This window comes from Cornus florida, unplaced genomic scaffold (genome assembly GCF_030987335.1).
Source record: "Cornus florida cultivar Cherokee Brave unplaced genomic scaffold, ASM3098733v1 CherokeeBrave_3.0.0_Hap2_Chr07, whole genome shotgun sequence".
Taxonomy (NCBI): Eukaryota; Viridiplantae; Streptophyta; class Magnoliopsida; order Cornales; family Cornaceae; genus Cornus; species Cornus florida.
The window spans coordinates 6,124,617-6,268,795 of record NW_026775577.1 but is presented as its reverse complement, the minus strand read 5'-3'; the positions used below and the strand labels follow the sequence as shown (position 1 = coordinate 6,268,795).

Genomic DNA, 144,179 nt, shown 5'->3' with positions numbered 1-144,179 from the left:
CCCAAAAAAAGCTGGAGGTCTTGGTTTGCCAAACTTGCAAATTTGGAATGAAAGTGTAGTCATGAAGCATTTTTGGAACATTATATGTTCAAAGGATATGTTGTGGGTCAAATGGATCTATACATACCATTTTAAAGGCAGAAGTCTATGGGAGGACAAAGTGCCTTGACAATGTTCTTGGACTTGGAGGAGATTGCTTGGCCTTAGGGACTCAGTCAGGCCTCTTATCAACTTAGAAATTGGTGATGGAGTTTCATCTAATTTATGGTTTGACAAATGGTGTCAACATAGCCCTCTGCACCAGCACATTCTACCCCAACAGATTATTTCAGCTGGATTTGACAACATGACCAAAGTGAACACTTTCATCATCAACAACTCATAGTCCTTCCCACAAACCATTACAAACCTATTGCCATAACTACTAGACACCTTCTCACTGCCTAATCCTAAACCCCACTGCATTAACGAACACATCTGGATTCCAGCCAAGTTTAGCCATTTCTCCATTGCAAAAACCATGGATCACTTCAACCTGCAGTATCCTACTTTACCTTGGACTCATCTTGTCTGGTTTAAGCCATCCATTCTTAAACACTCCTTCACCCTATGGGTTGCAATTCAGCAGAAATTACATACTCTGAATAGAAGGTGTACAACACATATTAACTCCATAATGTGTGTTCTTTACAATGCAGAACCTGAATCTCATGACCACTTATTTTTCAGTTGTTCATTTGTTCAGCCTCTATGGAAATTTCTACAGGCTCGCTGTGGATTCTACATTCAGCCTACTTCTTGGACTCAGCTCATTGCTTGGGCATCTTTTCATTGGAAGGGAAATTCAGATCATTACAGCAACACAGTCTCAAAAATGGCATTAGCTTCCCTAGTCTATAACATCTGGATTGAGAGGAATATGAGAATCTTCAAGAAGAAATCTCGCAGTGCTAACTCTTTGCTCCACCTTACTTTAGAAGCAATTCGCACCAAAATTCTCTCATCAACAATTTCTGACACCTTCAATGCTAGAAGAGTTGCCGCTGAATGGGAGCTTCTAGAGTCAGTGATTTGACCTCCAAAGAAACCACCAGATCCTCGAAGATGAGTTGCATATAGCACTGTTGGAGTCACAATCCATGAGCTTAATGCAGTATTGAAGCTTGATCACACACATGTTGTTCAATTTGTTGGTCTTGGGCTTCTTGACTTAGGCTGGTTGTTCATCTGTAACAATGGTTTGTCTTTGGGATATTTGTCCTCTGGCTTGGTTGTTCTTCTTAGCAATGGGCTAACTATTGAACTTCACAGTAAACCCTCAATATTTTTAATAAATTAACTTTATCTTTCAAAAAAAAAAAAAAAAGTACTAGTCATTAATTAGACCCTACCGACCCCACCGAATAAATAAAAACAACTATAAAAAAAATACAAGAGTCTATACCTCTCATACTTCATAGTCATTCACCATGATCGTGATAAGGAGTAAATTGTTATGATGAGATTCACAATTTTCTTTCCTTATCCTAGATACGGTTCATATATTAAGAAAGAGTCCATCAATCCTTAGACAGACCATAAACCATTTCTGATAATGCAAATTTTCCAATTTATATTTCCTGAAGATGAAAGCCTCAAATGAACAACTCAATTCAAATACCGAATTGACTAATACATATCATTCACCAATTACATATAAAGCAATTTATAAACCACACATTAATACATGGGACAAAAAATTATCTTAAACAATTCTTAAAATTTGCTACAACTCCTGCAAAGTAGAATCAATAGTAAAAATTAGATGGGATGATATATTTACCGAAATAAAGAGATGGGAAAAAATCTTGAATTAGAGCCATATTGAACACATTATTCCCTTCGTGACATTCGTTTGCTCTCTTAACGGAAACTAAGCTCTTCTTGTAGATAAAAGTCTTAAGAGCATCGTGGATAAAAGTCCTAAGATCATCATGGTTTCCACGATTTTGAAAAACCTTCATTTCTTGGGTGTAACAATTGTATAAAACCAACTCCGACGTGTTAGTTTCTAGGAATACCTCACCATTTTTCCATAAACCAAGGGGCCTATCAACATCAAGAAGAGGTCCAATAGTTAATTCTTTGGTCCAGAACCTCTCCTCTTTCATCACCCATATGTCTAAGCATTTCTCAACATCTCGAAGATCCCAATGAATCAAAGTAATAGAATTGTTGTGCAAGACTATATCCCCATAATTATATTTGGTAAGTGGAGGCCCTGGTATATCTCCAAAAATCTCTTTATCCATGTCAAATGTAAGGATAGTTATAAGGTAATTGTAATCGGCCATCCAATAATAAAATCCATTCAAATATGTGTTTGATGAAGAATCATGAATACATCCATCCATATATGTGTTAGATGAAAGATCATGCACAATATTCGAGGGCAAATCAACTTTAAAAACTCTCCAAGAATCAGCATATAAGTTATATACTGCAACAACTCTACGAAGGTCATACTCTTCATCCCCATATTCCCAAATCCATACAACCTTGTAGTTGTTGGTGTTGGGATCCAATCCAAATCCTGCAAAATGTTTGAAGATGTAATAATCAGGTGGAAGGTCGGGTATTGGTATAATGAGGACCCTGAATTCTCTAATGGCAGGGTTCCACAAAACTATGCGATTACAATCCCAAAGACCGATTATGCCATGGAAGATACCAAGAATGCCTGGTTGATTGGGCATTTGAAGATCACCGAGATTGTGATAATCAACCCATGAGTTAGCAAGCGTTTCATCTGGGAACAAGGCGAAAGTATATTTTTCCGTGCTATAATCGTAATGTTGAACAAAGAGATGATCAATGTTGCTAGGATGGTGGAAATGCATGGAAATGAAATTAAAATCCCTAATCAGAGTGGACCAATATTTGCATACACACTTCAATCGTATAAGTGATTTCACCGGCAGCCTCAAGAGAATCTCAATTATCAAATCTTTGTTGGTTTTACTAGCCATTGCTTACAAATTCCTTTTTTTTTGTTTTCTCAAATTGAATCGTATCTAAAGAACCATAAATCACATATTTTATTCCAAATATTTGAAAATATTTTTATCCTATAATGAAAACAAAAAATGAAAAATTAGCTGATTATTTTGCTCATCTTTTTCATAAAAAATCTCAACTGATGAAAGGGAAGATAGAAAGGCTTACCATACCATCTGGAACGTTTATACACACATCCCTAAGAACAAGATGCATCAAATAAAATAGAAAGGTAATAAAAAAAAGATCAATCAAATATTGTAGGGCTTTACTTAGACCAGAAAAAAGGATTTGTCCTGGTATTCTTTCGGAATGCAACGTGGGGATTTATGGTGTAGATAAACCAGTGGTTTGTGGCTCTGCTCAAAATTATGTGCACGACTTTACAAGCAAAAAATATTTTTAGCGAAAATTTGAGAAATTATTGTACTATTTAGAATTGGTGACCATATTTCTTTGAATGCTACACACCAAAAGATATGGCTGGTTCAGCCCTCGCATGACTTTATAGCCCATGCATTCATGTGGGACCCAAATGAATGGAAGTTGTTGCACTTTTTCAGAATATCATGTTTAACAAAGAATTGGAATGGGTTAAAATGATATCATACAGGTGTCATCTTTGGATAACTCATCTGACAATTGAAGAAAATAGAGTCTCAATAGATAAGAACAATGTTAAATAAATTGGTTCCTTGTTAAGACATTGAACCAAAGGGTAACCTTAACGTGTAGAACTAACTAATCCCTTTTCATCAAGTATTGACTAAGAAGCTAAGCATCACAGAAACAAAGTTTTTTTTTTTTTTTTTTTTTTTTTTTTTTACCACCTTTGAGAAATGTTTCTGCTTAATAGATCAGCCAGATGTTTCCTGAATGTGTAGGCATGACATTATAACTTAATTATATTATGAGCTCGTTTAGCATTGCTGTTAGAATGTTGAAAACACTTTTAATAGTATTCAGTAAAATGTACTTATGCATTTGGTGACACATTGTATAAAGCATTTTTTATACTTGAAGCATTTTAAAATTTGTTTGGTAATAATGTTGATTAAAACACTTTTGTTATTAATTTTCGTATATTACCCTTGCACTAAATATGTGCTAATTCACTAATATTAAATATTATAAAATTCCATTGAGTTCAATAATTTATTTTTATTTTTTAAATATCAGATATTTTATTTATGGTATCGAATTTGTATCGAGTACTAAAATATAAATCAGTTAAACATGTTTTAATGATGATTAATGTGTATCTGATTTGGAAGGCGACTGTAGAGTCCCAGAAAAATTTAAAATCTTCGTTTGTTATAGATTCCCAATATTGTTTGCTATTTGTTTGTAGCAGGGCAAAATTGTATTTATAAAACATATAAAGGGATTAAATTGCCTAAAAAAAATTAGTTGCCTAAAAACATGAACCTTTATCCGTAACGCAATTTTAAAAGCTACGATTCCTATGTTCACTTAAACACGCTTCTTTGATGTAAACTTTACCAGCTATCAGCATTTTTTTTTTCACCAAACACATCGCACCACAATTTTTTTGAAATGAAAGTGCTTTTCAATATTAGAGAAGCAATCCCAAACACCTACTACGAATGGGGCCTTGCAGAGAGAGTTTCACGTAACCAAATATTTTCACTTCTAGTGGTTCGTTTACCCTTTTACCGAGACGGAAGAATTGTGTTATTAAATTTTAGCAGTGACTGATGCAAGTGGATATTTAAAAAGAAATTCAAACCTGATGGGAGCATAGATAAATATAAAGTGAGGCTAGTAATTAAAGGGTTTACTCAAAAGAAAGGAATATACTACTTTGACTCTTACCCGTTTCTAGAATTAAAACTTTAAAATATTAGTAACTTTAGCCTCCATCCATAACTTAGTGATTCATCAAATGGATGTTAAGATCGCATTTCTTAAGGAGGATCTAAATGAAGAAATTTATATGAAGCAACCCAAGGAATTTATGGTTAAGGGACAAGAATAAAAGGTATGTAAATTAGTTAAGCAAACTCCTAAACAATGCCATGACAAACTTGACAAGGTTATCTTAGATTATGGATTTAAGATAAATGATCATGATAAATGTGTTTATCACAAAGAGAGTAATGATGATCATGTTATATTATGCCTTTATGTGGATGACATTTTGATATTTGTAACTAATTTGAAGATAGTTAAGGATGTGAAGTCATACCTATTAAGAAATTTTGATATAAAAGACTTAGGTGAGGCTTATGTGATCCTTGGAATGATGATAAAGAGAAATTCACAAGGTATCACATTGAATCAATCTAGTACCATTGAGAAGATGTTAAAGATGTTCAATTATTTTGATAGCAAGCTTATGACAACCCATTTGATCCTAATTTCCATTTAAAGAAAAATTATGGTGAACTTGTCTCTAAATTGAAGTATTCAGAAGTAATTGGACCATTATTATTTATTGCAAATAAAATAAGGCTTGATATAGCCTATGTTGTTGGGAGACTTAGTAGATATACTCATAATCCAAGTAAGGAATATTGGGTTGCAATAAAGAGAGTCTTTAACTATCTTAGAGGAACACTTTATTACTCATTATGTTATCGAGGTTATCCAAATGTGATAGAAGGATATAGTGATGCAAATTGGATCACTAGTAATTTAGATGTGAAATCTACAAGGGGATATATGTTTCTCTTGGGAGGAACTGCTATATCTTGGGGATCTAAAAAACAAACTATAATCTCTAAAAGTACAATGGAGTCTGAGCTCATAGCCTTAGATACAACTTCTAATGAGGTTGAGTGGATCAAAAATATATTAGACATACCTTTGATGAGTAAATCAATACCTGTCATAGCTATACATTTTGATTGTAAGGCAACTATAGATCTTGTGAGGCAATGCCATGTGAATAAAAAATTCAACAAACATATCCAAGTTAGATACATGTTTATGAGGACCTTGATGAACAAAAATATCATATCATTGGAATATATAAAGTCAGAAAACAATATTGCTGACCAATTAACCAGCGGTCTTTCTAGGAGTGTAGTCCTAGACATGTCGAGGGGGATGGGCTTAAGCCCATAAGGGAGTCACCTTTAGAGGTAAACCAACATTCGTGATTAAAGATTCCATAAAGATTGTTCAATGAGTACAAATAATCCACACTGCATGACTCATATACAACACTCTATTATTAGGAGGTTTCTCGGGGAGATTCTCTAATGCTCATCCTTATGGCATAATGTTATTTTATGTGATGTTAGGAAGGGTTTTCCCTCAATGAATCCAAGTTGGGCATACTCTCGCAGGGTGTAAATCACATATGCCCTTGGAGGATTCACCTAAGTTAGAGCCATCGTGAGGTCGCAACTATTAGGATTGGGTTGTTCTCTAAAAACTCTCCTGAGAAGCCAGATACAAGTGTATGGCCATTAATAGCGCTAACCCGCAAACTCAAGTCTATTGTCCATACTATGTGTGTGATATGTTGAAGTTTGGTTTAAAGGGTTTGGTTCAAGACATTGTTCACCCATATTCCTCAAATGGAGACTATTAACACTAAGAATGGGTTCAAACCCAAAAGGTACCTATACCTATTACATAGTATTATATTGCCCATATTATTATTATTATTATTATTATTATTATTTTGTTACAGATACATTTATGGTTTTTAAGAAATTTTAAAATCTTGTGGGGGATTGTTGAGAATTTTAAAGATTTAAAAACTCCTTTTGTGTTTGAAAAGTTTTAATATTCCTAATTTATTTTATTTCCTTGTTTGAAATTTTGTTGTTACTTATATGGAATTAATTTACAATTATTCACATGAACGTTGGGCTCTTTAAAGTCCATAACATGCATAATTTATTGTGTTCTTATTTAGCAAATAATGATGAATAATGAGGTAGCCATTTGGCTTCTTGGGGAGACCTATATAAGGCAACGAGATACGCACTCCATACGATCATCAAACCTTTCCCTCTTACCATATATTTTCCTATAACCTTTTGTGATATCTCAGCAATATTTCTTTGTCTACTTTCCATATATTATATCATTTTTGGGCAACTCGACATAGAGACTTGGTTCACCGGCCCGTCTTCCTTCCTGAAGAGGAGACACTTGGTTGCGAGAACTATTGGGTTGTATCTTGGAGTCTCTGTGGTCCGCCATCACCTACAAGTAGGGAGGTTACAAAGGCTTTAGGACAATATCTCTGCACGTGCCTCTCAATCAGGCCAGCCTATTCCTTTTACTCTATTTTCTGTATCTCTCTCTCTTTAATTATCTGTTCTATTTTACTTACTTTATTTATCCCTGTTATATTGTTGGTTCTATTTCAGTTGATAAATAAGTTTATATCATTTCTCTAGTCTTTGAATCTTTCTCAACACTTTTGCTATTTCGTACAATCGTAAAAGTTATTTCAATACCAATTTATGAATTTTGAAGAAGTCACCAAAATTTACTAAATAAATAAAATAACATGTAGCACCAATTCTTATAGAGAGCATGAATTAGACAAAATATTGAAGAAAAATATGAATTTAGCGAAGTGGAATTAACAACATATAAAGCAAGATATTGCATGGCCTATTCTTGATAACTATATATCCGTTCTAGCAAATCTTTCCAGCTTGCTATGGGTAGGTCTTGGAGGCCTTCGCATCAGCCATCGACTCAAAGTGATGTTCTTTATCCAACATCTCTATATATCTAAGTGTTTTAACTTTCTGTCTGAGAGAAGGTTGACAGCTACAACAAATTAGTGACGATTGGTGATGAGGAGAGAGTTCTGGTATAAGTCTAAATCTTTGAGCTCCAATAGATTTGACGACAGAGAAATAGGATGAAAATTAAGAGAGAGAAAAGGGTTCACAATCTAAGTTTGGTTTTTTAAATTTGAAATGTGATTTTGCGATTTGATTTGGAGAATGAAAAAGTCGAGGGACGTGTTGGCTTTTGCTCTGATACCACTTTCCAATTTTGCTCTAATACCACTTTGTTGGAAATAAGTGGGTTAGACAAACAAATACAACTCAATATAATTTGAAAGAGAAATGGAGGAAGAAATATATTATTTCACTTAATCCCAACTTCTTCTCATAATTGGCTCGAGTACATGAATATATAGGCCTCAAGAACATACGTGTAACTGTAATGTTACCGGTTTTTTCTATTTTCTATTTTCTAGAATTTTTTGATTTTGTGAGGATATTTTCGTCTTTTCTCGTTTTGTGTGCCAGACACCGTGGGGTGTGCCGGGTGTGTCCGGGAGTTGAGTGGGACGTTTCCTTGAGTTCAGGGCTCTTGAAAATGCACCGGTTACCATTTCGGCATTTTTCCATGTTTCGGGTCGGAAGGTCCCGTGTGGGAACCACTACCGGAATTGTCGCATATGGGGAGTACGGTTAGGTCTATTTGCATTTCATTTATTTTATTAACTATGTTTTATGGGGCTAATGTGTGATTTGTATGCATATATATGTTTGTGGTGGGAAAATAAAGTTGAAAGGAAAATGAAAAGATTTTTTTTTCTTGGTGGGACCTACCACTAATGTTTTGTGGCTAAGAGGCCATCACTCTGGCCTCATATTCATTCTCTCATTTTCTCTCCCCGGCGGCAGCCCTCTTCTTCCCCTTTATTTTCCCTTTTTTCTTTTTCTTTTCTCAAGCTTTCAAGCTTGATTCAAGTTCAATCAATTGGAGTTTTTTGGGTGCTGTTTGCGGCAAAACGGAGAGCTCGGCGAGATCTACGTGTTGATGTAAGCAATTTCATCTTTGCCCACCCTTGGAGATTTCAAAAATTGGACAAAAATTAGGGGTTTTGCATCCATTTGAGGTAGGGTTTGCCTAATTGTTATTTTCCTTAAATTGGGTAGTTAATTGGATGGTTTTGCCCTTCTTTAGCATGATAATTTGATGCTAAAATGTATAAATTGTTTTTAGGGTTTTTGGTTGGTATTTGAAGTGATAATTGTTAATTGATTTTGTTGTGACGTTGGAGTTGCTTATTGTGTTATGAAAGTATTTTCATTTGCATGGTATCATGGTGGTTATGGGCTTGTGAGTATGGAAATTTGAGCTGGGGATGTAATGGTGTGTGTAATACCCTTAGTTTTCAAAAGGATAGAATTGGAAATTTAAGTTTATTTTTCATTGATTAATTGATTTAGTTATGTGACTTAGTTGTTTTGTTTTTTTTAAGTGATTAATTGTGTTTGCTTAATTGATTTAATTAATATTTGTGTAATTTATATGTTAATTGAGATTGTTTTAATTATATTATTTGAATTTATTTAAATTAATTGCCTTAGTAATATGTAACTTGGTTTTATTACCTGTTTAATTACTATATTTATTTAATTGTTTTATTTAGTTAATGTAATGTTTATTTATTTTCTGTATGGTAACTTAGGGAGTTATAATTTTTGGCTTATAATTCACGTATAGGTGAGCCGCCGTAGGTTAGAACTGAGATAGTTTCATGGGCCGATAAGGATGGGGATTAGGGCTTAGTCTCTGATTATTCGTGGCCTAGGGTATTAATATACACCTATAAATATAAAGCAATACATGGTTTAAGGTTTGGAGAACAGAATAAACGTACGTTCTATAAACCACAAACAAAGCCCTAAATTGGTAGTAAAAACCAGAGAGATACAGAGAGAACCGGAGTGGGAGTTTGGGTGGTTCACAAAATGGAATCAAGGAGGGAAGTTTAGTGTGTGTTACTGGACTGTAGTAGGAGCAGCAAGGGTGGTTTAACACTCAGAGACGTGGAATTAGCTTTGCAAGTTTGAGTTTCAAAGGTAAGTTTCTGATCTTCTCTTTCCTAGGAATTTGTGTTCTGTGCATGCTTAGATAGCCTCTAGGGATTAAACTAAGACTTAAATACATCTTTTATGCATGTTTAATCCGTATTTAGAATTGTTGAATTAATCTGTTCCTCAGTTGTTTACAAGTTCAGTTTTAAATTTTTACTGTCGTTGTTTTAAAAACTGATCTTTAATTCAATTCCTATTTGCATAACTCTATCTTGTGATCAATCTGGGATGAGGATAAGAATTTAAAAGCTGTAATGAAACTATTTTTAAAGACTAGAAACCACCGAAGTCGGAGAAGACACACGCAGACGCAGCCATGGCTCTTAGAGATGAGAGCAGGCTCAAAAAATGGAGGGAGCCTGCTCCCAAAACACAAGAGCCGGCTCTCTAGGGTTGAGAGCCGGCTCCCAAGGAAGGGGACCAGGCTCTCCATGAATAGAGAGGGCTCTCTGAGTTTCAGAGCCTTCTTTTTCTTTTGTTTTTACGTATATTGAGTTTTAATGGACTATTTGGCTAAGACTGAGTTTCTGAAACTGTTTCAAGGCTACTGAATGATGTAATACACTGCTTAAGACTTATATAAGAATTGAGAAGTAAACTTAAATCCAGAAATTTGGGATGGAATTAGCCTAAGGTTCAAAGTAAACCTGTAAGAGAAAGGGTTGACATAAATTGGTAATGGCTTACTGTTTTAGGGATTTAAGTTTCTCTGCATGACTTAGAATCATAAATCATGTTTTGTAGCTGAGTTATAAGCATTTTGTTATTTAATTATATGTATGTATAGTTGGGATTAACTGACAATTAAATCTGTTATATATCTCATCTGTTACGACACTGTTTGGAGGAGGTAATTGCATAGTTGGATTCTGTCAATTTAAAGGACTGGGATTTGTTTTCTAAATCTATTAGTGGATGCATGATTTAGTTTTACACATGTGAAATTATATTTGTGCTTATTTTGGAATGTAGTTGATAACTATTTATACTATTTTTGGTTAACTATGGTAATGGAGGATTTAAATGTTATGACTCATATTAGCAATTTAAAAGGTTGTAATGTGATGTTTAGGTTCTGTAATGAATGCCTAATGTCATGTTATATATACTAAACTGTATTTATGCATATCCGGGATAATGGTTGATAGATAATAATTATGGTCATTACAATTATGTTGTTTAGAGGATTGTGTGCACCGGTATGGGATGGTGGCATAGTAGGGATGGATTAGTAAAACACTAAATCCTACCTATTTTGAAATGAGTTGGATTAACTATAAAAGGTTAAGTCTTACTTATATGGATGTCTATGCACCGTTATGGATAGTGGCATATTAGAGACGGCTCAGTTCAAAACACTGAGACCTACCTATATTGGGGATGGATTAGTTCAAACACTAAGTCCTACCTATAATGAAATAAGATGGATTAACTACAAAAGTTAAGTCCTACTTATAACTATGTGTCAGGTCGATAAACTATTTGAATGACACAATTTGAACGAACTTTATATATATATGTTATAGTGCCATGGTATGAGCTTGAGTGTCAGAACCATGGTTAGGGTGCTAATATCACCTAGGATGGATAACTGGACAGTGGTTTTGTTCCCTGGTAGGTTTAGATACACATGACCATATTACGTGCAATTTGCATGGTATCTCTACTCAGGTTGAGACATACCTATTGGACTAGTGAGCGTCCTATAGTGTGTAATATATACATATATAGACTACTTTAGATATTGTTGAGTCTATCTAAGATGTATCTGCGTATCGGATTTCTGTTTGGATCGTAGTAGATCAGGACTTGCATGTGAGCCTGACCCACTCTATTATTTTTCAGGTGTTCGACAGTATCAGGCTTAGAGCAGGATCGTGTTGATGCAGATACAAACACTCACTCTTCCAATTACATAGGATTTCCTTTCTATTTTAATTTTGGATTTTAATTCTGTAAATTTATTCAAAGATTTGGGATTAGGGGTCCACTAGGTGGATTTTCGAGTTGTACGGTTTTAAATTATACTTAATTTATTATTTCAAGTTTGAGGATTCTTATTTTAGATTTCTTTTAGCGTATTATTAATTTATTCTTAATTCAGTTTTTATTTTTTGCTTATTTACTTATTAATTGTTTGGTATCCCTCGGATCTGTGCTCGGACTTGATCACCCGTGGCTCTAGAATCGAGGGGTATCACAGTTGGTATAAGAGCACTCCAGGTTCAAGTGTCCTTAGGAGTTTATTTCGTTAGAAGTCTTCTGCGTTGCGTCTCTTAAAAACTTAGAGCCATATTAGGATTCGTTGTACTCTTTTACGGTTCGTTAGGAGGAGCAGCTGATGTCAATTATATTCCATAATTATGGAATGGTTGACACTAGAAGGAGAATGGGATCCGCGGTGACAGCGAATTAGACCGAAGGAGTAGAGGAGTGCGTTATCGAGTTCTCTATCAAAAGCAGAATTTAGGATTGAAGGTTTAGTTCCGGTTGGCGCTACTTTTAGAAGTATAAGCCAAGGAGGGATATAGGAGTGCGTTTTTGGTCACCGCATAAGGGACCAGCATGATTTTAGTTGTTCTTATAAAGGTGACAACCGAGGAATAGGAGTCCAAAGAGGACTCTAGGGGAGGAGTTTTCAATATACTCAAGAAAGAGGGTATGGAATCTTGGAAAGCAAGGATCATGCGAGAGTGATCTTGTTCGCTAATAGTATAGTGAACGATACTAGTCGAGTTGGCATGGATCGACCTACAGATAGTTAACCTTTGGGATTACCTTTAGAAAAGGTAGATAAAGTGAACTCTTCAGGAGTTTAGGATCAGATAAAGTTCTTCTCAGAACGAAGCGATGATTTTATATCACGTTCCGAGGAGTATGGGGATTAGGTTGGGACGTTCTAGGTTGCTTTACAAAGCTACATTAGACGGTTTGCATTCCGAGGATAAGGAGGGTGAAGGTTAAGCCTTTGGAATTTGCTGAAGCAAATGGATTGTGTTGAGCTATGATTTGAGCTTATGTTTCGAGGTTGGATGATTTCCTCTGAAACTGTAAAAGGGAGATTGTGAACCAATCAGGTAAAGTTGATTTCTAAAAGGAGATTTTCTTTGCTAGGAGGAACGATGTTTTACATAGGGTTCTATCGTGTTTTATTGTGTGTGCTTTATGTGTTTCCTTTTCGTTAATAATTCAGGATCGGGAATACGGTTTGGTTGAAGACAGAAGAGGGTGATCAGTCAACTACCGTTTTGGAGGAATAGCGTTAAGTACGCTAGGATTTTGGGCATAAGTGTATCTACCTTGAGACAATTTAATAAACCTAGCTATGCGTAGTTATAGTACGTTTTCAGGGTGGGATAAGTAAACCAGCAGTTCGAGTCAAATGATATAGATTCATTTGATAAACTGTAACGTCACGATGGTTTATCGGAGGAACTGACTTGGCTGAATATTTTCTCAAAAATTTTTAAACAGATGTTTTTAAGTCAGTAAGAGGATTTTGGTACTGGTTTAAGTACTTGTGGAAATGACACCGACTAAGGATAGTAGGAAGATTAACTATTCGTTCGTTTATCCTTAAATCAAGAATTTGGTTCATAAGGGTGGGTCGTTAGGAGGAGTTAGCAGAGTTGCATATCGAGGATGAAGCAAAGTCTCTTCATTTGCATAAATAATATGGAAATTTTTTTTTTTAGGTAATGGTTCGCAACAAATAGTTATTGCTCGGGAATTGTTATCTATTTGGAGGATGACAAGATTCCATATGAAGTTGCGTTTGGACAGGATGTCTATTAGACACTTACTTGTATTAGAAAAGTAGGGGGTCGAAGATTTGAAGGTGGGACCGAACACCTAAATCTGGAAGCTGGTGTTATCGGACTAACGATACTTCCGTTAGACAAGTTAGAAGAGGAATTTACGGACTGAGGATCATAACTCTTAGTTCTTTAATTGGTCTCGAAGGAAACATGATGCTTCGCAAAAAGGAAGCAGATGTTTGGGAGGTAAGTAGGAGGAGGGACATAATGATTTGTCTCAAAGTCTGATATCTAGTAAATAATTTAGATGGACCGTTAGAGATCATTAGATCCTTGTGGCCATTTCTCATGCTAGAGCGGGCCTGACAGAGTAGTTTTCACGGATCTAGATGAGAGATTGTTGATTCTACACAAGGGTCAGGATTTTGGGTGACTGATACAATTAAATCAGCTTTGTGTTGTCTATTTTAGAACTGGTAAGATATCAGTTCCTACGAATAGCACAGATCACAGGACGGCTTAGATGGACAGGTGTGGTGATTCACACTTTGCATTTAGTTGTATCTAGTGGAAGTGGTGGGGAAAAGGCTGATTTTATCAACCGCTATGGTAATTAAACTTTCAGTGGTTATTTTGAAAGTCAGTTAAGTTTTCGCATGAGGAAATAATAACACTTGCTATTACCAGGAAAATAGAGGCGATCAACTTGGAATGTTTGGGCTGACCCCATAGGAGGTAGTAACTTACTCCGATGAGTTTAGGGTACTGAAGGAGGAGTAGTAGTTGTCTTTCTGATTCTGGTAAGGTTAGAGTGACTGAGGTGTAAAATTCATAAATTTTACATTGCAGTTAAATGGATAGGAGTTATTGTACGACTTATCAGGTTCGTCTTGGTGAGCCGGTACGGATAGAGACAGGTATATCACTGTTTCTAAATGTATCACCTACTAACAAGGTGGAAAATTGATACTTGGATATCACTGGAGGTTTTAGCTACTTCCTATATTGAAATGGGAGTAGGACTAATCAGGAGGGGATGGTTGGTAGAAGTTACCAACATTAGTCGAAATTTTAATTCCATATGGTTTTAGAATAATGGATAGAGCAAGTTCGCTTGTGGACTACACTTTAGTGGTGTTTACTTTGGCGCTTCTTATCCGTTCTCCATTGCACTGATAACGAAGTTATAGCATGTGGTTATTCAATATAGAAGATAACCGGTATTGTGTCAAAGGAGTTTTCTAAAGGTTTTGGAGCAACAACTATGCTTCGCATCTCTAGACAGGAAATGTGATCGCGATATTATATTTAAATCACGGTAAATATGCTTAGGATATATCCTAGGTTGGCATGGGTAATTGGAAGCGTTACTTAGCTTTTCCGATATTATCTGTGCTATTGTTGGCACAAGGGGGTTCGTACGACAATGTCTGGGATTTTGGATAGTAGGTGGTGCCGATCTCTCACTGGTTGGTCTGGCCTGGAAGCGAGGTTATATGATTGGTCGGTTGATCAACTATACATCAACCTTCGCAATAGCACGAATCATTGTAAAATAGGGCTATTGGTTGGGTAAGTCGAACCACTGGGACTGCGCTAGTCTATGGCAACCTAAGTGTCTAGAATTGTTCTTAAAATGATAAGGGGTTTATAGAGGTTTGTTGGATGTCACTTAAGCTAGGAAATTAAAAGTGCATAAAACAATAAATTGCAAGAATTGAAGGGAGTGAAGTACAAGTAAAGAAGGCTAGGGAAATGAATCCACCTACATCCCTATACACATGCTAGGTTAAGAATAATTTAAGGGAAAAACAACATATATGATAGTCATGATACATAACAAAACTAGGTTGCTATAATATCCTCAAGAAGTTCATTTAAATAGGAAGGCAAGAATAAACCATCAAAGGTTCACATGATCAACTACCTAAACTAAAATGTAGCTTAGAACATGCTTACTAAGTCAAGGATTATCAAGCCCTAATTTAAATGGTGAATGCACATAAAGCAAAGAATCAAGTATAGACCATCAAAGGGAAACCCTAAGCCATGAACTATCTAGGTTCTCCAACTCCATGCCATTGAAACCATTCCATGATCTAACTTCCATTGTCACCATGGAAGTGCAAGCAATATGATTACGAAAAGCAACCATCCAAGACAAGATGAATAACTCACAATAATAATTTATAAACATTCAACATTCATTACAACAAAAATGAGGCTCTTGACCATGGAAAGACTATCAAAAATACATTGTAATCCCCAAAAATAAACTATACTAACACATGCTTACAAGGGAGGGGTTTCATCACCTCCCTAGAAGAAGAGTTAGTTACCCATTGGAGCCTTAGAATGAAGAAGAAGCTTGAACTCCATCTCCAATTTTCGAGCTCCCCCTTGTTAGCTTCAAGAACACCTTCCTTTCTTGCTCTCTTCTCTCTCCTCTATCTTGCAAAAATCAAAGATTCATAATGTGTGGCCCTTGGGTAGCTTTTTATGCTCCAACAACACCCTCTCTCTCCTCCAAGGAACACCTCCAACCACTTCATAAAGAAGGAAGATGGCATTGAGGAAACCAATGTGAAAGTGGCTGAAATTGAGCCATTTCCGAATGCAATCTGCCTGATTTTCGAGCACTCGCAAAGTGATCTCGAGCACTCTAACTTAGTGCAATGTGCAACATGCTCCTCTTGCTCAGCGCTGACCTATTTTGGTAAAACTGCTATAACTTTGTGGCCCGAACTCTGAATGATGATCTGTTTGAAGATTTGGAGAGCTGATTCAGTGCTTTAAAAACTTCATGTTTTGATGAAGACCCAATTCTCAAGTCTGGTTGGTCGAAAATGGGGAGAAAGGCAGTACTTCAGTGCTGCCAGGCAGTTCTGCGCACCTCTGTTACGAAGATCATAACTCTCTGCTCCAAACTCCGAATGATGAACCACTTGAAGATTTGGAAATCTGATTCAGAGATCTAAATCTTTCATGTTATGATGGAAGTCTAGTTCTTGAGTTTGCTAGGTCAAAAATGGCGACAAAAGTCAGGATCACTGCTGCCAGAAATTCAGAAATGGCATCCTTTTTGTTCAAAATTCCACAAGGCATCATTTTTGCTTCCTTTTTGCACTTTAACCTGAAAATGCATAAAAACATGCAAATGGAGTTAATCTACATAAAATAATTAATAACTGGACTTTGTTAATGTAATTTAGGGTGCTTGAATATACAATATTCGGCGCTTATCACACCCCCAAACTTACATTTTGCTAGTCCCTTAGCAAAACTACAATGAAAAACATAATGAAAAGACAACCATGGGCATGCTACTACAAAAATATCATCTATGGTAAAATGAGATAGATACATAGCTCAAATACAACTTGAAACAGACAAAAACTGGAGATGGGGTCATTGGGAAAACTACCTTGCATATATGAAGCATTGATACAAAAACTGGGAAAAACCATTTCAACATACATGCATCAACATCATAGTCCATATAAATAATTCAATTGTCATCTCTTAAATGGAAATAACTCAAACTCCAGTGAAAGTGAATTGGATTCTCAACATGCGGCTTTTACTTTCTTTTCCAATTCCAAGGCACAAGTTTTCAAATCAATGAATTCCCTTTTACATGAAGTCCCTAAGGCATGATTTTATTTTCAAGACAACTTTTGTTGCTTGTTAACAATTTATTTCAACTCATAAGCGAAACATAGAATGGTTGTGCAATGCTAAAGTCCTTTAAGCTTTCTAACCAACCTATATAGCAAGCGTTAGGCCAACAACTCCCAAACCAGACGGCTTTAGGGTGTTAAGTGTAGAGACACTCCAAAGGACTTAATAGCTCAAGTTGGAAAGGCTACGAACTCTAGCTAACCATGTTTATTACAATTTTTTTTGAATGACCGTGCAATGTTTAAGTCCTTTAAGCTTTCTAACCAACCCTTGTAGCAAGTGTTAGGCCAACAACTCCCAAACCAGACGGCTTTAGGGTGTTAAGTGTAGAGACACTCCAAAGGGCTTAATAGCTCGAGTTGGAAAGGCTACGAACGTCAACTGGTCATTTTTCATTCATTTTTTTTTTTTTTGTTTTTTTTTTTTTTAACTTAAATCATGCCAAAGATATTTATCTATCAGGTTCATCAAATCAGATTAACTAGGCCAAGGTCAAGGTTGATCAAGCTGCATGCCTCACAGTTAAGTTTCCAATGTGCATCTGTGCATTGTGAAGCTTATAAGAGTGTAAATCCAGCAAGAATTTATTTGAAACATTTATACAGACTAATTTGAATCTACATGATCATTTCAACTCAAATTTTTCTTTATTTTCAAAAATTTCAATTGCTTCTATACACAAGGTATTAAACATATGTTTCATCTCCGACAAGTGTCAAGTTATACTATCATTGCTTAGCAAAAATTATGAAACCAAACATATGCCAAGAATGCTTTGAAGCACCCCCAAACTTAAACTACACAGTGTCCTCAATGTGGGACATGGAGGCAAGTTAGAGACAAAAATGACAAAGAGTAGAAAAAGGAACAACAATACCCAGGGGGAGGAAACGGCATTGTGAGACAAAAACCCCCAAACTTGAATTGGACTGCGCAACCTGGAGAGCAACATGAAGAACAAAAAGAAACAACCACAAACAGCATTAATAGCACAAGCATAAATACAGAAAAAGAATGTAGCGAAAGTTAACAGAACAGAAAGAATTTGCATTGCAAAAAGAGTTTACATGATGACAAAAAGAGCTGTACAGGGATCATGTCGACTAGAGCAACCTATACATAGCAAATTCTTACAGTTCAAAAGGAAAACAAAAGATACAAGAGAAACAGTTACATATGAAACAAAAAGATAAGGTCCACACTCGCAACAAGCTACGGTCCAGAAGGTAAACGGGCGAGGATGGAATGGAGGAGAGATTGAGTCTTACGCCGTTTAGCGAAAGCCAAACGACGTTCCTCAGCAGCGACACGGCGGTCTTCAGCAGCGAGACGACAATCTTCTTCAGCACGTGAAGAAGTCTCACACAGAGTCTGAGTGCATGCGGACAAAGAATTCTCAAAATGATCTAGTCGCTCATGAATATCGGCAATGGAAGCCCGGATGAAAGCCTGGTCCTGGTGAGAGTCGACCGGAGGCTCTACCCTTGCAGCGGCTGCGGCGGTGGAGGCATCCTCAGAAGGAGGAGGAGGAGGAGCGTGGATGAACAGGGGTGCAGGAGGCTGAGGGGTACCAGAATGGTTAAGAACATTGATCCACCGGCCCTGGGTAAAAATTTTAATCTTTTCGCCTTTTGGTTCATGGGGAGGAACAACGAAACCCTTATGCTGAAGGAGCCGAGTGATGAAAAATGGCAAAGGCAATTTCCGATTTTCAACTCGCGGAACCCGTGCATTATGAGCATCATGCCAAAACTTCATAAATGTGGTCCAAATGAGCTCGGGGATGGAGAACCATTGGCCTTGGTCCATGGCATATAAGGCTTGCAGAAGGAGGCCCCGACTCTCGGTGCTATGCACCATAGGGCAGACATTGTGCTTGAAGACAGTGTCAATGAACCATAGGCGTTCCGGAAGGTTGGTTTTGCGGATAAAAGACCGGGGCCTAGTAGAATCGTCAATAGTGCAAATGGCAGCGGCAATCTGCTCCACAGTTAATGTATCCGGCTCCTCATATAAAGGGAGATTTTCACGATTGACAATGTCATCGGGGCAGTCAATGAGGCAACCAGAAACCTGAATGATGTCAGTCATAGTGAAAGCATAGGTGGTGCCATCAATGGAGGTAGTGAGAGAAATGGGTGGCTCTTCAGGGCATTGGAGATTCTGGTAGAAGAGGCGCACTACACTGGGGTAGGCAACCCAGGCAAGGGGAGCGCAAATGTGCTGCAGACGTCGGTTAGTCAATTTGGCGACAGCCCACGAAGTTGTGGGTAGAATGTCAAAGGCATCCGTGAGCGGAAATGAGAGTTCGTAGTTGAGTTGTTTGCGATCCCAAGGATCACGTGGTCGCTCACGAGTGACAGCACGGGCACCCGAGGAGGGTCGAGGAGGGCGAGAAGGACCGGCACGAGACATTTAGAGAGGTGGACTTGGTTGAGGAATTTCAGCGAACACCTGGCGTGCACCACAAAAAGGAGAAGGTGAAAATGAGTAGGGTGGAGGATGAAACCCAAAAATTTTTGTACACAACAAGGCTCTAGCATAGAGCAACATCAACAGCACCACAAAACCTCCTTAAAAGTATTTCCCATACTCCTCAATATGATCACAACAACTTAACTAAGAAAGGGAAAAGAAAAGGTAGCAGAGGCATACCTTGAGGGAGAGGGTAGCCGAGAGCAAGAAGGACTCTATCCTAGGTGGGTGGGGTGGTGGTGAGGGTGGGTTAAGGTGGTATGGGTTGTGGGGCCGAGGGTGGTGGAAGAGGTGGGGAAGGAGAGTGGGGGCTTGGTTTGGCTGGCAGCCGAGAGGGGGAAAGTGGTGGGGTGGGGATTGGTTTGTGGTTGGGGCGAGAGGTGGTGTTTAAAAGAGGGGGGCTTGGTTCAAGCACTCGAAGTTGGACTTCGAGTGCTCTAGAATGGGGCAAAGAGTTGGGAGCCGAGGGGTGAGAGGACTCAATCAGCTGCAAGCACTCGAAGCTTGGGTTCGAGTGCTCGAAAATTTGGCAGAGAGGGTTGGGTGTGGGTTGGTATGGGTTTTGTAGTTGGTGTGGGTTGCATGGTGGGGTGGTTAAGTGTGGAGGAAGGAAGGTGGTGGTTTTGGGTGCAGACAAGGCTGCATGGTGTGTGGGTATGGTTTGTGTGGTGTGTGAGGTGGGGGAGGTGGTGAGTTGGGAGGGCTGCGTGGGTGTGCATTGAGGAGGTGGGTTGGTGTGGGTTGGGGTTGAGAATAGGTTAGTTGCTGGAGGAAGAAAGGTGGTGGATGCATGCATGGGGCTTGCATGCATGTATGCATCTCCATGGTGGCTGAGAGGTGAGGTGGCATGGTGGGGTGAGGTTGGGAGGTTGGTTAGTTGGTTTGTGGGTGGCTGGCATGCATGCATGCATGGTGGATGGGGTTGAGGGTGAGTTGAGGTTGATGCATGCAGGAAGGTGATTGTGGGTGGTGTATGGTGTGTGAAATTGAAGAGAGAGATAGAGTGAGTGTGGTGGTGCGTTGGTGTTGCATGGGTTGTTGCTCGCTAGGTGGGGGTGATTGAAGGTTGGTGGTGGGTTTGTGGAAGTGCCGAGAGGGGGTGAGAGTGGAGGGTGGTTGGTTGGTTTGGAATGGTAGGGTGGTGTGGGTTGGTGATGATGGGAAGTTGGCTCGTGATGGGGTTGGATAGTTGTTGGTTTGTGGGTTGCATGGAGGGATGAGGATGGTTCGAGCAATAGGCATGGGGTAGCTGGTTAGGGTTATTTTGCCGAGAGTGGTTGTGTGTTAGGTTTAGGTGGGTTGTGGGTGGCATGCATGCATGGGGTGTGCATGCATGATGTGTGGGGTTACTTGGGTTGAGAGAAATGAGAAAGAAAGTTGGGTTGATGAGAGGGTGGTTTTGGTTGTGGGAGCTTTGGTTAGAGATGAGAGGAATGGAAATTTTCGAGCACTCCACAGGGGATCTAGAGTGCTCGACAATTAGGCAGCGAGCAGGCTAAGCAAATGGTGAAGCTTCGAGCACTCGAAGCTTGGCCTACGAGTGCTCGATTCTGAGGCAGTAGCTGCGGAAGTTGGGCTAAAAAGCTTAGAGCACTCCAAATGGGAGCTAGAGTGCTCTAAATGAAGGCAGTAGGCTCGTGATTTTGGTGTTGAACCTTGAATGCAGCTGCAAGGAATTTCGAGCACTTCACATGGAAATTGGATTGCTCTAAATTGAGGCAGCCAAATTGCAGCCAAATTAAAGTGAAGCTTGAAAACTAAAGCACTCGGCATGGAGCTTGAATGCTGTTGCCATGCATGAGCTTGCATGGATGGTTCAAGGAATGAGATCATTAATATATGGAAGCATAAAGAATTTGAGCAGTGGGCTCGGATAGGAAGGAATGCATGCATCAGAGAAATGCATGCAACAATGCATGAAATATAGAAATGCATGCAAGCAAGGAACTTTGCGGATCATGATAAAATTTTTGAGAAGCATGAAATTCCTATGCATGCAATGTTGATGGATTCAAGCCAATGTATGGGAAAAATTTAAACGGTGCAACATCCTCTCATTCAAATGGATGGAAAATTTAAAAAGAACAATCTCTCTCTAGTTTTTTTTTTTTTTTTTTTTTTTTTTTTTTTTTTTTTTCAAACTTTGCAATTTCTAATGCATGGAAAAAATGCCAACTTTCAGAACATCACACAAAGCATGGGTGGATGTAAGAAAATTTTCAAACCTTTGCAACATCACACAATGCATGAATGAAATTTCTGGAGAAAATTTTTAAACTTGCAAATTCATTCCATTCCAATGCATGGGAAATTTTGAAAGTTTTGTTTTGAAACCTTGCAATTTTTCAACTTTTTAAACATCTCAAATGCATGAAGAATTTTGAGAAAATTTTCAAACTTTTTAGTAAAAATGAGAAAATATGCACATGAGTCGCATTTGAAAAATCTAAAAAAATTGCTAGAAAGCGATGGAGACTTCCGGGAATGAAAATTAGAGTTGAGAAGGTCTAAGAAAAATCAAATTTTTGGCTTTTCTAAACCGTTTCCCAGAAAAAAATTTTAAGGCACGAGCAATTTCAAAGAGAAGGAAGCTTGGAACATCGAAAGAGTTTACCGGGAAAGAGTTTCAAGCGGGAATTGAAAAGCCAGACCTTTTGTCCCAGGGCTTACTGTTTTAGGGATTTAAGTTTCTCTGCATGACTTAGAATCATAAATCATGTTTTGTAGCTGAGTTATAAGCATTCTGTTATTTAATTATATGTATGTATAGTTGGGATTAACTGACAATTAAACCTGTTATATATCTCATCTGTTACGACACTGTTTAGAGGAGGTAATTGCATAGTTGGATTCTGTCAATTTAAAGGACTGGGATTTGTTTTCTAAATCTATTAGTGGATGCATGATTTAGTTTTACACATGTGAAATTATATTTGTGCTTATTTTGGAATGTAGTTGATAACTATTTATACTATTTTTGGTTAACTATGGTAATGGAGGATTTAAATGTTATGACTCATATTAGCAATTTAAAAGGTTGTAATGTGATGTTTAGGTTCTGTAATGAATGCCTAATGTCATGTTATATATACTAAACTGTATTTATGCATATCCGGGATAATGGTTGATAGATAATAATTGTGGTCATTACAATTATGTTGTTTGGAGGATTGTGTGCACCGGTATGGGATGGTGGCATAGTAGGGATGGATTAGTAAAACACTAAATCCTACCTATTTTGAAATGAGTTGGATTAACTATAAAAGGTTAAGTCTTACTTATATGGATGTCTATGCACCGTTATGGATGGTGGCATATTAGAGACGGCTCAGTTCAAAACACTAAGACCTACCTATATTGGGGATGGATTAGTTCAAACACTAAGTCCGACCTATAATGAAATAAGATGGATTAACTACAAAAGTTAAGTCCTACTTATAACTATGTGTCAGGTCGATAAACTATTTGAATGACACAATTTGAACGAACTTTATATATGTATGTTATGGTGCCATGGTATGAGCTTGAGTGTCAGGACCATGGTTAGGGTGCTAATATCACCTAGGATGGATAACTAGACAGTGGTTTTGTTCCCTCGTAGGTTTAGATACACATGACCATATTACGTGCAATTTGCATGGTATCTCTACTCAGGTTGAGACATACCTATTGGACTAGTGAGTGTCCTATAGTGTGTAATATATACATATATAGACTACTTTAGATATTGTTGAGTCTATCTAAGATATATCTGCGTATCAGATTTCTGTTTGGATCGTAGTAGATCAGGACTTGCATGTGAGCCTGACCCACTCTATTATTTTTCAGGTGTTCGACAGTATCAGGCTTAGAGCAGGATCGTGTTGATGCAGATACAAACACTCACTCTTCCAATTACATAGGATTTCCTTTCTATTTTAATTTTGGATTTTAATTCTATAAATTTATTCAAGGATTTGGGATTAGGGGTCCACTAGGTGGATTTTCGAGTTGTACGGTTTTAAATTATACTTAATTTATTATTTCAAGTTTGAGGATTCTTATTTTAGATTTCTTTTAGCGTATTATTAATTTATTCTTAATTCAGTTTTTATTTTTTACTTATTTACTTATTAATTGTTTGGTATCCCTCGGATCTGTGCTCGGACTTGATCACCCGTGGCTCTAGAATCGAGGGGTATCATAGTTGGTATAAGAGCACTCCAGGTTCAAGTGTCCTTAGGAGTTTATTTCGTTAGAAGTCTTCCGCGTTGCGTCTCTTAAAAACTTAGAGCCATATTAGGATTCATTGTACTCTTTTACGGTTCGTTAGGAGGAGCAGCTGATGTCAATTATATTCCATAATTATGGAATAGTTGACACTAGAAGGAGAATGGGATCCTCGGTGACAGCGAATTAGACCGAAGGAGTAGAGGAGTGCGTTATCGAGTTCTCTATCAAAAGCAGAATTTAGGATTGAAGGTTTAGTTCCGGTTGGCGCTACTTTTAAAAGTATAAGCCAAGGAGGGATATAGGAGTGCGTTTTTGGTCACCGCATAAGGGACCAGCATGATTTTAGTTGTTCTTATAAAGGTGACAACCGAGGAATAGGAGTCCAAAGAGGACTCTAGGGGAGGAGTTTTCAATATACTCAAGAAAGAGGGTATGGAATCTTGGAAAGCAAGGATCACGCGAGAGTGATCTTGTTCGCTAATAGTATAGTGAATGATACTAGTCGAGTTGGCATGGATCGACCTACAGATAGTTAACCTTTGGGATTACCTTTAGAAAAGGTAGATAAAGTGAACTCTTCAGGAGTTTAGGATCGGATAAAGTTCTTCTCAGAACGAAGCGATGATTTTATATCACGTTCCGAGGAGTATGGGGATTAGGTTGGGACGTTCTAGGTTGCTTTACAAAGCTACATTAGACGGTTTGCATTCCGAGGATAAGGAGGGTGAAGGTTAAGCCTTTAGAATTTGCTGAAGCAAATGGATTGTGTTGAGCTATGATTTGAGCTTATGTTTCGAGGTTGGATGATTTCCTCTGAAACTGTAAAAGGGAGATTGTGAACCAATCAGGTAAAGTTGATTTCTAAAAGGAGATTTTCTTTGCTAGGAGGAACGATGTTTTACATAGGGTTCTATCGTGCTTTAATGTGTGTGCTTTATGTGTTTCCTTTTCGTTAATAATTCAGGATCGGGAATACGGTTTGGTTGGAGACAGAAGAGGGTGATCAGTCAACTACCGTTTTGGAGGAATAGCGTTAAGTACGCTAGGATTTTGGGCATAAGTGTATCTACCTTGAGACAATTTAATAAACCTAGCTATGCGTAGTTATAGTACATTTTCAGGGTGGGATAAGTAAACCAGCAGTTCGAGTCAAATGATATAGATTCATTTGATAAACTGTAACATCACGATAGTTTATCGGAGGAACTGACTTGGCTGAATATTTTCTCAAAAATTTTTAAACAGATGTTTTTAAGTCAGTAAGAGGATTTTGGTACTGGTTTAAGTACTTGTGGAAATGACACCGACTAAGGATAGTAGGAAGATTAACTATTCGTTCGTTTATCCTTAAATCAAGAATTTGGTTCATAAGGGTGTGTCGTTAGGAGGAGTTAGCAGAGTTGCATATCGAGGATGAAGCAAAGTCTCTTCATTTGCACAAATAATATGGAAATTTTTTTTTTTAGGTAATGGTTCGCAACAAATAGTTATTGCTCGGGAATTGTTATCTATTTGGAGGATGACAAGATTCCATATGAAGTTGCGTTTGGACAGGATGTCTATTAGACACTTACTTGGATTAGAAAAGTAGGGGGTCGAAGATTTGAAGGTGGGACCGAACACCTAAATCTGGAAGCTGGTGTTATCGGACTAACGATACTTCCGTTAGACAAGTTAGAAGAGGAATTTACGGACTGAGGATCGTAACTCTTAGTTCTTTAATTGGTCTCGAAGGAAACATAATGCTTCGCAAAAAGGAAGCAGATGTTTGGGAGGTAAGTAGGAGGAGGGACATAATGATTTGTCTCAAAGTCTGATATCTAGTAAATAATTTAGATGGACCGTTAGAGATCATTAGATTCTTGTGGCCATTTCTCATGCTAGAGCGGGCCTGACAGAGTAGTTTTCACGGATCTAGATGAGAGATTGTTGATTCTACACAAGGGTCAGGATTCTGGGTGACTGATACAATTAAATCAGCTTTGTGTTGTCTATTTTAGAACTGGTAAGATATCAGTTCCTACGAATAGCACAGATCACAGGACGGCTTAGATGGACAGGTGTGGTGATTCACACTTTGCATTTAGTTGTATCTAGTGGAAGTGGTGGGGAAAAGGCTGATTTTATCAACCGCTATGGTAATTAAACTTTCAGTGGTTATTTTGAAAGTCAGTTAAGTTTTCGTATGAGGAAATAATAACACTTGCTATTACCAGGAAAATAGAGGCGATCAACTTGGAATGTTTGGGCTGACCCCATAGGAGGTAGTAACTTACTCCGATGAGTTTAGGGTACTGAAGGAGGAGTAGTAGTTGTCTTTCTGATTCTGGTAAGGTTAGAGTGACTGAGGTGTAAAATTCATAAATTTTACATTGCAGTTAAATGGATAGGAGTTATTGTACGACTTATCAGGTTCGTCTTGGTGAGCCGGTACGGATAGAGACAGGTATATCACTGTTTCTAAATGTATCACCTACTAAGAAGGTGGAAAATTGATACTTGGATATCACTGGAGGCTTTAGCTACTTCCTATATTGAAATGGGAGTAGGACTAATCAGGAGGGGATGGTTGGTAGAAGTTACCAACATTAGTCGAAATTTTAATTCCATATGGTTTTAGAATAGTGGATAGAGCAAGTTCGCTTGTGGACTACACTTTAGTGGTGTTTACTTTGGCACTTCTTATCCGTTCTCCATTGCGCTGATAACGGAGTTATAGCATGTGGTTATTCAATATAAAAGATAACCGGTATTGTGTCAAAGGAGTTTTCTAAAGGTTTTGGAGCAACAACTATGCTTCGCATCTCTAGACAGGAAATGTGATCGCGATATTATATTTAAATCACGGTAAATATGCTTAGGATATATCCTAGGTTGGCATGGGTAATTGGAAGCGTTACTTAGCTTTTCTGATATTATCTGTGCTATTGTTGGCACAAGGGGGTTCGTACGACAATGTCTGGGATTTTGGATAGTAGGTGGTGCCGATCTCTCACTGGTTGGTCTGGCCTGGAAGCGAGGTTATATGATAAGACCTTGACTTTGTGTAAGGATACACCAGAGAAACATACTCTCTTTTGGTAATGAGTGTGTATGGTTTGGAGGCGGCAATTGGATTTTGTAGATAGTTGAACTCGTACATAAGAGTTCTCTATCAGGAAATGGTTGTTTTGGAGGAATGTTAGTTTTCTGTATTACACTGCCTTTTCACGGATTTTGCTAATCGAGTTAGGCAGTTGCTTATACTATAGCGTTACCAACTTGTTAAAGCACTGCATGCATAAGAATTCTATGCGTCTGTTCTATGGAACATGGAGGAGTAGGGATCATTACCCTTCGCTAAATATTGGGTACGATTGGATCGTTGATAGATACAATTTGGGAGTTGTACAAATATGCTATTTCTTATACATGGTATATTGTTGGATATGTTGGAATTTGGTGGAGCTTATCTAATGAAGTTGTGCCACACGAAATTGGAAATGAATTTGGTAAAGTCATTAATTCAGAGTTTCGTGAATTCCAAGAACGGAATTCCTTTTGTTAGGGGGGAAGAATGTAATACCCCTAGTTTTCAAAAGGATAGAATTGGAAATTTAATTTTATTTTTCATTGATTAATTGATTTAGTTATGTGACTTAGTTGTTTTGTTTTTTTTAAGTGATTAATTGTGTTTGCTTAATTGATTTAATTAATATTTGTGTAATTTACATGTTAATTGAGATTGTTTTAACTGTATTATTTGAATTTATTTAAATTAATTGCCTTAATAATATGTAACTTGGTTTTATTACCTGTTTAATTATTATACTTATTTAATTGTTTTATTTAGTTAATGTAATGTTTATTTATTTTCTGTATGGTAACTTAGGGTTACAGTTATAATTTTTGGCTTATAATTCACGTATAGGTGAGCCGCCGTAGGTTAGAACTGAGATAGTTTCATGGGCCGATTAGGATGGGGATTAGGGCTTAGTCTCTGATTATTCGTGTCCTAGGGTATTAATATACACCTATAAATATAAAGCAATACATGGTTTAGGGTTTGGAGAACAGAATAAACGTACATTCTGTAAACCACAAACAGAGCCCTAAATTAGTAGTGAAAACCAGAGAGATACAGAGAGAACCGGAGTGGGAGTTTGGGTGGTTCACAAAACAGAATCAAGGAGGGAAGTTTGGTATGTGTTACTGGACTGCAGTAGGAGCAGCAAGGGTGGTTTAACACTCAGAGACGTGGAATTAGCTTTGCAAGTTTGAGTTTCAAAGGCAAGTTTCTGATCTTCTCTTTCCCAAGAATTTATGTACTGTGCATGCTTAGATAGCCTCCAGGGATTAAACTAAGACTTAAATACATCTTTTATGCATGTTTAATCCGTATTTAGAATTGTTGAATTAATCTGTTCCTTAGTTGTTTATAAGTTCAGTTTTAAATTTTTACTGCCGTTGTTTTAAAAACTGATGTTTAATTCAATTCTTATTTGTATAACTCTATCTTGTGATCAATCTGGGATGAGGATAAGACGTTAAAATCTATAATGAAACTATTTTTAAAGACTAGAAACCACCAGAGTCAGAGAAGACACACGCAGACGCAGCCACGACTCTTAGAGATGAGAGCAAGCTCAAAAAATAGAGGGAGCCTGCTCCTAAAACACAAGAGCCGGCTCTCTAGGGTTGAGAGCCGGCTCTCAACCATCTAGAGCTAGATCCCAAGGAAGGGGAGCCGGCTCTCCTTGAATAGAGAGGGATTTCTGAGTTTCAGAGCCTTCTCTTTCTTTTGTTTTTGCGTATACTGAGTTTTAATGGACTGTTTGGCCAAGACAGAGTCTCTGAAACTATTTCAAGGCTACTAAATGATGTAATACACTGCTTAAGACTTATATAAGAATTGATAAGTAAGCTTAAATCCAGAAATTTGGGATGGAATTAGCCTAAGGTTCAAAGTAAACCTGTAGGAGGAAGGGTTGACATAAACTGGTAATGGCTTACTGTTTTAGGGATTTAAGTTTCTCTGCATGACTTAGAATCATAAATCATGTTTTGCAGCTGAGTTATAAGCATTCTGTTATTTAATTATATGTATGCTTAGTTGGGATTAACTGACAATTAAATCTGTTATATATCTCATCTGTTACGACACTGTTTGGAGGAGGTAATTGCATAGTTGGATTCTGTCAATTTAAAGGACTAGGATTTGTTTTCTAAATCTGTTAGTGGATGCATGATTTAGTTTTACACATGTGAAATTATATTTGTGCTTATTTTGGAATGTAGTTGATAACTATTTATACTATTTTTGGTCAACTATGGTAATGGGGGATTTACATACTATGACTCATATTAGCAATTTAGAATGTTGGAATGTGATATTTAGGTTCTGTAATGAATGCCTAGTGTCATGTTATATATACTAAACTGTATTTATACATATCCTGGATAATGGTTGATAGATAACAATTGTGGTCTTTACAATTATGTTGTTTGGAGGATTGTGTGCATCGGTATGGGACGGTGGCATACTAGGGATGGATTAGTAAAACACTAAATCCTACTTATTTTGGAATGAGTTGGATTAACAATAAAAGGTTAAGTCCTACTTATATGGATGTCTATGCACTGGTATGGGACGGTGGCATATTAGAGACGGCTCAGTTCAAAACACTGAGACCTACCTATATTAGGGATGGATTAGTTCAAATACTAAGTCTTACCTATAATGAAATAAGATGGATTAACTACAAAAGTTAAGTCCTACTTATAACTATGTTGGGATTTATATGCCCTGGCATAGCAAATTCCTATCTGGATTATAGTGACATATGTTCCTGACATATCTGAAATATTTATGATTTATATAATTGGTGAATTCAATGTATTATGTTTCGATTCACTATGAAATTGATAGTGTCCATGTAATTACAAGAAATATTTATATATATGTATGTGATGGCAATCAATGCATGATATATAAATAGTAATTATATATTGTTCATAGTCGGTAATTATGGATGGACTCATAATTAATTAAGACTTGAACTGGATCCGCGTTAGGTTGAGATATATTACGAGAGCCGTCGTATGCAATTACTCCCTATCACTGTCATGGCATTTGACTCTTAAGCATGAGAAAAGTATAGACTCTTTTATTAATTAATAATTACTTTGATTTGTTCGGCGGATTCTTCGGGATCCTTAGACCGACACTTTGGGTAGTTATGTAATTAATAGTTAGAGGATTATATTTTCAATATTTGCATCATTGCTACTTGTATTTATTTTGTATTGATTATGGTTGATTACAAAGTAAATTCGAAGGCCTTCGTATGTTTTTAGACAAAATGATTTATTATATATTTATTTATTTAAATTATTATTTTTGTCAAACAAATGTTTTATTGTGATCGAGCCAGAAATAATCAGAGGTACCAAAATAGATATATTAATTAAGTAGTCGGATTGATGGCTTTATTTATCCGATAACTAATTATGTATAGAGGGGTCAAAGTGCAATATTGACTTAGAGGTTATTTATTATTTAATTGGAGTTCAATTAATTTCTTTTAGTGGAGTAGAAATTAATTTATGAATTAATTGAATTGGGTCCATGGACCGGGCCAATTATTAATTCATTGTAGCCAATAAAATAATAGGCCCAATGGATTCTCACTCATAGCCCAACTTGATATTGGAATCATATTAGATTTGAGACATATGAATTAGAGATGGAGAAGGATTTGTTATTTCCTTTTCTTTATTTTTATGTTGCCTATAAATATACATGGTCTATGTATATTTTAGGGGGTGATTTTGAATGAGTAAGAAAAAGGAATTTATTTTCTCTCTCTAGAAAATTAGGGTTTATGTTCTCATCTAATGGAGGCTCCCACAAGCCTAGTTTTCCAAGGTCATTCATGGAGGCTTATGAGTGATTCCTAAAGGCAAAACAATTACCAAGAAGATGGAGATCCAAGAAGAAGGCATCTTGCTAAGGGATCTACAATAAGTGAGAACATTCACTTTAGAGGAGAGATCTAAGGTTTACTCAAACCTTGATGTAAGTATTCAATCTTTTAATTGAATGATACATCATGTTTTATTTTTGTACAAAACTTGTCTCTATGTAATGAATCAAGATCTATGAATTTAAATCCCTCAAAAAAATTTTAAAACTAGCACGTTTCCCAACAGTTTTGCAGCTGAGTTATAAGCATTCTGTTATTTAATTATATGTATGCTTAGTTGGGATTAACTGACAATTAAATCTGTTATATATCTCATCTGTTACGACACTGTTTGGAGGAGGTAATTGCATAGTTGGATTCTGTCAATTTAAAGGACTGGGATTTGTTTTCTAAATCTGTTAGTGGATGCATGATTTAGTTTTACACATGTGAAATTATATTTGTGCTTATTTTGGAATGTAGTTGATAACTATTTATACTATTTTTGGTCAACTATGGTAATGGGGGATTTAAATACTATGACTCATATGAGCAATTTAAAATGTTGGAATGTGATATTTAGGTTCTGTAATGAATGCCTAGTGTCATGTTATATATACTAAACTGTATTTATACATATCCTGGATAATGGTTGATAGATAACAATTGTGGTCTTTACAATTATGTTGTTTGGAGGATTGTGTGCATCGGTATGGGACGGTGGCATACTAGGGATGGATTAGTAAAACACTAAATCCTACTTATTTTGGAATGAGTTGGATTAACAATAAAAGGTTAAGTCCTACTTATATGGATGTCTATGCACTGGTATGGGACGGTGGCATATTAGAGACGGCTCAGTTCAAAACACTGAGACCTACCTATATTAGGGATGGATTAGTTCAAATACTAAGTCTTACCTATAATGAAATAAGATGGATTAACTACAAAAGTTAAGTCCTACTTATAACTATGTGTCATGTCGATAAACTATTTGAATGACACACTTTGAACGGACTTTATATATTTATGTTATGGTGCCATGGTATGAGCTTGAGTCTCAGGACCATGGTTAGGGTGCGTATATCACCTAGGATGGATAACTGGATAGTGGTTTTGTTCCCTGGTAGGTCTAGATACACATGACCACATTACGTGCGATTTGCATGGTATCTCTACTCAGGCTGAGACATACCTATTGGACTAGTGAGCCTCCTATAGTGTGTAATATATACATATATGGACTACTCTGAATATTGTTGAGTCTATCTAAGATGTATCTGCGTATCAGATTTCTGTTTGGATCGTAGTAGATCAGGACTTGCATGTGGGTCTGACCCACTCTATTATTTTTCAAGTGTTCGACAGTACCAGGCTTAGAGCTTGATCGTGTTGATACAGATACAGACACTCACTCTTCCGATTACATTGGATTTCCTTTCTATTTTAATTTTGGATTTTAATTCTGTAAATTTATTCAAGGATTTGGGATTAGGGGTCCACTAGGTGGATTCCCGAGTTGTATAGTTTTAAATTATACTTAATTTATTATTTCAAGTTTGAGGATTCCTATTTTAGATTTCTTTTAGCGTATTATTAATTTATTCTTAATTCAGTTTTTATTTTCTGCTTGTTTACATATTAATTGTTTGGTATCCCTCGTATCTGTGCTCGGACTTGATCACCTGTGGCTTTAGAATCAAGGGGTATCACAGTGTGGATGTGGTATGTGGACATATGAGTTATGAGGTTGGTGTAGTTACATTGGGGTATATCATCCATTGCAAGTGTATGTGGATATGCAGTGAATATGCAGTGTAAGAATTCCTTGCATGATCCCCGACTCCTTTTTCCTATTCTTTATTTGGAAAACATGTAAGTGATTACCTTGGTTGAGGAGACGCCACTTAGGCATTCTCTACTGGGCCTTGTGCTCACCCCTTCTTTATAATTTTTTTCAAGTTTTGAAGCGGCAAAGTGGATGAGACATCTTCACATGATTATACATAGTTAGAAAGTTTATAATTTGAAGCTCATGTGTCTATATTCAATGTAATTGAATTTAATTTGATGTATAATGATGTAATCAAATCTCATTACGTTGTACGAACGTTATTTTATCAATAAAAACATGTTTATGGATGTGGTTGAAACAGGTTTAGAACATTTCTCAAAGTCCCTATCCAAAGCCTCCCTTCATTTTTACATTTCCGTTTCCAGTAGCTGAAACCTAGCTTGCAAAGCCATTTCGGCCTATCAGTTTTTTTCATAGCCTCGGGACTTTGCATTTTGGTCGACCGAAACCTTATTTCGGCTAACCTGTTCTCCATTTCGGTCTACCAAACTATGGCTGCTCTGGTGCACTTTGTTCCTTTTCTTGTGAAATTAAATTTTGAGCCATAAAATGTTGTTTAAAGCCTCCATATGACATAATTTGGATACAAAGATGATGAATGGACACTAGACATGTTGTAGATTGACTTAGGTGATCTTGGGTTCAGGTAAGGACCCAGATGATGGTTCGGACCCACGAGTTCTGGCAGTTACGGTAACAATTACATTTAAGTTCCTAATTACTCACACTAACTTAACATTTAGGTTTAACTCGCACTATTCCCACTATTATGGTATTTAGCAGGTATTACCCACATGCCTCTTGATTTTCTGTAACCTTCAACCTCACACTAATTCTTATTAAACCATTTACTATCAGTAACATGAAATGCACACATACACTATGTATGCCAAATACTTGAAAATACTAAATAACAAAAACAAGTTTATTTTCCAATACCCCTTTTAAACTTGATTTTGTAACTTGAAAATAAACTCTTATTAATCTTGGGAGCTTAGTCACAATGTCTTCAATTGGTCTTGAGTTCCTCCTTCTTCAATAGCAATAATCTTTTTGGCCATTTCTATTGATGTGTATGGCTTGTGAAACATCTTCAGATGCATGTTTGATGCCTTCACAAAATAATTATATATCACCCTCTTTATATGAACACACCATTCATCTTTTTTCTTCTTGAATTTATGATGCATTTTTAACTTCATACGTGCTTCTTCTTTAGAGTCAAAAAAATAACTCCATATTCACCCAACTTGTGGCAATTGTAAAATTCTCCAAACTATTTTGTAAAAAACAATACAAGAAATTCTTATCACCTTGAGTTTCATTATCACACTTGATTGGAATAACTTTCTTCAAGACAATATCATAATTCTCCACAACATGAGCACTATTATCATAGTCTTTAATTTCTTTTACCAATTGGGATGAATATGATCGAAGAAATCATAAATTCATCAAATATAACTTCTTTGAAAGAGGAATTCACAATCTTACTTGAATATGTTAACTCACCAACTTTACCCTCTTCTTTATTATTTTCTTCGTCTTTAACTTCTTTTTCAACTTCATTCTCCTCCACTTTTTCAATCTCCTTTCCAACACATCTCTTTACATTTTCTTCATTCACCATTTCGAGTTGTTATCCAAATTCTTCAACTTCATTTACATTGTACGCTTCTTCATGCTCCACAAATTTGCCCTCATGACTTTCATAATCAGCCTTAGTAAACTCATCATCCTTAAAGCATTGCACCTAATACTCTGTGGGTAGTGATTCACCTATATGATTGGAAACGATGGTCTCGAGCATCTTCTAAACATAACTTGGAGTTTTGGACTCTCCAAAATACTCACAAATTTCTTGATGTTTTGCCTTTTGCAACACTACAAATACCTTTTCTTCTTTTTTCACACGAAACTTGTTGAACATGCCATTCTTTGGCTTTTCTCCAACAACATCCACTACAACATATTAGGGTTTCACCAGCGCTTTTAAAAAAAGCACTGGTCTTGAGTACTAATTACCAGCGCTTTTAGAAAAGCGCTGGTGTTGAGTATTAATTACCAACGTTTCATTAAAAAGTGCTGGGGTTGAGTACTATCAACACCAGCGTTTCTAAAAAAAGCGCTGGTGTTGAGTACTAATTACCAGCGCTTTATAAACAAACGCTGCTAAGTGCGAAATGTAGTGAGGGAAAATTTGGTGCTCTAATATTATTTCACTTTATTTCTAACTTTACCAATTTCATCCGAGCCCTAGTTTCTCTTCAGCCTCCCCAATCGTCTCAATCTCTATTCTTGGTCTCAACTCTAAACTTACCCCCCTCTTTCTCTGCAACTCCCCAATCGCCTCAATCTCACTCTCCCCAACTCCCCAATTGCCTCCATCTCTATTCTCGGTCTCAACTCTGAACTTGCGCCCTCTCCCTCTCTCTCTCTGCAACTCCCTAATCGTGATGACACGTGCCCCTTCTCCTCAACCGCCCCTCTCTTTTAGCAACTCTGCCTCCAATCTCTCTGTCACTTTTCTCACTTTCTCTCTCTACATACCTATACCATACCAGTCTTGATTGATCAGAATGGTGAAGCTTGTATCGGCCCGAGAGAGTCAGATATATAGACCCCAGCTGGCTCGAAATCGGTTCGAGTACATGAACGCCGGCCTATACGTGTTTGCCACCATTGTTCTTCTCTATGGCTTCGCGGCTCAGCTCTCCAGCGAGCCGAAATCGGGTTTGGTTCTTCTACTTATAGGCTTAGCTCTCATAATCTTTGTGAACGTTCATAATCTCCTTGCTCATCTCGCCGGCATCGATTACTGGATGCCGTTGATGGAATTCGACGTCCAACTCGGCCTCGTCGAGTTCGCCGTCCCCGTGGTTCAGATTACAGCTACACTTCTCTATTTCTTGGGGATTCTTTTTATTTTCATTCAGGTATGTTCTTGTTTGTTGTAATTGTGTCAAAAAATCTCTATCTTGGTGTTATGTTGATGATTATGTTCATTGGACATTTTGATTTAGACTTCTATATATATATATATATATATATTTCTAATTGTGGAAGAATTGCCTATGGGGTTGCCGTATGTATCATTTATTTTTTAAAATTCATTATTGCCCATGTTGTATCTATCACCAAATAATCTCTCTAGTTTTTATTTTATTTTTAATTTTATTAAATTCATTATTTTTTTATGCGCAAGCTATTCTGTGTTCGAGAAGGTTTGGTAATGGGTTTAATACATTATTAATCATGGGCTCATAATGTTCCTAGTCTCTTTTATTTTTGTACATTTTTGCATACATTGATGTCTTTCTCATCTCTGAAATATCAAAATTGGAGTAGTCCTTTCTTATAAAAACTTTTGGGCTGAGCTCATTTTTTATTCTAATGCTTCAGGAGCAGAAAATAAAAGAGGGTCAGTACATGATGGGTCTAAAAGATGAGATATTATATTTTTCTTGGTTTATTACATACGCTTTGCAAGTAAATTTTGCATTCTTGCATTTTTTATTTTTTTTATTTGTGCAATTCTGTTTTAGCTTTCTATTATTCTAATTTTCAGTTTGGTTTATGGATAAGGAATGTTATATAACTTTTTTGGGTTTTCTGAACTGTTATATTGCCATAGAAGTAAGGCACTTCCATTTTGTACTACTGGGTTTTTCATTAAGATTAGTTTCTTTAAGAAAATGATGTATGTGGTGCAGGTGTCACTTTTGAAGATCCTCACATTGAAGATCTCAGTCAAGAAGTTAGAGGGTTCATATTCTCTAAAATTCTGGTCTGTTTGTTCCTGAAAAAGTCACTTTACTTTTACCCAAATTGTGATACCATGTTACAGTGGCTTTGATGCTTTAGTTGTTTTTATTACTACTTAAATTGCTGATCCTTTATCTGAAAACATTTGAATTTTTTACTATCTAAATATTCTGTATCACATTTTAGTGAAACATAGTTGTGACCTGTGACCCATAATTGCTATTGTTTTCCGAGTAGGAGAATCTTCTTGTCTGAAAATAAATTATGAAGAAACTGTAAAATGTCGTTTCATCATCATACGCCATGTCTTCATCTTATATCTCCCTATCTCCCTGTCTCTATATATACATATTGCTTGGTCTATACAACCCCAACCTCACAATGGGAAAATTAAATATAAGAATATGAAATCTTACTTGGTTATAAGCAGTAGATTTAATCCTAATACTGCTTGCTAGTGGGCTATGAAAAGTATTAAGTCTAATCCAAATGTGAGCAATTTGATTCCAAACAAAATGTTCTAAGAAATCTCATCCCAGTTCAAGAAAATTAGAAAGACAAGTGACTTGTGTAAGGTCAAAATTTCTTAACTGTGATGAAAAATTGTTTATTTTTTAATTTTTAATTATGCTGATAATCGATTGTGACTAGCACATAGGATACAGTGACAAAATATTTTTCTTTTGATAAGTAAGATACAGTGACAGCATATGATATTATGAATTTCTAACAAAATTTGTGCATTTAGAAGACTTTTCCTCTTAGATCCTGACTGTAGTTTATCACCTGCTCTGTAAAGGATAAACCATCTAGAACACAAAGATTGATTAATCCCAACACTTGAGCTTTTTGAGTACCTTCTAACAAAGATAAATTTCAGCCTTAAAAGCATACCCACTATGACTGGCCTTAAGTGAAAGTATTATTCTTTTTGTGAACCTTCATGACACCTAGTATGCTTTCCTACTCCTTTCTTTGAAGGCTTTCTAGTTTGGCTGCAAGAGTTGAGTAATTGTAAATTAAGGTAGGTAGGGATATGCTAGTAAGAGATCTAGATTACAGTGATTTTATTCCCAGTTAAATGTATACCTTCTTTCATCCTTCTAAGTACTTGGCACATTTTCCACTGCTGGACCCCAAAAGACTTTTCCCTCTTCACTCTCAAAGGAAGACCAAGATACTTAAGCAGCCAACCTCAGATATCACAACCTAAGGACCTAGTAACTTTCCTCGGAATACTTTGGTTTTATCTTCATAGCCCAAACACAAACACAAACAATTCAGAGATGGGATTATAGAACCCTTACTAAAAGAAAGAAACTAATATTTTATATTTGTATATTGGGGTGTTATACAAGCTCCAATTGTTCTACCCTCACAACATTCTAATAAGAACATCAACTGCGAAAGTTACCAGAAGATTCTAGTAAGGAAAATTGCCCCATCTTTTTGTGTAGCTGGTACCAGGTTTTCTTCGAATGATCTTGGTGTAATATATTACTAATCATATGGATGTAGGGTTTTCAGTTTTGTAGATAACACCGCAAAAGGATCTTTTTGCGTTTTGAGATACTAAAAATTATAACTCAACAGACCAAATCCTAACTACTCTGGATTGGAATGTCATTTTTCTTTCCTTTCCAGGTTCAACTTACATAAAAAAAATGAAAGGTTTCCTGTAGGCTGCCTTTCTCCTTTATCTGAGCTCTGGGGACTACCTTACACACAACCTCCTTATAGTTCACGGGTTTTCTTATGCACAAAAGAGATAGAAGCCTAGAATTAAAATTTTAACTATCTTATAGATTGGCATCTGATTAAGTAACCTAGATACACTAAACTCTTATGAGTAGAATACATCTTCATAGTAGAGCTTTCGTGTTTTGATAACCAATGGTGGTTTTGGAGGTGGATGCAATGTACAATCGTTGGCATAGTAATATAAATGAGGTGTGTTTATCTTTCACATGGATGTATTCAATTCTATTATTTACTTTAGACGACTTCATGCACTAATTTGCATTCTTTTGAAAAAAGCGTTTCTATCTTTTTACTTTGGTGTTGTAGATTTTGATGCCGGTATTCCCTGGGCAACTACGTTATATTCATAAGAACTTGTTCCATACAGTTTTTGTTGTGGATCCTATATCCATTTGTGGACTTGAGGCAAGTTTTATTGTGTAAAAAGTGACGTCAGTTCGTTGTATGTGCATTATACTGTTGCCAGAATTACTTATCTAATTTTAGTTTCACTGTCTTTTGCATGCAATTGACACGATTATTTCTTTGTATGAGATTAGTTTTCCTATGAGATTTGGGGTGATATTATACTCAACAAAGTTTATCAAGAAGATTGAATCGAACAGTGGAGAACTCCCATTAGATCCTGTGGAAAATGACAGTGGGACAGAGGAAGATGTGTCCATTTTGGTGTACTTCTTTCTATCTTATTGTACCGTCTTTTTACATCTCAAACATGTCTAGGCTAAAGTTGATAAATTTGTACAATACGTTATATGCATTTAAGGAGAATGCCTTAGATAATCTAGACGGATGCATCTTCTGAGTTCGGCCTGAACTACATCATTTTAAATAGAAATATATGTTACTACTCCTAACAGTTTTACTTAAACCTCATAAGAGTACAAATTTTTGTTATAGTAATTTGAAAATCAGATTTTTAACGAATCAGTTATAGAAAAGGTTTACGTTCTATCATCTAGGTTGTAGTAACAACTTCTGCCTCTTTTTTAGGAAACCAGTGACTCACCATAGTTGATAAATAGCATAGATCCAAACAAAAACAAAATACAAAACATGCATTGTCTCTTCAAATCACTAATTACTATAGATTATTTGCAAAATTAATAATAACTATAGTTCCCACAACTAATTTTAATCCTTTGGAGAATTATTATTGTAAATGCTATGATTCACCACATTATCATTCTTTTAGGGAAATCTTGTTTCATATTGTTACTATTATAAAATCTATCACACACACACACACACACGCGTGCGTTGTTTATCTCCTAAATTCTCTTCATATGAGTGATTATTCTTAGGTTCTAACGAACATGACTTTGCTGCTAGTATTTCTTATAGCAGTTTAGCAGAACTTGAAAATTACTGTCTTATATATAATTTAGTATGTAAAAGGTTTTGTGCATGTTCTTGTGTTGTATATATTCATTTTCTAGTCATGATGCCAATTTAGTTAAAGTTATGAACTTTAATTTCTCTTATATGTTAAATTTTCATTTATTATAATGTACGCTTAATGAATTTATAAAAAATGTAGGGTAATTCAAATCAAATGGGCAAGAAAAGTTGTTAAAGTTGAAGTTGAAGCTGAAGATGGGGTTGTGGCTGTGCTTTCAGCATTTCCTTTGCCTTGGATGAGTTCTTTTTGAAAAACTTGTACTACATTTGTCAAAAATTCTTAATTCTTTTTTTGTCACATTTAGTAGATCTAGATAATTTGGATGGTATTTTCATATTGACAGGTTAACTTGTAGTTGTATTAGTAGACATTTTTTGAGTTTTGGTTGACATTTACCAGCTTTATCTATTAGTAAACAATTTCGATGGTATTTTTCATATTGGCAGCAGGTTAACTTGTGGTTGTAATATGTAAAAACAATTTGGATTGCACTTTTATATTGCCAACTTGTGTTATATTGGATGACATTTAGCAACCAAGACATTTTTCAAAAACAATAAAGGGTAAAAAATAAAAAAAATTAAAAATTAAAAATAAAAATGTGCCTTTACCCGGGCTTCTTTAAGAAGCGCTGGCAAGGAGGAAAAAAAAAAAAAAAAAAAAAAAAAAAATGACCTTTTACCAGCGCTTCTTAAAAAAGCGCTGGTAAAGACCCTATACCAGCGCTTCTCAAAAAGCGCTGGTAAAGGGTCTATACCAGCGCTTTTGAAGAAGCGCTGGTAAAGCCCTACCAACACTGGATTTACCAGCGTTTTTCAAAAGCGCTAATAAAATGCTGGTAATTGAATTATCAGCATTTTTTGGGACTTTTACTGGCGTTTTTGAGCGTTGGTAAAAGCCATAACTGTTGTAGTGATCCCACAAATCACATGGTATGAGATATGAAGTCATGATGATTCTCATTCTCTTGTAATTAGAGATCGAACATTATCTTCTCACTAAGAAAATACATTTTCTCATCTTCATCATCATCAAGGAGAAACGTGTTATTCTCAAAACGTTGAACTTTCTAGGATCAACCCCGTTAGGCCTTCAGGATCATTTAGGCTCTTATCCTGACCTGACTTTGATACCACCTTATTGGCTTTTGCTCTAATACCACTTTCTAACTTTGCTCTGATACCACTTTATTGAAACTAAGTGGCTAGATAAACAAATAAAACTCAATATAATTTGGAAGAGAAATGGAGGAAGAAATATGTTATTTCACTTAATCCCAAATTCTTCTCATAGTTGGCTAAAGTACATGAATATATAGGCCTAGAGAACATATGTGTAACAATTACAATGAAGTGTCCAATTACTCACACTAACATAACATTTAGCTTAACTCCCACTATTATGGTATTTAGTAGGTACAACTCCCATTGCCTCTAGATTTTTTGTAACCTTTAACCTCACACTAATTGTCATTAACTAATTTCCATTAAAATTAATTGTCATTAACTAATTTCCATTAAAATCATTTACTACCGCTAACATTAAATGCACGCAAATGTACGACAAGCTCTTTAAAATAGTAAATAACAAAATCAAATTTATTTTTCAACATCAAATTTCATACTGAGTTAACACCACCGTCAGTTACATTATGGAATGACGTGGACCTTTTTAATTAGTTTACCATGTCCAATTATAGTTTGTTGGGGTTACCATATAGCTCAATGATGCGGCACCCCTGCGTACAGTATAATTTTTCCTTTATGTGAATTTAATGTAAGCTCCACCAAATGAAGAATTTGCTTGATTTTCTGCACAAAAACAAATTTGTACGCGTAAAATCAGTTGTAACATGGTTTGGAAGCTTTGACTCCCTGAATTTTGGGTCTTTAATTTGACCCCACAATATGGCTTCCAAATGGATTGCTTATGATGTTCTATTTGGACCATAATTTTTGAAGGCCGTTATAGAATTAATTTCACCAAGCGCATCCTTAGATCCTTCGTCCATTTTTTCAAAGGGAAAAACCGAGTTGCTTGCAAACATTTTAGAGAGGAACTCTCATCTCTCAGATCAAATTGCCTTCAATTATTTCTCACTACATTCTGGTCTCAATAAAAGCTCCGTCTGTCCTTCATTCCTCTTCTGTACTAATTTTTTTTCCCCTTTAATACTTCATTACTTTTCTGTGATTTTGCTTTTCTTTTTATTCGTCTTGTTCTTAATTTTTCTTATATACTCCATATAATATATGTTGATATATATATATATATATATATTCTACACGTCCACAGTTGAGTCGTTGACGGGGAATACGGCCTTAAGGCGGAACGAAAAAAGAAAATTTAACCTTTTCATTTTTCTCTGTTATATTCTATTATTGATTCATTGTATATGAATTTGTATTAACTTTGGAGTTGTGAGGTTGTGAGTTGAGTTCGTTTTTGTTCTTTTCTTTTATCTTGCTTGTTATTTTTATACTGTCCTTTATCATCAAATATTTCTCATGGGTTTGTTCTTTTAGTATTCTGTTTGTTGCATCAGCATAAAATGAATTGATTCAAAATATGAATCAAAATAATTAAAGACTTGATTAGCAACACGTGTAATAATGAGAAACAAGAGTTATGTTCATCATATGCAAGAGGACACGGTACTTGAGATTCTCTTGAGGCTGTCTGTCAAATCATTATTGCGGTTTAAATGTGTGTGTAGATATTGGCGCGACCTTATCAAAAACTCCAATTTCATTAGCAAGCACCTCCATCACCAAAACCGCAAGGCCTATCTCCTCATTCAACGGTACCACTATAGCACCAGTAGATATGCTTTAGCTCTATTGCGTCTTCAAATGCTTACCAACATGCCTATTGTTTATCATGATATTGAGGATCCTCATACGCCCAAACGTCCATCTGTTATTGACTCATTTAACGGTATACTGTGTATTTGTGATGGGTGTCAAATAGCATTGTGGAACCCCACTACAAGAGAATTTAAACCTCTCCCGGTATCCGATCCCGTCCTCCCACCCTATACCAAGGCTTACAATAATCATTATGGATTTGGGTTAGACCTAGTAACCAATAACTACAAGGTGATCTGGATTCAGTATCTTTGGGATGAAAAAACTGATTGCCCATATGATCATGCAGTTGTTTCAGTGTATAACCTAGGTATTGATTCTTGGAAACTAGTTGAAGCTGATTTATGCCCCGATGATTACATACAAGAGACTTTAGGCAACACATGCATAAATGGACGTTATTACTGGCTAATTAAGGGAAATGATAATAACTATTTGGTCCTTTCGTTTGACATGGAAAACGAGGCTTTTCAAAGGATATTGGCACCACTAGAAATTAATAATTCACAATTTGGCGCTCTTGCCTTGTACAATGAATCTATTGCTCTGCTGCTTTATGATCCTCGTGAGGTAGAGAAGCAAGTTGACATATGGATGATGATAGAGGAAGGATATTGGACCGAACAATTAATTATCGGACCCTTATCAAATGTCGATAGACTGCTTGGTTGCTCAAAAAATGGAAAGTTCATTTTCGATAATGACACTTCACAGTTGGTGATTTACAGCCCTAACACCCAAGAAATTAAGTACTTTGAACCTGGCGGAGATAACTATAGCCTTGAGGTTTTTGTATATGAGGAGAGCCTAGCTTCAGTTAAAGGAGAAAACCAATTTTGGGAAGGACATAATACACTATGGTCGGAGTTCAACTGCTTTTCACGTTCCATCAGCCTCTCGTAGCCAATGATCAAGCACCAGAAATGTGTTCCTAGTTTCTACCACATTACGTGTCCTTCATTTATGTTTTCCGTTCGTTCGTTATTTCTTTCTTTTTTCTTCTGTAGTAGTAACCAAGAGAAGGTACTTAGGTAGCTGATGGATACTAATGAAATTACCACCAAGTTTTACTTTTTGTTTTAAAAGATATATAAGTCATGTACTTTTACAATTAAGGCCAATAAGTCTCCCTTTTGAAATTTCTTTTTCATGAAGGTTTATTTTGACATAAAATACCTTCCAAGAAAATAATTTTTTTTATATAGAACTTCTTTAGGTAAAATATCATTTTTATTTTTATTTTTGAGTGTTTGACAAAGGTCCTAAAAATAATTTTTTGTGTTTGGCTTCTAAATGTATTTTAAAATGAAAATTAAAGCTTTTATTTGAGCCATTGATTATCCTTTAGTCTAATTATTTTTATTCGAACAATGATAATTATTTGACAAGAAAATATCAAAAAAATGATCGATCAATTGATTTTTGACAAATGATAAGGAAACCGAACCAACCGTGGATGAAATCAGGGACCAACCCAAAAAATTATGTAGAGGGGGCGGCTTTTAACAAAATGAAAATATAAAAAAAAAATTGGGCATTAGTGAACTTTTTATATAATTGCAGTGGGGACAATATTAAAATTTTATAGGTATGTAATGCAAATATGACAAAATAAAATAAAATAAAATAAAATAATTTAGACATATAAAACCAAAAATGAAAATTTCAGTGGGGCAATTGCCCCCACTTAGCCTTGCATAGGTTGGTGCCTGAATGAAATGTAGTGTTGAGATTTAACTTTATTCCCATAGCATGTTGCAATCCTTTTCAGAATTTGGAGGTGCAGCGTGGATCTCTATCAGATAGAATTGATAAAGGAATGTCGTGGAGACAAACGATCTTCTCAACACATAGTTCACTCTAAGCTTCCAACGATGATCTCTAATGGCTTCCAATTCCTTGTCTTGATGCTGAGCATCAATGATTCCTTGAAGAAGTGTAGGTTGGATTACCAAAGCAAACACATAGGCTGATCCATCCCTTCTTCCTAAGTGCAGACTAGAATCTTCAATTACCTCTTGTATTTCCCATGCTTTGACATGCAGATCCCAAGTAGTTTGCAGTTTGTTTGTTCCGACTCAAAGTATCAGCTACCACATTTGCTTTTCTCGAGTGATACTGTAATGTAAAGTCGTAATCTTCAAGGTACTCTATCCATCCATGTTGTCGTTGATTCAATTTCCATTTTGTGACTAGATACTTCAAACTTTTGTAATCTCCGACTTTAAATTTGTGATCGGAGTAGACTTAATTTCGCAGCACATAAGTAACACCTCCATATATTGAGAGCAAAGATAACGACAGCCAATTCCAAGTCGTGGGTAGGATAACGTCCGTGTGGCTTCAATTAATGGGAGCCATATGTTGCGACTTTTCTTTGTTGCATACGAACAACACCCAAGATCATCCGATGCAACAAGTGAACTAAGTTTCTCCATTGATTTTTTCTTCCTCTTATATCAACTCTTGAAGTTTTGGAAAGTAGTAGTACGGGCTAATCACTAGCTGATGACAATAAATAAATAAATAAATAAAAATTGATAAAAACAAATTGAAGATACAAAAAATATGTTAATAAAAACAAATTAAAGAAACAAAAAAAGTTTTGGAAAGTAGTACCACTTCCAATACAAGAGAAAACAGAAACTAAAAACAATGAAAGGGTCAAATAATTAATGTTTAACAATGACGAACCTTCAACCACGTTTGCTTCAGGAAGAATGGACACACATAATTATCACTATACACATTCAAATTACGAAGAAAAAAAAAAAAAAAAAAAAAAAAATTGAAAACAAGTATGATGATTGATAACAGAGGAAATGGATGGGCCCAAAGTGGTTTCTCTAACAATTCTTTAGCCCAAAAAATAAGGGGAACATTACATGACTACAAGTAACCAACCACAATACTGCTAAATGACTACATACAACCATCCTTTGCACTAAGCAAAGCACCCAACCACAACACTAGTAAATGATCTTTAAAAAATTTTAAGATATATTTTTTTTTAATTTATATAGTCGTCATACCTAGAATGGGCTATGGCATCCCTTCTAATTGCTTACTCTCTACTTCTTCCCTCTCTTCTCTTTTTGTTTGTTGGAGTTTTTGCTTTTAGATTTGAAACTCATCGTTGGTATCTTACATAATCCCGTCATTTTGATCAACTCCCATTATGTGGTTGTGCAAGATACACTATGCAAGTACCACATTAACATGAATTCGATAGTCCAAAAAAGGTTCAGCATCAAGCAGACAAAAGTGTTTCTTTACTACACCAAAACATGTTCAATGGAGGTTCGTAAGGAAGAGTGGAGAAGATCAAACAACTCACTTTCATTTTTCGGAGGACGGTTACTATATTCTTTCAAATGATATCGAACGCCACGATATGAGGGAATAAATCCATTTCGAATGTGGTAGCCGAATGAACAAGATAGTATTTACCTACAAATTAATTGATAAATCGTTATGATTAATTTCTCATTCATGATTATACTCTAACAAATAACCCAAAGTTAAAACATTACCTTCAAGGACTTGCAAGAGCCATCTTTTCCTCGAAACAGCATACTTAGAATATAAGAATCATATGCAGATCCTTCCCAACCAGCAAGTATGTATGTAAAGTAAAAGAAAAAAAGATGGAGAGCAACTAGGACATTTTGTGTTGTTCCTTCTTTTCGGATACCAAATTTTTCTCGATGTTAAAGGGGGATTGAAGCACAAACGTTTCTCCACAATCCTATATATATTAGTTAGAAGAAAAGTTAGACAAACAATTAATTTATATGAAAAGCATCACCCTAAATCACTCTCGTGTTTAAGTGTGTACTCTAAAAAATATCAAATCAAATTTCTCTTAAAATCTCTCTTAAAAAGCTCCATCAACGATCTACAAATTAATCTATGTTTTCCCCAATTGTTACATCAAAACTCATTTAGGGCTGGAGGATCCAGAGATTTATAGAGACTAGAGAGTTCTCAAAAGATATGGAAAGATATTTTAAAATCGTTCAGGGATTTTTTTTTTAAAGATTTTTGGTGCAAAAAGAAAACTAAAAAGTTACCAAAAACTGAAATCATGCACATTCAGCAAAGTGCAACTAGTTAGAAATAAAGTTTAACCGGTTGGACTTTTACAGAGAGGGTATCACGAAAGTTCAACCAGTTGGATTTAAAGTTCAACCGGAGTTGGAAAAATTCTTTTGAAACACATTCCGTAAAAGTTCAACCCATTGGATTTAAAGTTCAACCTGTTGGACATTTCAAGACATCAAAATTTTCAATAAAAATTCATTTTTCCTAAGTCTTACAGCACCAAACACGAAATATTAAGTTGTCACTTATCTTTCCAAATTGATGTTTCATCCAATCTAACAATATCAAGACACCTGAGCTCTAAAAGATGGAGACTCGAGCTAAAAAAAAAAATTACAACCCATATCAACAAATTTTGACAATGAAATTTGCCAACACAAAAACCTAATAAAATTTTGACAAATGATGAGATTTTAAGACCCGTGCAATCCAACAACCATCATATCCTTTTAGGATAGGTGTCTCAGTCAGAGGGGGACAGGAAAAGGAAAAGAAATATTAAGGTTATATCCTTCAAAATAGTCGGTAGTAAGACAACACAAATATAATTTATTTTATTTCTTTGTAACCAAGTTTAATTAAATAAAGAGAATTACAAACATAAGCTAACATTCTACACAATCAAACAAGGAAGAGGACAGAAAATACATTAAAAAAATACAAGCTACAGAGATCAAGAAAGAAACAAACTGAACTAGACCCAACACAGCAGAGCAGTCTCCATAACAATAAGCAGCTAAACAATTCAAAGAGTATTCATGGAACCAAAGTAGCACAATCCAAAGAACAACCCAAACCAAATAGTAATCATGCACCATCAAAGAAATCCACAAGCGCATGGAAAATATCAGCGGAAGCCAGAAAATAAGCTAATCTCTTCCTGAATATAGAATCAGGTATACTCCAATAGATTTGAAGATTTCTACTGTTCCTATCAAGCAAAATAAATAAATAATCTATATTTCAATTGCGAATTTTCTGCTCTCTCTCTCAAGTCAGAGACAATACAGTTACAATTTAATGAATTACACAAGGAAGAACTCGGTTAACATGAGATGGTATTCAATATCCATCAATTGCTTTAAAGTTCCTTTCTTTCGTTATCACTGGTTCTCAAAGCACGAAGGATATAATGTACGATGAAACTCAAAAGAATGGATTGTTTCTTCAGCTGTTTGAAATCTTGTGTCACAGGAGGATGAAATATAAAAAAATCTTTAAGCTGAGCTACATTGGACCTATCATCCCCTTCCCTTGGTTTGTGTTCACGCGGTTTTTGTTCCTTACGCCGGTCGATGGACTCTTCGCGGGCGTGCCAGAGTATTTGTACAAAATACCCAAAATATGTAATTGAACACCAGCCTATCCCTTTTTCCGATGGCTGACTCTCAGGCGATTGTGTGGGAGAGAGACTAGTAAGAACTCCCAGCAAGGTTCTTTTATGCCTTGTTTGTAGCAAGGACTTTTTAGAGTGTCTAAAGAAATGCAACGGCTGATGAATGTTTGAATGGATGGAATGGCCGAGTGAAGACAGGCGGCAAGAACTTAATCGATCGCCGGCCGAACGTGATGGCGAGAACTTAATCAATCGCCATCAGCCAAACACAATGGCAAGAATTTAATCGATCGCCACTGAAACGTGATAGCAAGAATTTAATCAATTGCCATCAGCCAAGTAATGACAAGAATTTAATCAATTGTCACTACGATTCAATGGCAAGAATTTAATCAATTGCCATTGAATTGAAAACCTAACTAAAATTGCGTAATTAAAATTGGCATAATTGAAATTGAAAGAAAGTAAATGGCTGAATTGAAATAGTTGACAATGATCTAATCAATTGCCATTAAATTGAAATAAAGAAATTGATAGGAAAAAATGACGTAGAGTCAATTGAAAACATTTTTAGTTGAAATGCATGTTTTGTGGTGGTGCTGGACGGACTAGAATAGGATTACAACTTTCCTATTTATAGAATTCTTTTTTCAACTTATTTTCCTAATTTTTTGCTATAAAATCTCTTATTCCTTGATTTACTCTTTCTTCTAGGGCAAAACCCAGTGTTCTTCCACTTCCTTTCTTGCCTTGCTTCGTCTTACTTCAATAGAAACTCCTTGTTGAAAACTCTCCTTGATTTAGTCAAATGCAAGTTGTCGAATTGTTGCTGAAAAGTTGCTAAAGAAGTTGCTGGAAAGTTGCTAATTTTTAGCAACTTCTTTCCTTATACTTGGTTACCGTTTCTTCCCTTAAATTGCCCAAAAGCCATTTATCGCTTTTATATTCATGACGCGGCTGCCTTTTGTATTTTTTCCTTGTTCCATCCAACTAGAATTCCTATAAAATAGGAATTCAGTTGTCTGATTTCCTTAAAACTTTAGTCTTTCCTTTCCTGTTGATAACCCAACTTGAATAAAGTCAAATGTTTGTTGCTATATTTTAGCAACTGCCTTGTTAATGAAGTGGCTGAGTAATTTTCTCCAATACTTGCTCCTGATATTTCTTAACTGGCTGATTCCCTTGACGCCATGTTAAAAATACTTATCAGCTTTTCATTGGTCCACGTCATCGCTGAGATGGCTGCTAAGTTTTGGTGCCAACAAATACCCCCCATATTTCAAATGTCTTATCGGCCACTCAGGCCGATTAGATTTTTGGAATTTTTATAACATGAAAGAAACTGGTAGCCAGCGAGCTTCTAGATTTTATTTCTTCCGAACCACCTCTATGTTGGTCTTTATTTTGTGTCGGCTAGAGCCAGGGCTGGCCGATCCTGGTTCTTTTATTATTCCCACAAAGCTGGCTGATACCTCTCAAAACATTGGCCATTTATAAATACATGATAGACCTCACCATTGAAGTTTCCCAACTCTACTAGTAAGGTATGATCGTAATCGGCCGGGATCAAGTAGTTATGTAATGTCATTTGGGCCGATCTAACTGGCTTCTGTTTTGAAAGAACAAAATTCTGCCAGTATGGAGCTTTTCTGATGGCTGATCCTATTGAATTTTTATACTCCCATGGAGCTTCTGAAAGTACGCCATCCCATGTTTTTGAATAGTCATTTTCTTTGATGACTTCAGCTATATCAGTCAAAAATACCAAGAATAGTATTTCTTTTGTGGCCGATTTTTTATCTGCTAGGGTAAGCTTTTAGAATGCCAGCGGCTATGGCCTGTCTCGTCCTTGATTTTTTATTTGGCACCTCAACAGCTGGCCGATGAAACATTATCTTCAGCCAAAATACCTTTCTGACTAACCTTTTAGAGTTAATATCAGTTAGACTTCTTTTCATTATGGCCGATATTAGTCGCCCCATTTTATTTTCTTCATGTAGCACTGCATCGGCCATGCAAAATTTTGCATTAATTGGCCGATTCATTTTCTTCCACGAATTTCTTCTCCACTTAACCCTTTTTAGGTTCCATCCCCGCTTTCTTTTCTTGAAATTCGGTTAAGAACGACAGGCTAAAAAAATTCTCTTAGCCAATGATGATTCTGGCTGAGGATTAGATACCACTCTCGGCCAAGTATTCTGGTAATCAGGCCGATTTAATTCTGAAATTCTTTTACCTTTCCATTCAGGGCAACAATCGTGTTGTATGAGAGCCTTGACATTCGGAATGGCTGATGGTGTACTTTCGGTAACCTTAGGCTGATTCCCTTTATCAACCTTCCTTTTGGGAGCCTGGCCGATCACATTACTACCTGGTATGAAAATATCATTGTCGACCTCCATGACTTCATCATCCGCTCCCTTTTTGGCAGATATGGTAGATGTTTGAGTCTCGGATGTGGCTGATTTTGGCTTTTTGTACATTGGTCGACCTATTCGCTTAAGGCCATTACCATATTCTTGCTTAATAGGATCAGCCAACTGAACCTTATCGACCGTCGTTGGCTGATTAAGATAATCAATGACCGGTCGATCTTGATTTACCACCAGCGGCTGATTATAATTCAGCCAGCCTTCTGGCTTATCTTTGATCATTTTTTCAATGTTCTCTATTAAAATTTTGTTTGAAGATTCGGCCTGGCCATTTGCTTGAGCATAGCATGGCGTAGAGGCTGACATATGAATATTCATGTTGTGGCCGAATTGTAGTACATCAGTTGCCCTAAATACTGTTGTATTGTCTGAAACAAGTGTTTCTGGAATCCCAAATCTGTGGATGATGTTTTGTTCCATGAAATTAATCACTGTTTGCTGATCAACCGCTTTGTAAGCCTTGGCCTCAACCCATTTAGTAAAATAATCTGTGGCAACAATCACCCAGTGATGGCCTTCGCTTGATGGTGGATTAATTTTACCAATAAGGTCAAGGCCCCAACCTCTGAATGGCCAAAGTTTGATTATTGGCTGTAATTCTTTTGCTGGTACATTCTGAATCGGCCCATGTCTTTGACAAGCTTGACAACCTTTTGAGTAATCTATGCAATCTTTCCTCATTCTCGGCCAATAATATCCATACCTGCGAATCAGCCATCTCATTTTAATCCCAGCTTGGTGAGCCCCACAGCTGCCCTCATGTACCTCGGCCATAACCTGAAGTGATTCCTCCTTGCTTATGCATTGTAGTAAGAGCCCATCTTCTAACCCTTTTCTGTATAGATCCCCATCTAGAAGCACAAAGTTGATCGTTTTTCTTTTAATACTTCCATCAGCCTTGATGTTTGGATTTCGAAGGAACATTATAAATGGTATCCTCCAGTCATCGTCGGCCAAATCTTCTACATCAATTGTCAAGTATCAAACAACATAGTATTTCTCAATTCGGCCGATGGCAAAGATCTTCGTGTTATCTTTATTAACTGATCTTCTATTCCGGCTGGTACTCTTATTCCAAAGGCTGCTTAGGCCATGCTGTTGGCCTCCTTATTCTGCCCTCTCGGCCAGAACTTAAGTTGAACATTATCAAATTGATTAATTAATGAAGTGGCCAGAGAATGAAACGGCCTTAATTGCCAACTTAGGCACTTAAAATCTTCAGAAATTTGGCTAAGGACTAAGTTTGAATCTCCCAAAATCTTTACATCTCTAACAGCCATTTCAATTAAAATTTCCAGGCCGATTATAAGTGCTTCATATTCGGCCTGGTTATTTGAACATTTAAAATCTAAAAAGAAAGAGAACGAAGCCTTTCTGCCAGCTGGCGAAATAATAACAATACCTGCTCCTGCTCCATCAGCCGTGCTTGATCCGTCAAACATCAAGATCCAAGGAGTCAAGAATATAGCTGATGACTCCAATTCATCATAAACCCATGGATCAATATCAGTTGAAGGATGATCGGCCAAAAAATCAGCCAGAACCCTTCCTTTTACTGATTTTTGTGAGACGTAGATAAAATTGAATTCCATCAAAGCCAAAGCCCACTTACCTATTCGGCCAGTAATCAATGACCTTGATAGCATATACTTGATCACGTTAGTCTGACAAAGAATGTAAACATCAACAGGCCGCATGTATACTCTCAACTTCATGGCCGAATAGTACAAAGATAAACAAAGTTTCTCAATTGAGGAATATCTGCATTCTACATTAGTCAGTATTCTACTCAGGTAATAGACAGCCTACTCCTTTCCATGTTCATTATCTTGTGCGAGCATACTACCTATTGATTCTTCTGCGGCCGATAAATAAAGCTTTAACGGCCACTTCTTTCTTGGAAGCATTACAACCGGGGGGTTTGCCAAATACTCTTTTATTTTTTCAAAGGCCTTCTGATGGGACTCGTCCCAATGAAATTTCTCATGTGACTTTAATTTCACTAAAGTCGAAAAGACATGCACTCGGCCAGCATGGTTAGAAATAAATCTTCTAAGAAAACCTACCTGGCCGAGGAACCTTTGCACTTGTTTTTTGTTGGCTGGGGCCCTAGCATTTATAATAGCTTTGACCTTGTTCTGATAAACTTCAATACCTCGTTTATGTACCAAGAACCCCAAGAAATTCCCGGCTGAAACTCCAAATGCGCACTTCAATGGGTTCATTTTCAATTTGTGAATCCTCATCCTTTCAAAGGCCCTTTTCAAGTGTTCCAAATGCTGTCTCTTGGCCGATGATTTCACAACTATATCATCTATATAAATTTCCATGAATCGGCCAATCATATCATGAAAGATAGAATTCATTGCCCTTTGATAAGTAGCCCCGGCATTTTTTAGGCCAAATGGCATCACAATCCACTCAAAAGTACCAATTGACCCAGGACATCTAAAAGCCGTTTTATGAACATCTTCCTCGGCTAAATAGATTTGATTATAACCTGAATGGCCATCCATAAAAGACAATATTTCATGCTTAGCGGCCGAATCAATAAGTTGATCGGCCACAGGCATTGGATATTCATCTTTTGGAGTGGCATTATTTAAATTACGAAAATCCACACAAACTCTAAGTTTGCCATTCTTCTTCATTACAGGAACAACATTAGACAACCATTCAACATACCTAACTGTTCGAATAAATCCTGCCTTAAGAAGTCTTTCAATTTCTTCTTTAATTTTGAGCATTACTTCCGAAGACATCCTTCTTGGTGGTTGTTTATATGGCTGAAAATCTTTCTTGATCGGTAATCTATGTTCTACCAATTTTCTAGACAGGCCAGGCATCTCTTCATAACTCCAAGCAAAGCAATCCTTATATTCATTTAATAATTTAATCAAATCGGCCTGGAATTTAGGCTCAAGCAAAGCACTAACAAATAATGGCCGATTATCTTTTTTAGTACCAACATTTATTTCCAATAAAGGATCTTGCACCTCTGCTTTATTATCTTCCATCCTGGAAGAGGCTGACTCCAAATCTTTAAGTTGGATTGCATCCAGCTTTTCGAAACCTTCTTCAATTATATCGGCCATGCTGGCCGATACCTCTTCATATAGTTGTTCTTCTCTGGCCAGTCTCTTCTCAGCCAGATATGCTTTCAGTCTGATGCAAGCGGCCCTGAAAGCTTGCCGCTTCTTTTCTTCGTTGGTTTTGTGATCCATCAGTAACATCTTCAATGTCCTTGATGGTCGACCTGAAAATATCAATTTTCGGCCGAGCTGCTTCTGACAATAATTCTTTAATATCAGCATTAATTAAATTCTTCTTCATTGTTGCAACTGCTGGTCGTCCCATCCTGTTAATGCCAACAAATTTGATAGGTACAACAGTTTCATCATAAAGTGCAGCCTCAGCCGAATACACCCTAGCTATAAAGGGTTTGTTATCGGCCTCAACAATTTTTACCTCATTTCCGTCCCAAAAAATCAACATTTGATACAAGGTTGATGGGATGCACATGTTAGGATGAATCCAATCTCGGCCTAAAAGGAGATTATAGGCCGCGGTTGAATCAATGATAAAGAAAGCCGTAAAGGATGTCTTACCGCCAATAGTAATTTCCAAAGGTAGAATACCTTTGGTGTTACTAGATCCTCCATTAAAACCACTGATGGCTACGTCGGTTGGAACTACATCATCCATGGTTTTACCCAATTTCTTCAAAGTAGTTGATGGAATGACATTCACCACCGAACCATTGTCAACCAAAACCCTATTGATTGGCTGACCCTCAACCCATACTTTAACATACAACGGCCTCAACTGCTGTGTCATGGACAAAGGTGGTTTTTCAAAAATAATTTTATCGGCCTCAGATGGCTGATCCTGAGAGATCAATCCTATCCCGGCCGATGAACTTGTCGAATCGTTCTTAATTTCTGAAGATTCAGCCTTTTCTTCCTGCTTGGCTGACTCAACATCCCTGTTCATCGTTGGTTCTATCCTTGCTTCAAACACAGAAGGCAAAACAAATACCATGTTACAATTTACCTTATCTGGGAGAGAACCAAAACGAATTCTGTACTTGGCCGTATGCTTTGGATCCTGGTCGGGCTGATCATCTTTTTCTTCATAAAAGCATGCCTTATTCTCAAAGGATGTAACGACCTCCATGTCTTCAGCCACCACTGGTTCAATTTTCCTTTCTAGTTGATCATGGTCGATCTTGTCTTCTTTCCTTTTGAGTTCTGCATTTTTCCTTTGCATCCTCCTTTTTTGGGTACGTGTAGGAGGCTGCTTAGGAAACTTTGGGTGACTTACTCGAGTCCATCTGCCATGGTCAACCAAAGGAGGCCTAACCGTTCTTACACGGCTAGATTCTTCTCCTTTTTGAACCCATATTTCTGACTGAATTGTTGGTATCCTTTTGAAACTAGGATAAAAATGTTGTTCTGGCAGGATTCTATCGGCCACCGATGACCGAATGATTCTCACTGCCCTCGGCCCATTTTCTCTAAATATTGATCGATTGATTTCTTCGTGATTCTGTCTAGGCTGATGGCCTAACCTTTCATGGACACTGCATTTTCTGGTTGATTGGAAATAGCCCCTCTTGTCTGAGTCATTCCTTCGGCCTTTGCAATTTGGACAACAACCATGGTTGATAAGGGCAATTTGAGCTTCTCTTAACTGAATTTCCAAGTCCTTAACTTTCTGCTCATCATTACTGGCCGATGAACTACCAAGAACTTTTGGTAATCTTTCCTGTCTACAATTATCAGCGGCTTTTTCAGTTGCCAGGCTGATTACATTGGTACTGACAATATTAGGAAATGGATCGCCATCGACCCCCATTACATCTGGCTTCTTTTCAGGGAATTTCAATACACCTTCATCGATAGATTTCTGCAATATATTTCTAAATACATAACAATTGTTAGTAGTATGATTCCATGAATTATGAAATTTGCAGAACTCTCTTCCTTTTAAATCATTGGTCGATGGTATATTGTGTCCTTTTGGCAAAACGATTTGTTTGTCGGCCAACAAATGATCAAAAATTTGTTCTGTTTTGGCCAGATCAAACGTATAAACCTTACCAGTATCAGCCGTACCCTTCCTGGCCGATGAAGTCGATGGCTGAGTACCACTGGTGGATACATTTGGTTTTGTTAAAGCGTCACATACATAAGGTTTCTTTAGAATGACTTCGGCTAAATTAGCTTCAAAATCTTCCTCTTCAACCACATCAGTTGAATAAACTTCATAGTTGGGGTCCCTATAGTACGTACCTTTAGAGGAATTTTTTCGTTCTTTCTCCTCTTTGAGAACCAACTCATACCTGGTAGCTTTCTCGGCCAGGTCATACATGTCACGAAATGGAACTCCTTCAAACCTCTTTCGAAGTTCAAAATCAAGGTCGTTCAAAGCCAAACGAATGTACTCCTGTTCTGGAAGAGGTACACGACATCTTAATCTTGCTCTCCTGAATCTTGCAATGAATGCCTCGACCGATTCACTAGGCAATTGACTTAGCCTGGATAAATCGGCCAGAGTAGGTTCTGTCTCCGTACGGTAGAACTGATTGTGGAATAATTCCTCCATCTGTGGCCAATTAAAAACAGAGTTAGGAGGTAGACGAATATACCATGAAAAAGCTGCCCCTGTCAAAGAGTTAGGAAAAAGTCTCAATTTCAACCACGGGCTAACACTGGCCTCTCCACATTGAACCGTGAATCGGCCAATGTGTTCCACGGTCGATTGATTTCCCTCTCCACTAAAGGTTACAAAGTCAGGGACTTTATATCCTCTAGGGAACTCAACTTGGTCTACCACTTCTGGATAAGGAGTTCTATAAATTGGTCGGCCGGCACCTCTAAGTTCCAGGCCATATTCTTCTGTGAGTAAATCAGCTAATTGTCTTCTATCTAACATGACTTGAGGTGGCTGATTTAATATTGGTGGTACCTGATTAAAAACTGGCGGCTGATTAGCCGCTGGTTGATAGCAATTCGGCCAATCATGTGGCTGATTAGCCATATTCTGCCCCCCGAGCCCTACCTGTGGCGGCACATGAGTATACAGTGGGTTCGGTGGCCTCCACCTGATCTGATTGCCCCCCGAGTTCAAAGGCATCCGAGGAGGGTTTGGTAGAATTACCTGTGGCTGCGAACCTACTACTGGTGGCTGATTAGAACCTGCCAACGTAGGCTGAGGATAGCTTTCTGCCCAGGTGAGTAGCGTATGAACCGGCTGACTTGATGTTGTACCTGGTTGGAGTGTCACTACTGGCGGCCATGGCTGTGATGTTTCAATGGCCCTCTTTGGCCGAGCAGCTTGTGATAGATTCGGCTGAGAAACCGATTCCTGATTGTTGGAGCTGCTAGCTTGAGTCAGCTTGTTCAAAATAAAGGCTGAGAGTTGGGACATATTTTCATGCAAGTCGTTGTAGCGTGCTCCCATCCTTCCCATTGCATCTACCAAGGAGCTAACATGTGCTTGAAGAACGGCTAACTCATCAGTAGGACCTGCTGCAGAGTTCTCAGCCTGTACTGGCTGGTCGCCTTCCTCCAAATCTTCATCAGTAGCCACGGCCTTAGAATTTTTTCTGAGCCGCGGCATATTTGCCTCTTTTATAACACTCTAGTAGTAGTCCCACCGGGCGTGCCAAAACGTGTTCGCGCGGTTTTTGTTCCTTACGCCGGTCGATGGACTCTTCGCGGGCGTGCCATAGTATTTGTACAAAATACCCAAAATATGTAATTGAACACCAGCCTATCCCTTTTTCCGATGGCTGACTCTCAGGCGATTGTGTGGGAGAGAGACTAGTAAGAACTCCCAGCAAGGTTCTTTTATGCCTTGTTTGTAGCAAGGACTTTTTAGAGTGTCTAAAGAAATGCAACGGCTGATGAATGTTTGAATGGATGGAATGGCCGAGTGAAGACAGGCGGCAAGAACTTAATCGATCGCCGGCCGAACGTGATGGCGAGAACTTAATCAATCGCCATCAGCCAAACACAATGGCAAGAATTTAATCGATCGCCACTGAAACGTGATAGCAAGAATTTAATCAATTGCCATCAGCCAAGTAATGACAAGAATTTAATCAATTGTCACTACGATTCAATGGCAAGAATTTAATCAATTGCCATTGAATTGAAAACCTAACTAAAATTGCGTAATTAAAATTGGCATAATTGAAATTGAAAGAAAGTAAATGGCTGAATTGAAATAGTTGACAATGATCTAATCAATTGCCATTAAATTGAAATAAAGAAATTGATAGGAAAAAATGACGTAGAGTCAATTGAAAACATTTTTAGTTGAAATGCATGTTTTGTGGTGGTGCTGGACGGACTAGAATAGGATTACAACTTTCCTATTTATAGAATTCTTTTTTCAACTTATTTTCCTAATTTTTTGCTTTAAAATCTCTTATTCCTTGATTTTCTCTTTCTTCTAGGGCAAAACCCAGTGTTCTTCCACTTCCTTTCTTGCCTTGCTTCGTCTTACTTCAATAGAAACTCCTTGTTGAAAACTCTCCTTGATTTAGTCAAATGCAAGTTGTCGAATTGTTGCTGAAAAGTTGCTAAAGAAGTTGCTGGAAAGTTGCTAATTTTTAGCAACTTCTTTCCTTATACTTGGTTACCGTTTCTTCCCTTAAATTGCCCAAAAGCCATTTATCGCTTTTATATTCATGACGCGGCTGCCTTTTGTATTTTTTCCTTGTTCCATCCAACTAGAATTCCTATAAAATAGGAATTCAGTTGTCTGATTTCCTTAAAACTTTAGTCTTTCCTTTCCTGTTGATAACCCAACTTGAATAAAGTCAAATGTTTGTTGCTATATTTTAGCAACTGCCTTGTTAATGAAGTGGCTAAGTAATTTTCTCCAATACTTGCTCCTGATATTTCTTAACTGGCAGATTCCCTTGACGCCATGTTAAAAATACTTATCAGCTTTTCATTGGTCCACGTCATCGCTGAGATGGCTGCCAAGTTTTGGTGCCAACAGTTTGTTTTCTCCTCTGACTGAAACTAGGCTCTCCATGTACATAAAAGCCTGAAGGGAACTGTTGCAACGATATTGGAGATTCTTAATTTCTCGGGTATTTGGGTCGTACAAAACCAACTCTTCAGTGCTAATTCTTAAAAAAAGCTCACCATTTTTCCAGATTCCAAATGACGCCTCAACATCTAGAAGAGGCCCAATAGATAGTTGTTTAGTCCAACATCCCTCTTCCTCCATCACCCAACTATCAAAATGTTTCTCAACCTTATGTGTTTCAAAATAGATCAAAGCAATCGAATCAAAGTACATGACACGGATCCCATATTCCATACGGGATAGATTTGGAGGCCCGGATATATATCGGAAAACCTCGTTTCCCATGTCAAATGAGACGACTGCATAAAATTGATCACTCTCATCTAGAGTCAACCAATAATAAAGTCCATTCATGTATGTGTTGGATAAAATAGAATCATGTACGAATCTAGATGGAGATGAATCTTGAAAGAGTCTCCAAGAATTTGTACATAGATTATACACTGAAACAACGTTAGGATCATATGGATCATCATTTTTATCATTCCAATATTTTCTAATCGAGACCACTTTGTAATCGTTGGTTTCAAGGTCCAGCCCAAATCCAAAATAACTATGATAAACATTAAAGTAGGATGGGAGGTTAGGATTGGGCATAAGGAGGGACCTGAATACTCTTGTAGCCGGGTTCCAAAGAGTTATGCGGTCATGATTCCAAAGACCAAGTATGCCATTAAAGGTACCCAAAATACTTGGTTCACTAAAGCACGGAAGACCATCAAGATCGTAATGTAGATGTGAGAAGCTAGCAAGCGTTTCATCCAGGAATAGGGTTAAAACATATTTTTCAGCACTATCATTGAAATGATAAACAAGGAGATGAGCACTGTTTCTACTATGGTGGAGGTGTTTGGTAATGAAACTAGAGTTTATGGTGAGAGAGTACCAATTTTTGCATACACACCTAAACCGCACAAGTGATTTCACAGGCAACCTTGTGAGAACATCAATTATCAAATCTTCTGACAACCGCTGATTGCCACTTTTGTACGTCATCTTTCAAATGTCTCTGCAGGGATTGAGTGAATCTTTATTTCCTAATACAAGAAGAAATTCGTAAACTAAAAACAATTTTAAACCAAATTATGAACACATCTCTCCTATAAATTACTCTAAAATTGAAACGAAATGATGTGACCACTTCTGCTCATAATTATTAAAATAAATTATTAAGCATAAAAAAAAAATCGGAAACAAGGAACACATAAATGTCATTTATTTACTATATATATATATACATATATATATAACACAAAGTCATATAACTATGTAGGGTCTGGTGGGGGAAGCTATCACCCAATATATAATTGTTAATTTTTTTATTTTTTTTTAAATATTGAATTACATGTGAATTTTTATCACCCAATAACTATGTGAGGGTTGGTCAAGGACTCCCCCTTCCTGCCATTTGTTTTTTGGCAAATTATTATTATTGTTCCTTTTAAAATGTCCAAATCCACTATTATCTTTAATTCTAACACAAATGATAAGCATCTATTGCACCTTAATCTTCTCGGCCAAGTCCTGCGAAAGAATTTCCAAAGAGAAATTTTTTTCCCTTTTCTAATTATTGTACCATTTCATATCTTTCTAGAATTCTCTTGCAGATTTTAGGAGATTTTCTTTCCTTTTCTATTTAGGGGACTTTGTATTTGTTCATGTCTCTTGTACAAAATTATAGATGAATGAATATTTTTTTTCCCCAATTTTCTAATATGGTATCAGAGCATTTGGTGTTTTTCTTTTCAAAATTATGTTTGCCCTCATGGCAACAATTCCTTCAAATTCTGAGGAGCAGCAACAAGCTTCTTCTCAAGTTATGGCCACATCTTCTTCTCAGGGTAGTGACCCTTTTCAAAACCCTTATGTTTTACACCATTCAGACAATCCTACTGCTATTCTCGTCTCTCCTCTCCTTAATGGAGATAACTACATTACATGGTTCTGCGCGATGCGTACGCCTTACGCGCAAAAAATAAGCTTGGATTTGTTGATGGTACCATTCCTATGCCAGACCAATCTTCTTCAACCTATGAGTAATGGATTTGAGTGAACAATATGGTAATCTCCTGAATACTTCACTCGATGGTGCTGAAACTTGCTGCGAGTATTATTTATTCTAAGTTTGCTCAAGAATTCTGGAGCAATTTGAATGATCGTTTTTTTCAACCTAAAAGTACTAAAATTTTTGAAATCAAGCGGCGTATCTCTGAATGTAAACAAAATAATCTTTATGTGACTGCTTATTATACTCGATTGAAGGTTCTTAGGGATGAACTAGCATCATATGTGATGCTTCTTACTTGCTCATGTGGTGCAGCCAAAACCATAAATGATTATCTTCTTTAAGATCATGCGATGCAATTTTTGCAAGGACTCCATGAATCATATGCACAATTTTGGAGTCAAATCTTATTATGGGAACCATTACCGCCTGCGAATAAGATTTATTCATTGTTACTACAGGAAGAAAAACAACGTTTTCTTTCGTTACACACTCTCAATCTCAATGATGCTTCAGCTCTAGCCACATTTCCTGCACCAAATCAAACTACACATCCCACTACCTCAACCTACAATCGGGGCAGATCAGGTATTGGTTGTGGTAACAATTGTGGGGGGAGGGCACGATCATGTTGTGACCACAGTGGTTGTGATGGTTATACGATTGCAACTTGATACAAATTACAAGGGTTCCCACAACGTTCTAACGCTGGGACATCTTGTCCTTTGGCACATGGGTTTGCTGCTTCATCTGACCAATCCTAACCTCTCTTTATATCTACTGCTCCTGTTATCACACCAACGCCTTAAAGCAATAGCACACCAGCACCTCGAAGCAACAATTATCCATCTTTAGCATCACTATCAATTTCGCAGGAGCAATACAATCAAATTTTGGCAATTTGTAACTAGGTAGACATGACCATTCTATATATTTAGTAGGTATTGCCCTCGCATCTCTTTTTGATAATTCCTAGATTATTGACGGTGGGGCTACAAATCACATGTGTTCCACGCCACATTTGTTTCAGTCCTTTACTAAAAATACATCTTTGTCTCGGGTACAATTACCAAATGGCTCTAATATGCCAGTTATGCAAACTGTCAGTGTTTCAATTAATCCTTCCTTTCATTTAGATAATGTTTTCCTTGTTTCCTTATTTAAGTTCAATTTGATGTCCGTTTCTCAAATAACAAAATCTCTTAATTGTGCTATTATTTTTCTACCTGACGGTTGCATTTTTTAGGGCCTCTCCTCAAGGAGAACGATTAGAGTGGGTAATTGGAATTGTCTTTATTATCTATCCCAACCTAGTAATCTTTATGCAATAGTGAAACCCACCTTTGATATTTGGCATTGGCAATTGGGACATCCTTCAAATGATCATTTAGTTTCAATTTATGCTTTAGACTCTTCTATTACTATTTCCAACAAATCACTCTGTAATGTATGTCCTTTGGCAAAACATGCAAGAATTCTTTTTTCGTTAAGTAATACAAAAACAAAATTTCCTTTTGAATTGGCTCATTGTGATATTTGGGGTGCTTTTGCTATTCCTAGTATTTCTGGTGCACATTATTTTTTTTACTATTACTTGTGATTTTAGTCATTACACTTGGTTGTTTTTAATGAAGCACAAATCTGAAACTCAATCACATTTAAAATCATTCATTTCTATAGTTGCCAATCAATATCATTCTTGGGTCAAAAGAGTCCAGACCAATAATCTTGTGGGGTTCTTATCGAAAGAGTTAAAAAATATATTTTTTATTAAGTCTATTCGAACCAATAACATGAGAGAATTTTTATCACATAAATTACATTGTTTTTTTTTTAGTCCCGTGGGATTTTTCACCAACATAGTTATATTGTAACTCCACAACAAAATGGTGTTGTGGAGCAAAAGCATTGACATCTTCTTAATATAGCTCGTGCTATTCGTTTCCAAAGTAATTTACCTCTTTCTTTTTGGGTTGAGTGTGTTCTTATAGCTAGCTATTTAATAAACAAGATTCCTTCATCGATTTTAAATGAAAAAACTCCGTGAGGTATTACTAGAAGTACCTCTTCTGTACTCTCATCTTCGAGTTTTCGGTTTCCTCTGCTTTGGTCATAAACTCTCACCATAAAGACATAAATTTGATGCACGTCCCAAACCTGGCATTTTTGTGGGATATCTTTTTAGTCAAAAGGGATATAAAATTTTTGACATAACCACTCAAAAAATTTATTTCTCTAGATATGTTCTTTTTTTAAAAAACGTTTTTCCATATCCAGATGCTCAATTTCATCCTTTTTGATGGCAGTTATGCCTTTGCCAATTTTAGATAATGGTGTCATTAATCCATCCTCTTATGGTGTTGCATCATTTCCTTCTTCTAGTTCTGATCGACAACTCAGTTCATTTATCGGTTTTGCCCAATACTGTTGATCCAGCACTGGAGGAACCTTCCTCACACCATGAGAATGTTCCTAACTCTCTTTGTCAAACATGACCAATTCGTGATCACCGAACCCCACTCTACTTGCAGGATTATATCTATAACAATGTGAGATCAGTAGATTGCCCGCGACAATCAACTTTCCATGGGTTAGGTACACTTTATCCACTTCCACAAGTTCTTTCATATAATCATTTGTCTTCTTCACATTCAGCTTTTCTTAATTCTCTTGATTTATGTGTTGAGCCAACATCTTTCTCACAAGTTGTTAAGATCCCATAATGGCGAAAGGCTATGGAGGCAAAAATTAAAGCTTTGGAGGAAAATGACACTTAGAAGGCTACAACTTTACCTCCTCACAAAAAACCCGTTGGTTGCAAATGGCTCAACTCATAGCCAAAGGATTTGCACAAACTAAAGGCATTGATCATAATGAAACATTTGTCCCTGTTGCAAAAATGATCATTGTCCTGTGTTTTTTAGCCATTGCTTCCATCACAAGGTGGTCTCTACATCATCTTGATGTTAATAATGATTTTCTTCATGGAGACTTAAATGAAGAAGTATATATGAAAATTCCTCTAAGTTATCACAGGCAGGGGGAGAATCGACAAACTCGATTGAACAAGTCTTTATATGGGCTCAAACAAGTGAGCGGCAATTGGTTTGCTAAATTTTCTCAATCTATGTGCTTTGCCATCTACTCTCAATCTAAAGCTAATTATTCCTTATTTTTTAAACATGATGATTATTGTGGTTCTACATTTGTTTTAGTCTATGTTGATGATATTTTGATTGGTGGTGATAACACAGATAAAATTAAATCTCTAAAGGTTATGCTGGATGCTCAGTTCCATATCAAGGATCTTGGGTTTCCAAAATATTTTCTTGGTATTGAGATTGCATTCCTCACATGGTAATTTTCTTTGTCAAAGGAAGTACACCTTGGACATTTTTACTGACATGGGTATGTTAGGTTGTCAACCTGCTCGCTCACCTATGGAACAAAATCTCAAGTTGAGGGACATCAAGGGAAATCACTTCCCTGATCCAGTCATTTATCGTTGGCTTATAGGCCGCCTTATTTATTTGATGATTACACGCCCAGATATTCTTTTTGCTATGAATATCCTTAATCAATTTATACAAGCTCCATTGAAACCTCATTACGATGCTGCTCTGTTGAAATTCTTTCGTAGGACTCGGAGAAGATTAAGGCGCAATAGCATCCATACCCATTCTTGTTAATAATAACATACTAAAAATCCAAACTTATGACCAAATCTAAGCACACCTCCTTGATACATTATTACATTAACAAATTAACAGGTCCAATTTGCATTTACGACCACAATCTTTTAAGTAAATTAGAAGTGAGAAGCTATGCAAAAAAAAAAAAAAAAAAAAAAAAAAAAAAAAAAAAAAAAAAAAAACCACTCCGAACAATAAAATTAGCATACCTGACCATTGCATTTCCAATCTAACATTCAAAATCTTTTATCACTTTTCTAGAATGCAACCATGCCTACAATACACTTCAGCAACAAACAATTCTATTCAGCCTACAATAGGCCCTGGAATTGGAAAAAAATAAAATAAAATAAAATAAAATAAAATAAATATAAATAATAATAATAATATATAGGGTAAATTACATGGACCTCCACTATGATTTGCATAATTATAGGACCTCCCCTTTATTTTTGAAAATTACTCGGACCTCCCTTGAAAATGAAACTATCCTATACGGACCTCCCTTCTATTATGGTCAACGCCCCTCAACGACGGATTTTGCTGATGCCATCCACTTAATTAAGTTACATGTCCATAATACCCTTATCCCTACCATTATATATATACTACCTCCGTCTCATTTTAAATGTCGGCTTAGGGAACTGTGACTTACAAAATTATGAGTCACGGTTCCCAAAGCTGACATTTAAAATGGGATAAAGGGAGTATATATATATATATATATATATATATATATATATATATAATCGTTGCTTCACATTAATCCAGTTTCGTGTCATCATTAAGGCTCAAATTTGGGTGCAGCTCTGCATAGTTCATCCATAAGAAGAATTCATCTTTAAATCAATTCTTCTGGGTACCTTTGGGAAAGAAGGAGAAGAAGATTGTGTGAAGAATTTGAAGAAAAATGAAGTTGGAGAAGACATCCTCTGCAACTTAGGGCTCAAAATTATGGGTATAAGAGTTTATCTGCAAATTAAGTCTTCTGGGTACATTTTCAAAAAGAAAAAGAAAATTGTGTGAAGAATTTGAAAGAAAACGACGAAGATGGAGAAGACATCATTTGCAACTTAGGGCTAAAAATTCTGGAATCATAACAAAGTCATTAACATAAAGTAAAATAACAAAATCATGAACACCAACATCAAATAATTACCCCCAAATTTAATGGGATCGCAATCTTCAATTGATGGTATAGAAACCCTAAATATTAGGGTTTCACAGAAAGCATATACTTTCTTTCTCTCTTAATGTGTTAAAATGAAAAAACCTTAACTTACGATTTCATTCTCATTAAGGTATATGAAAGGACATGTCTATTTTGAAAAGAGAAGTGCTTGATGGAAATTTTCCATCTAAAAACAAGGCAGCTGTGTAACTGATATGAGCCAATGGTACTTTAGTAATTTGACATAAAAGTGTGAGGGTATTTCAGTAAATTTGACACGTCTATTAGTGTACTTGATGGTCCATCACACATTAGGGGGCTCCGTGTAAGATAGTTTCATTTTTTGGAGAGATCCGAGTAATTTTTCAAAACAGGGGAGGTCCCTGTAATTTACCCAAATATATATACATATAAGAAAGAGAGATAAACAATATGCAATACTAAGTAAAAACCAAAACCAATATCCAAGAGCGTACCATTTCGGTTTTAATTTTTTTAGTAAGTGTATTATACACATAAACCCAATCAATACCAGAAGAATCACCAAACCAATATAAGAATCCAAAACCCTAGATTTAAACCAAATTCCAACCAAAATAGAAATTGGGATCTTAATCGTATATAAGTTGAATTACTGGTCAGTTCACGTATATAATATTCAAAACCGCTAGGAAAAAAACATTTTCATTACCTCAATTGAAGAAAGAACTTATTTCTGATGCTGTTATGGAATTATTAGACATGGTAATTTATTTGGAAATTCTACATGGCATTTCTTTGTGCGTGGTGCGAGGAAAAACTATATATTTTTAAATGGTTTCAAGGATCCATAGTTTTCAAATAGCGATGACGCTCTAATAATTCTGGTGCTAATAGTGCTGTAAAAATAATTATTTGAAGAGAAAAGAACAGATCATATGGATTTCAATGATGATAAATATTAAAAAATATATGAAATATGCCTAAACAAATGTTGATATTTTTTCCTCAAATATCTCAATAAATTTAATTGAAATTGAGACGTACATACCGTCGCGTCTTCCAATAAGGGGTGAAGGCTCTATGAAATGAGAAAGTATAAGGAGAAGAAAGACATTAATGGAACTATATGGGAAGAGAGAGCCACGAATTTTGGAAGACATGAGAGGTGCTCTTTTTTTCTTGAGGGAGTCTATCAGGATAAGAATCGTCTTAACCTTTGAGCCTGATCGCGCCGACCAGAAAGTGAGAAAACCGAACCGTCCCCCAATATTTTTGTTTTTTGTATTTATTTGATTTTTTTTTCATTTTTTATTGAAAAAAAAAAAGAAAAAAAAAAAGGAAAGAGTAATGCTAGGAAGTAAGTGGCTGACATCAGCAGGATTATTTTTTTTTATTATTATTATTATTATTTTTTAACAAGATGAGTTATCCATATTTAACCACTAGATGAAAAACCTAATAAATTATTCAATTGACTTTTTAGGGATCTTAAGAAATTATTTCTATCAAGGGGTTAAATATAAAGAGTTCATGCTCAAAAGAAAAAGTTATTTTCACGGACATTTGTGAATACTTGGTTGTTGGAAATTGCAATATGCAGCACCCTAGGAAGAACGAATACGGACACATGACATGAGTACCATACGATTTAGACATACCGATACCGCAAACATAAATAAAATAAAATAAAAAATGACACCAATACGACATCAATATGTCAAAAAGTAATAACATAATATATAAAAAATAATAATTTTTACTCATTTAATCCATATGATCATGAATAAAACTTGCTACTCCCTCTGTCCTATATTACTTGTAGAGTATTAGTTTTAGAGATTTTTAAGAGGATATACAATTAATCCATTGTTCTCTTATAAGATTACTAACTTGTCCTTTCAAATTTAAATAAGTATATCATCAAGTTGGAGACTTTTAAAAATTTAAAGAGTATTTTTGGAAAGATTGATTTTATTTTGCTTTGAGTTTTAAAACTGAACAAGTATTTTGGGACAACCCAAAAGGGAAACATAGACAACTTATACGACATGGATGGAGTAATTTGAAAGAGTTAGATGTTTATTATTTTTGTTTTCTTAAATTTTATATTATTATTTTTAATTAACTCATAATATATTTTAAATTGCATTGAATCTTCTTCTTCTAAAATAAAATTATAAAACCACTCTGTCGTGTCCGCAAAGTATTCAAAACGTGTCATTGTTGTGTCAGAAAAATAAAATATGTAAATTTCAGGACACTTCTATCCTTGTTCAGAATGTGTCCAAGCTGTGTTCACGTGTTCGACAAATGTTTGAGTATCTGACACCGCAACGGTGTTAAGGTTTTGGACATGGTAGTGTTAGGTTATGTCCCAGTGTTTTCTAGGTAGCACCTGACTCAATGTTATTCATCTGACGCACTGACCATGGTATCATCATTCTTTTATTTTGTGTTAATGATACGATTATCATTCGTGATGCTTTGCAAGTAATTCAGGAACTTAAAAAGATTTTTAGCCATTAGTTTGAGATGAAAGATCTTAGACCACTCAATTATTTCCTTGGCCTTGCGATCACTACAATGGCTGATGGTTACTATCTCACTTAAGACAAAGACACATTCGATCTTCTTTCGAAAATTAGGATAATTGACAACAAAGAAAACTTCTTCATAATGGCACCTTGAATTGACAATTAGTTGATAGTTTGGTATACCTCACCGTCACTTGTGGTTGTCCCGAGATCCATTCATTTGCAACAATACTCCACATAATGGCAAAATTTTTCACAATGGCACCTAGTATTGACAATTAGTTGGTAGTCTGGTATACCACACAGTTACTCGTCAATACATATTTGATGTTGTTAATATTGTTCGTCAGTTCATGGCTATCCCAAGATCCATTCATTTTACAGTTGTTCTTCACATCCTTCGCTATCTCAAAGGCACTATGTTTCATGGGCTTCATTTCTTTTCTCAGTCATTACTTGTTCTCCGTGCTTACGGCGGATGCAAATTGGGCAAGGAATCCCACAAATCCTCGTTTTACTATAGGATTTTTCTTCTTTCTTGGTGATTCACTCATCTCCTGGCATAACAAGAAACAAATTATGGTTGTTCAGTCTAGTACAATAATTAAGTACAAAAAACTTGCTGATACTAGCTACTTTTGAGCTTTTGTGCGTGGTTGCATTGGCTCCTTCAAAATATGAGAGTTTCCTCATCAGTTGCCCAATTTATCTACTGTGATAATATGAATGCAATTCATATTGCACATAATGATATTTTTATAACTGCACCAAACATATTGAGATTGAATATCACTTTATTTATCGTTATCTTCTTCGGAATGTCTTACAGTTACGGTGCATTATTTCTCACAATCAAATAACTTACATCTTCACATACCAAATCTATTCCACCAAGGCGCTTTTGTGATCTTTTCTCCAAACTCAAGTTGTACAATCTACCTCAAGTATGAAGGGGGTTGTTAAATTATATATGTACCATCGTAACCCCTACCTACCATATATGGACCTTAGGTTTATTATATAATACTCACCTATCCAGTTGTTTTGTATAACTTACTTGTATAGCACTCACCTACCCTAACCCTCGCCTATAAATTGCATTATTATGTATTGCACATTAGTATAATACAACATACAATTCTCCATATCTTCTAACACTGACAAATGCTAGTTGCCACTTTTTATACATACTTGTCTTTTAATAAAATTATATTTATCATAAAAATTTGAATAATACTATCCAAGATTAAAGAAAAAAGAAATAAAAAAACACGAACCCTTGTTTCTCATATGCAAATAAGACCCATAAAATTCCATATTTTTACTTTTAAATTTTCTTGGGCTTGACATTCTTTTCTTTATAATATAATATGAATTGGTAGTAATGTTGCAAATGACTTGACAAGCTTTCATCGGTCAAGTCTATGAGAAATAAATTGTAATGTCAGCATATTTTGGAGTAAAAACTTGATGATTGAGTTGCATGTATTTATATTTATCTTAAGTCTTTGTCTTTCGGAGCTGAAGCGTAAGTTTGAAAACATCATTTAGGCAAGGTAAGTGTGTGAGGAATACTTGTATATATGTTTATATTTGACTATGAGTGCAGAGATGAAATATAGCATTTAGAAAAGTCCAACTAGTTAAACTTTGAAACTGAACCAATTGAACTTTCTGAATGAAAACTGCACTCTATAGAAATCCAACCGGTTGAACTTGAAACTAAATGGGTTGAACTTTTTGCACGGAAACCACACTAGGTAAAAACTAAACTGGCTGAACTTTGAAACTGAACTAGTTGAGTTCTCTAGAATATGTGAAAATTCAAATTTTGGAAACTTTTTAGTTTTTTATTTTTATCAAAACTCTTTGGGATGTCCTTGCACGATTTTAAAACCTCTTTTTACCTATTGTGAGGACTCTATAGCATATATATATATATATATATATATATATATATATATATATATATATAATCCATCTCTAACCCTAGAGGATATTGATTGTTTCAATTGGAAAAAAAAAAAAAAAAAAAAAAAAAAAAAAAAAAACAAGCTTTTCATACTTTACATGAACAATATTGATGCTTTTTGAGAGATTTTTTAGAAAAATTTGATTGTTGATTTTTTAGAGCACACACTTAAACATGAAAGTGGTAAGTGTGATGTTCTTCCATTGATGAACAGGAAATCTTCAGAGTATTACACATTGATCAGAATAATATATTTTTTTTTATCAATCTTCACAAAATCCAGATTTGAATGAAGAGGAAGTTTCAATACAAAGGGATCAAAGTGTGGAGTGCTTGTTGACCTACCAACTATCTTTTTACTGTAATCAAGGAAGTAAGCTTGAAGTCTAATTGTTCTTGAACAAGGGAGTTGCAAAGCCGAAGACTTTTAACGATTTGTTCTTGGTAGAGTGAAAGGGTGTGAGACCGACTTAGGTTACTTCGCTTCGACACTAGTAGATCATTTCACTTAAGATGACAGAAGTACTCAAAGTTTTTTCTTAGGTTGATTTCCACTAATTTTAACATTCTAAATTTTCACAAACCCGGATATGTCAATGTGACCTAAAAGTTGACTCGATAACAATTCGGAATACGAAAGTGAAAATAAAGAAAACAAGTTTCATATGGATAAATGGCATCCCAAGAACACTAGAGTGACTTTCCATGAAGTCACGGAGTTTATAAGAAAACAAAATGTGGAAGCAATATTTTAAAAAAGGATAATTTTAGCCCAAAGGGCAAAATGGTAATTTTTAAAAAGTTATGGGTGCTACTGAGCACACCATTGGATAAACAATGAAAAATTAATGAACCTAAACTCAAGAATTACTTGATTTGGAGTCCGGACGGAAAAGAAAATAAAAAAACAAAATCTAACGTCGTCGCGGCCGAGGGGTTCGTCAAGTTGGTAATAGGTGACTATTTTGTGGTAACTTCTTTTATGGAGAGATTTTGTTTAAAGGATGGATTCAAGGTGCGATGCTTGTTTTGGAAATTTATTGTATTAAGGAGACTTTGTGCAGGGGATTTTTGGTGTAATGTCTTGTAGTGAGGATCATTGGGACTTGGGAGGCATCGATACCTTTCTGATTTTGTGAAGTTTGATCCATTTAAGTTTGAGGATACAGACTTGTCAGGTTTTAGATTCATGCCTGGGAGTTGTTTAATTATGGTGTTTTGAGGAGTTTTTGATTTGATCAAAGTGACTTGATTTAAAGATTCGATGATTTGGAGTTGTCATTTTTTTAGTATTAAGGATTTAGGGCCTTAAGCGTAGCAATGCCTATGACATTGTTGTCAGAGATTTTGGGATTAGCCAAGATGGATTGGCCGGACATCTTTGGACCATACCTTAACTCTCACAAAATGCCTGGTTCCTGTAATGCTTTTGGTAATGATTATTTTCGACATTGATGTCATTTGTATCGAGAAGTTAGGGCAGGTTATGAGCTAGTGCCTTATACTGTCATGCTACCATATATACTAAGATATGTGTTTTGGGCGAGTACTAGTTACCGTCGATGCTACCTTACTAACGAGTAAGTGTGGGCGGGCACTGACGTTGTTGTTACCACGCACTTAAGTACGTTGCGGGCTGGTTCTGGTCACTACTCTTTCTGCCATGTCACTTTAGGCTAGGTGTCATGTTTTGACGTGTCCATTGTCTTAGGAATTCTTTTGGTTTTTGACGTTAGATTGGTTCGTCGGTCCATTTTAAGAGGCATCTCTCGGTTTGTGGTTTCAAATTCCTTCATTTGATCTTGAGGCTTTTGGAGTTGTCCTTTAGCACTTTACGATTGGTCCTTTGGTCTAACCTTGTGTTCAGTCCCATTTTGGTTCTCCTTGGTATGTTCTTGATTTCGAGGACGAAATTTCACACTTTCATTTTTTTTTTTTACATTTCTTTTTCGTCTTTTTCCTGATTTCGTTTTTTTTGCATAACCTATCGGGTCATGCTCAAATTTGATCCTAACTTTGCATTCATCCATTTTAGTTGATTTCCATATGACACGCATTTTTACTTTTGTAGAAAAGCATGCTAGATGTTTATTTTTACCCGTAAGGGCGTAAATGTAAAGATTCTTGAAAATTATTTTCTTTACTTGGGATGTTTTTTGTAATTATCTTTTGATGATATTTTGTATTTAAGGTTCTTTTAAATGTACTTTTTGAATGACACTTTATTTTGGGCTTTTTGGAAAATTCACTTTTTGAGTTATCTAATGAAGAGGTCTTTGTGTAATTATGTAAAGTTTTCAAAAAAATTTCTCGTTTTGGGTTCAAACCATTATGGGGGGTTCCCTTTCACTTTTTATGAACTTTGGAACTTCTAGAACATTTTTTTTGGATTTTTATTTCATTTATTTTGAATTTTCGAACCCCGTTAGTTGTCAACTTTTCCGAAGCATATCTCCTCGCTCGGGACTCGATTTTTAACCCCGTTTCTTCCGTTGATCTTAGAATTTCATTTTAAAACTTTTCATTCACGGACCATCTTCATTTGAGAGCGTCTTGACAGTTTTCACTTTTTGGACCCAAACGGGGCCCGTTCGGACTATTCGGGACACCTTTTTGACATATTTAGGATAGGTGGATGAGAGAAAAAGTCATTTCAACATTTTCACTTTCTAAAAATAGCAGCAGCCGCCATTAGAGGAGCTTAAGGGCTGCAATCTCTCTCTATCCTCTTTTCATCTTCTTCTTCTTTGATTAAGCTCTTCTCAATGCAGACTTTTTTGATGTCCTCGACGACGCGATGATTTCTACCTAATCGGATTTCAATTTGCAGCACTTTAATTTTTTAGGTGTGAGTTTAAGCTTGGATTTGGGTGTTGTCATAAGAAGATTTCTTACTCTCCTTGTTGCCCTGTCATAACCCTGAAGTTTTATCGCATTTGGTGAAGTTTGATTTTGGTTTGATTTGAGATTTTTTTCTCAAAGTGAGGTAGGGGGTGTTTCATGTTTATAATCTTAGTGTTTTATATGTTTTTTAGGTTTATATTACTTGTATACATTTTTATAGTTTAGATCTAGAAATGGATTTTATTTTTAATTAAATGATGATTTAATTTCATGGTTGTAGCATGCTTAGATTAGATTAAATATATGATATTTGGATAGCCCATGACTTGTTGTTCATCATATATTAATTTTGAAAATTTTGGATGACTTTTGAAATCTAGAGATTTTTAATTTATTAAGTTAATTAAAGATTAATTAAGGCGTTTTGGTGGCTTAATTAGATTTTTGATTTGATATTTGTGTTAATCATGGTATGTTACTTGATATGTGTTAATTTCATGTTATTTGAAGATATTTTGCAATTTAGAGAAATTAATTAATTTTTGTTTAATTAGTTTCTATTTAATTAATTTATGGTTTATTTACATCTTTGATGTTTTCAAGGCTTATTATGTTACATGTCATGGTAGTTGAGGACTTAGGGCATGTCTTGTGTATTTCCACAATTTGATTGTGCATGGTATTTGAATAAGTGCATTTTGTATATATGTATATAGTTGTTGTGCATTACTTTTTGATTTTGGAAACTTGGTATGTCGTAAGAATGACCATGGCTAAGGCACGGCTCTAGTACGGGGGATTTAAGAGCCTTCTATCTTATAGTGCGCACTTAGGGGCGGGTACCCACAAGCTAGTAACCCAAATGATGCCTAATATCTGGTTCCACTCCAGCGTGATGTCCAAGTATCCGTATAATTGATTTCGCATTTCAATTCCAAGTTGTTTACTTTAATAATTTATATTTTATTATTTGGTGTTTGAAGTTTCAATGTTGTTTAAGTTGCATTATTATTTTGGCTTATGTTATGAATGTTCTAATGTAGCTTAGGATGATCCTTTAGTCCCACATTGAACATAGACTTTAGGTGGCATGACCCACATGAATTAATTTATATAAACTTATAAAGACTTACAAAACTTTAGGTTATACGTATGTTCATTTCCTACGAGTAACTTGTTTACTCACCCTCGTTGTTTGGGACATTTTTCAAGTAAAGAACCATATTTTAGGGATGTACAACATCCTTGAACTTGCTTGTGGCTTGATGAGTTCGGCGTATTTCCTTACATGCACTTACTAGCATGATTTTGCTTTATTTTGGGTTAAATGTATTAAAACTTGTAGTTTCCATTTGGAATATGTAACAAGTGCTTAAATGCACCGGATAGAGTAAGAATTCAATCTCAAACTGTGGACTGGTTTGCCTCGAGACTAAGAGCTTTGCTAATCTGTGTTCTGGCCATTCAAAATAAACTGTTGTGTTTTGTAAACTTGAAAAAGAGGGGGATCCCAACCTTGGCCATTTGCCATAATTGCATGACTGCTAAAGACGACCTGGACCACCTTTTTGTTACCTGTTCTCTAGCAAAAGATGGTTGGCAATGGTTAGCTGTATTACTTAGATGGAATTTGCCTCAATTTGATACATTACAACAACTTATTAATTGGTTTGTTCAGAAAAGAATAAAAGCATAAGGCTCAAAAATGCCTTTGTGCTACAACGCTGTGGTTTTTATGGGATGAGAGAAATAAGAGATTGCATCATGATCATTAGAGGGTTGTTACACACATTGATCAAACTATATATGGAGAGGTTTTATTACTTTCAGACATAGAGCTAGGGGGATTTGGGACAACATCTTTGGGACAGTCTCTTTGAATGTCTTATTTTGTTTACCTGTTTTGATCTCTTGTAACTACTTGCTGTAGTTACAGTTATTTGTAACTATTGTTTTCTTTTTCCAAGGGGATGCCCTTGTTGTTTTACTTGTAAATTCTTGATATATCTATAAAAAATTTCCACTTTACCTAGGAAAAAAAAACTGCTTAAATGCACCATTTGAGACCTATTTGACATGTATGTAATGAAGCCAATGGTTAATGACTTTATGCTTTAATTTTATATTATTTGACTATATGCTTAAATGTGGTAAAAATAGAAAAATGTGAAGCTTTAGCATGTCATTTTTAGCTTGGATGGTGGGAAGTGTATTTAAACACATTTCCTAGTGCTCTTTTATTGTATGTGACGTGTGGTCAAGGGTCAAACAGGCCTTTGAATGCATCTATGGTGATTGACTTCAAAAAGGCCATTTTTCATGCTTTAGGGGTTTGGACGTATCATATTTTGCATTGGGAATATTTTGAGGTCATGGATCATTGTAACGCATTTTATTATGTATATTACGTTTGCGAGAATGCTCACTTTGCACAAAATATCACAGTTGCATAATATGGTTGGTGGTTGTTGACTTCAAACTTTCCATTTTAAGGTATTTTTGAGGTTTAATAGGTCGGATTTTGCATCGGGCATATTTGGGTGTCACAGACCATTCTAACACATTTTAAAACACTTATTACGCTTGCGTGCATAATCGTTTTAGCACATAACTTCATATTTGGTCATTTTGAACACTTGAAGCAAACTTGCATTTTAGCATTTTTCGTCAAAACTGATCTCAAGGGCATTTTGGGCAATTCAGGTGAAAAATAAATTTTTTTTTTTTTTTTTTTTTTTGGCATGATCAGCTTGGAAAAATTATTTTAGGGGGGGTTTCTGCTTCGTGTTTTTCAAAAAAAGGTCGTTTTCCTGAATGTGCCTAGGTTTGCACCAATAGTGCCCGCACGCACAGCACTTTCCTAAATGTGCCCAAGTGCTTGGCCCTGGTGCCTCTCAGGCCGCGACAATGCCCGATTTTGTTTTTGTCTTTTCTCTTCCGTCCGGCCTCTGAATCAAGTGATTTTTAAGTCTAAGTTTATTAATTTTTCGTTGTATATCCAATAATATACTTAGTAGCACCCATAATTTTCTACAAATTACTGTTTTATCCCTAGGGCTAAAATTGTCAGTTTTTAAAATATCGTTTCCGCATTTTCTTTTCTTTTAAACTCCGTGACTTCATGGAAAGTCACTCTAGCATTCTTGGGATGACGTTTATCCCTAGCAACCCTGTTTTCTTTATTTTCGTTTCCGTATTCTGGATCCGTTATCGGGTCATCTTTTGAGTCACATTAATATATTCGGGTTTGTGAAAATTCGGAATGTCATAGGTGGTATTAGAGCATAGGCGCGCGGACGCGCACCCAGGGGCGCATGAGCAGGGCGCACACATGGGGCTTGGTCCTGGTGCCCCCTCGGCCACGACGACGCCGGATTTTGTTTTTGTCTTTTCTCTTCCGTCCGAAATCCGAATCAAGTGATTCTTGAGTCTAAGTTCATTAATTTTTTGTTATCTATCCAATGGTGTGCCCAGTAACACGCATAACTTTTTAAAAATTACCGTTTTTCCCCTAGGGCTAAAATTATCCGTTTTTAAAATATCGTTTTCGCATTTTGTTTTCTTTTAAACTCTGTGACTTCATGGAAAGTCACTCTAGCGTTCTTGGGACGCCGTTTATCCCTAGGAACCTTGTTTTCTTTGTTTTCACTTCCGCATTCTGGATCCGTTATCAGGTCAACTTTCGGGTCACATTAACATATCCGAGTCTGTGAAAATTTGGAACGTCACACTAATTAATTAGGGTTTCCTCACTAAAAGCCTAGTATCAACATCTCTAAAACTATATTTTACTTGCTTTACTTTCTTGTTTAATTTTTGTAGTTGTGGATGTTTAATTAATAATCATTGTAAGTAATTAATCAATCACAAAAATTAGGCAAGTTGACTTATTCACTCCCCTTCTAGATCATTTAGAGGGTGATTAATAACTTAATTAACATAACAGTTTCCGCACCGTGGTACTCACAAAGTCAAAATAAACTGAATATATTAATGGCTTAGTTTGTAACCTTCTTTAGTGAGCCTTCTTTGTACGTATAAAACTCAGTTGATTTCGAAACATCACTCGAGAAATTTGAAAAGATCAAATCTAAGTAGTTTTGATGTTATATAGCTTATATGAAATTGAAAATAATTATTCATATAAAACAATATCAAAAGACAGGATGTTATTGACAAAGAAAATTGAGGAATGCTATGGACAGTCGCTTGAGCCACTATTCATTAATAGTCGTTGTTGTTATTGGCCACTTTTAACCTCATTACTTACTCGTTTCCTTAATTAATAGGACAAAAAAATATATAGATATATAATTATTTATTTATATGGGTGTATGTATAAACATATGTGTACATATATTAGGGGTGGCAATTCGTGTTCGTAGGTCGTGTTCATGTCGTGTCGATATAAGGGTATTATACTAAATAGGTAAACCCAAACTCAACCCATTTAATAATTCTATCAAGAATCCTCTACACTAACCCAACTCGTTTATTAAACAGGTAAACGTGTTAACCCGTTTAATGACCTATTTATTAAAATAAGACATTTAATATTTTATCAAATACTAAATAATAGAAAAAATTGTCATAATTAACTCAAATATTCAAAATAAAAAAATCATAATGCATAGACAAGGTTTATACTGAAATTAATTAATTATCCATAGTATTTGGGTTTAAACAGACAGCATATTACATAGGTTATATTCATAATTATAACATATTAAGTTACACGAGTTATAAAGGGGTTACACGGGTTGAACCCCTCAACCCTAATCCGACACGGTTAAGTAAACGGGTTAATCGTGTCAACCCTTTTATGACCAAAACTCGTTTATGACAAACCCAAACCCTCTTAACTCGTGTCATGTTCGTATCATATTATCGTATCGTGTCGTAATTTGCCACCCCTAATATATATATATATATATATATATATATATAAATTTAAAACTTAATGTAATTCTCTCGGTTCTCTCGTGTCATGAAGATTGGAAATAATAATTCCATTTCTTTAAAAATGTCCCTCTGTTCAACTGTTTTCTTCAAAGTCCTAGAAAACAAGAAAATTATGAAAATTGGCATGTTATGAATGTTGAAATTGATAGTGGTTTCACTCAAATATATAAAGGACGTATATTTACATTTATTTATTTATATTATTCTCTGAAGTACACAATATTACATACTAAGACTAAGTTTGGTACACCAATACTACACCCCCTTCATATGCAATGGATTTTGTGATGAATATTTTTAAAAAAACATAAATAATATTTAATATAATATTTTATCATATTTATAATGATTATTATTTTTTAATGAGTTAACTATATATATATATATATATATATATTTAAAACTTAATGTAATTCTCTAGGTTCTCTCGTGTCATGAAGATTGGAAATAATAACTCAATTTCTTTAAAAATGTCCCTCTGTTCAGCTGTTTTCTTCAAAGTCCTAGAAAACAAGAAAATTATGAAATTGGCATGTAATGAATGTTGAAATTGATAGTGGTTTCACTCAAATATATAAAGGAAGTATATTTATATTTATTTATTTATATTATTCTCTGAAGTACACAATATTACATACTAAGACTAAGTTTGGTACACCAATACTACACCCCTTTATATGCAATGGCTTTTGTGATGAATATTTTTAAAAAAACATAAATAATATTTAATATAATATTTTATTATATTTATAATGATTAATATTTTTTAATGAGTTAAATTATACTTCTAGTGAATCTTATTTCAATTATAATTTTAATTATTATTATACCTTAGGCGTATTCATACTATGTACATAAATCATCCATTATCTCTCATTTGGCGTATGGTAATTTTGTAGGGTACCACTTGTACAAGGCTGTGTGAGCCTATTAAAAATTCCATCTTTTTTTTTTTTTTTTGAGAGTATTTTACATATAGAGTTTATGAGGAACAAGATATATATAGACTTGAATCTAATTTTCCTGGAGTCTTGCACATAGAGGAGATGTCGTTGCGAGCTGATTGAGTTATATCTTGGAGCTAACTATGTTTTGCTAATACTCGGAAGATAGGATTATCAGTTTTAATAGTGTACACAAATCGAAAAAAACGGAAAGAAAAAAGAAAAAAATTAGGTAATAATCCCCAATTTATGCATTTACCTCTCCTTTTTACTCTACTCATTGTTATGATACTTTAAACATGTATCTACGAAACAAGATGCCCATGGAAGTCATCTTATGAAACCATATTGGATAAATGATGCTACCAATGTAGTGAAAGCTATTGAGGTTCTTTCTCTTCCGTATTTCTGATTGAAAATGTTGTGGAGATATGAAAGTGTTGCTAAAAACTTTCCAAGATTTCTCAGTAATGCAAACTGCAGGAAATCAGCCCATACTCAAGTTAGATTATTTTTTATTTATTTATTTTTTTTTTTTTTCTCGTTGCAAAAAACAACTCAGACGCTCATTTGTTCTTCTGGAGACTTGAAGTCTCATCATCCACTTTGAAACGTAAAAAAAATACCACTATATTATAACGCTGTTGTTTTAGCTAGAATTGCTATGAATTAGTATAATTTAAAAGTAAATGAGCTGGTGGAACTACTAACACAATGCTTTTGCCTTGAACAAAATAAATAAATATCACTTCCTTCCAAAAACTGAAACAAGGCTCTCCTGGTAGATAAAAGGCTTAAGAATGGCATCCTTCCCACGCTGTCTGAAGTATTTAGTTTCTCCCGTATTATGATTGTACAAAACCAACTCTGCAGTGTCCCGTCGTTCTAAAAAAAGTTCACCATTTTTCCATGACACAAGTGGCCTTTCAACATCTAAAATGGGTCCAATAGTTAGTTGTTTCGTCCAACACTCATCCTCCTCCATCGACCATATGTCAAAATGTTTCTCAACCCCACTTAGATCGTAAAGAAATATAGCTATAGAATCATTGTACATAGAAAGGGCCGCGCATCTTGATTTGGGTATATTTGATGTGGGTACATCTCGCACTGTTATCACTCTAAAAACCTCATTATCCATGTCAAACGAAAGGATCAAATAGTGAATATCTCCAAAGTCTAACCAATAATAAAATCCATTCTTGTATGCATTACACAATGGATCTTGTATGGTATGAATTTGGGATAATTCAATTTCAAAGACTCTCCAAGAATCTGTACCCAGTGTGTAGACCGAAACAACTCTAGGATTATATGGGATATCATTTTTGTCATCCCAGAAGTCACGAATCCAAACAACCTTGTAATCATTTGTAGTGCGGTCTAACCCAAATCCAAAAGAATAATAATAGGGATCAAAATAGGGTGGAAGGTTGGTGTCAGGTACTGAGAGATCTAGGAACCTAAATTCTCTCGTAGCAGGGTTCAACAGAGCTATGTCATTCCAATCCCAAAGTCCAAGTATTCCGTTAAAGGGGCCAATGACACCTTTCGCACGGTACATTTGTTGATCATCAAGATCATGAGATAAAAGGGGCTCTTTGCTTAGTGTTTCATCAAGAAATAGGGCAAAAACAAATTCACCTGTGCAATAATTGTAATATTGAATAAGTAGACGTGCATTGTTTTTGTGGTGGTTGAGTTGTTTGCTAATGAAGTTAGGGTTTCTGACAATAGTGTTCCAGGTTTTGCAAACACACTTGAAACGCATCAGTGATTTCACGGGCAACCTTAAGAGAATCTCAATTGTGGCATTTTCTGATGCATGATAATTACCATGGACCCTCAACATTGAAGCTCAATATTTTTCCTGATTTAAGCACTTAGTCAATCCTTTTAATTTACCTAAAAAAATGAACAACATGATCAAATTAAAAAAATAATCAAATTGTAGATTCATTTGCTTAACTTTGTAATAATTAATCTAAATCATTAAAAAGTGGTGTGACCGACGGTCTTGCAGTGTTGCTAATTTCATTAATGAAAGCATTGAAGAATGAAAGAAAATGAAATGAAAAGTTTTACGAGAAAATTTTGAAGTAATCAAGCACATAGAAACTTAATATACTTGATTCCTAAATTTGTACAAGACAACAATAAAAGCAAGCATTATTAGATTAAACCATTCAACTAATAAAATAGAAGTATTTCTACCTTACATTTTTTTCTGTGTTTCCTGAAGTTGCATTCCCCTATTCAAATGGAGTAATTTTAGTGTATTATTGTCTGATTTGCATCCTTTATATAAGTGTCAGATATTATATGTTTTTCATGTTTAAAAAGCATTTACACAGTTGCTTCTTCCAAACTATGTGTTTAGAGAAATCATTTTACAAAATTCATTTACATAAATGGGTATTGCCAAATCAAAACCAAAGCCTACCAATCACATATGCTATTAGAGTTATCAGATATGCGGATATCTAAATCACCAAATCCACAGATCACGACACAAAATTCAAGATACTAATTGCATATAAAACTAATTCCCCATGACCTACATAAATGAAAATCAAAAACAAGAAAAACTTGAAGTAAATCCCAATCTTGATTGCAAAAGCAATGTAAAAAGTTTTTTTGAAGAAGAACAATGTCATATGGATTTCACTTTTGATGTTTTCCAATTTATATGGTAAAATGGAAAACCTAAGAAGATCATTATTGTATGTTTGAAGGAATCTCTATAATATCTTTCACAATCAGCACAATAAATTAAAGAAATTAGAGAAAGAATGAGAGATACCACGGTGTCTTCGGATTAGGGTATGAGTTCTGCAAAATGAAAAGAAAGGAAAACCTTTTTTACATTAGTACTCTGGAGGAGATAAATATGAGGTGGACCTCTTTTATTTTTTATTTTTATTTTTTTTAAGGAGATAAATATATGTAAAAGTTGAAATTGTGAGAAGGTTTGGGAGGAAGAATAGCTAAGAATTCAATTTATATGAGTGGAGTGGTGGATTTCATCATGAAACGTCACCATGATGTCATACGATGATACCCACCACCCATCCACCCTTCTCACATTAATTAAATTCAGTAATTATAAATTTAGTTACTAAAAGCGTCTCTAAAGGATTCAATTTATATGAGTGGAGTGGTGGATTTCATCATGAAACGTCACCATGATGTCATACGATGATGCCCACCACCCATCCACCCCTCTCACATTAATTAAATTCAGTAATTATAAATTCAGTTACTAAAAGCATCTCTAAGGGTCAGTTTGGTATGATGGGTTTGAAGGAAAAGGGAAGGGAAGGGGACGGAGGGTAATAAAAAAATTGTGTTTGGGTAAAGTTAGTGGAGGGAAAGGGAAGGAGAGGGAGGGGTTTGGAGGGTTATTTATAAGCAACGTACAGTAACTTGTTAACCTTCCAAAATTGGGAGGATAAGGAAGGAAAGGGAAGGCAATGGCATACAAAATATTTGTTAGGCCAATTTTACCCTCAAATTTGCTCTTCATATTAGGGCCTGTATTCAGCGCGGGAACAAAGGAAGGCGTATATTCAGTGCGGGAACAAAGGCGCCAAAATTCACTGGTATAAGAAGAAATAGGAGAGAGAAAAGGGGGAAGTGGGTTCACGTATGGGAGAGAGAGAAGGGGAAGTGGGTTCAATGCATGGTCTCTGTGCCGGAGGAGGAAGTTGATGATAGAGATAGAAGGGAAAGGTTTGTAACGGCTCCTTAAATTTCCTAAATCCATGCTCTCGGCATCTCCAAGAAGAGCCGCCTCTAGAAATAGGTTGAGCCGGCTCCTTTATTGGCCTGCATACACCAACTCTCGGGATTTCTCAAATGCCCAAGAGAGCCGGCTCCAGCAACTACTTGAGGCGGCTCCAAAAAAAATGTGGAGCCGGCTCCACAAAAAGGAAGAGCCGGCTCCACTCATCTACATCCTTCCTATTTCACTCGGCACCTCTCAAAAACCCATAAGAGCCGGCTCCATGATCATGGTTGAGCCGGCTCCCTTCAAGTGTCCTATTCCCATTATATCTCGGCACTTCCTAATTTGGGGTCATTATTGAAACATTCCAGAGAGCAAACTGACTTAGGAGACTTCATCTTGCTTTGGGCGAATTCTTCCATATGATGGGTTCCTTCACTGGTATGTTAAATCCATGAAATTCCCTCTTCAATTTATATATATTCCTGCTCTTAATTTTTAGTCGAAATTAGCACAAACATAATTCACTATAGAATCTTTTGGCGTCTTTGATTCTTTTCAGTTGAAGATATGGTATTTGCAAGAAATTGGTGGATCTGTATGTTCGATCCACTTCATGCCTTGGGTTGTTAAGTTTTTTTTTTTTTTTTTTAAATAAAGTCAGAAAGAACCTAACTTACTGTTTTATGTTGTTGATCATCATTGATTACATTTGTGATCAAACCCCTCTCACCCAAAAAAGTAAGAAGCCAAATTTAAAGATTAAATTAATGATCATTTTTTTACTTTTCTCTGTTGTTACTTGCTTGAAGGAAGATCTAGTAATTGGGAGCCTGCTCTACTCATATTGGAGCCTCCTCTACTTAAAGTAGAGCCTGCTCCATTCATATTGGAGCCTCCTCCACTTTTACTTGAGCCGGCTCCTTTTATAAGATTTGATACATTAAAGAAGATCTACACTAAACTATATTGAGGAGACTATAGTTTAAGCAACCATCATTGGGTACAAATGCAGCGATCTTCTTCCCATTCTTAATCAGCTGCACACGAGCAGATTTTCTCATGGCAAAGTTGGGCTGCTTAGCCTCAATGCCACTGCATAAATTAGTTAAGTGCTGTTGAGTTTTGAAATATTGATTTGGAAAGAGAAGATGAATGTGGCATTTGCTACCAAACTGAGCCTTAGAACCGAATCTTGGGGCAAAAATATTGTTGCATATTTAAATCTAAAAATTTATCTTTTAAAATATATAAAGGGCATAATAGTAAATTTTTTATTATCCTTCCCTTTCCTCTCTTTTCCCAAACATGATTGTTATCCTTCCCTTTCTTTTCCTTCATTAATCAACCAAACACGATTGAGGATTAAACTTATCCTTCCCTTCCCTTTCCTTCCCTTTCCCTTATAACTAATGTTATCCTCCCCCTTCAAACCCATCCTACCAAACATAGCCTAAAGGATTCAATTTATATTAGTGGAGTGGTGGATTTCATCATGAAACGTCACCATGATGTCATACGATGATACCCACCACCCATCCACCCCTCTCACATTAATTAAATTCAGTAATTATAAATTCAGTTACTAAAAGCGTCTCTAAAGGTTGTTTATATTTTTTGAGCAATGCTTGATCCTGCCCTATCAGGACAAAATTTGTCCTGCAGTTGATGTGGACCATTGAAACACTAACATCTGTTCCAAATTAAAAATATTATTAAAAAAGTCTAGAGGTGGATCCAACCCGTTTTACTCCGGGTGAATCCTTGAAAAATCCAGACGGCAGAAATATAGGTCATTGAGCATCTCCGGTCTGAATAGCTGCTGCCACCGCCGCTACCCACCTTCTCTCTACTCGTTTGTTGCCCTTTCTCTTTCAAGGTTTATACAGCTTAAAACTCAAAAACAAAAGAAAAGCTCATAAATTTGGATTTTAGATTCATGATTTATTCTGCCGGCTCTCAGTGATCTGTATCTATAAATTTTATGCATTCTTCTTGTGAAAAGAAACACGATTGGTACTTCTTCAACTCTGAATTTAATTGTAAAAAAACTTGTTTAGCGGTTGATTTTGTTGCTCTTTTTTTATTCTGTTTTTCAGATTCGCCGAGGTAGAGCATTCATTCTGTCTTCTAAGTGCATTCGACTTCGATTTCTTGAATTTCAACATCATCTTTTGAAAACTTGGTAGCAGATTTCAAGAGAGACATAAGAACCTCGAAACTTAGCATTCTTGCAAAAAAATTAACTTTTTAAAGAGTTAGGTAAAAAAAAAATAGGGCATCAAAATTTTTTTCGTATGGTCCGAGCGGCTCCGTCGGCGATCTCGGTAGCTACATTCCCACAGTCCAGAATTGATCTCAGCACCACCCTTATCTTCACCGCCATCCGTATCAGAAAAGAAAGCTGTGCGCCCACAAAACAATACAAGGGCGGATGAGTCCCCAACCCCGGTGGTGGAGGAGGTGGTTGTGGTGGAGACAATGAGAAGGTCAAGTATTTGGCACCAAAGATCAAAGATGTGGTGATGAGTTTGTTGTATATATAGAGAGTAGTCAGAGAAATGTGATGAAACAGCGATGGGTATGCTGGAGAGAGAAAAGTGAAAGAAATTAGAAATTAGAAACTAGTGGTGATGGGTTTGCTAGAGAGAGAAAATAGTGTTTGCTGGAAAGAGGAGAAGTGAGAAATAAAAATGAGATGTTGAATTCAGATGGGTCATTAGATTTCTAACCGGTTTAAAATGGGTTTGATTATTTTTAGTTTGGACATTTGTCATGTTTTGATTGGGCTACATAATATAAGAGGACAAAAGTTGCCCTGATAAGGCAGGACTCAATTATTTTCCATATATATATATATATATATATATATATATATATATATATTTTGTGTAAATGTCACCTCTCATAGTAGAATTACACAAAATAGACTGCTAATTATTGTTCCAACCATCGTTTTATATATTTTTGAGTAAAAATGTATCTGTCAATGACAATTAATTATGTGTCATGTCCAAGACTCTACATAACTTTTACAAATATATTTAATATAGTGTTGATTCGTTAATAAAATGAGAAAGAGAGAGCGGAAAGAAAATACGATGGGTTGATTCATTAATGAAATGAGAAAAATTGAGAAGAAATGAAATATGTTAATATGACTGTATAAAAAGATTGTGCAAAATACACAATAATTTTAGACATTGGTGAGATGATGATATATCTTAACATACTCCTTGAGATAAAAAAAAATAATAATAATAAAAATAATAAAAAAAATTACACATTGTGTATATTTTACACAAAACGGTCTAACTTCAAATAGCTAAAAGCTCATACAAACTCTATAATGGAAAATGCCATACTTCACAAATTTTGATTTATAATTTTATTTTGAATTAGGTGGATGTTTATTTGTTAGCTTGGCTGCTTTGTGTGTTTTAAAAACAAATTTTTTAATATAAAAAATATCTTAATATAGGTAAGAAAAAATAAATAGCAAAACTTACAATTATAAAATCCAAACCCTCGTATAACTTAATTAACTTGAATTCAATTAATTATGCCAGTATATATATTCGTTTGGGAGGCAATTTCTATTAAATCTTTAAATAATTAAAACTAGAAGTTACAATTTTTTTACCATAAATAAGTGACTTCTTTCTAATGACTAAGAACCCCTTCTATTAAATCGTCAAATAATTTAAACTAAAAGTTACAATTTTTTACCATGAATGAATGACCATAATTTACATAATTCACTTAAAACTTTTTATGATTATATTTGGATTTGGTATTTTCTGATTAAAGTTAAATTTGAAAAAGAAACCCAACACATATAAAGTGCATGAAAAATACATAGACTGCAAAAGAGAAAATATATAAAAAAAAATATTAGTTGAGAAAAGCAAATTAGAGATAGAGAAACCTAGTGTAATTGTTCGTTCTTTGATTTTCCTTTAATTGACAATTTTTTTAGTTTGTTAAAATAGGAAACATAAATGTATAAAAGAGTAATATATACTAAAATAGAGAACTTTATGTTGGGTTTTATTTCAATAATTCATGTAAAAATCAAATATACTGTAATTAATTAAAGAGTAATTTAGATATCATACATGATTAGAAAATTCAACTTTAGATACCTTTAAGAATTCCTTAGCGCCCTTTGAGAGATCTGAAAAAAAATTAGAGCGATTTATCCACTTCTGAAAGTCGTCGATACGATAGGACTGAATAAGGGTTTTAAAACCCTTATATATAACAACAACAGGGGGACGGCTTCTCTACAAACAAGCATATCTAAGTCTCCCTTCCTATCATGGAAACTTAGATATAAATGGTTAGAATTAAATCACACCAAATAAGTTGGAAAACCACAATCCAACTGTATAAAACCATACTCCCAATTGAACCACCAAATTGGAAAGTACAACCCAATCCATCAAGTATCAATAATCACATTGCAATCTTATTTTAGAAAACGTAATACATAGGACCATAAAATAATTTTTATTATTTAAATATATATATATAAATTCCAACAATCTCCCACTTGGTCCATGCACTCTAAGTTTTATAAAATGACACTATGGATTGCAACATATTTTATAAAAATCGAGTGGCCACTCATTTTTATTTAGAAAACACAATTATCGAAATTGATGGATTGAAACTTTAGAACACTCTTCTCCATAAATTTCCTCAATAGTGGATCATGAATGCGTAGACAAGTAATATATTAGTCTAAACAGTTCCATGGTCTCAAAACTGATTCCATCTAGGATTCAAGCAAATATAGTGGTTTTACTGTATTTCATGAGATGTGCAAACTGCATGGGATCTAAACGCACACCTCACTATCCGTCCTGCTTCATACCATCGCAGTATGTCACTTGAACATATTACAGCAAACCGCCAACCTTCTGTTTAGTGTGAGGGTTTACCGATATGGAGCCAATCCCATATCTAGCCCAAGCTATCCATCCTACTTCATACCATCGCGGTATGTCACCTAAACAAATTACAGCAAACCGCCAACCTTCTGTTCAATGTGAGGGTTTACCGATATGGAGCTAATCCCATATCTAGCCCAAGTTATCCTCATGGAGTGTGAAAAACTCCCACAGGCAAAATTTAATATTCATGTTTGGATTTACCAATGTAGTGTCAATCTCACATCTAATACAAACAACCTCATGAGTAAAATACCACTCCCAGACAAATCTTATATTTGGATTTACAAATATGGTGTCAATCTTATATCTAGCCCAAACAATCGTATGAGTGAATTATCACTCTCAGACAACCTTTAATAATTATTTTGGATTTATCGATGTCGTGCCAATCTCATATCTAACCCAAACAACCTCATGAGTGAAATATCACTCCAGGCAAACATAATAGCACGTGCATAAACCATGTATATCAAGATAATAATAATTATGCATCATAACTTTATTTTGGATGCAAATAACTATCACCATAAGGCGTAAACTGGAGAAAAAATAACTGTCACCACAAGGCGTAAAGAAACTAACTGCAATGTAACATATATAAAAGAAATACCGGACATCACAACATAATGACTCTCGAACACCTATCCGAATCACGTGCTTTATAAATACTTTATTATTTTTTGCTGAAGACTTTTAGTGAGAGGACATGTAACAATATTTCTGTAACCATATGGGGAAATTTTAAAGGCACTTAAACCTTAACTTTCTCATACTTGAAAATGAACTTTATGTCAATGGGCTTATTACGGTTGGTCACCGTTAAAATTTTTCATATAAAAGCCTTTTGAGAAAGTCCAAATATTTCAGTAGCATGATCTATGTGGATTCTAAAGCCAATGACATACTTTTCATACCCATGTCCTTTATGTCAAAACTTTACATAAAATTCTTAATATCATGTATCACATGAATGTCATTGCTACCTTGCAAAATATCATCAACATATAGGACAAAGAAAACAAAATGACTCCCACTGAACTTGAGGTATATGCATTTATCCATAACATTCTCTTTGAACTTACAATTAGTAACCACTGTATCAAAACTTTGGATACTACTGCTTTAAAACTTACTTAATCCATAAATGAGTGATAATGAAAAAATGACTTTTAAAAAGTCGTTTAATTAAGCTGGAGAAAATCTCAAAAAAATCAACACTTAACTTTTGCTTAAGTACTTAGCCATCAATTTTTGTCTTATATCTACCAGACATCTCAAAATTACCAACTACAGCATACTTCCAAGCTCTTGAAAATCTCCTAAGCTAAACTGGCTTAGGAACTAGATTAGAAACTGAAAGAAAGGTCTGCAAAGGAGAAATAATTGAAAGAGTAGGAATATGAGCTTTAACTGAAACCACTAAAAAAAGTGGAATGAAGCTTGGAATAAATAAAATAGATGCTGAAAATACCTTTTTGCAAAAAGAAACTACAATATCTTAAACTCCCACTGGATTCACCACTCTCATTAAATATGCATGACATATTCCAATAATCTCCATAGGTCTACAGGACAGTAAAATCTCGAATTCTTTAATCTTTCAAGATGTCTAATAAAATAATCATTGGTAATGTGAGTGTTAAACTCCTTAATATCTGCATTATATAACTATGTCTCTATAAGATATCCCTACACTTTCTATTTTCTGCAACTTTATTCTGTTCAGGAAAACTAGGAATGGTGTATTGTGGCACAATACCTTACTCTTTAAGTATGTATTGAAAAAAAATACTATTTACACCCTTCTTATCATTCTCCTATTAAAACTCACCACCTTAGTCTGATCTTAAAATCATAATCTTTATACCAATTACTTTCAACTTTAGTCTAGTAGATTTTACACACATCAAGTGCTTCGGACTTCTGGTGGATTAAGTACACAATCATACCTTAAGAACCAATCAATGAAGACAATGAAATACCTTTGCTGCAAACGAGTTACAATAAGAAATGGACCACAAATGTCGGTATAAATATAGTCTAAAACCAAATGACCGACTAGCCTTAAAATTGCGTTTCTTAGCATTTGTCCTTTGACACAACCAATGCATAAAATTTGTGGCCTAATAATCTCATCCTTGACCAAGCGTTCAAATCTCTTTTTGAGAGACATTCCCTAAGATCCTATGCATAACATAGATGAATCCTCTCTGACCAAAACACGATTTTATTCGGATGGTATCGAGTCAATTGAAAAACAAGAAGCAAGTAAGATCACACCCGAATCCATCCACCATGTTTATACCTATATTTTTACCAAGTTAGGCTCAAATATTAATATGGTAATTTTCTTTCTTGTTTTGTTTTTCTTTTCACCATAATAACCTTTTCTTTTGATGTCCTTTTATTTCTACATGATCAATATTTATCATTCCATGATCAATGTTTTTATTTTGTTTAGCCTTATTCACTTTCTTGCCGCCTAGTTTCTTCATGAAACTATTCTTACTATCACCGTAAGATAAGCTGACTCAGTTTTAACACCCTTGAGTCGTTTCCATTCAATAACACAAAATGCTAACAGCTGGTTAATGCCACATTTAACTTTTTGTGAATTATAATTTACCTTGAAAACCTGGAAAAACCTAAGGAGAGAATAGATCACCATGTGGACTAATTAACTTATTAGCAAATATGATTCTTTACTACCTCAGATCATTAACTAGCTTGCACATCTTATAGATGTACTCCCTCACTGAACCATTACCATCATATCCACTAACATAATCCATGTCAGATAATAGTATTGTAGTTACTTCTTAATACCCATTAACTCTTTCTTGATCAAATCAAGAAGCTCCTTGGCAATATCTAAACTAGAATACCACCCTGAATAGTATCACCAATAGAAGTATAAATTAATCTAATGGCATGGTAGTACCTGTAGTTCACTTAAAAAATGCAACAACTTTTCTACCTAAGAAGACAATGCACTGGGCATATGGGTTTCTTTCTAAAACAACAGACACGTAGTCCAAGAAATCCAATATAATATCAAAACTTGTCTTCTAGGCAGTATAATTTTAACCATTTAATGGTTCAATCCCTATAAGGTATCTTTAAATTGCCGAAGCGTCTGTAACCTGAATAAATGTTATATTGAATAACATCACAAAAACAACATATAGTAATATATCTCAGCTTTAGGGATTATAACTTTAATTCGTGCTTGGGGTTTTAAGCCGAATTTATCAGGGTGTTTTACTATGTGCAAAACCATCCACCCCGCGGAAACAAATAAAATGCCATCTAAAAATCACCTTTTGGCAGAATTTTAGATTTTATTTTACCCCCAAACCTGCGATCAAATCGCACATAGACCTATTTGATTATACTTGAATTATTACTAAACACTTCCACTACCTTTTGGCAAGAGGGTTATTTAGTTATAATCCAAGCACTATCAAATATTCTACTCACTTATTCCACACTAAGACATTGATCACCTTTTGGCAGAACAAATGCCCTCATGTAGGTAAGTGTACTGTGAGACCTCAATAAGACCAATGTCTTAAAATTTCAATAAAATAATAACCTCCATGAGCGTGTCACCTTTTGGCAGGCATTACCCACTTTAACTGTTATCTTTAAAACAGTCACTTTACCGGTCTTCCTAAACCCCAAGGAAAAACCTATACTGCAGAAGTTCCATTTATTTAAGTTCAACAACTTCTTTATAATGCACATAAACTAAACCTAAATATTAAGGAACACTTGATTTCACTGTAATATAAATGGTTTTAATACAAATAATAACATAAAGCCTTCTCATACATCTTAAGAAATTACAGTGAATAATATAATAATAACATGCACATCAATTAAGATTTAAAATCACAATTCTATATATACTTTAATGAAAATAAAATAACAAAACTTGATGCATGTATATTATATATCCAACAAACAATTTAAAGTACTTTGAATCTTTAAATCAATTAGATTAATAATACTTACTTATGGCACACAAGCTCCCATAAGTTTTCAACTTAAAATTGAACAAGTGTCATTAATTACTCAATGTGACTAAATAGGCACACACTCATGTCCTACTCAAAGGTCACTGATTACATGTAATATAACATGAATTAAAATTCTAAACCTGACATCAACTAGGCAAAAAACAAGCCATACTTTAATACCTCATTGACCATTTATGCATTTGATGCGTGAATGTATAAACACATTCAAATAAACTAATCCACTTTAAATTCATGAAAGTAGAAACTTCATACATATATATATTTCTTTACTATTAATCGCACTACTAAACATGCAATCTTGCATATCTATATATATATATATATATATATATATATATATATATATATCAAAACATATATATTCACAATACAAAGGCTTACTCACAAAACCAATCAGTCAAATATGTGGGCAAGAAAAGATTTACATCACTTGTATATGTACATCTCTAACCCATGAATATATATATACATGAATTAATTATGTATTCATACCTATATATGCATCCGTAGGACTAGTGTTTCTTAGCAAACTTTCATCATAATATAATATTATAATATTTAAATAAATAGTTTGTGTATTAAAAACAATGCATTTGTTTTATATATAGTGTAGTCCCTTTGCAATTAGGTATTTTGCTTGCCTTCACATTTCAAATTGGTGCGCTAGAGGGATTCAATATGCTGCTGGTTTCGTAATGGTGCCCCTGGAACCAAATCTATGGCATGTTGAATGTCGCACAGTCCCTCCATTATTCTTAGCGACTTTTAAAGTGCGGGTGGATGAGAAGCTTCGTCTACATCTTGACTGATTGATGATTAACAATCAGCTACGTGCTATACTCAAATGACCTTATATACTTGTAATTTACATACCCATATATGTTTGCATACAAACTGATTGCACAAGAAATTGATGGACAAGAATCTCGTTCGGCGTGCACAATTTGATCACAAAACAAACTGATAGCAATTTGTGTACTACTTTATTTATTGTTATATAAAGTATTTTGTTTATATAACAAATTGATTTTAATAAATTGATTGCTTAAATTAAAACAATAATCAATTCATTAAAAGACAAAATGTTAATCATAAAGTATAAAGTATTATTTGTACTTTATATAAAGTATTTTGTTTATTTTGTTTTTAAACCGAAGAATTAATTACTCACCCACGAAAATATGAATCAATAACATATTTTGATTTTTACAAATCCTAACTTAGCTCTGGTACCAATTGTTGGGTTTTATTTCAATAATTCATGTAGAAATCAAATATACTGTAATTAATTAAAGAGTAATTTAGATATCATACCTGATTAGAAAATTCAACTTTAGATACCTTTAAGAATTCTTTAGCGCCCTGTGAGAGATCTGAAAAAAAATTAGAACGATTTACCCCTTTCTGAAAGTCGTCGATACGATAGGACTGAATAAGGGTTTTAAAACCCTTATATATAACAACAACAGGGGGGGACAGCTTCTCTACAAACAAGCATATCTAAGTCTCCCTTCTTATCATGGAAACTTAGATACCAATGGTTAGAATTAAATCACCTCAAATAAGTTGGAAAATCACAATCCAACGGTATAAAACCATACTCCCAATTGAACCACCAAATTGGAAAGTACAACCCAATCCATCAAGTATCAATAATCACATTGCAATCCTATTTTAGAAAACGTAGTACATAGGACCATAAAATAATTTTTATTATTTAAATATATATATAAAAATTCCAACACTTTAATATCTTTTTAGTTATCGCCACATCAAATTCAAGATCATTTTGAAACAATTTTGTTGGTATATGTGAAAAGAATCATTTAACACTTCATTTACCCTCCCCCTCCCCAAATTATCCGAAGAGGTAAAAGAGTGGATATTTAAATCAAAGTGGCATTATTACTGTTTTGTTTGAATCCCAATTTGTTTAAACTTCAAAATTCATATCTCACAAAGCGTATATCCAAAAATTCCAAATATATATGCACAGAGAGCTTATGAAATATAAGATTTATATAACAAGAAGTCATGACCAAAGAGAAATAGATAATCTAAGAATATGTTCCAGCAATCTTATTTATTTTTCAGAATATTTGTAATAAAATTTTCAGAATTATTCATTTACATACAAAGCATAACATATAGAAAATTTAGCCGCAATAAAGACCGATTTCATGACATATCATATTGTTCGTCAAGGTATGTTCATTTTTTTTTATAGACTCACCATTGAAAAAAAATTCAAAATGAAAAATCTACCTTTGTTGGGGCTAAATTTTTTTATATGTTATGGTCCATATTCAAATGAATAATTCTAATTTTTTTTTTTTTTTGTAAATATCCTGAGTATTTTATTTTATTTTATAAATAAAATAAGATTTCTAAAGCATATTCTTTATTGCCTATTTCTCTTTAGATATGATGGCTTGTTGCACAAATCTTATATTTCTAGTATCCCTATTTTATAATTTTTTCGTGCATATATTAGTTGTAATTTTTGAAAGTATAGCTTGCGAATTATGAAATTTTGAAGTATTGAATGCGCTGGAGAGTGGAGACGATGGTTTCGCCAATAATTTTAGCCTAAGGTACAAATTTTTGTGTGTATACTGCTATTTACCCTGACAAATAAAAACCTACTATTTTATTGAGTCTATGTGACTATCTATGTGTCAAATGTAATGAGATACATTTTAAAATATAAGGTAATTAACTATTTGAAAAGTTATAGTCCATTTTATAATGCATCTCCACCAATATGTTAAAATATCTTTACAATGTGTAAATTGTTGTATATTTTACACAACCTTTTTACATAGCACATCAATATATTTCTTTTCTCCTTCCTCTTTCTCATTCCATCAAAGATTGCACCACTACAGCATCATATTTTCTTTCTCCTCTCTCTTTTTCATTCCATTAAAGAATCAACCCTATATTAAATAGGTTTGTAAAAGTTATGTGGGTTCTGGCATAACACGTGATTGGTTATTATTGGGGAATATATTTTTATATAAAATGTATAAAATAACCATTGGAGCTAAAAATAAATAATTTAAAATTTTTATGTAAATCTATCATAACACATTAGATTTATACAAAAATATATATACAACAGTTGGAGATACTCTTAGGTTTCATCTTATATCTATGTTGACGAATAAAGTTTCAATCACCATACATGTCAAATTGTATATGTGCTTTAATATACATCACATTACATCTCTCTAAGGTATAAATACTTAAGATTGCTTCTTCTATATATATATAATTAGATTGACATTTCTTCATTGCTATAATGATCAAAACTAATGACATATGTGACTCTAGAAACAAAAATAAAGAGAAAAATTTAAAGAAAAATTGCAAAGCATTGAAAAATATTGCAGTTCCTGTTCTAGATTTTGTACCAACCAAATTCTTATATTTGAGTATCTTGAAAGATACTGATATTGCCTAAAATCTAGTTCAACATGATCGTACAAAGCATGTCGAAATAGACAAATTCTTCATTAAAGAGAAGTTGGATGGAAAAATTATGGAGTTGTCTAAGATTTGATCTAAGAATCAACTAGCCGACATTATCACCAAAGCAGTGTCAAATCGAGTGTTTTCAAAATTTTTATACAAGTTGGGCATGTGTGACGTCTATACACCAACTTGAGAGGGGGGGGGGGGGGGTGTTGAGGCTCTCTTGTAATCCGGGATTGTACATATTGTATAGTTATATGATTGAATATTTATCCCCTGATTTAGAGCTAATTTGTAGGTAATTAGTTTCCCGATTATTGTATAATTAGCTACCTAATTTAGCTAAGATTATAGTCTGTATCAATTCCCCATCAATGAATAATATTCATATGCAGTTTCAATTCCTATATTTTTTTTTCCTCTGAATCAAAGAACTCTTTGTATATGTTAATTGTATTTTATTTAGTTAAACGTCAAAAAAAAAATTCTTAAATCTCCGTCAAGGTAATAATGACATGTCATTTTTTCGGTAAATAATAATGACTTATTTCTCAAAGTGGAATCAACATAGCCAAAATTCTTTTAAAAAAATTGAAACAATTGTTGAATAAATTTTAATTCTTGAAGAATGTTTTTTCATTACAACTTTTTTTTACCTCTAACTTACTACTTCCTCCTCTTTATCTTTTGCCATCTTCGTATCATTTTCATATATACTTTTTTAGGTTCATTTTTCTCATTTTTATTGTATTTTCCTCAATATATATACTAATAAATATAATATTACAAATAAAATTATAATACGATAGCTTTATAATTTTTAAAATTTTATTTCGAAGTTCTAGTTCGGTCTCTCTCACTCTTGCACTGGACTAGTAATTTTTTTTTCTTCCATTTTGTCATTTTTATAATCCTGCCCCTCAAATTAAGATTTCTGCCTCCGCCCCTGCCTACTGCCACTTGGTGAACCTCAGGCAACAGACCTGTTTCCATAAAACATGTAACCCATCCCGACCCCCCTTCTTACCTCACACTTTTGGGGGGATGGCTGCTGCCAATGGCTATGGTGGCTGTTTTTAGCACTTCTAGCAGCAGATATATCTGTCGCTATATCTAGTTTTTGTTGTAGTAGGAAAAAAATTTCAAATTTCCAAGGAAAGCTAGCCTGAATTTGATTGCAGACGAAATCCCTTAGCTTCAGTTAAAATAAATAAATAAATAAAATAAAATTCTTTGCATCAATTGAGAATTTTCTGCTGCTTTTCTCAAATCATAGAGAATACAAATACAATTTAAACTATACAGATGGAAAAAAACTCTGTTAACATGAGATGGTATTCAATATCCACCAATTGCTTTTAAGTTCCTTTTTTCATTGTCGCTGGTTCTTAAAGCACTACCAAGGATACAATATGTGATAGAAACTCAAAAGAATTAATTGTTTCTTCAGCCGTTCGAAATTTTCTGTGTGCCACGGGGATGAAATGGTAAAGAGTCTTTAAGTCGAGCCATATTGGACCTATCTTCCCCTTCCCGTCCTTTGTTTTCTCCACTGACTGAAACTAGACTCTCCTTGTACATAAAAATATCGCACTCATGATGTTGGAGATTCTTAATTTCTCGGGTATTTTGGTCATACAAAACCAAATCTTCAGTACCAGTTTTTAAGAAAAGCTCACCGTTTTTCCAGAATCCCAGTGGCCACTCAACGTCTAGAAGGGGCCCGATAGTTAGTTGTTTAGTCCAACATCCATATTCTTCCATCACCCATATATCAAAATGTTTCTCAGCCTTTTGCCTATCAAAATAGATCAAAGCAATAGAATCAATGTACATGACTACGACCCCACATTCCATTTGGGATAGATTTGGAAGCCCGGGTACATGTCGGAAAACCTCATTTCTCATGTCAAATGAAAGGATTGCATAGAATTGATTAGTATCATCATTGGTCAACCAATAATAAAGTCCATTCATGTATGTGTTGGATGAAGACTCATATACGAAACTAGATGGAGACGAATCCTCGAAGAGTCTCCAAGAATCCGTAAATAGGTTATACACGGTAACAACTCTAGGAAAATATGGATCATTCTTCTCCCTATCCCAGTAATTTCTAATCAAGACCACTTTGTAATCGGTTGTTGCAGGGTCGAGCCCCAATCCATAATAGCAATGATAAACATAAAAATGGGATGGAAGGTGAGGTTTGGGCATAAGGACTTTCCTGAATTCTCTTGTAGCCAGGTTCCAAAGAGCTATGCGGTCCCAATGCCAAAGACCAAGTATGCCATTAAAGCTACCCAACATACCTAGTTCATTGGGGACCTGAACATCATCAAAATCGTAGTGTAGAAGCAAGAAGCTAGCAAGCGTTTCATCCAGGAATAGGGAAAAAATAATATTTTTTTCAGCGGTAGTAGTGTAATGATAAACAAGGAGACGAGCACTGTTGCTACTCTGGTGGAGGTGATTTGTAATGAATCTAGAGTTTATGATGAGGGAGTACCAATGTTTGCACACACACCTAAATCTCAGAAGCGACTTCACAGACAACCTTGTGAGAACATCAATTACCACATCTTCTGACAATAGCTGACTCTCACTTTTGCACTTCATCTTTCATCTTTCTCTGCAAGGTTTGAGTGAATCTTTGTTTCCTATATAAGAAGAAATTTGTAAAATAAAAACAAAATTTAACCAAATTATGAATACATCTGTCCTATAAATAACTTTACATTTGTAACAGAATTTTGTGACCACTTCTGCTCATCTTTACAATAAATAAATATATTAATCGACTATATATATAAGACAAAGTCATGTAACTATGCAGCGGTGGTCGGATGAAGCTTTTAACCAATAAATACTTGTTATTTTCTTCATTATTTTTAAATTTTGTATTATAATTGACTTGTTGTCACTCAATATATATGAAACTTCGTCGGGGTGAGGGTGCTCCATTCATGTCACTTATCTCTCTTCCTTTTTTCTTTTTATTTAATTTTTTGGCAAGTATTTTTTTTTTTTTTTTCACGTTAATTCCATTCCTTTTAAAATGTCCAAATTCACTATTGTCTTTATGTCTCAATATATATGAAACTTCGTCGGGGTGAGGGTGCTCCATTCATGTCACTTTTCTCTCTTCCTTTTTTCTTTTTATTTAATTTTTTGTCAAGTATTTTTTTTTTTTTCACGTTAATTCCATTCCTTTTAAAATGTCCAAATTCACTATTGTCTTTATCTTTCCAACTACAAAGAGAATCATCCAAACCCATTCCAGTTTATAATATCCAAAAATTCAAACTTATGACGAAATCCAAGGGCTCCACATTCATCCATTATTACGTTTATGATGGGAATGCTTGAAGTGAACTAGAAGTGAGAAGCTATGCATAAAAAAGAACATAGTAAAATAAAATTTAAAAGTAACCCACTCCCAAAAATACAATTAGTGTTCCTGACTAAGGGGTGCAAAAAGACCGTCAACCCGAAAAACAAAATCGGACCGGACCAAATTGAGCGGTCTGACTAGTTTCATAGTGGTTCGGTCCGATCACGGTTCTTTAAATAATGGAAGTGTGAATTTTTAGTTCAGTCTCAGATTAGGGTCCTACAGTTATAATATGTGTGTGTGTGTGTGTGTGTATATATATATATATATATGTTATATTATATTATATATAGCTATACCTATATACTACTCTTAACTTTGCAAGGAATTTTGATACAATGATGAGACAACATTTGTCACTATCTATTTTTTTTTTTTTTTTTTATTTGTTTTTGTTTCCCCAATGTTTTGATTTTTTAGTGTGTGCCAACATTCCTCCATTATCTCATTTTTTTTCTTTGCTTACGTCGTCTCATTCACTTTTTACTTTTCATTGTTGCAGGATCCAATTGTTAATCAATCTCTCCCACGCAACATTCGAAGTTCAGTCATCGCCATTAATATTTTATGGCTATCGTTAGTGACATCCTTTCTCACATTGTCTCCCTTTCTCTCTACTTTCAGTTCACAAATCTTTTAGTCTCGCAGCGTGTTTGCACCTCAAACACAACCAACAACAATAAAGAATCAAGTTTATTAGTTTTCAACTATAGATTTATCATCATTTTCAGTTTCCACAAGTTTTAACCTTATTTTAATTTCTAGGGTTTAGCTTTTGGGTCTATTTCACAAACTTTCCCCTCTCTATTTTAGTCTTGGATTTGGGAATATGAATGCTTTTATTTTTGTTGTATATACAATTTAAGGGAAAAAAAAATAAGGAAAAAAAATTCAACTAGAATCGTGTAACCGAACCGAACCGAACTGAATTGAACTGTTTTTTCATGGTTTGGGCTGGTTCGGCTCCATGATTCAAATGGTATGGTTTGGTTTCAGATTTTCTATAACCATAGGGAGTGATTTGGCTCCAAAAATCCTCAAAACTGGACCGCGTTCATCCCTATACCTGACCATTATATATTCAATGTAACATTCAAAATCTTTTGCCATTTTTCTAGAATCCACCCATAGCTACAATGCACTTCAGCAACAAACAATTTTATTGAGCCTACCTTAGGATTTGGAATTGCAAAAAAAAAAAAAAAAAGAGTAAGACGTGCTCACACATCCCCAAAGTTTGTCGTAAAGACAGGTAGAACAATTTAGACATTTTTCGGACAATGACACTCCAAGTTTGATAAATGGAATAAAAACACCACAACCATGATAAAAGTACATATTTATACTTTGATTTCTGAATTGACCCATGTGAATTATTAAATAACCTTCATAAATTTTTTTAATTGACCAAAATGACCCTCTCTTCTTCTTCCACTTCATTCTCTCTCTACCTCTGCTTCACCCACATTTTAAACCCCATACCACCAGATTTAAGCCACTTCTCAACTTCCCCTTCCTCTTTCTCTCAAAATGGCAACGCCTTCCCACCTAAATTATGTTACTAAATCACTATTGTAAAACAATTATTTGAAGAGTAAAGAACAGATCATAAGGCGGATCTCAATGATTATTTGTCATAATGTTTAATTGTAGTCCTGACCATATATGATAATAGATATTAAATATTTTTTGAAATATGCCTAAACAAATGTTGATATTTTTTCCTCAAATGTCTGAATAAATTTTATTTAAATTGAAAGATGCTAGAGAGGGAGAGACTTACATATCATGGCGTCTTCCAATAAGGGGGAAAGGCTCTAAGAAATGAGAAAGTATAAGAAGAAGAAAGACAAAATGGGACTATATGAGAGGAGAGATCCATGAATTTTGGAAGAAATGAGAGGTGGATTTTTTCTTTCGAGGGAGAAAATAAGGATAAGAATTGTCTAAGCCTTCGAGCCTGACCAAGTCGACAACCGAAAATTCTATTTTTATATTAATTTTTATCCCCAAATTGATTTTTTTCCTTTAGCCAGCCGAAGTAGATGGGAAGAATAGGTTGGTTGTTGTTGATCAATATTTTTTTTTTTTTTTTTTTTTTTTTTTTTTTTTTTTTTCCAATGACAAAAGGAGAAGTCTTGCTGATGGAAATTTTATGCTAGATAAGCTTACAAAATTACCGGATTCAATCATTAACTCATAGGAAGTCTATTAACCAATTTACTGTCTCTTTTTGGGCTCGGAGCAAATCTACAATTGGTTTTGAGTTAAGAGCAAACTCACTTTGACATAAACGAAAGTGATAAAAGCTTTTACAAGGAACTGGGATTATCTTGAATCCGTAAGGTGGTGACTTTGAATTCACAAAGTTAAATAAAAATTGTAAAGCAATTAAAATATTATTAATAATTTAGTTGATTTTTTCTGCAATCACAGTACATGTTTTTATAATAAATATAATTCTAAAGAAACTAATAACATAAAAGAAACTAATGGCTTAAGTAAACTAAAAAAATATAAAGAAACTAATTATAGAAGGAAATTAAAAACCTAAAATTAAAAAATAATAATAAAATTAAAAATAATATAAACCTACTAAAACTATCTACATCATAGTGCCCCATCCAGGGGAAGAAATTCAACATTACAACTAAGCCAAAAGGTTGCCCTAATGTGAAGCCACCACCCCAAAAGAAACACTATATAATGGAAGCACTTCCATAAACCAATCCTTCTCATCCTTCCAAAATAATCTCAACCTAGTTTCCTGACTAAACCTCCAACCACAGCTTCCTGAACCATCCAAATCATCCATTTGAGCTTTACGGATTGCACATCTGATGCCAGCATTATGTAATCAACCAAGCGTGCCCACTAGCTGCACCACATGCTTGTACAAACCAGCTGTGTAGGTCATGTTCAGTTGTAAAACTCCTTAGATCAGTATTGCTTTTCAACTTAATTGCTGCAAGTTTAGATGTAATACAAGATTTGGCTTGTGAGAAAATGTGATTAGGTGAAGTGTATGTGTTCCTAAAGGCTCTTCCATTTCTCTCTTACGAAAGGAAATAAATTGTTGCAGACAGTAAAAGCTTGTGTATCAAAAACTTTCTTGAAGTCCAATTTGTTGAGCACCAGCCAATCAAGTCACTCCAGCAATTGGAAGAATGTAGAACCCTGCAATCTCTTGTATAACATTCCATACTTGTGAGCTAAAACGACATTTGTAGAACAAATGATCCATTGATTCATTCTATAGGCTTGGAGTCCAAAGTATAAAGTACGTCTACCTCTTACTGCAAGCCAAGCAATGCAACTGTGTTTAGGGATATGGTTTTTGAACCAAATTAATTTATGCCAAACAAAGGTTGGGGAAGGAGGAGCAAAGTAGGCAGTCCAAGTCTAGTCTTACAATCAAATTATTTAATTATAAAAAAACAACTTGTCTTACGAGTGTGCATAGTCTGGAAAGCAATTTCTAATTAGATAAGGAAACAAATTCCACACATATTATGAAAATGAGATTGGTCAGGAAAAGTGCGACAAGTCCGACTCTTCCAAGCGCCCAACCGAGAAAGTGTGATTGGTTTGCGGAAGTACAACTAGTCCGACTTTCAAAACAACATCCTTCGAAAAAATACTTTTCATGACTACCTAACTTTCCTATAATATTTTCCTACAAAAAAAAAAAAAAAAATAGAAAATAGAAAAAAGAAAAAAGAAAAATTGATTTCTTCAAAAAGTATGAACTTACAATAATGTCTCACTTTCATGGTAATTATCACGCTATCTAAGGGGTAGCCTAATGACAAAGACTCTCGCACATAATTTAGAAGTTGGGAGTTTGAATTTCCCCTAAGAAATTGTTCAATGCATGTGCTCGACTGTGAATTATGGCGGTGCTCTAAGCAGGGACGGAGTAAGGATGTAAAATAAGGGGGCAAAAATGAATTTTGGGGGGTAATAATTCATTTTTTTTAGTAATTTTAAGGGGGGCAAATGTAATATTTCATGAGTATATTATTGAAAATGAATAAACTATGAGGGTAGAATGCAAAAAAAAAGGACCATAACCTCAACCGTGGTTGCAAATAAAAAATAAAATCATAAAATGGTAGTTTCTTATCATTTTCATAACCAAATGTATAATCAAAATTTTATTTTTTCATTCCTCTACTGAGGCTTGAACCCATACACCCAAATAAAGGAAAATATGGTTTCAAAAGCTTTGACTCGCTGAATTTTGGGTTTTTTTTTGACAGCCAGCTTTAAAATACTTCCTCATCGTTCTATATGGACCGTGAATTTTGAAGGCCGTTAACAACGGAATGAATTTCACCAAGCACATCCTGAGATCCTTCGTCCATTGTTTCATTGGAAAAAGCGGTTGCTTAGAAACTTTCTAGAGAGACACACCCTAATCTATCAGAAGCGAAAAACGGAATTCTGCAAATTCATCAAATTGCCATCAATCATTTACAAATGCATTTTGTCGCAAGAAAACCTCCCCCAACCTTCATTCCTTTTCTGTGCTATTTTTATTTTTTATTTTTTAATTATTTTATCCTTCACTGCTCTTCCATGATTTTTATTTTCTTTATTATTGATCTTGCTCATAGTTTTCAAATATAATCCCTATAATATATATTTATATATATTCTACATGTACACATTGAGACATTGACTACGAATATAACCTTAAAGCTGAATGAAAAAATACAATAAACCTTTTCTTCTCTATTCTTGATTTCTTGTCTCTGAATTTTTATTAATTTCAGAGTTCTGAGGCTGTGCAAATCCCAGTTAATTAAGGAAAGACTTTGTTGAGTTCTTTTAATTTATTTATTTTTTGTTTCCTCTTTCTTATTATTTTTAATACTGTTCTTTCTAATTAATGATGATCATAAGATCTGATTTCATTCTGAATCCTTTTGGAACTTTATAGTTTTTTTTGGAATTTTCTTTGTTTCATCACCATAAAATGAATTAATTCAAAACCTGAATCGAAATAATTAAAAGACTTAATTAACCATCGAAGCAATGGCAAACAATAGTTATGATCATCATATGCAAGAAGACGTGGTAATTGAAATTCTCTCGAGGCTGCCTGTAAAATCATTACTACGGTTTCGGTGTGTTTGCAAATATTGGTGTATTCTACTCAAAAACTCTAATTTCATTAACAAGCAGCTCAATCACCAAAACCGCAGTGCCTATCTCCTTGTTGAACGGTACAGCTACGGCACCCATATATATGCTTTAGCTCTGTTTCACGTTGAACCACCTATCAGCATGCCCATTGTTTATCATGATCTTGAAGATCCTCATACGGCCAAAAATCCATCAATTATCGATACATGTAATGGTGTAATTTGTTTTTGGGATGGGCATGAATTTGCATTGTGGAACCCCAACATAAGAGAATTCAAATCTCTCCCTGTATCCTATCCCAACCTTCCACCCTATACGAAGGCATACTGTGAATATTTTGGATTTGGGTTAGACCCAGTGACAAATAACTACAAGGTGGTCTGGATTCAGTTTCTTTGGGATGAAAAAGATGATTTTCCACACGATCCTGCAGTTGTTTTAGTGTATAACCAAGGTACTGATACTTGGACACCGGTTGAAACTGATTTCAGCCAGGCTGACAACTTGAGTGAGTCTTTAGGCAACACATGCATAAATGGAGTTTATCATTGGCTAGTCAGTGACAGTGATTTTAGCAACCATATGGTCCTTCAGTTTGACATGAAAAAGGATGCTTTCCAAAAGATATTGGAACCACCATATATTCAGAATTCACAAATAGGCTATCTTGCCTTCTACAACGAATCTATTGCTATGGTGATTTATGATCCTAATGAAATAGAGAAGCAATTTGACATATGGGTGATGATGGAGGAAGGATATTGGACTAAACAATTAACTATCGGGCCCTTTTCAGATGTCGAGGGACCACTTGGTTGCTCGAAAAAGGGAGATTTCATTTTTTATTCTAACATTTCACATTTGGTTATTTACAACCCTATTACCAAAGAAATTAAGTACGATGAACCTCACGGAGAACTCTATAGCCTTAAGGTTTTTGTCTATGAAGAGAGCCTAGCTTCAGTTAAAGGGGAAAACGAATGCTCGGAAGGGGAAAACACGCTATGGTCCGAGCTGAAGTGTTTTTCACGTTCCATCCGCCTGTTGTAGGGTACGATCAAGACCCCAAGTGTGTTTCTATCACAAAACGGTTTCCTTCAAAAAAATATTCCCTCTTCTCTGTAGCAGCAGCGAGTAAGTGGGAAACCAACAGGAAGGGAATTAGCTATGTAGCTGATGGATACTAATTACTTCATTCTGTTAATATTTTTCTGTCTGTTTGGTGCACTATGCAATACCATGTTGATCGACTTATTGCTCCTAATGGTATGTGAGCCTCTTGTTTTTGGTTCCATCTCAACTTTTTCATGGTTTTGTAGCATCTATATCTTGAATAATTTTATAATTTTTATTTTATTTTTCATGACAAGAAAATGTCATTTAAAATTTATAAAGGAATACAATAATCAATTAGAGCTTAACCTACCCATAAAGGAATACAATAAATAAAACTAAAACAGTCCTTTACACCCTAGCAAGTTGACTAATATAATGTGCAGCCTTATAACGAGGGCTTCCTCTGAAGCATTCATATGGATAACTGCTTGACAGTCTCCTTCAAGAAATACCATCGACACGCCATTGGAAACATACATGACCTTTTAAAAAAGAAAACAAACAAACATGACTGCAACTCTCACGACCGTGCCTTCTGCCATCAGGGCTGAAGATATATGTTGATGATTAGAGGAAAACATGTGGGTGGCCATACCATTTGTTAGGAATTATGGCTCATTCTTGTGTTATAATTGATTTTTATTTGAAGTTATTTTATTATGGTAATTTTTTGTAAGGCAAGTGTTATGAAAATAAAAGATCCAATAGGAGTTTATGAGAATAAGAGAAAAATAAATGACAAGAAAATAAAATATAGCGCACACATAACAAGACAAGGCCGGATTTACGTGGTTCGGCTCTGCATATGTCCACGGGGAGAAGACAAAACAATATTTTATTATGGAAATAAAGAAATATAAAGCTAAGTGGCTCACACCCAAAACCCAGTTACACCCAAGCTCTTACACACTTTACTTTTCTTTATTGAGCAAATTCACACTCAATTATTGGATGCAAAAACACCATGGAGTGCAGGCTATTTATAGCCTAGAAATCACCAACTTATGCTTGTTGATCAAGCATAAGACTTGTTGATCACGCATGGGGCTGGCACAGCTTGCTGATCACGTTCCTTGGAGGGCAAGCTGATGATGTAAGTGATCATGTATTATTACATGCTGAGTTGGCAAATTTTAGCTACAGTTTTCAACAAATCTCCACATTGGTGAAAATTCAAATAAGCCACAATATCTCTGCTAAACAAACTGTCTTCTCCACAAAGCCCCTAGGGGCAATTTCAACATTCGAGAATACCAACCAAGTCCAACCAATGCTTGAACTTGAGAGCCGGAATGAATTTTGCCATCATATACGCCGGATTCTCAGTTGTGTCAATTTTCTTCAATGTAGTAATTCTTTCTGATATGACATCCGGAATAAAATGATTTCTGACATCAATATGTTTGGTTCTCTCGTGATACATGATGTGTCTCTCGCATCGTACGATATCGTATAGGATATAGCTCTATGCAAAGATGATGTCGAACCCACAGAGAGATAGAATTTGTATTTAGCCTTTAAATTAGGTTTATGGTTTACAGAAACTTGGTTATAGAGTTTATTGGCTGTCACGATTTAACAAACTTGAATTAAACAAAATATTAAATTAAAGCAAATTAAACTAAATTCAATGATCAGAAAGGGAAGATCTTAGGGCTTTGACTTCCCCACAATCGTTATACTATGGTCAATTGAATCAACTCTGGAATTTTAACCAATTCTATTTTCAAATGAACTGAACTAAATAACATTCGTTCAGTTCGGAGTTTAAAGAAAGATGTTCTACAAATTTAGCTAACTATAACATATCTGCAGTTAGCGTGGACTATTCACCTACTTACTCTACCTACTTTAACTACTGTGTGAATGAACCATATTTCCTAAGCATAGATTATGAAACTACTGTGTGAATGAACCACCTTTCCTAAGCATAGATTATGAAAACGTTCGTTTGTAATATTCATTGGAACACCATTATATGACCTCTATTCTTGTGTCCGGCAGGGCTCCACCAAATACCGTACAACAAGGTAGGTTGAGAATATAACATAAATTATTATTTCTAAGACAAGGTAATAACAATTTATATTTACTAAAGCATGAAAAACCACTTGAGTTGTCTCAAGTGCTCATAGTCATATAATCAAGAAAACATAATATACTAAAATAAACCTAGAGTAAAAACAATCAAACCATAATATAACGTTGGGTTACATCAGTGCCCTAAGAAAGGGATTAGCTACTCATGACAAGGTTGGATAGCATCTGTGTTGAGTTCATTTCCATCGTCACGGACGGCACCTCTCTTCTCAGGATCTGCATTTTCAAGGTTGTAGAAACCCTAAAAGCCACCACACCTTCAGCCTTCTGAATAATACGTAAAAGACATTGGAATTTCGGATCTCTTCTATCAAGGCTTACGCCTTCTTTTATAGAAGAAAATATATATTTGGTGGGCTTTTAGGTCTTCTGGCCCAACTGGAATGAGATACAGTAATAGAAAGAGGAATCCCGCAGCTTTTAGTCTAATATGTCATACATTGCTCGAGCTTCAGGAACGGATGCTCGAGTTTTAGGACTCATGCTCAAGTTTCAAGAACCAATGCTCGAGTAATACTGGGTGGATGCTCGAGCTTCAGTGAATGGTGCTTAATTATCACATTGACACTTAACCAATTTTCTTCAACTATTTTCCGAAGTGTCTTTTTCTTTTAACATTGCTCATTCCAAGCTTCTTGGGCTCGATCACTAGGTACCATGCTCGAGCATCTGGGCCTCAATGGTCGAGCATCAAGAGGCGATGATTGATCCTCTGTTGATAGTGCTCGATCATGGAAGTGATGCACAAGACCCGAAAGCATAGCCTTCAATTCAAAATCAACTCATTAATTTCCGACGCCTCATGGTCAAGCTTCAGGGTCAAGGCTCGAGCACCTTTGGTTAAGGCTCGAGCACCCTTATAGTAAGGCTCAAGCACCCTTACAGTAAGGCTCAAGCATCTTTGCAGTAAGGCTCGAGCATCAAGGTACTGATGCTCGAGCATTTGGCTTTGTTGACTTTTCTTCTTTTCTTTGTTACAATGTGCAAGCCTAAACACTTTGGCTCGAGCTCTAAGGCTTCAATTGCTTCAAACTTCACCAATTCAACTATCGGCTTGCTCTGAATGACCGACAATGACTCGGTAAGCTTCGATATCAGCATAAAGTCCCGGTTTTAATCATTTATCTAGGAAAGTACCTGAAACACACATTAATCATAAATTAGTCTAACTATGGATAGAAGTATCACTTTAGGCCTTAATAGATATGTATTTAGGGGCTCAAATATGCATATATTCAGCGTTCATCACATCCCCAAACTTACATATGGCTAGTCCCTTAGCAATACAGAACTAAAAAGCCGTTTTCGTGGGAATCACGATTACATTTAGCTTATCCAACAAGCCATTAAACCCTTAGATTATCCCTAGTGGACGAGTTATAGTCTCGTGAGGGTTTCCAGTGAAGATACCCATAAACTTCTCACATCAGTGCCTTTAATGCACAGTAAGCTTATTCAAGTCTGTTTTCAAATCATATCATCCCTGCAATTCATTCATTAGTCAAATACAGCAAGTATACCAATCATGTAATCAGAAGAACTTCCAACTTCCAATCTCAATTAAGCAACCATAGTCCCCACATATCAGTTCAATCATTTATTCAACAATTTTAATCTTTAAAGATACTTTTTTAAAGTGATCCTGCAATTCATTGTGTGGCTTATTGTCCATACTTGCATCTATTCTTTGTCATTCCTCAATTTACAAGCAGACTCTTCAAATTCCAACTCCCAAGGCATTTTTATTATTATTATTTTTTTTTGGTATGCATTTTTTAAAAAACTGATACTTGTGCAATGTCTAGGTTTATTAAGCTTTCTAAATTACCCTTGTAGCGAACTTTCAGCCAATGACTCCCAGACCAGATGATCTTAGGGCATTAAGTGTTAAAACACCCCAGAGGACTTAATTGTTCAAGTAATCTAGGTAACCTAAATCCCTTATGTAACAAGCTTTCAGCCAATGACTCCCAGACCAAACGATCTTAGGGCATTAGGTGTCATAACACGCCCCTAAGGGCTTAATCACTCAAGCAATCTAAGTACAAACCTGAACTTGATCCTTTTATACTTTTCTGTTTTTTTTTTTTCATCATAATTTTTAATTTTGCATTCACATTGGTGAACATTGTTTTTCTTTTTGTTGCATACATACCAAAAAAAAAATTTTTTTTTTTTTTATTTTATGCCTCAAGTCATCAAAACTATCAAATCTACCTGATTATTTCAGTCTAACTCAAAACAAGACAAGACTTTCAATTTCTACCCCCACATACTTCATAAAAGTGTGAATATTGTGCAAAGTGTAGCATCTCAGAGATCAAAATCATTAAACAATAATTATCCTAGTAGAGTGAACCACAGGCCACCAACTGATTTCAAAAAAATTTCAAAGACTCATTTTCACAATAATTTAGCATACAAACCATTTCTAACCAACTTTAGACTGCAAACAGAGTATATAATTATCAACAGACTCAAACACATGCTTATATCAGCAAATCATATCCTTGTGTCAGCAAAAATTTCCAGAATTTCAAAAATTTCAAAAATTCAATTAGCCTTACTCCCAAACTTAGAATGTACATTGTCCTCAATGTGTGAGAACAAAAGAGAGTTAGAAAGATATTATCAAATAAGCAGACCAGCAAAGATAGGACAAAATAATACATAGGTGAGTAAAAATGAATTTTCAGCATCTCCTCCTTCAACATAGTGGTTCCTCAAAACCAGTCAAGGTTGCTGTTATTCAAATCACCTCTAAACTTAATCTGTAGTATCTAGCAAAATCAATAAACTCCAATACATATCAAAGTCTCAAGCATATGGAGTAAGCATAGAGTAATATCATAATGCATGAAAATATCAACACAAGGATACTATAATCAAAAAGCATGTATATATATCTGAAATCAGTACAATGCTTTTAAATAGAAAGACTTAGGGCATATATACATCATATGGAAATAAGTACACCAAAAAGAACTGCCCTAGTCAACCAAACTATAGAAAAATCCTAAAACTAATCCATAGGTGGTGGTGGTGGTGGAACAGAAGAAGTAGAAGGATCAGACAGAGTGCGGCACAATAACTCCTCACAAATACTTTACTATGCAGCCAACATTTGCCTCAGCACTGTCTGTCCATCCTGCAGCTCGGCCACCCTAGCCTGTAAATCTCTAATCTTAGCCTGAGAAGAACTTTCAGGCTAGGCTGCAGGAGTGGGTCTCCTCCTAACCTAAGGCTTATAATTAGAGAGATACACCTTCTCATCCGTAGCCTCATCATCATCATCGTCGACCTCGTCCTCATCCGTCCTTGCCATCACCACGTCAGCAGGGTTGGTAGAAAGAATAATAGGCAGGGGTGGATAAGGTGGAAAGTGCCGTACATACAGTACACCCCTTACCTCAGCGTCCCTACGCTGTCGATCCTCTAGGATCTCATCATCAACACCTCACTCCAGCTTCCTCGCCTTGGGAATATGCCCGAAGACGTTCCACTACGTGAAACAGTACCAAGGGAAAACAGTCACAGTAGCCTCGTTCGGGGGTATCGGAACCCTCGCCATATTCATCAAACGTGTGACTAGCCTAGGAAAGTGAATATGATTAGTAGGAGGGCATCTGGCTTCTCCTATCTCATCGTATAGCCGACGGAGCTGTAGCAGATCAAAACTAACTGGGGGATAGACACCCAGTAGTCCGAGTGGAACGCGTAGATCGTATCCACCATCTTAAGACATCGGACTATCTTGTGTTTGAGAGGCCGAGTGTTGGCCACTAGGACCATGTCGAGAAATTAGAAATGTCATGGAAGCTATAACTTCCGGATCGTTTCCATGGTGGTGGACTGGCGCCCCTAACCCAAAGTACGAACCATATCTTCCCAGGTCGTGCCTGGGGGAATGGGTGGAAATTTGTCCATAAGAGCGGCTGGGCACCTGTGATGACAGCCCATAGCCGCAACAATAGTATCATAGCTCACTATCAGCTGAACACCCTCACAGTGGCTATGAAGTGGTCCTCCTCATCATCCTCCTCGTCTCCTGCATGGAACTGCAAGGAGTGGTAGAAAGCTCGCACCAGCCTGAGGTAGGAAATCTGTGCTAGATGCCTCAAAAACCCAGAAAACTGGTGAGCCTATAGGCCTCTACTGCCCAGAAGGTATTGCGGTGGCATTGAAAATCCTCTATAACAAAATCCGTTTCATCACAAATCTTGCCATACCATTATAAATCATCTAATGCCATCACCGGCATCTTAACAACTCTCTGCCTCGGCCGTCTCGGCATCTTTGTAATCCAATAAAAATATCCCAGCTAAACCTCCAACTTTGTGATCCAATGCTCGAGCCTACTGCAAGCAAATGGTTGAGCCACAATCTGGAGGCTCAAGCTTCTGGGTTTCCAACTAAAGCCAAATCACCTCAAATCTTCCCAAAAATAACTCCAAATCTTCCCCAAATGACCCTCAATCTCCTGTGTGATTGCTAACAAACCCCCAAACTTCTCTAAATTGCTCACAAAACCTCAAAATACCCCCAAAACTGTGTTCTTCAAACCTTAAGTGGATTTAGAATTTTTGCAAATTTGGGGAAAGATGATGATTAGATAAGATTTATAAAGGATCAAGGATGAGTTTGTAAAGAGATTTGGGCATGAAATCAGTTTATATATAAACTATATACATATATATACATACATATATACCTATATATACAACGAAAAACCCGAGAGGAATGGAGAAATTCATACCTTTTTGGATGTAAATTCGAAGCCTAGAATGGTGTTGATGTGGAATATGGAGAGATTAGGGAGATTGGGAATGAATGGAGGCGAAAAGAATTAAATGCATGAGGGTGTGTATATATGGATCGAGGGTTTCTTTTATCTTAAAGTACAGATGCTCGAGCATCATGTGGGATGCTCGAGCATGGCCACTGAAAACCCTAGATCTTACAATGAGGAAAGGCTCGAGCTTAAGGTACTGATGCTCGAGCTTGTAAGCACTGATGCTCGAGCCTCAACTTGCATGCTCGAGCATTGTTACAAATTTTTGTATTTTTGGAATTTTTCAATTTTTTATTTTCTTTTTCAATTTTATTCAAACCTAACTTAAAATCAAAATAAAGACTAAAACAAACCTAAGACCTAGAAAAGAAAATAACAAATCAAAAACTTAAAATAACGAAAAAAAAAAAATCAAAATAAATAACGGTACAACATACAAATGCTAAGTTTAACGTAGATAGCTCGACGAAAATCTGACCTCTCTAGTCCAAGTAAATAGGATTATAAAGTTCCACTGCCTCAACTGTGTCTCTCTGCACATTACCCTCTATGTAAGGTTTAAGTCTCTGTCCATTTGATAAGCGCTGAATACTGTATATTCAAGCGCCCTAAATTACATTAACAAAGTCCATTAATTGATTATTTTATGTAGATTAACTCCATTTGCATGTTTTTGTACATTTTCAGGTTAAAGTGCAAAAAGGAAGCAAAAATGATGCCTTGTGGAATTTTGAACAAAAAGGGTGCCAATTCTGAATTTCTGGCAGCAGCAGAACCTGACTTTTGTCACCATTTTCGACCTAGCAAACTCAAGAACTGGACTTCCATCTTAACATGAAAGACTTAGAGCTCTGAATCAACTTTCCATATCTTCAATCGGTTCGTCATTCGGAGTTCGGAGCAGAGAGTTATGATCTTCTTAACAGAGGTGCACAAAACTGCCTGGCAGCACTGAAGTACTGCCTTTCTCCCCATTTTCGACCAACCAGACTTGAGAATTGGGTCTTCATCAAACATGAAGTTTTTAAAGTACTAAATTGTCTCTCCAAATCTTCAAACAGATTATCATTTAGAGTTTAGGACACAAAGTTATAGCTGTTTTACCAAAGTAGGTTAGTGCTGAGCAAGAAGAGCATGTTGCACATTACACTAATTTAGAGTGCTCGAGACCACCCTTCGAGTGCTCGAAATTCTGGCAGATTGCACTCAGAAATGGCTCAATTTCAGCCACTTGCACATTGGTTTCCTCAATGCCATCTTCCTTCTTTATGAAGTGGTTGGAGGTGTTCCTTGGAGGAGAGAGAGCCTTGACTTGAGCTTGGTAAGAGAGAGGGAGGACCACACAAAAGGATCATCATATATTCTAGCAAGATAGAGGAGAGAGAGGAGAGCAAGAAAGAGGTGTTCTTCAAGCTCCAAAGAGGTGCACGAAAATGGAGATGAGGATGATGCTTCTTCCTTCTTCTAGCTCACCAATGGGCAACTAAACCTCATCTAGGGAGGTGATGAAACCCCTCCCTTGTAAGCATGTGTTAGTATAGTTTATTTTTGGGGATTATAATGTATTTTTGATAGTCTTTCCATGATCAAGCGCCTCATTTTTGTTGTAATGAATGTTGAATGTTTATAAATGATTATTGTGAGTTATTCATCTTGTCTTGGATGGTTACTTTTCTTAATCATATTGCTTGCACTTCCATGGTGACAATGGAAGTTAGATCATGGAATGATTTTAATGGCATGGAGTTGGAGAACCTAGATAGTTCATGGCTTAGGGTTTCCCTTTGATGGTCTATACTTGATTCTTAGCTTATGTGCATTCACCATTTAAATTAGGGCTTGATAATCCTTGACTTAGTAAGCATGTTCTAAGCTACATTTTAGTTTAGGTAGTTGATCATGTGAACCTTTGATGGTTTATTTTTGCCTTTCTATTTAAATGAACTTCTTGAGGATATTATAGCAACCTAGTATTGTTATGTATCATGACTATCATATATGTTGTTTTTCCCTTAAATTAATCTTAACCTAGTATGTGTATAGGGATGGAGGTGGATTCATCTCCCTAGTCTTCTTTACTTGCATTTCACCTCTTTACATTCCTTGCAATCTACTATTTGATGCATCTTAATTTCATAGCTTTAGTGACAAACCAAACAAACAAACCCTTATTACCCCTTATCATTCTAAGAACAATTCTAGACTCTTAGGTTGCCATAGACTAGCGCAGTCCCAGTGGTTCGACATACCCGACCAATAGCCCTATTTTACAATGATTCGTGCTATTGCGAAGGTTGATGTATAGTTGATCAACCGATCACCATTGACCTTGGACAGTTATCAGTCTTGCAATCTTGTATTTCTATTATACCATAAAATGTAACAGAAATAACCATGTATGGATCTTCCCAACGTGACTTTAACTTTCCAGGAAAAAGTTTTAGTCATGTATTAAACAACCAAACCTTCTTCCTAAGCTCAAAAGTCTTACGCAAGATATGTTTGTCATTAAATGCCTTAGTCTTTGCTTTGTAAACCTTAGTACTCTTAGAAGCATCACTACGTAATTCTTCAAGCTCAGTTAATTGAAGCTTCTTGTTCGAACCAACAGATGTCATATCAAAGTTAAGCTTTTTATGCCAGAAAGCTCTATGTTCTAACTCTACAGGAAGATGAAACCCTTTACCGTAGACAAGAAGGTAAGGTAACATACCAATTGGAGTCTTATAAGTAGTACGGTAAGCCCATAAAGCATCATTCAATCTATAAGACCAATCTTTACGATCTGGCTTAACCATTTTCTCAAGAATTCTTTTATTTCACGATTGGATATTTCTACTTGGCCACTTGTTTGGGGATGATAGGTAGAAGCAACTTTATGGGTGACAGAGTATCTTTGTATTAAGGTACGAAAATACCTATTACAGAAGTGAGCACCTCCATCACTAATAATAGCTTGTGGCATACCAAGCCGACTAAAAATGTTTGTTTAAATGAACTCAACCACAACTGTGTGATTAGCAGTTTTAGTAGCTACTGCTTTAACCCATTTAGACACATAGTCAACAGCCACAAGAATATACTCATTTTTATTGGACAGAACAAAAGGACCCATGAAATCAATATCCTAAACATCAAAAACCTCAATAATTAAGATTGGAGTTAAGGGCATCATATTTCTTCTAGAAATTAATCCTAGTTGCTGACATCTAAGGCATGATCTGTAGAATAAATATGTATCCTGAAAGAGTGAAGGCCAAAAGAAACTGCACTGAAGAATTTTAGCTGTAGTTTTCTTTGTACTGAAATGACCTCCACATGCCAAACTGTGATAAAAGGTCAGAATACTATGAAACTCACTCTCAGGAACATATTTACGAATTATTTGATCAGCACGGTATTTGAATAGCTGAGGATCTTCCCAATAGTACATCCTAATTTGGGAAAAGGATCGAACTTTTTCCTGCTTTGACTAAGACAAAAGAATTTTGCCTATTGTGAGGTAATTCACAATATCAGCAAACCAAGGCAAATCTTTATGAGAAACCTCAAACAGTTGTTCATCCGGGAAGGAATCATAAACTAGAAATGAAGTTGAGGTACCCTCAATTAGAATTCTAGAAAGATGGTCAGCTACAACATTCTCTGACCCTTTCTTATCCCAGATTTTGTAATCAAACTCTTGAAGCAAGAGGATTCATCGAATCAAACGGGATTTGGTTTCCTTTTTTGAAAGAAGATGTTTCAAAGCAGAATAATCAGAATAGACTACCACTTTGGAACCTAATAGATATGATCTAAATTTATCCAAAGCAAAGACAACTGAAAGCAATTATTTTTCAGTAGTGGTGTAATTCAACTGTGCATCTGAAAGAGTTTTATTAGCATAGAAGATAACATGAGGAAGTTTATTCACTTATTGTCCCAAGACAGCACCCATAGCATAATCAGATACGTCACACATAATCTCAAATGGAAGAGCCCAATTAGGAGGATTCATGATAGGAGCTGACGAAAGGAGAGAGTGAAGCTTTTGGAAAGCTTCAAGGCATGATTCATCAAAGACAAAAGGAGCATCCTTTGTAAGTAGATTACATAAACGATGGGAAATTTTGCTAAAATCTTTAATGAAGCGTCGATAGAACCCAGCGTGCCCAAGAAATGATCGCACTCTCCTTATAGAGGTAGGAAGAGGTAATTTGGAGATCAAATCTACTTTAGCTCTATCAACTTTAATATCTCTCTTTAAAATGATATGTCCTAAAATAATACACTCTTAAACCATAAAATGGCTCTTCTCCCAACTAAGAATAAGATTCGTTTCCCTACAATGCTGAAGCACTAAGGAAAGATTTTGAAGACAGTTTTCGAATATGAACCCAAAAACAGAGAAGTCATCCATAAAGACCTCGAGAAGCTTGTCAACCATGTCCGAAAAGATAGACTTCATACACCTCTGGAATGTTACTGGAGCATTACTGAGGATACAATAAGTGATATGGGCCGGTTATAGTCCGCGAACGTGGCATCGGGGCAAATAATTAAAATACAGCCCATACAAGAGCACCATAAAATGGGCCGAGCTCAGAGGATCCACCGAAGAAGACCAAGCCCATTGAAAAAAAGGCCCAAAACTGATAGTCCAGCAGCATTTGTAATTACCTATAAAAGTGCAGTGAAGAGAGTAAAAGAGGGGGGGATTTATTTTTAATTGAAAATGTAATGACACTCTGTCAAAAGAGAGAGAGGAAATTCTTTACATCTTCAATTGGCGTCGTCTATGGGAAGCGTTAGAGGTTGATTCTTATTTGATCAACATCATGTTGATTCAGACTGATTGGTGACAATGAAGCTTGATTTCTAGAAGTTTAATCCAGATCTAAGAGATTGCGGTTTGCTCTTGAGAAGTTCTTGATTCTTGATTGATTCTGAGAAATTGGTGTTAGGTTTACGCAGCTGTGATTCACTCTATCGCGGCTCAATCCAACAAGCTCAGACGCCTGAAAAGCTCTGATCTATCGAAAGGAGAACATAACTCGTGAAATTTGAGTCCAGATCTGGCGTGATTCGCGTCAGCGAGACTCAGATCTAACTTAGAATTTGTGATTCATGCATTTGCTCCATTCTGGAATGATGACTGGGGGTGAGAACTCCAATACGGTAGAGAATGTCCAGCAGATGAAACTTGATAAGTTGATGAGCATGATCGAAGCTCTCAGGAGAGAGAATACAGATTTAAGGATTGAAATGCAGCATCAAGAAGTTCCGGTGATTCCGCGACCGCTCCCGGCCGGAGAAGAAGTTGTACGTACCGATGCGGCACATCACGGTATTGATGTAAGGAACAATCAAACAGATCTTCACCGCGAGGAGGTCCGGCCAAACAATTTGCCGCCAAATCCTCATCGTATTGATAATCGTGAATGATCAACTCACGTGGATCCACGGCCTGAATAGATCAGGCAAAACCAAGCCATGACTTTCGATCCACATCAAGAAACGTTCAGCCGAGGAGAAGCAATGGAGTTTGATCGCCACAAAGCTATACCGTCATGGCACAAAGAGTTTATTGAGGAAAGATCATTCGATCCAACTTATCGGCCTTCTATGGCGATGCTAGACTATCACAGCTCAGAAAGGAGATCTGTAGATTAGAGAGTAATCGCGGGGTTCCAGAGGGAAAATGAAGCCCTTCGTTTAGCAGCTCGAACAGTTGATTCGCCGTTCACCGATGAAATTCTGAATGCTCCGAGTCCGAGGAAATTTTCCATGCCCGTTTTCATTCTATTCGACGGAACGACCGATCCGATTGATCATGTATATCACATCCAGTTGAAAATGGCTCTGAACACTGAGAATGATTCCTTGATGTGCAAGTGCTTCCTCAATTGGTTCAAGAACCTGCCGAGGGGCTCAGTAGATAGTTTCCGAAGCTTGTGTGATCGGTTCATAAGCCAATATTATGGAAATAAACGTCCAGCAAAGGACATTTTGAGCCTATTCACAATAAAGCAGCATGAGGATGAACGTCTCCAAGCTTTCCTAACCAGGTTTAATCTTACTAAGAGTATGGTGATTGAATGTCATCCTTCTACGGCGGTTCAAGCGTTCATATTGGCCATGACTCGTGGCACTCCATTCCACACAAGCTTGATAGTGAATACGCTGAGACTATGGATGAACTTAATGAAAGAGACGATGGATTTGTGCACTTGGAAGAAGAAGAGGCAGCCAACGCTCGGAAGACATCCGTCATATCAACAGAAGAGAAAACTAAAACAAAGATCAGACAAAAGCAGGTTCAGCCACAGCGTTAGACCTCGTGGAAATCTGAGAAGAGGCCCAGGGAGGAAGAGCTGGTTACTCCATTGAAAGTCACCTTAGCAAGGTTGTACCAAGAAAATAAAGATAAGTTTCGATCTCCTTTACCAATCAAACAACCCCTCAAACAGAGGGATCAGTCTAAGCATTGTGCATTTTATTCTGACTTTGGCCATCAGACTAATGAATGTAGGAACTTAAGGAGACAGGTAGAGATGCTGATAGCTAGAGGGGAGTTCGTAAGTTATATTCAAGGCCCGGCGGTGGAACAGAACCGACCGATGGAACACGTGAAGAGGAATCAAAAGTCGAACTCTCACAATACGCAACCAGTTCGAATAATCAATGCAATTTACAGTCGGCCTGAGCCTACTGAGGAGTCAGATGAACTGCTTCAAACACGCCTTCGCCAGGCACGGGTGAAGAGAAGGATAGGCAGTGTAAACACTCTGCACCAACAGAGTGCATCAACACAGATAAAGTTTGACAGAATAGATCTATTGCGTGTTCAGATTCCTCATGAGGATCGGTTAGTCTTCAGTTTGAAAATGGCCGAATATTTGGTACACAGAGTTCTGATTGATCCTGGAAGTAGTGCGAACGTCATGCCGAGGGACACATTTGATCGGCTTGAGATTAAGCCAGATTGGCTCAAGCCCACTGGGAATCCTTTGCTAGGATTTGATGGAAAACGAATGGAGTCCATCGGTACGGTGGAGGTAGTAATACATGCTGCAGAGAGGGTTCTGATGGAGACCTTTGTAGTTGTCGAGATTCATCCCTCTTACAACCTTCTAATGGGCAGAGGGTGGATCCACAGAGTTTAAGGCGTTCCTTCCACTCTGCATCAAGTAATGAGATGCCTGGGGCTAGATAGAGCCAAGGTGATTAACATTCATGGGGACCAGGTTGCAGCTAAGGAATGTTATTCAGTAACGCTGAAGTATACTGGAAAAGGGAAAGCACCCATCCGTTCGGCAAGCCCGAGATAGCAATTACAAGAGCCTCCCCCCAAGTAGAATGGGGAGGAGGAGCCAGTGGATTTGACCGAAGAACCCCTAGTTGATGTACAGATCGATCGGTTCCGACCAGAACGAACAACCAGAGTGGGGGAACGACTTGCAGTGGAAGAGAAACAGGAGTTAGTTGATTTCTTGTCTCAGAACGCCGATGTATTTGCATGGAGCCACTTAGACATGCCTGGAATCGATCCTTCCATATCCTGTCACTCCTTGAACGTTAATCCCAATGTAAGACCTGTAAAGCAGAAGCAGCGAAGGTTTGCTCCAGAGCGCAGCCAGATCATAGCGGAGGAGGTTGACAAGCTGCTTGATGCAGGATTTATAAGAGAAGTGTATTATCCTGACTGGTTGTCAAATGTTGTTGTTGTGCAGAAGAAGAATAGGAAATGGCGAGTGTGTATTGATTTCACCAATTTGAACAAAGCCTATCCGAAGGATAGCTTTCCGCTGCCAAAAATTGATCAAATGGTGGATCCTACTACTGGGTATGAGCGTTTAACCTTTTTAGATGCTTATTCAGGTTATAATCAGATCCCTATAGACTCTGCTGATGAAGAGAAAACTTCTTTTGTTACCGAGCGCGGGACCTATTGCTACAAAGTTATGCCATTCGGACTAAAAAACGCCGGAGCAACTTACCAAAGGCTTATTAGCAAAATTTTCAAGGGTCAAATAAGGAAGACCGTGGAAGCTTACATTGATGACATGGTAGTAAAAAGTAAGAAGAAAGTTGACCATCTGAAACATCTACAAGACGTATTTAATGTGTTAAGGCAATATAGAATGAAGCTCAATCCAACTAAGTGCTCATTCGGCGTGAGTTCTTATCAATTCCTGGGACACGTGGTTAATCATAGAGGCATAGAAGCTAGCCCTGCCCAAGCAGAAGCTCTGACTAAGAATGCCGAGCCAACAACAGTCAAATAAGTGCAAACACTTACGGGACAGATCGCTGCATTGAGCCAGTTCATTTCCAAATTATCAGATCGCTGTAAACCATTTTTTGACACAATACGAAGCCATGGTAGACAAGTTTAGGGGGATAAAAAACGCCTAGCATTAACTGGTCTAAAAGAATATATGCAGAACCTTCCGGTCCTGTCAGCTCCGGAACCAGGAGAGAAGCTATTTTTATACCTCTGGGTATCCAGTATTGCAACAAGTTGCGTTCTGATCCGTTGTACAGAGGGGAAGCAATATCCAGTGTTCTATGTTAGCAAAATGATGACTGAGGCTGAACGACGTTACTCAAAGGCCGAGCGGGTGATACTCTAGCTAGTACATGCGAAAAGAAAGCTCAGGCATTATTTTGAATCCCATCCTATCATCGTTCTAACCACTTTCCCTATCAGAATAATCCTGCACAAGCCAGACCTCTCAGGAAGGATGACGAAGTGGGCCATACAGTTAAGCTCATTTGACATAACATATGAACCCAGAACGGCAGTCAAAGGGCAAGCAGTGACAGATTTTTTACTAGAATGTGATTCAGAAAACATGGAGGAAGACCTTCGTGGTTGCTTGTGGAAACTCTTTGTCGATGGATCCTTAAATCAGATGGGGGCAGGCATTGGGATCAAACTACAGACACTAGAAGGTACGTCTTTAAGTCAAGCGCTCCGGCTTGAATTCAGAGGCACCAACAACGAAGCGGAGTATGAGGCACTACTGGAAGGACTTAAGCTTGCCAAGGAGCTGAAGGTCAAGAATTTGACTGCCTTTAGTGACTCGCAGTTAATTGTTCGGTAGGTGAATGGCGAATATGAAACTACGGATGAAACAATGGAAGCATATCATTCTGCTGTTATATGAGAAGCCAAAAACTTTTAAAAAATTGAATTCATCCAAATACCGAGAGAGCATAACGAAGATGCCGATCGGTTAGCATGTAGTGCCTCAGGTTCTGGAGAAACATTGGCAAGGGTTATTTCAGTAGGAATACTGAACTAGCTATCCATTTTTGAAGAACCTTCGGGCCCAGATCCTTAGTAAGTAAATGTTATTCCATATGAGCCAAGTTGGATTGATCCGATCTTAACTTATATTTGGAATGGTACTCTGCCTGAGCAAAGAGATGAGGCTAGGAAAATCAAATGGAATGCTGTATAGTACGCCATAATGCATAACCAATCATACAGGAGGTCTTTTTCTGGGCCGTACTTAAAGTGCGTCACCCTCATAGAGGCTCGGCAGATACTGCAAGCTATTCATGAAGGTGTGTGTGGAAATCATTTAGGGGGAAGATCTTTAGTGCACAAAGCAATGACGCAAGGGTACTTCTGGCCGAACATGTCACGAGATGCGGAGGAATTCTCCAGAAGGTGCGATAAGTGCCAAAGATTCAGACCACTGATCCACCAACCACCTGAGGACTTGAACGTAATGGCCACACCATGGCCTTTCATACAATGGGGGATGGATATGGTTAGTCCTCTGCTAACTGCAAGAGCTCAGAACAAGTATGTATTGCTGGCAACAGATTACTTTACCAAATGGGTAGAAGCAGAGCCATATCCGAGCGTAACACAAACTCATGTGAGACGCTTCATCTGGAGTAATATTATTTACCGTTTTGGTGTCCCGAGGTCAATCGTTATGGATAATGGGACTAATCTCGACAGCAAGTAAGTCAGAGAATTGCTGGAAGAATATAGAATTAACCAAAAATTGGCAGCAGTAAGTTATCCCCAGGCCAATAGACAAGCAGAAATTACGAATAGAACAATTTTTTCTTATATCAAGAACAAGCTGGAAGACCATAAAAGGAAGTGGCTAGACGAACTCCTGAACATCCTATGGGCTTACCGAACGACCCCTAGACGGCCGACCAGGGAAAGCTGATAAGCGCCGAATATTGTATATTCAAGCGCCCTAAATTGCATTAGTAAAGTCCGTTGTATGTTAATTTATGTAGATTATCTTCATTTCTATGTTTTTATGCATTTTCAGGTTCATTGGCCAAAATGGAACAAGAATAAGGCCTTGTGGAATCTTGAGCAACAAAAGGTGCCAAAGCTGAATTCTGGCAGCAGTAGAACCTGAATTTTGCTTGCCATTTTGACCTTCCAAACTCGAGAACTGGACTTCCCTCATAACATGAAAGATTTAGAGCTCTGAATTAGCTTTCTAAATCTTCAAACGGTTTGTCATTCGGAGCTCAGAGCAGAGAGTTATGGCCTTGTTACCAGAGGCGCGCAGAACTGCCTGGCAGCAATGAAATTCTGCCTTGATCTTCATTTTCGACCAACCATCCTTGAGAATTGGATCTCCACCAAAACATGAAATATTTAGAGCTCTGAATTAGCTTTCTAAATCTTCAAACGGTTCATCATTCGGAGTTCGGAGTGCAAAGTTATGGCTGTTTAACCAAAGTAGGTCTGGGCGGAGCAAGTGAAGCATGGGCATTTTTACACTAAATTCGAGTGCTCGAGGCCTTGCTTAGAGTGCTCGAATTTTGGGCAGAATGCCCTTCGGAAATGGCTCATTTCAGCCCACTTGCACCTTGGTTTCTTCACTTTGCTTTCCTCTTTAATGAAGTGGTTGGAGATGTTGGTTGGTGACCTTTTGGTGGTAGATAAGGCAAGGAAGGCCACACATATCATTATCCCATATTCTACAAGATTAGAGGAGAGAGAAGGGAGCAAGAAGGAGAGTTCTTCAAGCTTGAAGAAGGGAGCACGAAAATGGAGGAGGTCTTCAAGCTTCTTCCTTCTTCCATTGCTCCTATGGGTAACTAAATCTTCTCTAAGGAGGTGATGAAGCCCCTCCCTTGTAAGCATGTTCTAGTGTAGATTTTACTTTTGGGATTTCAATGTATTATTGTTGGTGATTTTATGATCTAGAGCATCATATGTGTTGTAATGAATTCTAATGTCTATACATGATTATTTTGAGCTATTCATCTTGTCTTAGATGGTTTCTCTTCCTAATCATATTGCTTGCATTTCCATAGTGACAATGGAAGTTAGATCATAGAATGGTTTCAATGGCATGGAGTTTGAGAACTTTGATAAATCATTGCTTAGGATGCCCTTTGATGGTTTATACTTGATTCTTAACTTTGTGTGCTCTCATCATTTAATTAAGGGCTTGATAATCTTTGGCTTAGGGAGCATGTTGAAGACTACACCCTAGTTTAGGTAGTTCAAGCATGTGAATCTTTGATGGATTATTCTTGTTTTTGATTTAATGAACCTCTTGAGGATAGTATAGCAACCAAGGGTTGTTATGTGTCATGACCATCATTTACGTTGATTTTCCCAATTTAATCTCAATCTAGAATTTGTATAGGGTTGGAGCGGATTCATTTCCCTAGTTTTTCTCTACTTGTATTTCATTTCTTTTTAATTCTTGCAAGTTTCTAATTTATGCAATTTCAATATTCTTAGCTTAAGTGACAAACAACAAAACCTTTATAAACCCTTCATCATTCTAGAAAGATTCTAGACACTAAGGTTGCCGTAAGACTAGCGCAGTCCCTGTGGTTCGACTTACCCGACCAATAGCCCTATTTTACAATGATTCGTGCTATTACGAAGGTTGATGTTTAGTTGATCAACCGATCAATTTTTGGCGCCGTTGCCGGGGACTGCAAACGGTTTAGCGACCAAGGTTCTAGGGTTAATTTTAGTTTGATTGTGAATACTGTGTTTTGTGAATATTTCTTGTGTGGTTTAACCATTTTTGTGTTGTAAGTGAGATTCTAGGAACTCGAAGCTCGCCGTGGGGAATGCTAGCAAATTGTAAGTCTAGAGGACCCCGGGTAAGTCTCTTGACCTTCTAGTTTCGAATTGTGAATATCGTGCATGTGTTAAGCTTAGAAGTAGATAAATTGCAAGCCCTTGTCGAGGCTATTGCAATTGTGTATTTTCAATTCCAAGCATCGGTCCTTGTCGTGGCCATTTTAATTTTTGTCTTGATAATTGAGGAGAAAGGGAATATCATTGTATGTGGAGTTGATGATAAAGAATTGTTGTGTTGATTATGTTATGTGTTGTTGATGTTTAACTCTTAGATGGAGAATAATTATCTCCCAACTCAATTCTACACACCACATGCGTTTTGTGCTTTTTACTCTAGTAATTCACATCATACAAGAGATTGTCTTCCAACGAGACAATTCTCGGATTTTTATCTAGAGCAACCAAATGAAAATTTCTTTGAACCGGGTAGTGATCCATACTTCAATGGTTACAACTCGGGTTGGGGAGACCAACAAAACTTCTTGTGGCATGACATAGGAAATTCAACCCTACAATCTCATATGCAACCTTTTCAACCCAATGATCATTCTTTCCCGCCCTCTTCTCCTTTTCCACCGTCTCCATTGGATGAGCTAATTGTTGCTAACAAACAAATGATGGAGTCTATGCACACGCAAATGATGGACTCCAACAATCAACTATTGGCCTCCCTTGCTAGCATGCAATCCACAGTAGAGTCTATCAATCAAGTGGTACCATATCACCAGTCCCAAGTTAGTGCAATGATAGATGACCAAATATCTCAAATTCAACACAGGATTAATGCTAAAAATCATGAAGAGGAGGAAACATTTTCATTTGAATTTATGGCCAATCCAAAAGAAAATTCTATGAATGATGAGATTACTCCTAGTAACTTTCATCATGAGAATGATCAAGTGGTCATCACATATGAAAATGATGAAATAGTGGTTGAAGATCAAATTGTTGCCACTCATAAAATGGAAGAATTTGTGGTTAAAAATGAGGAAAAAGATGATGAGATTGCATCCTTTAAAACTCTAGAACAACCCCTAAATAATCCTTTGCTTGATGCACCTCCTTCAATGGAGGATCCTCTAAAAGCTTGTTTGGCTCATTTCAATTGTGAGGATTTTAATGTTGACAATTCCATTTCAGAGGTGAATTCTTTGCTTAACATTCATCCACCTATTCATTCTCTTCCTTGGTCAACATCAAATGTATCTCTTTCTTGGGAGCTTGCATCTCATCTCATTCCTTCTCTTGAGTTGTCTCAAGTTGTTGAGCCCGAACCGCCGGATAAGTGTGAGGAGGATGTTGAAATTTTGAAGGATAAGTTGTCGAGCATTCCCGTGCTCAATATGACCCTTCAAAAGCCTTTGCTAGGTGCACTCTCACCTACTCCATCTTCCTATAATCCAAATAAGCCCCATAATCCAAAGTTCTTCATTGAGGATGAAGAGTGGGTTGAGGTCTTTCCGCTACCTCTTTTCCACTTTTGTCTTCAAGCTCTTCCTCCTTCGCTTTTAAAAGAATTATCCTATTTGGGGAAGCTTGAATCTCTTAAGAGACATGGTATAGGGTAAGGAGGACTAACCTGATCTCGGTGTGTCTAGCTATCGAGATTTTTGAGGATTAGTACCTGCTCTAACTTCGTCTAGCTATCGACATTAAATTTAGCAAAGCAAGGGAATAAATTCTTTCGATGTTCCAAGCTTCCCTACCTTCTCAAATTGCTCGTGCCTTGAAATTTTCTGGGAAATGGTTTCGAAAAGCCAAAAATTTGATTTTTCTGAAATGGTCTTCAGTTGTGTTCCGCAATTTTAGACCGGCTTCTTAGACCTTCTCAGCCCTAATTTTCATTCCCGAAAATTTCCATCGCTTCCTAGCAATTTCATCGGATCTTGAGAATGCTTCTCATGTGCATATTTTCTCATTTTTAATGCACAAGTTGGAAATTTTCTCAAAATTCTCCATGCATTAGAGAGAAGCTGCAAGGTTTGAAAATTTTCTCAAAATTTTCCATGCATTGGAGATGAAATGCAAAGTTTGAAAATTTTTCATCCAGGCATTAGAAATGTTGAGCAATTTGACAATTTTTCCAAAAATTTTCTATCCATGCATTGGAGAGGTGTTACATTTTGAAAAAATTTCCAATTTGATCCATGCATTAGAAAGAAGTTGAAAAGTTTTCCAAATTTTTCTAAAAATCCATCCATGCATTGGATTGGAATAATGTGTCAAGTTTCAAATTTTCCATGCATGGCTTGAATTTAGGACTGACATGCAAATTTTCAAAAATTCTCTATGCTTAAAATTTTCATTTTTGAGAATTCTATCCATTTTGCATCATGTTGAAATGTTTTAAGCTTGAAATTTTCATTTTTGAGAATTCTATCCATTTTGCATCATGTTGCAAAAAGCTTGAAAATTTTCTTAAACTCATCCATGCATTGTGTGCAGTGCAAAGTTTTAAAAAAATTTCATCCATGCATTGGAATGGAATGAATTTGCAACGTTTAAAAATTTTCTTCAGAAATTTCATTCATGCTTTGTGTGATGTTGTAAAAGTTGTAAATTTTTCCATGTAATTTAAATTCATGCATGCATCATTAAAGAAAAAAAATTTCCATGAAAAATTTCCATGAAAAAATTTCATTTCCTATGAAAAATTTCAATTTTTTCCATCCATGCAAAATTTCAATCCATTTCATCCATGCACTCAAAATCCAGCTATGCAAATCCATCCATGCAAGATCTTCCATGCATTCAAGTTGGCTGAAACATTCAATCTCCAAGTGCCAATTCATTTCCAAGCTACTGAGCCAATTTCGTGCCCTCCAAATTCCAGTTTGAGCGCTCCAAATGTCTTCACCATCAATCCCAAGCTCACTGCCTAATTTTGGAGCACTCTAAATCCCATTCAGATTGCTCCAAATTACCACACCAATTTTGCATGCATCACTGCCTTCATTTAGAGCACTCTAGCTTCCATTTGGAGTGCTCTAAATTTTCAGCCCTTTATTTGCAGCCACTGCCTCATTTTTTAGCACTCTCAATTCCTGTTAGAGTGCTCGAATTTCCTGCACTACCATGCCGAGCCCACTGCCTTCAATTCGAGTGCTCGCAGGCTCAGTTCGAGCACTCGAATCTGCTTCCTCACTCTCTTGTCAACCATAAGCCCATTTCTCCAACCCAACCACCATCTTACCCGACACCGATCCATCTCTCCCAACCCATGCAAACCAACCCAACTCATCTCCAAACCAACCCAACTCATCAAACCCTCCACCACCTTCTATCCTACTCTCCAACACCATCTCACCAACGCACCACCACCCAACACCATCTCACCTCCACCCTCTGCATCACACCAACCACTCTCTATCACCATCTCACATCCACCCACAAACCTGTATGCCGAGTGCTCGATCAACCCCACCATCAACCTCCCTCCCATTCACCCACTCTCGGCACCAACCTAAGCCACCACCCACCATGCAAGCTCCAACCCAAACCACGACCACCATGCCACTTCTCCCAACACAACTTCATGACCTACATCAACCCTCACCATCTCTCTCTTTCTCGGCCTCTACAAACCAAACATCACCACCTCTTGCAACACAACAACAACCCACTTCCTCAACCATGCATGCCCATGCATGCCTCCACAAACCCACCATCCAACACCATGCAACACTACCACCTTTCGGTTTCCACCACAACCCTTCCCATGCAGCCACCTACCGAGTGCTTGAGCACTCTCAAGTAACCCCAACCACAACAGCCGAGCCCACTGCCGGATTTTCGAGCACTCGAAGACCCACTTCGAGTGCTCGAACCAAGCTCCACCTCCTCTCTCTCTCGGTACCTCCACAATCCACCATGCTCTCATTAACCCAACAACCATGCATTCCCACGCAACCCACTTCAAACCAAACTCCCCAAACCACCCTCCAACTCATGCTCACCACAACCCAAACCATCAACCTCCTCTCGGCATCTCTGCAGACAACCCCACCAACCCTCCTCTCTCTCTCGGCAACTACACCCACCACCACCCCTCACCTCCATCAACCCACCCCAACCCTCACCTTCTCACTCTCGGCATTCCCACTCTACCTCCCTCATTTTTCTCACCACCCAACCATCTACACCATGCACCAAACCAACCCCACCCCAACTCACCTCACCAAACCATGCCACCCTTTCAAACATGTAGCATCAACCACAAACATACCACTACACACCACAACTTAGCTCCCGGCATCTCTCCACCTCACAACCAAAAACAAACCACCCAACTCTCATCAACCCACAAACCCACCACCATCCACCCCTCAACCACCTTTAACCTCCCAAACCTTCACCAATCAACCACCATGCAACCACCTTCCACCCTCATCTCAACCAACCTACTCCAACACCGACCCCACCTCTCGGCAACCCCTCCACCCAACCACCCTCATCTCACCCCACCTTACATGCAAACATGCACCACCCCCCCACCTTTGGCATGTAAGTTCAAAAAAAAAAAAAAAAAAACAAAAAAAAAAAATACATAATACTTTATATATATATATATATATATTATTATAAAAAAATAATAAAATAAATAAATAAAATAATAATAACAATAATAACTATACTAAATTAAAAAAAAAAAAAAAAAAAAAAAAAAAAAAAACAAAAATTTTTAGATTTTTATCTTGCACTAAAATTCAGGTTAGTATTTTTATTTCTGTTTTGGTTTTTCTTATGAAGCCTATGCTTTTACTTGTGTATAGTAGTTATGTTTTGACAGGTCTTCCTGTCCAAGTTTGGGGGACGCCTTTGCGCATTCACATCGATGGATATTTTTGCATTCGTCACTCCACTTGGTAATATTGTTCTTTTACCTTCTTTGCTCTTATTTTGTTTCACTCGTCTTCACACATTGAGGACAATGTGACATTCAAGTTTGGGGGTGCAATAGGACATTTTTGGTTTCACATTTTTGCTAAGCAATGATAGTATGATTTGAACTTGTCGGGGATGAAGCATATGTTTGATACCTTGTATATAGAAGCAATTGAATTTTTGAAAATAAAGAAAAATTTGAGTTGAAATGATCATGTAGATTCAAATTAGTCTGTATAAATGTCTCAATTAAATTCTCGCTGGATTTGACACTCTTTTAAGCTTCACAATGCACAGATGCACATTGGAAACTTAACTGTGAGGCATGCAACTTAATCGACCTTGACCTTGGCCTAGTTAATCTGATTTGATGAACCTAATAGATGAATATCTTTGGCATGATTTAAGTTGTCTAAAAAAAAAAAAAAAAAAAAAAAAAAAAAAAAACTGAGAAAGAAAGAAAAAAATGACCAGTTGACGTTCGTAGCCTTTCCAACTCGAGTTATTAAGCCCTTTGGAGTGTCTCTTCACTTAACACCCTGAAGCCATCTGGTTTGGGAGTTGTTGGCCTAACGCTTGCTACAGGGGTTGGTTAGAAAGCTTAAGGGACTTAAACATTGCACGGTCATTCAAAAAATAAACTGGTAATAAACATGGTTTGTTGGAGTTCGTAGCCTTTCCAACTTGAGCTATTAAGCCCTAGGAGTGTCTCTACACTTAGCACCCTAAAGCCATCTGGTTTGGGAGTTGTTGGCCTAACGCTTGCTACATAGGTTGGTTAGAAAGCTTAAGGGACTTCAGCATTGCACAACCATTCTATGTTTCGCTTATGAGTTACAATAAATTGTCAATAAGCAACAAAAGTTCTCTTGTAAATAAAATCATGCCTTAGGGACCTCATTTAAAGGGGAATTCAATGATTTGAAAACTTGTGCTTTGGAATTGGAAAAGAAAGTAAAAGCCGCATGTTGAGAATCCAATTCACTTTCACTGAAGCTAGAGTTGATTTCCATTCAAGAGATGATAATTGAGTTATTTGTATAGACTTTGATTTTGATGCATGTATGTGGAAATGTATTTAGCCAATTTTTGTATCAATGCTTCATATATGCAAGGTAGTCTTCCCAATGACTCCATCTCCAGCTCTTTTTCTATTTCAAGTTATTTTTGAGCAATGTATATATCTTATTTTACCATGGATGATATTTTTGTAGTAGCAAGCCCATGGTTGTCTTTTCATTAAGTTATTCATTGTAGTTTTGCTAAGGGACTAGCAAAATGTAAGTTTGGGGGTGTGATAAGCGCCGAATATTGTATATTCAAGCGCCCTAAATTGCATTAGTAAAGTCCGTTGTATGTTAATTTATGTAGATTATCTTCATTTCTATGTTTTTATGCATTTTCAGGTTCATTGGCCAAAATGGAACAAGAATAAGGCCTTGTGGAATCTTGAGCAACAAAAGGTGCCAATGCTGAATTCTGGCAGCAGTAGAACCTGAATTTTGCTTGCCATTTTGACCTTCCAAACTCGAGAACTGGACTTCCCTCATAACATGAAAGATTTAGAACTCTGAATTAGCTTTCTAAATCTTCAAACGGTTTGTCATTCGGAGCTCAGAGCAGAGAGTTATGGCCTTGTTACCAGAGGCACGCAGAACTGCCTGGCAGCAATGAAATTCTGCCTTGATCTTCATTTTCGACCAACCATCCTTGAGAATTGGATCTCCACCAAAACATGAAATATTTAGAGCTCTGAATTAGCTTTCTAAATCTTCAAACGGTTCATTATTCGGAGTTCGGACTGCAAAGTTATGGCTGTTTAACCAAAGTAGGTCTGGGCGGAGCAAGTGAAGCATGGGCATTTTTACACTAAATTCGAGTGCTCGAGGCCTTGCTTAGAGTGCTCGAATTTTGGGCAGAATGCCCTTCGGAAATGGCTCATTTCAGCCCACTTGCACCTTGGTTTCTTCACTTTGCTTTCCTCTTTAATGAAGTGGTTGGAGATGTTGGTTGGTGACCTTTTGGTGGTAGATAAGGCAAGGAAGGCCACACATATCATTATCCCATATTCTACAAGATTAGAGGAGAGAGAAGGGAGCAAGAAGGAGAGTTCTTCAAGCTTGAAGAAGGGAGCACGAAAATGGAGGAGGTCTTCAAGCTTCTTCCTTCTTCCATTGCTCCTATGGGTAACTAAATCTTCTCTAGGGAGGTGATGAAGCCCCTCCCTTGTAAGCATGTTCTAGTGTAGATTTTACTTTTGGGATTTCAATGTATTATTGTTGGTGATTTTATGATCTAGAGCATCATATGTGTTGTAATGAATTCTAATGTCTATACATGATTATTTTGAGCTATTCATCTTGTCTTAGATGGTTTCTCTTCCTAATCATATTGCTTGCATTTCCATAGTGACAATGGAAGTTAGATCATAGAATGGTTTCAATGGCATGGAGTTTGAGAACTTTGATAAATCATTGCTTAGGATGCCCTTTGATGGTTTATACTTGATTCTTAACTTTGTGTGCTCTCATCATTTAATTAAGGGCTTGATAATCTTTGGCTTAGGGAGCATGTTGAAGACTACACCCTAGTTTAGGTAGTTCAAGCATGTGAATCTTTGATGGATTATTCTTGTTTTTGATTTAATGAACCTCTTGAGGATAGTATAGCAACCAAGGGTTGTTATGTGTCATGACCATCATTTACGTTGATTTTCCCAATTTAATCTCAATCTAGAATTTGTATAGGGTTGGAGCGGATTCATTTCCCTAGTTTTTCTCTACTTGTATTTCATTTCTTTTTAATTCTTGCAAGTTTCTAATTTATGCAATTTCAATATTCTTAGCTTAAGTGACAAACAACAAAACCTTTATAAACCCTTCATCATTCTAGAAAGATTCTAGACACTAAGGTTGCCGTAAGACTAGCGCAGTCCCTGTGGTTCGACTTACCCGACCAATAGCCCTATTTTACAATGATTCGTGCTATTACGAAGGTTGATGTTTAGTTGATCAACCGATCAATTTTTGGCGCCGTTGCCGGGGACTGCAAACGGTTTAGCGACCAAGGTTCTAGGGTTAATTTTAGTTTGATTGTGAATACTGTGTTTTGTGAATATTTCTTGTGTGGTTTAACCATTTTTGTGTTGTAAGTGAGATTCTAGGAACTCGAAGCTCGCCGTGGGGAATGCTAGCAAATTGTAAGTCTAGAGGACCCCGGGTAAGTCTCTTGACCTTCTAGTTTCGAATTGTGAATATCGTGCATGTGTTAAGCTTAGAAGTAGATAAATTGCAAGCCCTTGTCGAGGCTATTGCAATTGTGTATTTTCAATTCCAAGCATCGGTCCTTGTCGTGGCCATTTTAATTTTTGTCTTGATAATTGAGGAGAAAGGGAATATCATTGTATGTGGAGTTGATGATAAAGAATTGTTGTGTTGATTATGTTATGTGTTGTTGATGTTTAACTCTTAGATGGAGAATAATTATCTCCCAACTCAATTCTACACACCACATGCGTTTTGTGCTTTTTACTCTAGTAATTCACATCATACAAGAGATTGTCTTCCAACGAGACAATTCTCGGATTTTTATCTAGAGCAACCAAATGAAAATTTCTTTGAACCGGGTAGTGATCCATACTTCAATGGTTACAACTCGGGTTGGGGAGACCAACAAAACTTCTTGTGGCATGACATAGGAAATTCAACCCTACAATCTCATATGCAACCTTTTCAACCCAATGATCATTCTTTCCCGCCCTCTTCTCCTTTTCCACCGTCTCCATTGGATGAGCTAATTGTTGCTAACAAACAAATGATGGAGTCTATGCACACGCAAATGATGGACTCCAACAATCAACTATTGGCCTCCCTTGCTAGCATGCAATCCACAGTAGAGTCTATCAATCAAGTGGTACCATATCACCAGTCCCAAGTTAGTGCAATGATAGATGACCAAATATCTCAAATTCAACACAGGATTAATGCTAAAAATCATGAAGAGGAGGAAACATTTTCATTTGAATTTATGGCCAATCCAAAAGAAAATTCTATGAATGATGAGATTACTCCTAGTAACTTTCATCATGAGAATGATCAAGTGGTCATCACATATGAAAATGATGAAATAGTGGTTGAAGATCAAATTGTTGCCACTCATAAAATGGAAGAATTTGTGGTTAAAAATGAGGAAAAAGATGATGAGATTGCATCCTTTAAAACTCTAGAACAACCCCTAAATAATCCTTTGCTTGATGCACCTCCTTCAATGGAGGATCCTCTAAAAGCTTGTTTGGCTCATTTCAATTGTGAGGATTTTAATGTTGACAATTCCATTTCAGAGGTGAATTCTTTGCTTAACATTCATCCACCTATTCATTCTCTTCCTTGGTCAACATCAAATGTATCTCTTTCTTGGGAGCTTGCATCTCATCTCATTCCTTCTCTTGAGTTGTCTCAAGTTGTTGAGCCCGAACCGCCGGATAAGTGTGAGGAGGATGTTGAAATTTTGAAGGATAAGTTGTCGAGCATTCCCGTGCTCAATATGACCCTTCAAAAGCCTTTGCTAGGTGCACTCTCACCTACTCCATCTTCCTATAATCCAAATAAGCCCCATAATCCAAAGTTCTTCATTGAGGATGAAGAGTGGGTTGAGGTCTTTCCGCTACCTCTTTTCCACTTTTGTCTTCAAGCTCTTCCTCCTTCGCTTTTAAAAGAATTATCCTATTTGGGGAAGCTTGAATCTCTTAAGAGACATGGTATAGGGTAAGGAGGACTAACCTGATCTCGGTGTGTCTAGCTATCGAGATTTTTGAGGATTAGTACCTGCTCTAACTTCGTCTAGCTATCGACATTAAATTTAGCAAAGCAAGGGAATAAATTCTTTCGATGTTCCAAGCTTCCCTACCTTCTCAAATTGCTCGTGCCTTGAAATTTTCTGGGAAATGGTTTCGAAAAGCCAAAAATTTGATTTTTCTGAAATGGTCTTCAGTTGTGTTCCGCAATTTTAGACCGGCTTCTTAGACCTTCTCAGCCCTAATTTTCATTCCCGAAAATTTCCATCGCTTCCTAGCAATTTCATCGGATCTTGAGAATGCTTCTCATGTGCATATTTTCTCATTTTTAATGCACAAGTTGGAAATTTTCTCAAAATTCTCCATGCATTAGAGAGAAGCTGCAAGGTTTGAAAATTTTCTCAAAATTTTCCATGCATTGGAGATGAAATGCAAAGTTTGAAAATTTTTCATCCAGGCATTAGAAATGTTGAGCAATTTGACAATTTTTCCAAAAATTTTCTATCCATGCATTGGAGAGGTGTTACATTTTGAAAAAATTTCCAATTTGATCCATGCATTAGAAAGAAGTTGAAAAGTTTTCCAAATTTTTCTAAAAATCCATCCATGCATTGGATTGGAATAATGTGTCAAGTTTCAAATTTTCCATGCATGGCTTGAATTTAGGACTGACATGCAAATTTTCAAAAATTCTCTATGCTTAAAATTTTCATTTTTGAGAATTCTATCCATTTTGCATCATGTTGAAATGTTTTAAGCTTGAAATTTTCATTTTTGAGAATTCTATCCATTTTGCATCATGTTGCAAAAAGCTTGAAAATTTTCTTAAACTCATCCATGCATTGTGTGCAGTGCAAAGTTTTAAAAAAATTTCATCCATGCATTGGAATGGAATGAATTTGCAACGTTTAAAAATTTTCTTCAGAAATTTCATTCATGCTTTGTGTGATGTTGTAAAAGTTGTAAATTTTTCCATGTAATTTAAATTCATGCATGCATCATTAAAGAAAAAAAATTTCCATGAAAAATTTCCATGAAAAAATTTCATTTCCTATGAAAAATTTCAATTTTTTCCATCCATGCAAAATTTCAATCCATTTCATCCATGCACTCAAAATCCAGCTATGCAAATCCATCCATGCAAGATCTTCCATGCATTCAAGTTGGCTGAAACATTCAATCTCCAAGTGCCAATTCATTTCCAAGCTACTGAGCCAATTTCGTGCCCTCCAAATTCCAGTTTGAGCGCTCCAAATGTCTTCACCATCAATCCCAAGCTCACTGCCTAATTTTGGAGCACTCTAAATCCCATTCAGATTGCTCCAAATTACCACACCAATTTTGCATGCATCACTGCCTTCATTTAGAGCACTCTAGCTTCCATTTGGAGTGCTCTAAATTTTCAGCCCTTTATTTGCAGCCACTGCCTCATTTTTTAGCACTCTCAATTCCTGTTAGAGTGCTCGAATTTCCTGCACTACCATGCCGAGCCCACTGCCTTCAATTCGAGTGCTCGCAGGCTCAGTTCGAGCACTCGAATCTGCTTCCTCACTCTCTTGTCAACCATAAGCCCATTTCTCCAACCCAACCACCATCTTACCCGACACCGATCCATCTCTCCCAACCCATGCAAACCAACCCAACTCATCTCCAAACCAACCCAACTCATCAAACCCTCCACCACCTTCTATCCTACTCTCCAACACCATCTCACCAACGCACCACCACCCAACACCATCTCACCTCCACCCTCTGCATCACACCAACCACTCTCTATCACCATCTCACATCCACCCACAAACCTGTATGCCGAGTGCTCGATCAACCCCACCATCAACCTCCCTCCCATTCACCCACTCTCGGCACCAACCTAAGCCACCACCCACCATGCAAGCTCCAACCCAAACCACGACCACCATGCCACTTCTCCCAACACAACTTCATGACCTACATCAACCCTCACCATCTCTCTCTTTCTCGGCCTCTACAAACCAAACATCACCACCTCTTGCAACACAACAACAACCCACTTCCTCAACCATGCATGCCCATGCATGCCTCCACAAACCCACCATCCAACACCATGCAACACTACCACCTTTCGGTTTCCACCACAACCCTTCCCATGCAGCCACCTACCGAGTGCTTGAGCACTCTCAAGTAACCCCAACCACAACAGCCGAGCCCACTGCCGGATTTTCGAGCACTCGAAGACCCACTTCGAGTGCTCGAACCAAGCTCCACCTCCTCTCTCTCTCGGTACCTCCACAATCCACCATGCTCTCATTAACCCAACAACCATGCATTCCCACGCAACCCACTTCAAACCAAACTCCCCAAACCACCCTCCAACTCATGCTCACCACAACCCAAACCATCAACCTCCTCTCGGCATCTCTGCAGACAACCCCACCAACCCTCCTCTCTCTCTCGGCAACTACACCCACCACCACCCCTCACCTCCATCAACCCACCCCAACCCTCACCTTCTCACTCTCGGCATTCCCACTCTACCTCCCTCATTTTTCTCACCACCCAACCATCTACACCATGCACCAAACCAACCCCACCCCAACTCACCTCACCAAACCATGCCACCCTTTCAAACATGTAGCATCAACCACAAACATACCACTACACACCACAACTTAGCTCCCGGCATCTCTCCACCTCACAACCAAAAACAAACCACCCAACTCTCATCAACCCACAAACCCACCACCATCCACCCCTCAACCACCTTTAACCTCCCAAACCTTCACCAATCAACCACCATGCAACCACCTTCCACCCTCATCTCAACCAACCTACTCCAACACCGACCCCACCTCTCGGCAACCCCTCCACCCAACCACCCTCATCTCACCCCACCTTACATGCAAACATGCACCACCCCCCCACCTTTGGCATGTAAGTTCAAAAAAAAAAAAAAAAAAACAAAAAAAAAAAATACATAATACTTTATATATATATATATATATATTATTATAAAAAAATAATAAAATAAATAAATAAAATAATAATAACAATAATAACTATACTAAATTAAAAAAAAAAAAAAAAAAAAAAAAAAAAAAAACAAAAATTTTTAGATTTTTATCTTGCACTAAAATTCAGGTTAGTATTTTTATTTCTGTTTTGGTTTTTCTTATGAAGCCTATGCTTTTACTTGTGTATAGTAGTTATGTTTTGACAGGTCTTCCTGTCCAAGTTTGGGGGACGCCTTTGCGCATTCACATCGATGGATATTTTTGCATTCGTCACTCCACTTGGTAATATTGTTCTTTTACCTTCTTTGCTCTTATTTTGTTTCACTCGTCTTCACACATTGAGGACAATGTGACATTCAAGTTTGGGGGTGCAATAGGACATTTTTGGTTTCACATTTTTGCTAAGCAATGATAGTATGATTTGAACTTGTCGGGGATGAAGCATATGTTTGATACCTTGTATATAGAAGCAATTGAATTTTTGAAAATAAAGAAAAATTTGAGTTGAAATGATCATGTAGATTCAAATTAGTCTGTATAAATGTCTCAATTAAATTCTCGCTGGATTTGACACTCTTTTAAGCTTCACAATGCACAGATGCACATTGGAAACTTAACTGTGAGGCATGCAACTTAATCGACCTTGACCTTGGCCTAGTTAATCTGATTTGATGAACCTAATAGATGAATATCTTTGGCATGATTTAAGTTGTCTAAAAAAAAAAAAAAAAAAAAAAAAAAAAAAAAACTGAGAAAGAAAGAAAAAAATGACCAGTTGACGTTCGTAGCCTTTCCAACTCGAGTTATTAAGCCCTTTGGAGTGTCTCTTCACTTAACACCCTGAAGCCATCTGGTTTGGGAGTTGTTGGCCTAACGCTTGCTACAGGGGTTGGTTAGAAAGCTTAAGGGACTTAAACATTGCACGGTCATTCAAAAAATAAACTGGTAATAAACATGGTTTGTTGGAGTTCGTAGCCTTTCCAACTTGAGCTATTAAGCCCTAGGAGTGTCTCTACACTTAGCACCCTAAAGCCATCTGGTTTGGGAGTTGTTGGCCTAACGCTTGCTACATAGGTTGGTTAGAAAGCTTAAGGGACTTCAGCATTGCACAACCATTCTATGTTTCGCTTATGAGTTACAATAAATTGTCAATAAGCAACAAAAGTTCTCTTGTAAATAAAATCATGCCTTAGGGACCTCATTTAAAGGGGAATTCAATGATTTGAAAACTTGTGCTTTGGAATTGGAAAAGAAAGTAAAAGCCGCATGTTGAGAATCCAATTCACTTTCACTGAAGCTAGAGTTGATTTCCATTCAAGAGATGATAATTGAGTTATTTGTATAGACTTTGATTTTGATGCATGTATGTGGAAATGTATTTAGCCAATTTTTGTATCAATGCTTCATATATGCAAGGTAGTCTTCCCAATGACTCCATCTCCAGCTCTTTTTCTATTTCAAGTTATTTTTGAGCAATGTATATATCTTATTTTACCATGGATGATATTTTTGTAGTAGCAAGCCCATGGTTGTCTTTTCATTAAGTTATTCATTGTAGTTTTGCTAAGGGACTAGCAAAATGTAAGTTTGGGGGTGTGATAAGCGCCGAATATTGTATATTCAAGCGCCCTAAATTGCATTAGTAAAGTCCGTTGTATGTTAATTTATGTAGATTATCTTCATTTCTATGTTTTTATGCATTTTCAGGTTCATTGGCCAAAATGGAACAAGAATAAGGCCTTGTGGAATCTTGAGCAACAAAAGGTGCCAATGCTGAATTCTGGCAGCAGTAGAACCTGAATTTTGCTTGCCATTTTGACCTTCCAAACTCGAGAACTGGACTTCCCTCATAACATGAAAGATTTAGAACTCTGAATTAGCTTTCTAAATCTTCAAACGGTTTGTCATTCGGAGCTCAGAGCAGAGAGTTATGGCCTTGTTACCAGAGGCACGCAGAACTGCCTGGCAGCAATGAAATTCTGCCTTGATCTTCATTTTCGACCAACCATCCTTGAGAATTGGATCTCCACCAAAACATGAAATATTTAGAGCTCTGAATTAGCTTTCTAAATCTTCAAACGGTTCATTATTCGGAGTTCGGAGTGCAAAGTTATGGCTGTTTAACCAAAGTAGGTCTGGGCGGAGCAAGTGAAGCATGGGCATTTTTACACTAAATTCGAGTGCTCGAGGCCTTGCTTAGAGTGCTCGAATTTTGGGCAGAATGCCCTTCGGAAATGGCTCATTTCAGCCCACTTGCACCTTGGTTTCTTCACTTTGCTTTCCTCTTTAATGAAGTGGTTGGAGATGTTGGTTGGTGACCTTTTGGTGGTAGATAAGGCAAGGAAGGCCACACATATCATTATCCCATATTCTACAAGATTAGAGGAGAGAGAAGGGAGCAAGAAGGAGAGTTCTTCAAGCTTGAAGAAGGGAGCACGAAAATGGAGGAGGTCTTCAAGCTTCTTCCTTCTTCCATTGCTCCTATGGGTAACTAAATCTTCTCTAGGGAGGTGATGAAGCCCCTCCCTTGTAAGCATGTTCTAGTGTAGATTTTACTTTTGGGATTTCAATGTATTATTGTTGGTGATTTTATGATCTAGAGCATCATATGTGTTGTAATGAATTCTAATGTCTATACATGATTATTTTGAGCTATTCATCTTGTCTTAGATGGTTTCTCTTCCTAATCATATTGCTTGCATTTCCATAGTGACAATGGAAGTTAGATCATAGAATGGTTTCAATGGCATGGAGTTTGAGAACTTTGATAAATCATTGCTTAGGATGCCCTTTGATGGTTTATACTTGATTCTTAACTTTGTGTGCTCTCATCATTTAATTAAGGGCTTGATAATCTTTGGCTTAGGGAGCATGTTGAAGACTACACCCTAGTTTAGGTAGTTCAAGCATGTGAATCTTTGATGGATTATTCTTGTTTTTGATTTAATGAACCTCTTGAGGATAGTATAGCAACCAAGGGTTGTTATGTGTCATGACCATCATTTACGTTGATTTTCCCAATTTAATCTCAATCTAGAATTTGTATAGGGTTGGAGCGGATTCATTTCCCTAGTTTTTCTCTACTTGTATTTCATTTCTTTTTAATTCTTGCAAGTTTCTAATTTATGCAATTTCAATATTCTTAGCTTAAGTGACAAACAACAAAACCTTTATAAACCCTTCATCATTCTAGAAAGATTCTAGACACTAAGGTTGCCGTAAGACTAGCGCAGTCCCTGTGGTTCGACTTACCCGACCAATAGCCCTATTTTACAATGATTCGTGCTATTGCGAAGGTTGATGTTTAGTTGATCAACCGATCAAAAGCCCATTCGCCGTGACTTACGGAACCGAGGCAGTCATACCGGTTGAATATTTGGTTCCGACTGTCCGAAGCTTAGCATGGAATCAGGAACAGAATGACAAAATGCTGAGATTTAACCTTGATATGTTAGAGGAAAAGAGGGATGCTGCTGCAATAAGGCTTGCATCCTATCAGCAGACACTGGCTAGCAGCCACAACAAAAGGGTGAAGCACAGGGATTTCGCACTTGGCGATCTGGTTCTGAAGAAGAAGGTAAGGATAGTTAAAAAGATGATGTCACCTTGGGAAGGACCATCCAGAATTGCAGAGGTCATAGGGAAGGGGGCATATGTATTAGAGACCATGGCCGGAAGGTAGGTTAACAAGCCATGGAATGCTACATCTTTAAAAAGGTATTATATGTAGAAAGTTTAAAGTTCAAATTCTGGCATTACTTACTTTCAGTTGTACAGAATTTCAAAATTTATAAAAAGCTATCTTCTTCTAAAAGAAAAATCGAGTTTATGGAAACAGCAAAGTAAGTGGCACCTGGCACTATAAGCCGAACGCCAAAATCTTGCCAAAAAATAAAATAGTAAAAGTGGTAAGTGGCAATCTAGCCGAGCGCCAACCACTCAGCAAAGTAAGTGGCATCTGGCACTATGAGCCGAATGCCAAAAACTTGCCAAAAAATAAAAGAGTGAAAGTGGCAAGTGGCATTCTAGCCGAGCGCCAACCACTCAGAAAAGTAAGTGGCATCTGGCACTATAAGCCGAACATCAAAAACTTACCAAAAAATAAAAGAGTGAAAGTGGCAAGTGGCATTCTAGCCGAGTGCCAACCACTCAGCAAAGTAAGTGGCATCTGGCACTATGAGCCGAGCGCCAAAAACTTGCCAAAAAATAAAAGAGTGAAAGTGGCAAGTGGCATTCTAGCCGAGTGCCAACTACTCAGCAAAGTAAGTGGCAGCTGGCACTATGAGCCAAACGCCAAAAACTTGCATAAAAAATTTGTTGTGTGGTAAAGTGACACACTAGCCGAAAGCCAGCCACTGACGTACAGAGAAGAACCAGATTAGATAGCATTAAATCATTAAGTCAAGGGATTTATGGTAAGAGTTCAATCAAAAGTCGGCTATCTCATTAATAATGAAGTTTCAGAGTTACAAAAAAAAATGAGGTATACAGATGGCAAAAATACAAAAGAAATGAGGTCAGCACATCAGAAAGGTTCTAACTAGAAGCATTTGCCCCGTCAGCTTCTTAATGGTGCTGAACGGCCTCCTCATCATTTTTGGCGTTACTATCCTCACGGGGAGGAGAATCGAGTTAAATGACTGAATCATTCTACTAAGCTCTATCCTCAATAGCATTGGAAGAATCATTCTGCCGAGGGTCATCCTCAGCAGCAGTGATGGATGGAGTCACGGTGGACAGAAGAAGAACGTCCAGAGGTTGAGTAGTAGAAGGAGTAGGAGTGATCCTGGAAGAGGCGATCTCTTGGCATTCATCAAATATGCCCTCAGCAAGGATGGAGTCTAGGTTGGCATAAACACCCGGAGGATCAATCTCTAACTCTCTGTCAACCTCATCAGGGATAGAACCGGTCTGACCCTCATCTGAAACACGATCGGCATAATCCTCTCGGAACCCCTGAGCATATCTGAGGGCCCCAACCCTGGAAAATCGAGCGTGTAGAGCTAGCATACCACCATTTACCATACTGATGGTGTCGAGTAAAGCATTACGCTCGTCTAGAGCCCTTTTCTCAAAGGCTATCCGAGCGGATTGCTCATCACTCAGAAGGCGTAGAAGTTCTTCCTTTTCATCCTTAAGGGATTCTTGCTCGGTATACCAGACACTCTTCTCAAGCTGCAGAGCGTTCCTTTCATCCTGAAGAGAGTCCGTCTCCTTCTTCAGAGAGTCCCTCTCCTTTTTAACTTTGTTGAGCTGAACCATCAGCCCAAAATTCTGAGCACCTAAAGCATCGTTCTCCTTGTTAGCTGCACCAAGGTTATCAGAGAGCATGCGAACCATGGCATTTACTAGCTCAACCTACTTCTGCATGGCCATCATCCTGTACATGGTCTGTAGAGATATATATGATAACTGATTAAGCCGAGTAGATGGTTAGAAGAAATTAAATGTAAAGACTGTGTAAAGATTCATTGACTGAGGGACAGAAATTACCTCCATGGCAAATAAGGGGAATCGACTAAACACTTCCTTCTGAGATAGACCCTTGGCTACCTCAATATCCTTAGGACTCTACATGCTCCTGGAGTATGCCATAGCGGTCTGACCATCCTTGAACATGGTCTCGTTCGGCTTTACAGACGATCCGTCTGTTCGAATGAAGCGAGGGTTCCATAGTGCCGTTCCAGAAGTAGAGGCATGCCCAGAGGGGGTAGGAGGCCTAGTCAAAGGAGGCCTAGTTAGAGGTTGCAAGGACATACTCGGCCCAGAAGGCCTAACCCTCTGTGACAGAGGAACGTCATCAGGGTTAAGAGCACTCTCAGGCTAATGCCTTTTTCCTCTCGTCTTTTCCCGTGTTATAGCAGTAGCAGTGCTGGGAAGGTTGTTGACAGAAGGGATCACGTTCGGATTGACAATCATAGTGCTGGAAATCGGGTCAGCAATTGTCACGTTCGGATCGGTGGAAGGAGTGGTATCAGAAATAGTGGCAGAGGAAGATACTGAAACTGGAGAAGAAGTTGTTGCAGGGGCAACAACGATCCTGGGGGCAGCTTTCCTCCTGCCGAAGGAAGGGATCTGGAGATAACTCATTGTCTTGCCAAGGGCTGAGAGAGCAAAAAAGTTGTCTGAGGTAAGGAGATCCGAGTAAGAGGGAATGTTGGTCAGAACGTACTGCTTCAAATAGTTATCCCTATCCCTGCAAACACCGTAGCTCAAATCATCACAAGGAATGCCTAAGGAACGGCATAAGAAAGTACAAAAGCGAGGAATGCAAATCTCGCAAGGACAGTCACTCTTATGGGTTTTGTATTTTTTATATGAAGAGACAAATCACTCTCCAAAAGCGCTCAGGATAGGGAAATCCTCTATAGCTGGAGAAAACCAGGCTCCTCTAATCCCAATTATATTTTTCCTCCAACCCTTCTCAGACTTGATTTTATCTTTACAGATGGACCTCTTCTCAATTGGGTAGAAGTGGTAAAATAGCTCATTAGTTCTGATTTTGCTAACCTTGTAACAGAGGAGAAGATTTACGAGGTCCAGATCTCGACCTCTGTCACAGTTCAGAAGCAACATAACAGATAAAACCCTAAGGAAATTTGGGTTCACTTGCAAAGGGGAAAGTTTCAGTTTATTAAAAACATAGTTAAAGAAGGGATGCAGAGGGAACCTAAAGAGGTTAAGATGAAAGTGGGAAAATAGAACCTCGTTGGAAAGAAGGCCAGCACCAGTTCTAATATTCACCTCTTTAGGGCAATTTCTAATTTGTATATCGTCAGGAAGATGAAGTCTCATGTGAAGAACATCTAGATCTATAGTCATGGTGAAAATGAATGAGGATTTTAAGGGAGAAAAAGAGGTCTTCCGAAAGAAAAAGGCAAACAAAACTAACCTCAGAGGGAGAAAACGTCAAAGAGAACTGCAAGGTCACTGGAAAAAGGAGCTTTTGCAAGAAATCGCCGGAGAAGATTTGAACAACAGTAAAGTAAGATGGAGACGGTAAAGAGAATTGATGGAACATCTATGAGGCTTATAAAGATAAGGTGGGCTCAAAGGCCGAGAAGTCAGGAAAGCGAGGAGTTTTTTAAATCTCGAAGCACCGACCCCCAAATCTAACCGTCCATTCTTCCATGCGATCTTCTCGAGCCATTAAGTCATGATTAGTAACCTCTAATAATTACCCCCTAATTATTAGGGAGTAATTATGGGGGGCAGTTGAGGGTACAATAAGTGATATAGGCTGGTTATAGTCCGCGGACGTGGCATCGGGGTAAACAATTGAAATACAGCCCATACAAGAGCACCATAGAATGGGTCGAGCTTGGAGGATCCACCAAAGAAGACCAAGCCCATTGGAAAAAAGGCCCAAAATTGATAGTCTAGCAGCATTTGTAATTGCCTATAAAAGGGCAGTGAAGAGAGTAAAAGATAGGGGGATTTATTTTTAATTGAAAATGTATTGAGACTCTGTCAAAAGAGAGAGGAAATTCTTTGCACCTTCAATTACATAATCCAAATGGCATCCGTCTATATACAAATGTACTGAATGGATAAGTGAAGGTAGTTTTCTTTTGATCCTTAAGATCAATGGCCACCTGATTATAGCCGGAATAACCATTTAAAAAGCAATAATAGCTTTGGCTAGTCAATCGCTTTAGAATCCGATCAATGAATGGAAGTGGAAAATGATCTTTTCTAGTAGCGGAGTTGAGTTTTCGGTAATCAATACACACACGCCATCCAGTGGTGGTGCACTGTGGAATTAATTCACCCTCAGAATTCTCAACTACTATAATATCTATCTTTTTAGGTACTACTTGAGTAGGACTCACCCACTTGTTATCTGAGATGGGGTAGATTATTCCCGCATCATGCAACTTCACAACTTTCTTCAACACTACCTCCTTCATATTAGGATTCAATCTTCGTTGAAGTTCTTGAGATGTTTGAGAATCCTCCTCCAAATGAATCTAATGCATGGAAATTATGGG

The 144,179-nt window shown here is 36.5% G+C and overlaps 7 protein-coding genes and 1 long non-coding RNA gene across 8 annotated transcripts; 4 read left to right on the top strand and 4 right to left on the bottom strand.

Moving 5' to 3' along the window:
- Positions 1 to 894: 894 nt before the first annotated feature.
- Positions 895 to 3,188, bottom strand: LOC132316167 (F-box/kelch-repeat protein At3g23880-like). The gene is made up of 2 exons (XM_059814681.1): positions 1,823 to 3,188; positions 895 to 1,121 (listed from the first exon to the last, which is right to left on the bottom strand). The coding sequence occupies exons 1-2, from the start codon at positions 3,006 to 3,008 to the stop codon at positions 895 to 897; spliced, it is 1,413 nt and encodes a 470-aa protein (XP_059670664.1). The 5' UTR covers positions 3,009 to 3,188.
- A 35,677-nt stretch (positions 3,189 to 38,865) lies between these two features.
- LOC132315876 (uncharacterized) lies at positions 38,866 to 40,116 on the top strand. Its single transcript, XR_009483874.1, has 2 exons — positions 38,866 to 38,992; positions 39,864 to 40,116. It is a non-coding gene; the product is annotated as an uncharacterized LOC132315876 (long non-coding RNA).
- A 2,221-nt stretch (positions 40,117 to 42,337) lies between these two features.
- Positions 42,338 to 43,495, top strand: LOC132316166 (putative F-box protein At3g10430). Its single transcript, XM_059814679.1, has one exon. It carries the CDS (start codon positions 42,338 to 42,340, stop codon positions 43,493 to 43,495), a length of 1,158 nt encoding a protein of 385 aa, XP_059670662.1.
- Positions 43,496 to 58,429: 14,934 nt separating this feature from the next.
- On the bottom strand, positions 58,430 to 59,569 carry LOC132316164 (putative F-box protein At1g32420). The gene has a single exon (XM_059814677.1). It carries the CDS (start codon positions 59,567 to 59,569, stop codon positions 58,430 to 58,432), a length of 1,140 nt encoding a protein of 379 aa, XP_059670660.1.
- Positions 59,570 to 79,424: 19,855 nt separating this feature from the next.
- LOC132316163 (uncharacterized) lies at positions 79,425 to 90,156 on the bottom strand. The gene is made up of 4 exons (XM_059814676.1): positions 90,074 to 90,156; positions 84,750 to 84,992; positions 83,401 to 83,501; positions 79,425 to 80,323 (listed from the first exon to the last, which is right to left on the bottom strand). The coding sequence occupies exons 1-4, from the start codon at positions 90,154 to 90,156 to the stop codon at positions 79,425 to 79,427; spliced, it is 1,326 nt and encodes a 441-aa protein (XP_059670659.1).
- A 6,174-nt stretch (positions 90,157 to 96,330) lies between these two features.
- On the bottom strand, positions 96,331 to 97,503 carry LOC132316162 (putative F-box protein At1g32420). The gene has a single exon (XM_059814674.1). The coding sequence runs from the start codon at positions 97,501 to 97,503 to the stop codon at positions 96,331 to 96,333; it is 1,173 nt and encodes a 390-aa protein (XP_059670657.1).
- Positions 97,504 to 103,318: 5,815 nt separating this feature from the next.
- Positions 103,319 to 104,479, top strand: LOC132316161 (F-box/kelch-repeat protein At3g23880-like). Its single transcript, XM_059814673.1, has one exon. The coding sequence runs from the start codon at positions 103,319 to 103,321 to the stop codon at positions 104,477 to 104,479; it is 1,161 nt and encodes a 386-aa protein (XP_059670656.1).
- Positions 104,480 to 117,973: 13,494 nt separating this feature from the next.
- On the top strand, positions 117,974 to 118,585 carry LOC132316160 (uncharacterized). The gene is made up of 2 exons (XM_059814672.1): positions 117,974 to 118,349; positions 118,437 to 118,585. The coding sequence occupies exons 1-2, from the start codon at positions 117,974 to 117,976 to the stop codon at positions 118,583 to 118,585; spliced, it is 525 nt and encodes a 174-aa protein (XP_059670655.1).
- Positions 118,586 to 144,179: the final 25,594 nt, after the last annotated feature.

What these genes read in the sequence shown, in the direction of transcription:
- LOC132316161 (XM_059814673.1), top strand. Translation starts at nt 103,319, where the DNA reads ATGGCAAACAATAGTTATGATCATCATATGCAAGAAGACGTGGTAATT.
- LOC132316167 (XM_059814681.1), bottom strand. Translation starts at nt 3,008, where the DNA reads ATGGCTAGTAAAACCAACAAAGATTTGATAATTGAGATTCTCTTGAGG. An exon ending in TTTCCCATCTCTTTATTTCG is followed by an intron (nt 1,122 to 1,822) that starts GTAAATATATCA and finishes TGACTCCAACAG; the next exon opens with TGCTATATGCAACTCATCTT.
- LOC132316164 (XM_059814677.1), bottom strand. Translation starts at nt 59,569, where the DNA reads ATGACGTACAAAAGTGGCAATCAGCGGTTGTCAGAAGATTTGATAATT.
- LOC132316166 (XM_059814679.1), top strand. Translation starts at nt 42,338, where the DNA reads ATGAGAAACAAGAGTTATGTTCATCATATGCAAGAGGACACGGTACTT.
- LOC132316162 (XM_059814674.1), bottom strand. Translation starts at nt 97,503, where the DNA reads ATGAAGTGCAAAAGTGAGAGTCAGCTATTGTCAGAAGATGTGGTAATT.
- LOC132316160 (XM_059814672.1), top strand. Translation starts at nt 117,974, where the DNA reads ATGCTGATAGCTAGAGGGGAGTTCGTAAGTTATATTCAAGGCCCGGCG. An exon ending in AGTTCTGATTGATCCTGGAA is followed by an intron (nt 118,350 to 118,436) that starts GTAGTGCGAACG and finishes ATCCTTTGCTAG; the next exon opens with GATTTGATGGAAAACGAATG.
- LOC132316163 (XM_059814676.1), bottom strand. Translation starts at nt 90,156, where the DNA reads ATGGATTATGTTAGTGGATATGATGGTAATGGTTCAGTGAGGGAGTAC. An exon ending in AAGCTAGTTAATGATCTGAG is followed by an intron (nt 84,993 to 90,073) that starts GTAGTAAAGAAT and finishes TTCTCTCTCCAG; the next exon opens with CATACCCATCGCTGTTTCAT. An exon ending in TGCATTTGTACCCAATGATG is followed by an intron (nt 80,324 to 83,400) that starts GTTGCTTAAACT and finishes ATTATTGCACAG; the next exon opens with GTGAATTTGTTTTTGCCCTA.